At 31.7% G+C, this 144,179-nt stretch overlaps 6 protein-coding genes and 1 non-coding gene across 24 annotated transcripts in view; 2 read left to right on the top strand and 5 right to left on the bottom strand.

The window, feature by feature from the left end:
* Positions 1–13,670: 13,670 nt before the first annotated feature.
* On the bottom strand, positions 13,671–14,418 carry LOC100259386 (auxin-responsive protein SAUR32). The gene has a single exon (XM_002272578.5). It carries the CDS (start codon positions 14,213–14,215, stop codon positions 13,904–13,906), a length of 312 nt encoding a protein of 103 aa, XP_002272614.1. The 5' UTR covers positions 14,216–14,418; the 3' UTR covers positions 13,671–13,903.
* A 16,985-nt stretch (positions 14,419–31,403) lies between these two features.
* Positions 31,404–33,554, bottom strand: LOC104879950 (reticulon-like protein B2). The gene is made up of 3 exons (XM_010654715.1): positions 33,493–33,554; positions 32,346–32,507; positions 31,404–31,758 (listed from the first exon to the last, which is right to left on the bottom strand). The coding sequence occupies exons 1-3, from the start codon at positions 33,552–33,554 to the stop codon at positions 31,404–31,406; spliced, it is 579 nt and encodes a 192-aa protein (XP_010653017.1).
* Positions 33,555–46,156: 12,602 nt separating this feature from the next.
* Positions 46,157–55,069, top strand: LOC100242376 (filament-like plant protein). 13 transcript variants are annotated; one of them, XM_059738745.1, is made up of 7 exons: positions 46,183–46,642; positions 46,871–46,925; positions 47,117–47,217; positions 47,786–47,951; positions 50,993–51,173; positions 52,242–53,584; positions 54,493–55,069. In XM_059738745.1, exons 4-7 carry the CDS (start codon positions 47,841–47,843, stop codon positions 54,874–54,876), a joined length of 2,019 nt encoding a protein of 672 aa, XP_059594728.1. In that variant the 5' UTR covers positions 46,183–46,642; positions 46,871–46,925; positions 47,117–47,217; positions 47,786–47,840; the 3' UTR covers positions 54,877–55,069. The 13 variants fall into 13 exon arrangements, with proteins under 13 accessions (XP_059594726.1, XP_059594729.1, XP_010652949.1 ...); XM_010654644.3 differs by having other exon boundaries at positions 47,106–47,217; XM_059738746.1 differs by lacking the exon at positions 46,871–46,925 and having other exon boundaries at positions 46,181–46,487.
* A 13,465-nt stretch (positions 55,070–68,534) lies between these two features.
* TRNAM-CAU (transfer RNA methionine (anticodon CAU)) lies at positions 68,535–68,618 on the bottom strand. Its single transcript is given in 2 exon segments — positions 68,535–68,570; positions 68,581–68,618. It is a non-coding gene; the product is annotated as a tRNA-Met (tRNA).
* Positions 68,619–69,228: 610 nt separating this feature from the next.
* Positions 69,229–80,761, bottom strand: LOC100254266 (fatty acid amide hydrolase). Of its 5 annotated transcripts, none has more exons than XM_010654643.3 (20): positions 80,393–80,761; positions 79,099–79,208; positions 76,517–76,577; positions 76,082–76,269; positions 75,769–75,898; positions 75,000–75,077; positions 74,716–74,863; positions 74,205–74,317; positions 73,193–73,268; positions 73,017–73,088; positions 72,862–72,913; positions 72,565–72,639; positions 72,364–72,444; positions 71,775–71,878; positions 71,597–71,689; positions 70,520–70,588; positions 70,195–70,259; positions 70,026–70,087; positions 69,859–69,954; positions 69,229–69,766 (listed from the first exon to the last, which is right to left on the bottom strand). In XM_010654643.3, the coding sequence occupies exons 1-20, from the start codon at positions 80,490–80,492 to the stop codon at positions 69,704–69,706; spliced, it is 1,836 nt and encodes a 611-aa protein (XP_010652945.1). In that variant the 5' UTR covers positions 80,493–80,761; the 3' UTR covers positions 69,229–69,703. The 5 variants fall into 5 exon arrangements, with proteins under 5 accessions (XP_010652945.1, XP_002272907.1, XP_019076917.1 ...); XM_002272871.4 differs by having other exon boundaries at positions 72,565–72,636; positions 80,393–80,760; XM_019221372.2 differs by lacking the exon at positions 80,393–80,761 and adding an exon at positions 79,611–79,774.
* A 12,973-nt stretch (positions 80,762–93,734) lies between these two features.
* On the bottom strand, positions 93,735–117,639 carry LOC100264660 (alternative NAD(P)H-ubiquinone oxidoreductase C1, chloroplastic/mitochondrial). 2 transcript variants are annotated; one of them, XM_010654642.3, is made up of 11 exons: positions 117,444–117,639; positions 115,761–115,963; positions 115,105–115,200; positions 110,359–110,425; positions 110,035–110,218; positions 109,713–109,806; positions 109,376–109,588; positions 103,459–103,863; positions 103,227–103,303; positions 94,142–94,245; positions 93,735–94,035 (listed from the first exon to the last, which is right to left on the bottom strand). In XM_010654642.3, exons 1-11 carry the CDS (start codon positions 117,490–117,492, stop codon positions 93,896–93,898), a joined length of 1,632 nt encoding a protein of 543 aa, XP_010652944.1. In that variant the 5' UTR covers positions 117,493–117,639; the 3' UTR covers positions 93,735–93,895. The 2 variants fall into 2 exon arrangements, with proteins under 2 accessions (XP_010652944.1, XP_059594724.1); XM_059738741.1 differs by lacking the exon at positions 117,444–117,639 and adding an exon at positions 117,259–117,421.
* Positions 117,640–129,834: 12,195 nt separating this feature from the next.
* The window catches only part of LOC100249168 (cyclin-dependent kinase E-1), a 15,255-nt gene continuing 910 nt past the window's right edge, over positions 129,835–144,179 (top strand). Inside the window, exons 1-14 of the mRNA XM_002273135.4 lie at positions 129,835–130,162; positions 131,413–131,523; positions 133,862–133,965; positions 134,046–134,088; positions 134,184–134,282; positions 135,238–135,307; positions 136,382–136,476; positions 136,617–136,650; positions 136,753–136,837; positions 137,007–137,084; positions 138,002–138,049; positions 138,748–138,780; positions 139,407–139,518; positions 144,038–144,179. The exon at positions 144,038–144,179 is cut by the window's right edge and continues 77 nt beyond it. Coding sequence (XP_002273171.1) covers positions 129,917–130,162; positions 131,413–131,523; positions 133,862–133,965; positions 134,046–134,088; positions 134,184–134,282; positions 135,238–135,307; positions 136,382–136,476; positions 136,617–136,650; positions 136,753–136,837; positions 137,007–137,084; positions 138,002–138,049; positions 138,748–138,780; positions 139,407–139,518; positions 144,038–144,179 — 1,300 coding nt within the window. The 5' untranslated portion in view covers positions 129,835–129,916. The remainder of the gene's footprint in view (positions 130,163–131,412; positions 131,524–133,861; positions 133,966–134,045; positions 134,089–134,183; positions 134,283–135,237; positions 135,308–136,381; positions 136,477–136,616; positions 136,651–136,752; positions 136,838–137,006; positions 137,085–138,001; positions 138,050–138,747; positions 138,781–139,406; positions 139,519–144,037) is intronic.

Below are 144,179 nucleotides of genomic sequence, written 5' to 3'. Positions count from 1 at the left end.
GAATTTTGATTTTATGATATACAAATTAAGCTCAAAGCTCCAATCAATGGATTGGAATTAATCAGTACATATTATAAAAATATACTCTGTTACCAACTGATTGCAATTTTATGCTTATTGGGTTGTAATATAGACATGTAGGAAAGGCTTCTCAAATTTTATTTTTTTTAAGGATAAAATTTCATCTCTAAATAATTTTTTTAAGATTTATTTTGCAAGTTCCCTGATTTTGGTCATATGCTGGTTATTTTGTATAAGGACACAATTGTAATTTAGCTTAGAATTAATTGATACATAGTTAAGAAAATCATCTAATTTTTATTTTTATGAAAGAATCTCTTTTAAGTATTTATTTGTGAATTATATTGTGAAGACTAATATTTCGCCTAATTAATGTTAATTTGCATGTTGTAATAATTTGGATACCTTTTGAATATGCTTGTGATTTCCTATGACTATTGATTCATATTAAGGATAAATTATACATATTAATTAAACTTTTCTAGATTAAAGTTAGTCATTTGGCCTTTTATGTGTCTATTTATTGAAATATTTGAATTAATAAATTTTGAATTTGAAGACACGATTAGTGCACCTTATTATCTTGAGTTTATTCTTTGTCATCTTTCATTTCCTTGATTTGAGACATGTTATGCATATTTAGGTTTAGCCTTTGATTCTTTATTTTAGTTTATTATCATTATTTATGAATTAACCTCATCTCTATGCAAGCACTATTATATGCTATCAAGGTATACTTTCTTATCTCCTTCTCTCTATTAATTGACATGCTTAATTCTCTGTGATAGATCCATCTTGTTTGCCTTAACTTCTATGTTGTTGTATCTATACTCTGTGATTTTGGGTGCAATGCATATTGTGTATATTATGAGATTGTTGATTGTGAGTTAACTTTTTTGTATTATGGAAGTGTTTCTTCTTCACTCTCTTTAATTATTGATTATTAAATGTGTATGGTTTGTTTGGATATTCCTTGGTTATGCTTTAACTATTATTTTGATATATTTCTTGATTTATTGTATCGATCAATTTACAAATCAATTGTTATAATTATATTGACTTATTTAGTAGAGACCTATTTTAGGGCTTAAAGGGGTGCTACCTTATGAAGCTTTCCCAAAGAGTAATTTGTCCTCGCACTTGAATTTAGTTTTTAAAGACATGCTTTTCCAAAATAAGAAGTCATTTTTTAGGGTTTTATTTGTTATTTTGTTTTCCCTTTAAAAAATAAATAAAAATAAGTGGCAACTCCGATTTTTAAAAAATTAGGTTTTCATTAAAAAACAAGTTTTGTCATCAAGTGGAGATGCATATGAAAAATATGGGTTCACAATTCCCTTGGGTAAACAAAATTTTTCCACTTCCTACACAAATCCTACATCGGAAAGTGACAAGCTATGCAACAGAAAACACATATATAAATACCCTTGGAACATTGATGCAGTAAACAAAAGCTTATGGGTCAAAAGCAATACACCCAAATGAGGCTTGACTTGTTCTTCTTATAGGGTAGAAGCAATATGCCCAATTATAAGGTAGTCAAATTTTAAAATTTTTTTGAAAAAATGAGTTGGAGCAGTTCTTGGAGAACCACCCGATTCATGCAGTTCGACGGTTTGACTAGTCTGACTAGTTGGTTCGATAAAAAAAGGGTTCATCATCGTGAATTTGGTATTTGTTTTATTAATATTATCCAATTGTGTTATATTCTTTCCATCTTAAAGTCTATTCTCTCTACCAGTATGTTTTAAGGGTTTAACTACTTAGATGATGTTTGTTTGTTTTACCAAAGTTTAAATAGAATTTAATTTATCTTAACTCTAAATAAAACTTAATCATATTAAGTATTAGTTAGATGAGGATCATGTTTTAGTTGTTTTAAAAAATTATTTTTAGTATTCAATGAAACGTCAAATATTTTACATTTTTCTATTCAGTCAAAATATTTAAAAAATTAATTATAATAATAATAATAATAAGTAAAAGAAAAGTCAAAAACAAACAATTAAAGTTTGAAAATAAATTAAATTTTACATTAAGTTAAATTTTTAGTGTTATTGCTTTCTATTAAACCTGTAATTAGTGTATTTCTTTGTTGTTAATGTTAATTACAATAGTATTGTTGTTCTTATCGGAATGGGACTTCGGTCAAATAAGCAAATGTAGTGTGATGTTGAGCCTAGCTTGGTAGGGTTTTGGTTGCAACAAAATGTTTTTAATTATTTTTTTTCTTTTACTAAGAAGTATATCTTTTGTTTTGAAAAATTATTTTTGGTGGATAAATACTTGCCCTTTTAAAAGCAATAAAAATGAAAATGTTGTTCATTTTGAAAACAATTTTAAAATGAGTTTTTGGCCTGTATACTGCTTTTTATTTTGAAAATAAAAACATGTAAAAGGAAAATCAACATATTTAGGAGGTGTTTAATAAAACTTAATACTTATTACTTAATAATTTAAGTTGATTTTAAGTTAAATTATCCTTAAGTTATTGAATTAAAACTTATTACTTAATTTTTATTTTAAGTATGAAAGTGATTTAATAAAATTAACTTATAATTTATTCTAAATTATTAAATTGACATATTTATCATCGTAAATTAATGTTATAACAAAATAGGTCAAGTAATAATGGAGGTCGTAAAATTGTAAAGGAGATCATGTAAGTAATTAAGACAAATGAGAATATAAAAAAAATAAAATAAAGATATGGACTTAAAAAAAAAATTATTTTTATTTATTATTTAAATTTATTTTTTATTTTAAGTCATACCATGAAATTATTTTACCAAACATACACTTTTTTTATTATGAAATTGATTCTACTTTTGATATTTCTAGAAAGTTGTCATTTTCAGAAAATATTTCAAAAAATATCTTTATTTATATACTTTCAAAAATGGTTGGTCTAAATTTCTTTGGGTTTGGATGTTTCATGTTTGCCCTCCTTCAAAGCCCATGGGCCCTAATGGGCTTAAACCCAAAGCCCATGGGCCCTAATGGGCTTAAACTCAAAGCCCATACATCTGAAGGAAAAGAATACAAAATAAAATGGAATTTACGGCTTGAAACCGGTTGGTTGGCAGGAAAATACACAAGAAACTGAAATTGGAGACTTTGGACATGGCCGGTTGGTCAACTCTAAGAAAATTGGGGAAAAGAAAATACAGGAAAACTAAAATTCGAATGTTACGGCATGTTTGGTTGAATTTTTTTTAGAAAATAGAGTTTTAGGATAATTTTGTTTTTGTTTTTGTTTTCAAATTTGCATCACCCACCCGACAATTGTAATTGCTGACAACTGCTACCCACTAGGGCTCGTGTCAACATGAGTAACTAAAAAAAGAAAGGAAATCTACAGCTTGCACCTGTTTGGCTGCCAGGAAAAAAAGGAAGAAACGCAAGTGTAAAATCTCACAACTTGTGGGAGCTGGGGATTGTTCTGGAAAAAGATTCCAAAACTCCTCTCTTTTTTCCACAATTTTCCCAGGCAGCCCCACTGGGGCAATGATTCTATAAACTAGGATGAATCTTATTCTGAAAAAGACATGAACATGCGCATCTACCCTTTTTATTGGATGGTTTGTTTGGTTGTGGAGAAAAGTTGACTCTTTCAAGTGGATTCCTCCTGACTTTGGGAAATTTATTTATTTTTCCCTGGGTTCATTGCTGAGTGACCTAATGAATGATGGGCTTTCAGCTTTGAAGAGAGGGATGTATGAATAGGAATCTTTTGACATGAAAAATACGCTTTATTGGTCCAACTTGGACACCACAAGAGGACGATGTTATTCCATTTTGTTGGGTCAATTCCAATAATTTTTCCTTCTCCTTAAACCAATTTTTATTATTGAAACTGTCCCAAATCCTAGAATTTTCTTTATATATATATATAAACATTTATCAATTAGTTTATATTTGTATTTATTGCAAATTTTAATTTGAGTATATTTTTTTTTATTCCCTCATTTATACATGTTATATTAATGGTAGTTAGATAATAAAGCTTCATGACTATGTTTGATTGACGGAATATCATACATAGGATATGATATAGTATCATTTCGTTTATCCTATTTCATGTCATATCTTGTCAATCAAACGTGATTCATGTGATTCAAATAATAAAATATGAATCCTATGATTGTTATGTTGAAATGAATGAATATGATTTAATGAAGAATGGGTCAACCTAGTAACAAAAAATGGGATAAATAAATGGGATATTAAAAATGTTTTATGATGGAATGCAAATGATACTTGGGCTTAATTAGATATCATTTCAAGAATATTTTTTAAGATTTATCCACCAAAGCTTAACAAAAATTTTCTATAGTATTTGAAAAATTGAATTACCTAATTGAGGTGGAATTATTCCAAGAAATAATTTAGATAATATTTTCTAAAACTATTCTTAAAAATTAATTTTTTGATAAGAGTTTTAACAAAAGATTTATGTTATCTTAAAAAATAAAATTATATTAGGAAACTTACGTCTCAAAATAGTTTTCTCAATTTATTCTTCATACGAGGCATTTTGCTCTTATGTACAAATGTGATATTCTCGGCCTACTACTTGTGTTTTTTATTGTTTCTAATATTTTATTAAAAAAATAAATCAAATTTATTCTGAAAAATTATTCTATTCTAATTTTTTTTTAAAAAAAAATTGCTTCTCATAAAAAAAAATTAAACTAATTTTTTAAATTGGAAAATTGTCTTATGTTTTAAACAATAGAAAATTATTTTAAAAGCAATTGTCAAGTAGACTCAATTTCTTAACTATTTTGCTAGCTTAAGGTTTGATTAAACTTAACAAAATCAATGTTTGAACTTAATATTTAATTTCAAGTATGACAAGAAAGAAAAACCTTAGACCAATCAAGAACAAGCTACACAAGTCAATGACGTGTAGGTAAAGAGGAAATCAAGAGAAAGCTTTTATACGTAGATTCTCTGGTAAGGTTAGGTTAAGGTGCTATTCGATGAGGATATAAATATGTCTTAACATTAACCTTTAAAAGTTAAGTCTTTTTAAAAAAACTCATTTTTAGATTATTGATGATTTTTACTAAAAATGAGTTTACTTCATACAAGATTAAAAATCATGTTTAACATGCTTTCTTATCATTAAGAAGGTTTTTTCAATCATAAATTTTCAATTTAAATTAACCTTTTCTAATGTTCCTTAAACATATAATGGTTTTTAAAAAAAATTATATGGAGATTTAATTTATCTTAGTCGTAAAACTTTGTAGCTCAAAAACTTGAGAACTTTCAAAATTATGAAATCAAGGGTGACTTGTTGATTGCCGATCGATTAGTTGAGTAGGGGTATGAGAGGAGAGTTGATAGTGTGTATTGGATTTGTAACTACGATTGACATGTACTACTACTAGTTGACCTTCACCCTCCAAAAAGTGTAATAGCTAGTAGGTGATTGAGAACTTGATCAACCAATTAAGTTACTACTTGTGCTTAATGCCTAGTTTTAGCTAGGAATTCCTATCTAAGACTCTTGGATGTCATTTATGGATAAGTCGCTACTCAAAAATCATCTTATCGTCCAAACTTTCAGTCTTTAGTAAAAGTGTAATTATTTCAAAACTATAAAACCTTGCTCATTGCACCTTGAGACTAGCTACCTTTTCCATTGTAATTGTTTCAAATTTATTGTACTATGTGGGAATATTTTTTAAGTGTTTAAAAAACACTTGTAGAAAAGAACACTTGTATATTTGTAAAGCTCCATTACTACCTAGAAATCAAGTAAGGATCATTTGATTAAAGAATTCTTGGTATAATAAAGCATCTCAAGGCTTGGATTGTCGTGGAATGTTGTACCATGATAAAATCATTGTGTGTATTCCTTTTTCCTAACTCTTTATTATTTTCTTATTCTTGTTATTAGTTATTGATTTATATCCTTATTGTATATAATTTTGTAATTTGACAAAATTGTTAAAGTGACTATAACCTAATCCACCCCTCCTTATAAGTGATTATTATAGGTTTGCTAATTAGATTGATTTTACATAATTTTTTTTACTATAACATAGCGATTAAAAAAACTTTGAAGAAACAAAACATTTACATCTTTATTTTACTAGCATAGAACACATGCACTTGCACGTTGATGATGTTTTCATAATCTAATATTTTTTTTCATTATTATGCATGTATCTTCAAAAGTTTCATTATTAAATAATAAATTTATTATATAAAATCTGAAAATGACATATGCATTTATTTCTAATAGTCATCCAGGTTATTCAATTGAATTGTTTAAATTGAAATGTATTTTGATAACTCTAGATATCAAATTATTTAATATTTAAAAATTAATCTTAATTATGAATTTTTAATAATGGGTAATGATTTGCATTATATTCTTTAAATCATCATTCCTAATGGAATGATTTTTTTAATACAAATTTTAAAATCTTGTTTTATTTATTATTAATAATTAATTTTGTATTAGGAAATTAAATCAATATGTCATATAAGTGGAGTAGTGCTAAGTGATTTAATACTGATTTAGGCTTTGAGGTGCATGCATCTAAAATTCTAGGCATATCGAAAGCGATAAAAATATATTTATTTATAATAATCTAGTCTAGTAAATAAACAAAATATTTATAAGATATATGATATTTGCTTTTAAATATGTATTAAATAATCTTCTATTTATATTAACATTTATCTTATACTAATAATATTTATATTATTTATACCGGATCCCACAGTCTTCTATATAATTTTATTGGTTTTAATTTAATTTTTTTTTTTTTAAGTTTCTAGAAAATGAAAATGGAAAAATATCATCCAAACATATTTTGAGAGTTGATTTATGTTTTTCAAACCTTAATTGTTAATAATTAATAATGATTTATAACTCTTTAAAGATATGTTTATAATTAGTTAGGATTTCAAGTAAAAATGAAAAAGTGAGTGAATAGTGAAGAGAGATGAGCTCCAAAACTTATTAATAAATTTGATATTCTTTCTTCTTTTTCCTATTGCATTTGGGTGTTATGACTTTTCCAATTAAGTGATATCAAAGCTATGATGTGAAAATTGTTGGGACGTCATTTGTTTTTATTTTTGGGTCTGGCCAGCCATACTACCGAACTGTGCCAGACGGGGACATCACAACTGGAATGGGCCAGGACCAGAGTGGCTTCCCCAGGATTCGAACTCAAGACTAAGGTCTTTTCATAAAATTGTGATAGCTTTTTTTTTTAAAAAAAAAAAAAAATTCAAAGAAGAATGACACATCATTCCCATCACACCGGTACTATTAATATATTTTAGTGTTACTATTTTCATAAAGGAGTGGTACCTTTTTTTTTTTTACCAGAAAAATGTGGTATTCTCTTTTCCAAAAGTTATGTTGATGGATGTGCAAGAAAAATTTTAATTTTTAACAAAATTAAGAGAAAATAATATAAATGATTAAATACATTTTTTTAATGAAAAATATATTTTATTTTTATTTTATATAAATAAACAATTTTAAATTTTAACTAAGCAAAATGTTAAATGTTAAAACCACAACTAAGTTTTATCTTTTTTAATTAAAAATATTAAACATTTTAACCCAAAAAAAAAAGTTTAAACCACGGTCAAGTTAGATTTACAAGCAAAAAATTAAAACCATAATCATCAATTCTGATTTTTACATGAAAATTTAAAAATATTAAAAATGTAATAAAATTGATAAAATAAAAAATCTTGTGTAGGAATATAAAAAATCTTATGTCCTAAATCTCTAAATGTGTTCTTATGTATTTATTTTTATATTAAATTTGTTCTCATTAATAATTTATTATATATTATTATTTTATGTTTAAAATGTTCATAAATAATTAAAATAAATAAATATGAAAATATAAAATTGTGGAAAATTTTGAAATTTAAAAGTTTTATGAAGCCAACATATTAAAAAAAAAAAACTAAAAATGTGGAAGTATTATGAAGGAAAAAAAAAAGAAAAAAGAAAAATCATATGACAAGATTGGTTGCCATATGTCAATTTTTTTTAAAAAATATTAATCATAATGGATGATGAGTGATGTAAAAGTACAAAAAATAAAATAAAATTGGAGACAATTGGCTACTGGAATATGGATGATAAGAGTTAGAGGGCAGTTTTGGCATGTTAATGATTTTTTACTTTTCAAGTGCATGTTTTGAGGGTTATTTCCCCCAAAATATATGAACTTCAAATGTAAAAAGTCAAAATTTCAAAAACTTTATTTATTTTTAGATAGCACACACTATTACGTGATTCTCCCAAAATTATTTTGAAGATGATGTTCGGCATAAAGTATCATTTTGAGCCATTTGATAAATAATAATAATAATAATAATTTTAGTATTTGGCAAAATACTATTAAAGATATTTTGGTGCAATAAGGACCTCTCAAAGCATTAAAAGGCAAAAAAAAGAAAAAGAAAAAAAAGTATGATAGATAAATAATATAAAGAATTAAAATCAAAAGTAAGAAGTACTATTCATTTAAATTTGACTCCTAAAATAAAACAATGTTTTGAATGAGAAATCCCCTTTTGATTTATAGGAAAAGTTAGAAAAAAATTATATGCATGTCGAAATTACTAACAAATACACTATATTTCTAGAAGCAATTATATAAGTATAAGATGAATAAAAGAATGGATGTTAGCGATTATATAAATAAATTTACTAAATGCATAACCTATTTATTAAGTGTAGAGGTCAAGTTGACGAGGAAGATCAAATTATTATTTTACTGGCATCTTACCAAAATCATATGAATCATGATCTGTTGGTGACTACATTTTTAGTTGGAAAGACAACATTGATGATGGACAAGGTGTCAACTATTCTTTTAGAGACAGAAAATATTAAACAGTGAGATAGTTTGTTTCATATTAAATAAAGTCTTGTGATGAAGTTTGAATCAAATAGTAGTAGGAGTAAATTGTGAGGGAGATTTTATGATAGGAGAGATAATTGTCCCAATCACACTTCTAGAGGGATATTAAATGTTACACCTATCACAAAAAGATACATATTAGAAGGTAATGTGAAAAATTGGCAAAACACCTAAAAGTAAAGAAAAATCTTGAATCTCAAGAGATTTCAAATTCTACTAATATTATTGATGGAAATTTTGATAAAAAAAATGTGATGTTCTTTCTATTATAATTGAAAAAAAAATGACTTGGATTTAAGATTTTAGATGACTTTTTTTTTTTTTTCATATGTACCCATATACCTATAAGGATTGTGATGTTATTACTATTCTAATGGCAATAATTCAAGCTTTAAAGCCATTGAGATTGGCATTGTGAAAGTGAAGATGTTTGATGGTGTTGTGAGGACATTAAAAATGTTAAGTGTGTTCCTAAATTGAGGAGTTTTAATTTCTTTGGAGAATTTAGATATTTCGAGCTATAAGTTTTCTAGAAAGAACAATATTATGAATATTAATAAAAGTGCTTTGATAGTCATGAAGGGGAAAAAAGTGAAAACTTCATACAACTTAATTGGAAAGACACTTCAGCTAACTATAATGTTGGACTCATGCTGTGAAGAGTCTTATACTAATGCTAAAAAAGCTTTCAAAGTAGAAAAGCACAACAAGATATTGGTATTATGTAAAAAAAACACAAAGATGAGATGATTGAGAGTTTGCTTTTAGTAAAGGTTGCTTATTGGCACATAGATGAGGCTCATTGTAAAAAGAGTGAAGTTATGAAAAAGACAAAGATGATTTTTTTTGAGTAAAATTCTATGAGAATTTGAACTTGACACATGTTTATTATCATTGATTGTGCAATGGTGGCACCATACCCATAAAGGATGCAAAGGTGAGTATCAAGAGGACATGTCCTAGAAGTGGACTGCGAGAATTTGAGTCAAGATGGATATTATTGATCATTTTGATTCAAATGATTTAATTTTTAGTTTTAAGACAATATTTATGGAGCGTAGATTTAAGTAAATTTCTTTATGAGTTTGAATAATATTGGGAAACTATTGGCTTAGGGTTAGCTCATAGGACTCCATAAATATGCGATTGTATATAGGATTTTGAGTAAAAGTGAAAAAAAGCACAAAGTGAAGAGTGATAAACCAAAAGATACATTGAGTTTTGAGTGATAAGATGTTGAGAAAGATATAATGTGTATTTTTTAAGTTTATTAATAGATTTAATCCCTCCCTTGAATACAGTTGATTACGTCAAACCATGTAAATCTTTTATCTTCTTTATTTTACTTTATTTTTCTATTATATTTGAATATTGCAATTTTTCCAATAACTAAAATACAAAGAAAAAGAATCAGAAAAATTGTAAAGTACAAAGAAATATGTTTTGTTTGAGTCAAATCATAGTTGCATTTATAAAGGTGTTAAAAGCAAAAACATCCGTAAAAAGGGGAAACCTTTTGGATCAAAAGATTAACTTAGGGGTAGAGTACAAGATTAGGGGTATTTTCATTAAAAAAAAAAACACACACACAATAACAAACATGGTATGATCTCATATGTTCATATATGATTCTTATCCTAATGTCCACTTAACATAATTCTTCTTGGCCGAGTGCAATCCACCAAATCCAACCAAAAGAAAAAAAGAAAAAGGGAAAGAGTCAGCTAGTCTAATTGCAATCTCTCTTATTCTTCTTCAAAATCAAATGATTTTGCAATCCATTGTCCCTTCATAAATATATATACATAATGAAAATGGGTTTTTTTTTTAAAACATGATTTTCTTTTTAAAAATAAAAGCAATGAATAAGTTTCTTTTTTAATATTTTATTACATTTTTCAAGATACAAGAAATTCTAATTATTTTTTAACTGAATTTTTAAATACAACCCAAAAAGGGTATATAAATTTTGAACCAAAAGTGGGGTGAAAGAATGTTAGTACTTAGTAATACTAGAGATTGAAAAATGAAGGGCGAGGAGCATATAGACTATGTAGAAATAGTAGTTGAGTGTTGGGAAAGGGAGGGACTAAGCCACTCAATGGACACAAACAAAATGGCCACAGCACCCCACACTTGACAAACTTTATATAAATAGCTATCTACTTGTGTATTTATGCTGGCACACACTAGGTCTACTTTCATCATTCCACTACCTTCAACCCCTTTTTTTTCGCCCTTTTTGCCAGATAATATTCCAATATATCCATAGGGCTTTGATCATTGCTTCACCATACTAACTCAATTAATTAATAAATAGACAAATCCACAAATAAATAGGTGGAAGGTATCCACTTCTATAGACAAATCAACCAGCAAATAGATGGGGGCTTTCCACTTACATAGATGGAGGGAGAGAATTCAAGACCTGCTTAATAAGAGACATTTCTTAGGTCAACAATCTTTTCTAAAAAAAATAAAAATATAAAAAATTAAGGCCCATTTGATAATTGGTTTTTTCAAACAGTTTTATATTCTCTAAAAAAAATACATTTAATAATTACAAAATATAAAGCAATTTTTTTCTTAAAAATATAAAATAGTTTAACAAAGTATTTTTTTTCAATTGTTCTTTTATAACGTTTTAAAAAATAATTATATATATATATATATATGATTAAAAATAAAAACATTACATATAAAATTTATTTTTAGTTATTATATTTTAAGTTATCAAACTAACTTTTGTTGTACAAATGGTTAAATTTTTTTTATAAATTCATTTTCAAAAACTATTTTTAAAAAAATTATTCTTAAAAACTATTTTGAAAAACATGAATTTTGGGTCAAAATGACCCATTTGAATACAAAAATATAACTTTTAGGTTTCTTTTACAACTTATATCCAAGTAACATCTTTTCAGTCACGTGGTGTCATATCATCCTCCCACAAAAATGAAACCTCAATTGGTATTTGAGGCTTCAATTCAAAAATAAAATTTCAATTGACAATTAAGATTTCATTTTTTAATTGAAACCTTAATTAATAATTGAGACTTTAACTTAAATTTTTTAAAAAAAATTAATGATATTACTCCTACTTAGTAATAAAAGAACTACTTTAAATATAAGTTTGACAAAGTAGTTAAACTTAGTTTTTTTTCCATAATAGGGCTATTTTGACCAAAAACTTCGAAAACACTTCTCAAATATAGTCAAAATTGTCAAAATCTTTAGATTGAGCCTACAATTTTATTATACTTTAACTTAATAAAAATAGTTCTCTTTTTGTTAATTAAGACATTTCTGACATGACTAGGCAAAGTATCGTACTTTATACCTTCGTCATAATATTGGTATCCTAATCACTATTTCCATAGCTTGATTGCGTTATTCTCATTTGGGTGCGTTATTCTACTTTTGATAAAAAAAAATTCCACATATTGACCCTTCATACTTTTAATCATTGATCATATTTTTATACTATAATCATCTTCTCATTTAATACTTGTTGAAATAAAATTTAATAAAAATATTTGGTAGAATATTGAAAAGTGTTTTTCAATAGCAAGGAATGGCTGTTAGTTAATTTATATGCAATGAGAAGCAAAAAAGTTTTTAAAAAAAATTAAGAATAAAATGGAAATTTAATAAGGTTGAGTGTATAAATGGTTTTATTTTTAAAAGCACTTTTGTAATTTAGTAGTGGGTTCGTTAAAGAAGCAATTTAGGGGAAGACATTGACAATTTCTTCAAGAAACATTTATCATGATTTTTTTTATTAGAAAAGTAAGGCGACTTGAAGGGTTTTCTCTTTTTTAGATAAGATCAAATGAAAAAATACTCAAAATTTTGAAAAGTAATTCAATAAAAATAGATTAAAAAATATTAAAGAATGTAGTGTTTGTTTTTTGGTTAAATAGAAAAAGTTAAAATATTTGACTTTTTTTATTTAGCTAAAAATTACTTATTGATAGCGAACTAATATAACTAAATTGAACCTAATAATTAAAATAAAATTGTTATTAATAAATTTAGTTTAGTTATATTTATTGATTTTAATGAGTTACTTTTAGATTAATTAAAAGCAAAATATTTTGATTTTTTTCTATTTAATCCAAAAGCAAATACCACCTTATAGGGTGTTTATTTTTTTTAGCTTTTTATTTAAAACAATTTACATTTAAACTATATATTGTTTGTTTTTTTTATTTTTTTTCCAACTTATTATAAAATTTTGGTTAAATAGAAAAAAATCATATGTTGGTTTTTTAAATTTTTTAATACTTGATATAAATAAAATATTACAAAAACCAGTAATCTAATACTTAATATTATTAAACAATATTTAGTTTTAAATTTTATTTAAAATTAAATAAAAAAATAAACAAACAAACACCGCATTATATACGTCTTATATATTATAGCAAGATTTTGTGAGTTGTTAATTAAAAAAAAATATTACGAAGCATATTTGAAACTTTCTCAAAGGAAAAAATTTAAATAACTTGATAAGAAAAGCCTTAATGCACAAATCTAATCATTTTTTAATTAAAAATTCTACAATCAGATCTAAATCAGTGACACTTGAAATTGGTAAAGACCACTTTTTCAATTAATCCCAACTTTCTCAATCCTTTCAGAACAATACCAAAATCAAAGAACATATCATGTGTAACTGGGACTCAATCAAATACTCTAAAGAAAACATCACCGCAAACCCAAAAATTGGAGAAGTGTTTTCCTTAATTATTTATATATCTATATAAAAGAGACATTTAATTACACATAATTAACCATGCACTTTCATTCATCATCAATAAAAACATGATGAAATTGGGAAACTTCTTCCCTCACAAAACTCCTAACAAAAACCCGCCCAGAAAAAGTAGGAAAAAAGGAGAAAAAAAAAGGGGGGGAAACCCAAGTGGTGTAGTGTGTGTGTGTCCATGATGACCCCATCAACAAGAGTGGAAGGACAAGGCACCGGAGAGGTGGTGATGATGGTGGTGGTGGTTGTGGTGGGAGCCATTTTCCCTCTCAATCCGCCACCGGAGATGGAGGAAATCATCGACGGAACACGGGAGGCGCAGCGGCCCAGCCGTGTGGAAGCCGTATACCTCTTGAGCTTTCTCCAAGAGCCTCTTGAAGAGGGGATGGTATAAGTAGGATATGGGAATAACGAAGCGCTGGAAGCCTCCATCCTCCTCCTCTAACCCTACTTCAACCGCAAGCCAGCCCTTCTTCACCTTCATCTTCTTCTCCTCCTGCATATTCTTCAACAGAATAAGCCAACTTCCAATACAAAGACTTATTGTGAATAATTGTACCAAGTATAGACCATATAGAATGAGGCCTTCTATATATATACATGAAGGTTCTTCTGGAGAAGAGAATATAAAGTGTACGTGCGAGGGGTTGGCTTGTACTTAATACTTGGAATCATATTTATATAATTATTTATTAGAGAATTTGTAGTCCTCTCTTTTTTATTATATGGTCTTGGTTCTTCGTGTGCCCAGCTCCCTTTACTTTGGAGGAATACCATAGGTAGGGCATGGTGCAACATGAAAATTCCTTCTAAAATTACTTTGGCGGAATGCGCTTTCAAAATTCCTTCATTTATTTTTAAATTTTTTTTAAAGAAAAAAAAAATTGTTCCAAGTCGGCGCCTACCCTTCTTACAATGGCTATAGACCTTTCATGGGGTTTTACGAAAATGACACATCATAATATCTACCATACCAATCATTTTTTGCTAATGCTTAATTTCTTTAATACAAATAAAAATGACTTTATTAAAATTATTTAAATCATATTATTAATTAGTATGTTACCGTGCATAAACTTGTTTATTTTCATAATCACATTACAACAAATTGAATTGCTAATAAGGATATTCATTTTTTTTAAAAATGTCTTATATCATTAGATGAAATAAAAGAGGGGGTGGTATGATGATTTATCTCAATGGTCAAGGTGTTGAATTGTGAAACCTGAATTAATTTTGTTGCTTCACTTGGGATGCCGAAATCGAGCTTCATAGTCAACTCATAGGGTTAAAGGGGATAACACCCTTAGAAAAAAATATATACATATATGATGAATGACAAATTTGTCCCTATTATATATTTAACTATTTTATGTTTTAAGATTTTATTTTTTAGAGAGCATGGTTGCAATTAAAAGTAGTTTTTTAGAATTTCATCATTATACTTTTTCTCATTCATTTTTATCCGTAGATTCTTGATTTTGTCGAACTATGTTAAAAATTATCTTTTCTTTATTTTTTATTCGTATGTGTACATGATTTTATTAACAAAATTTCTACTTCTAACCACTAAGAATAAAGTCATGAGAATATATATTGAATATACTCATTAAAGAAATGGTCAAAATATATTTAAGACCATGGGCCATGGCCGCAGCGGCACATATACCAAATTATAAAAACTAAGCTATATATGTGTAAAGAAGGAGCTTATCATGACTGGTAGCTAGAAATATTAATTTGAACTACAAATGGAACAGTGAGAAAGGACAGGCCACAAAGGTGGTCTGGGGCCACAAAAACAAGTGGGGATGATAATGAAAATGACACTGTAATCTTCCTCTTTGTAATGGCATATTTCTTTTTATGTGGTCAAGCACTAAGTCTCTAGTCTCTCCTTTTTTTTTTTTATCATCTATACCCTTTACTCTTTTGTGTGTTTTAATTTGCTTTGGCTTTGCTTTATCCTAGTGTGACCCTTTTGTTTAGGTTAGAACTTAGAATAATTGTAGGTTTATGATTAGAGACAAATATCATGCATTTATAAAGGAAATAATTGAGAAGTGGGTGTCTTTGTCAACAATTGGAAGAGCGTGTATGGGAGGAGGTGGGCATGTGCATGGAGTCTCAACCCTTGGATTAAAGGGTCTTTTCGTACAAAAAGGGGGTACCACCGAGTGACTAGTCAATGGTGTTTTCTTACTCATCTTCTGTACGGATGCATTTATACTATGGAACTTGGAGTCACGACTCATGAGTAATCAGATAACTTAAGTGGCTATTAGATATTAATTAAGGTCACTTTGGGTTTTTATTTATTTTTTATTTTTTTATATTTTATAGGGGTATATAGCTATGAATTTATTTGATAAAAATGGGTGTAAAAATGTCATGTAAACTTCAAAGGATGAAAATTAATTTTTATATTGAAATAAATTATTTAATAATAAAAGATAACTTAAAAATATCACATTTTTACATTGTGTATTTTTTAAATATTAGTGTATCCTACTCAAAAATAGTTTGTCTTATTTATGAGTGTTTGAACGCACTTAACCACTGCTCAATTGTTTTAAGCATTTGAATGCTGCTTAAGCGTTTGGACAATCTTAGCACTTGAACGTTTTACCATTTGAGTGGTCTTGCCTTTTAAAAAAAAAATAAATTAATTTAAGCTTTTTAATTCAATCAAAGGAAACCAATCCATCTAACCTTTTAAATACCTAACTTGCCACAAATTAAATCTCTTTAAATTTACCTATGACCTTTTAATTGAAGGAACAACAATCTTAAAATTTCGATGAAGAGTAAATCACTATTTAAAAAAATTGCTAAACTAAAACAAAACTATCACCATGAATACTTGTTTTCTAACAAGTTATAAATGAATATATATATATATATATATATATTCCCCTTTATCAAATTATACCCATCTCGCATTAAAGCCCTCTTTGGGAAAAAAAAACCCATTGGGAGTACATTTCCATTCATTTCATTTAATTTAATGTAAAGAGCACAATCTACTACCTTTTTCGATGGGTTGATTCTGCAGAAAATTTGGGCATCTCCTTCCCAAGGAATTTAGAACTCCAATTTTTTTAGGCTAATAGGTCATCAAAAGGGGAAAGCGATGGGAAATGAAATCCACAAGACATTGAACTTTTGCAGAAAATTTTTAAAGTGTGGGAAAATGTAGAAGGCCTAGAAAATGATTTTACCCAAAAATTCAATGGCATGCTTTGGAAGTTTAGTTTTTTTGGAAAAAGTAGAAATGATTCTTGGGGAAATTATAAGTTAAAGCAGTATTTTTCAACATGTCATATCATTTTTCTTTTGGAATGTCAACATTGTTAGAAACCCTTTAGAATTTTCCCAAGAGAAAGGAAAAGAAAATTCTAGTGCATGCACCACATTAAAAAAAATATGGCTTTTGTATGTTCTATTTCTAGAAGGTCAGATTTTTTTTCCCCTCTATATGTTAAAATAATAAGATTTTAAATAATTCAAAGCCAAACTTTGTTTAGTTCTTGAAAATTTTTGAAGGAAAATGCAAATGAAAAATAGAAAAAAAGAAAAAGCAATGAAAAATAAAAAATGAATTAAAAATTGATAAATTATTTTTTTTTACTATTTTAAACTCATTTTACTTATTTTAATTCATCAATATATAAATTAAATAATTTTAAAATATATAAGTTTTTAATTAATTTTAATTATATTTGATTTTCTTTGATATTTTTTATAGTACAGTCAAACATGAAAAAAATCATTTTCCTTTATATTTTTTTTTCTTTTCTTGGTATTTTTTTTTTGGAACCAAACACAACCTCAAGGAAAAAAAAAATTATTCTCCTATTTAACTCACTCTAGTATATGAAAGAAAAATAAAATAAAATAATAATTATTTAAAACTTTATATATTTTAAATTTCTTTATTCTTTGTATAAAAGTGATAGAGATAAATAAATTTGAGAAATTACATAATAAAAATTGTTGAGAAATTACAAAATAAAAAAGTTTCTATAAATTAATATCATTTCCCTTTTTTTTCCCTTAATTATTCTTTTAGATGTGATGATTCCAAAAAATACTAAGAAAAGAAAATACCAAACAAAATAATTTTCATATTATAAAAATCATAAAAAACAATCAAATGTAATTAAAATAGTTAAAAACTCATACATTTCTAAATTATTTAATTTTATATAAAAGGGTTAAAATTAATCAAACAAAGTTAAAATAATATATATAAATAATTTATTAATTTAAAAAAAAAATTTCTATATTTTCTTCTCCCTCGTAGTTTTTTCTCACATTCTTTCAGAACCAAACAAATGTAACTTTAATTTGTAAAGACTTCTTGCATACTTCAAACCTTAATCACATAAGCCGATTAATTCCTACTCAAATATCCCAATTTGATCTCCCATTATTGAATAAAGATCATCCCTTAATTGAGTCTAGTTTTGACAATAATTCTAGTGGTCACTTCCCATCTCTCTCTTCTATTACTTAGATATGTTGATAGTAAATAATGAACCCTTTTCCATTAAAAAAACAGGACTCATAAAATCATTGGAGGGTCTACATTTCTTCAAAGTAAAATTTATTTTCAAATACTATGTGCAGTCTAATAAAATCATTTCGAGTTTACTTTAAAAAATGTCAATAAAATATTAAAAACTAGTTAATATTGCTTTTAAATATTCCAAAATTTTAGGAGTCTGAGTCTTTCTAAAATAAAATTTAGACTTTGGCAAGTAAAAGTGAATATGATAAACACATAGCTTAAAATGCTTGTTCTTTTAAGAAAAAAGGATTACACATATGTGATGTAGATCAACATCACAAAATTCTAAAATAATTCTAGAACAATCAAGATTTTGGGTGACCCATTTGTAAGTATATTTTAAAAACACATAATGATAGAAGTCACTATCAAAGAGCAAAGAGCAAAGAGCATGATATGGGAAATCTCAAAAAGGTAGATATGGGAGTAGGTCCACAGGAAGCATGTCCATAAGATTAGTATGGCCAAAACTAGAAATTCTTTTGGGTTTTGGCTACTTAAAAATGTCCTCACGTTCAGAGTCTTTTGTGGCCATTGGGCGGTGGTGGAGGGTACTTAAGAAATTGTACTTTTTTTCATTAAGACAAAATCGTCTTGATAAATTAAAAAAAAAAAAACAAATAATGACTTCTGTCATATTATATATATCTTTTTTTCATTAAGACAAAATCATCATGATAAATTAAAAAAACAAACAATGACTTATATCATATTTTATATATAACGGTTTTTAAAAATAATTTTAAAAAATTATATTTTAGTGTTTTGTAAAATAAAAGTATGTATGATAACCCAAAATACTTTCAAATTATTTTAAATATTTTTAAAAATAATTTTTATATCTTCAAGTATTTTTCCGCTCTATATGTTAGAATAATAATTAAGTCACCATAAATTAGGTACATTTTATCTTCGTATTCACCATAATTATTCAAGAAGTTATCAAACAAAATTTTTCAACACTCTCGTTTTAATATTATATTATTTTTCATTTCATTTGAAAAATTCAATATCTTATTATTAATCAATAAGATTGTATATTTATAAGACAAAAAAAGATAAAATTGATGATACAAAATAATATCATATTTTACAAATCTTATTATCTATACGTTAAACTTATGACCTACTTACTGTGATGTTTCTTACTCCTCATTTTATTTTATCTTTGCTTATATCTACTTAAATTTTATAACTTTTTTTTCTCACAAAATAAAATCTTTATACAAATATTTTGAATGACTTGCGTTATATGGTATACCAAATATTTTCTTAATTTTTTTTTAAAAAATTATGGTTTGAAATACTTTCCACAATTGTTAAAATTTTGATTTTTATATGCATGTAATACCTGATTTTGTATGGTCCCAGTGAAATTAGGGAAAAAGTTGAAGTGCTTCCCCTTCCATGCCACTCATGTGACTGTCAACATAGGCTTTTCCCTTGTCCATTTCCATCTATTTCCTTTTCCAATTACTCAAAACTCTCTTCAATCCCGCCAAAAATTTCTATAAATTAATATTCTTTCATTTTTTTCCCTTAATTATTCCTTTAATTACTATGGCTTCTCAAAATATAATTAAAAATAGTTAAAAACTTATACATTTCTTAATTATTTAACTTTTATATAAAATAATTAAAATCAATAAAATAAATTTAAAATAATATATCTGAATAATTTATTGGCTTAAATTTTTTTTTTCTCTTTATATTCTTTTTGGTCAATTTTTTTTCTCACATTCTCCAAGAACCAAACATAACCTCAATTTTGTAAACACTTATTACATACTTTAAACCCTAATTTGGCTCATAAGTCAATTAAATTCTATTCAAACATCTCCATTTGATCTCCCAATCATATCATAACTAATGATGTGTTATTGAATAAGGATCATCCTTTAATTGAGTCTATTCTTGACCATAATTTTAATGGTCACTTCTCTTTTCTCTCTTCTATTGAAACTTGTTCAATCAAGAAAAAGGGACTCATAAAATCATTGGAGGGTCTACACCTTTTCAAAATAAAATTTATTTTCAAATGCTATCATTTGGAGTTTAATTTAGAAAAAGTCCACAAAATATTAAAAAACTAATTAATATTACTTTTAAATATTCCAAAATTGTAGGTATCTTTCTCTTTCTAAACTAAAATTTAGACTTAGAGAGAAGTAAAAGCGAATATGACAAACACATAGCTTAAAATGCTTGTTCTTTTAAGAAAAAAAAATATGACAAATATGCAGTTGGAGATCAACATCACAACATTCTAGAAAAATCGAGATTTTGGATTCTTTTTCTTCTTACTTGAAATTGAGGTGACACATTTGTGATTTGTCCGTGCATTTTAAAAACACATAAATGGTAAAAAGTCAGTATCAAAGAGGAAAGAGGAAAGAGCATGATATGGGAAATCTAAAAAAGGTGGATACGGGAGTAGATCCGCAAGAAGCATGGCCATAAGGTTATAGGCCAAAACTACAAAATTCTTATGGGTTTTGGGTACATAAAAGTAGATGTCCTCACAGTCCTTTTTGCAGCCACTGGGCGGTGGTGGAGATGTGGAGCACTTTCCCATCGCTTCTCCTCTTCCCTAAACTCTAGACTCGTCGATCCCCAAAAATATCATCCACAAATGACAAACCCCCCCTTCCTCTTTGTCCACCTATTGGGTCGGTGCCTACCTCTCTCTTTCTCTCCTCATCCTCCCCACTCGCTGCTTCTTCTCCCTCCAACCTTTTAAAATATAAAACCTAACATTTATCTATTCATATTTGACCCATATACAAACAAATCCCTCCTACTTTTCCTTATGACTCCTAAAAGATAGATTTTGCTTTATTAAAATTTTTTAACATTGTCAAAATTATTTTTATATTTCAAAAAATATTGTTTTCAAACATATAATTCAACCATTTAATACTCCTTTGAATATATACTTTTGAAACCCTAAAATAATTTTTGTCACTTATCTCCTTAATTGTGTAAGTAGCCCATATATATATATATATATTGTCCATTTAGTATCTAACCACAACTTTCAATATTGCTCATGTAAAATATTTTCTTATGTCATGTTTGGTTTTTTTTTTATACTTTTCATAAAAAAATCGAATTTAAAAAAATATTTTCTTTAATTTTTTTTCCTTAATACTTTCAAAGAGCGAAACATAACCTTACTATTTTATATTATTTTTAAGTTTTTTTTTAACAAATAAGTCTAATTTCCTAAGAGAATAACGAGAAAGAAAATTTTCATTATATTTTTCACAACAAACCAAACAATAAAGTTTCAAATATTTTTATCTTTTTTGTTGTTCATAATTCCAATCAAGCCTAAAAGTGCCCAACTTTAAAAATGCTTTCTATAACAATTTTTATTTTATTTTATTTTTTTGGGTGGAAATCATTCAAGTCTCATCATCAAAATACACTCTAAAATTCATACCTCAAAAACTTGTTATCATCATCAAATCTATAAGAACATCAATTGGTAACCCTTTTTAGATATGAAATTCTTAAAGTAATTTGTTTGGCTAACAAAATCAATTTCATGATTACAATGATAAAATTATTAACTATAATTATAAGTAAAAGGTCCCACAAATAATTCTTGTTTATTTGTAACTTATTTTTTATTTTTACTATATTTTTTATAATCAAATTTTTTTAATGAAAATATATATATACCTTTACAAAGACTAAATAGAATTTTTTTTTTTTTGTTTTGAAATAAATTTTTATTCATAAAAAATAAATAAAATTAATTTTATAAAAATGGGTTTTTGAAACCATTGCTAAACATCCTAACTCTCCTCTTTTAATAATAATTAGGATAACTGATTAAAATGGATGAAATCTTTTCCATTTTGGAAAACTAACTTTTCATTTTTTTTTCAACTTAAAAAATACTCATTTTTAATAAAAATGTCATCATCTTTTTCTTGCAAAAGTAACAATTTCTTTTAAAATACATATGTAAATAATAAAAACGTTGAAGGGTATTTATGTTAAAAAAATAAGTTATTCTTCAAATTCAAAAATAGCAAAGGTTGATTTTATAAATTTAAAATATTTTCATCACTTTTAATCAATTAGAAAGTAATTCAAGAAAACATAATGAATGACATATGAAGGGTCTCTCATCCTTATCCATGTTGCGGGAGCACAATAATGAGATACGGCTCACGATGAGCCATTGTTGGGGAGTACTTGGTCGGTTCTGAATTCTCTCCATCCTTTGATGGTGTGTGGTTGGCCAAAAGTACATTATCCTTATCTATGGTTTTCAATGAAAAAAAAAGTGAGAGGGCAAAAACTTTTACATTCTGTCTAGGAGGGAAACCCCCCAACCTTCTAGAATTCTATGTATATATATTCGAAGGTCAAATCTAATTTTGTAGGTTGTTTGGATAAAACTTTGAATATGAGTCTAGTATATTTTGGTATGACTTATAACTTGTATGGAAGTGATGTATCATACTTCTTAAAAACATTTTTTATTTATAATGTTTTTTTTTATTTTAGTACCTATTTTTGAAAACAATTTTCTATTATCTAGAAACAAAAATAGAAAAACATGTTTGTCAACTAAAAATTGTATTTTCAAAAAACATTTTTTAGTTGTTTTTTATTATTTTCACTTATTTTCATATAGTTGTTTTAAAAAATAATTATATAAACATGTAAAATAATTAAAAATAAAAATTAGATATAAAATTATTTTTAAAATATATTTAAAACTATTAAAAACATATTTAAAAATATTTTAAATTTTCAAATAAACTTTTGTTCTATAAAATATCATAGAACAATTTTTAAAAACTGTTCTTAAAAACTGTTTTTTTAAACTATTTTAAAAAACAATTACTAAATAAACCCTCAGTATTTTGATATAAACCAAAATAAGTATTTGATATTTTTTGCAATGTATTATATAGCAAAAGAGTTTTTTCTTTTTCTTTTTTTTTTTCTTTTTTTTTTTTTTTTTTTTATAGAATCACCTACCAAGTGATGATGGAGGAATCCTAAAGTAATTTTCCAAATTTTTTAAAGTAATTTTCAAAAATTTATCAAACATCTAATTTCAATTAGAAAAAAAGAAAAAGAAAGATGTTTCCAAATTGAGAAGCATTTTTAGCTATTTTCAAAACAACTCCCAGAAATTTATTTGGGAATGATTCTAGTTAAACTAGTACTACAAACACTTATAAGGAGAATCACCTATTGTTTATTTGTCTTATATAACAAAACAAAAAAAAAACTGATTTTTCGAAGAATCACCTACTATTTGAATTTTTAGGAATTGATTATTTCAAATTATTTTCCATATTTTTAAAATTCGATTTTCAAAAGTCTATCCATACTTTTTTTTTATATATTAAAAAAACACTTTAATCGTTAAAAAGTGTTTATAGTTCCCTCATATTTTTGCTCGAATAATATGATGTTGGAAACAAATTTTTGTTTAATTAAAACTTGTAAGACTATCAAAATTATCTTTATTTTCAATAAATATATATATTTTTATGAAACATAGTTTTAAAATATAAATACAATTAAACAATAATCATTTCTATTTGCTATAAAATAAAGTAATTAGAAAAAAAAAATTGAACAAGTTATAATTTCTTCGATAGGTCTCTCATTTTATAGATCAGTTAGAAGATATTTACATTCATATAGAAGATTATCTATTAATCCTAGTAAAATAGAAAAAAAAATCTCATATTTAATAATATTACCCCTTGGATGATCATATGTCTTCCTAAAACCTTGCTAAGAAAAACCCAATAGGAAAAACTCGAGTGAATGAAAAAGAATACAACATTCTTTAAATTATTTGACTATTAGAATTGTCTTGCTAAAAATCTTGTCAATAAAACTTAGTGTGACACACTTTGACAAAGTAAAAAAGAACATAATGTATCTATATCAGTATTTTTCCCTTATGTAGATATGATTATACTTTTTTCAACACTTTAATTTGTAGATTTCCCAATCTCTGCATTCTAATGTTATTGCAGACATAAAAAATTTGGTGGATTAAATTACACATGATATGCAATTCAAAAGGTGACACGTGACGAAATTTGAAAGGGTGAAAAATTAAGTCTTATGTAAAATAAAATAAAATAATTAGAGTCGAAAGGAAATTAAAAAGAGATATTCTCTTGTTGGCAAATTTCCTAAACAAAAGAAACAAAACTTCTAATTGAGTAAAAAAGGAGTTAAAAAGAAATATTCTCATGTTGGAATAGTTTATTGTGTACCAATACCCTTTTCATCACATAAATCTTCAAATTGCCCTTATAGATATTCTTTACCCCGATATGTTCTTTATGTTTTAATCCTTTTGTCTTACTGATTCTCAACTAAATTAATATAGCGTCTGAAACAATCTAATGCATCTAACTCATGAGAATTACATAAACATGATCGTAACAAGTAAAGTCGTCTATAAATGTGATGAAGTACAAGGTCCATGCCTTACTCTAACATTTATAGGACCATAGATGTCATAATAGATCAATTGCAATGGTATTTTAACTCTAGTTCCTTTTCTAAATGGTTTTTTTGTAGTTTAATCAACTAGACAATATTTACAAGTTGACATATCAATTTAGTGAATTGACCAAGAAGATTTTCTATAGCTAATCTATTCTTTCTTCCTTGTCCAATATGCCCAAGGCTAGCATGTCATATGATCACATTATCATATGCATTTCTAGAAGTAGTCATTAACGAATAATAACTATCATTAGTATTAGACAACACATAGTTATCAATGTTAAGAATCATAAAACCATCCAAAAATAAATCCAGAACCAAATTATGTTGTTCTCAAATGCAACTCCACTACTAAATCATGAAAAATTAAATTAAAACCTAAATCAAGAATGACTAATAGAGAGACCAAGTTCCATCAAATATCCGGAGCATAAAAAACATCATGTAGAAATAGGGTAGTAGAGCTACGCAATTCCAATTTGCACGTTCCAATACCCTTAACCTCAACTCTAGAGTTATTTTCTACATAGATCCATCTTGTATTGAAACTAATTCGTCGAAACTTTATATATGCTTCTTGGTTTCTAACTATATGGTTAGTGGGGACTAAGTCTACTTTGACTTAATACACTCACAAATAAAGTGACCTTTGTTGCAATAGTTATAACATTTCAACTTGCTTTTATCCTTCTTAGCACGCTTAAACTTTTTGTATCTCTCAATCTTTTCTTTCTTTGAGACATCATCAAATCTCTTATTCTTCTTAAATAATTTTTTGTTACACTTAAAGATGGAAGTTTTGCGAGAACTGGATTCATCTACATATGTTTATTCATATGTTCCCACCTCTTTGGTAGAGATTTGATAACTACCTCAACTTGTTGCTCATTAGTGAAGACATGTTTGGATGTCTTAAGTTCTCTTTTTATCTCCCTAAGATGTATTTAATTATATGGTTCGATTGCATCTTGTAATTTCAAAAATCATTACAACTCAGCTTTGTAATTGAAAGTGCACCATACTTTTCCTTTAAAGCTTCACACATTTCACGAGTAGTCTTGTATACCCCATACTCAATCAAAAGATCATCTTGCATATAGTTTAACAATGTAATGCAAGCCAATTTTTTTCTTCCTGATCACATAAGCCTCCCGATCCCTTCTATGTTGAGTAAAGTTTCCTTATTTAGGTTCTTACATGACATGATTCAATGTTTCGAGAGCCTATTGCTCTTCAAGGATCTACTGAACTTAGCGATGCCAAATCTCATAGTTATCACCATTCAATTTCTCACCCTTGTTTAGTTCTATTATGATGTTCCTAGTTATAGTTGACATATTCAATTACTTAGAGATATTGCATAATCTTATTAATTGGTACTTTTATGGATATTGATACTTTTACTTGCTCTAATAATCTTCTAATATGTAATAATCTTAAAATGCAATAGAAATGAAAGTTCATTATGTTCCCAATTAGCTCCTATATACAATTTTAATTATTAAAAATTAAAAGAAATCTATGCAAGTATTTCTAATTTTTGGCAAGAAATTACTTAAATTTCTTTTTAACCTAAAACCTCCCACTCCATAAAAATAATATTATACAATTAGCATATATCAATAACATATTTACAAAAACTAAAGACATGCATGACATACTCATTTATCAAATGATAAATATTCATGTTATCTCTTGCATAGCAAATGTACACAATATAAAAAAGTAACACATAGAAGAAGAACTAATCATCTCCCTTGAAATTAAAAAATGAATAATATTTGAATTGTACACAATGTCTTTTTTTCAATAACCATAATCTTTTTCAAAAAAAGCATTTAACTTAGTGTCATGGGATCAAGCCCCTTCATGGGCAATCCCTCATCTTTCCTCTTTTATTTAATATTTTATATATCTATATATATATATATATATATATATATATTAGACACTAAGTCATAGTCTAAATTAAAAAAAAAAAAAAAAAAAAAAACTTCTAGTAGGAATGAAGGTAGTAAGACTAGAACTTGGGTCTCAAGCGGGCATGGGAAGGATTCTAACCAACAAGGCTAAATCACTCACATCTGAGTTCAATAAATAGACTGACACAAATTTAACTTCCATTGTATAATTATTATTCTTTTTATTTTTTTCAAAAACACATTTAAAAGAAAAAAAAACATTCCACTTTATTTGTCTTGGAAAATGAGGGTTTTCTAGAACTATAACCAAAAACCTCTTCTTTTTTTTTTCTTTTTTGTTGTCCACTTCATTTCGTCCCAAATAGAGGCATGTTCTTGTAGTAGTGGGTGCACTTCCACCTATTTTTTTCTCCACTTCTGTTTTTGTTTGAGAGCGTTGTTTTTTTTCTTTGGAACCATATCCATATCTAGAAAAAATATTTATCCCATTTTCTTATTTTATTAGTTCTTAAAAAAAAAAAAATTCAGGAACAATGTTTTTATTAACCACAACTAGAAAAAAATAAAAAATTCTTCTTATTTATTTTTTTGTACAAAAAAAAAAAAAACATTCTTGCTTCTTCTAAAACACACAAAAAAATAAACAAAAAGAATAAAAGCCAGAAAACAACCTAATAGGGTTTTGATACCAATGATGAAAAATAAAGCTTCTAAGTTATCTTTTAAAATGTCTAAGAATCCCAATTAGTTGTTTCAATAACCAATTTTCTCGTCTCAAGTCATGAATGAAACTAAAAATATGAGAACTATTCTTTTTTCATAGTATAAAAGCTTTGACCTTCAATTTTACGAAGAAAAACAAGAAAAACATCAAGAAATTACCTTTTTTTCTTTAGAAAGAAGAATATATGTTTCTTTTATATTCAAAGAGATAAGAAGAAAAAAAAAACATATTTATCTCTCTCTCATGTTTTTCAGGGAGAGACAATTCTCCAAGAAAAAAAAAACTTTGTTTTTTTTATTTAAAAGTGTCAATTTCTGAATAGTTTTAAATTCTCATAAAATGCTCTCCTTATCAGGCCAACCCACTTGGGCATCCAAACCCAACTCCAATGTTAATAAAACTAGAAATTAAGTAGTGAAAAACTTTGCTGCTAAATTATAAGTGTTGTACTAATAGAAATAAAAAATGTATTATCTTAAATTTAAGAACGGAATTTAGTTTAACCATTTGATTGTGGAAACAATTGATATCTAAAAATGATTATTTTTTTTTTATAATTTTAGCCTTATGCTTATGTCATTCTTCAAAAATTTAGGAAAAGACTAATATCAAACCTAAACCTTCACCCAATACTATGTTTAACTTAAAATCTTAATTATAAGAATAAAGTTAATTAAATAAACCTTTTATTCATATAAATTCTAATTTTAATTTATATAATAAAAATTTTATTTTGAAAAAAGTTCAATTTTGATTTAAAAAAGGATTTAATATCTTCTCATAGCTCCACCACTTTTACTACTATGTTTTTCACCTTAATTAATATTAGTTAATTATAAACACTTAATAAATTATATATAGATTGATAATCAAGCATAATTTAACTTCGACTTAAAAATATCTCATAATAATTGATTAAAACTATTTAAAAATATATTGGGTTCTTTGAAAATGAAAAAAAAAACTATTTAGAATATATTTGGTTATGGGAAAATGATAAAAATAAATAAATAAATAAATAAATAAATAAATAAAACATTAAAAATTTATTTTCTTCTATTTGGATGACACAAAAACCAAAAAACAAATAAACTATGATGGAAAATTCTAGAATATTTACTTCAATAGAAAAAAGAAAAGTTTAAAAAAGTGTTGTTTGTGGACCCTGCATTTTGGCTCGATGTGTTCCCACTAGATGACGAAACTCACTTTTTATTTATTTAATGAAAATACGAGTTTTTTTAGAAAATACTTGAAGTCGTCACTTATATTTGTTTTGTTTTTAAAGGGAAAAACAAAATAAGAAAGAAAAACACTAAGTGTGACTCCTAAAGGAAAAACAGGTCTGTGAAAAACCGAGTCTGGGTTTGGGGGTCAGGTTACTCATTGGAAAAGTATGGTAAAGACCATAGCACCCATTTAAGCCCCTAAAAATGGGTCTCTACTAAGTAAGGTGAAGCAAGCGTGACAATTGATAAAGAAATCAATGGATACCATTACAATGATCGAATAATAAAACAAATTGAGCATGAGAATGAATAAATAAATGAAGTAGAAATAGGAACGTACCTTAGCAGAAAGTAATAGTGCGCTATCATGAAAACAAAGTTAGCTTAAGTATAAAATTATCATATGCATATCAAATATCAAGATAAAAATCAAGTAATATTCATTAAGCATGTTAGTTGACAATCAGAAGAAAAAACTCATATGTAGGACCCCCACCAAAGCCCAATTTATCTTACATGAATAAGTCTCACAAATTCCATTATTTTGGAATTATGAAAATTGCATTCTTGCTTATTTAAAATCAAGAGAAATAGAAAAATTATTTTAAAATCAAATGAAAAATTTATGAAGGTGTTTGCCTGAAAGAAAAAGGCAACAAGTTTATTAAAAACGAGATTTTTGGTGACCCTGAATCTTAAGGAAAGATGAAAAGTGGTAGAATTAAATAAGTATTTAACAACTGGTAGTGGAATTAAAACTATTCGAGAGAAAACTGGATTTTTGGAATTTATTTGAAAATTGGAGTCTCGAAAATTATTTGAAAATTGGAGTCCTGGGAAGTAAATTTGAGAATTGGAATTTTGGAAACTAAATTTGAAACAAATTGGAATTTTGAAAATTATTTGAGAATTGGGGTTTTGAAAATAAAATTTAAGAATTGAAATTTTGGAAATTAAATTTGAAAGAAATTAGAATTTTGAAAATAAAATTTAAAAATTGGAATTATGGAAATTACATTTAAGAATTGGAATTTTGGAAATTAAATTTAAGAATTAGAGTTATAAAAATTAAATTATGAAAATTGGAAACTTGGAAATTATTTAAAAATGGAAGTTTTGAAAATTAGAATTTCGGACATTTTTTTGAAGAATTGGAGTTTTGGAAATTAAATTTGAGAATTGGAATTTTGGAAATTAAATTTAAGAATTGAAATTCTAAAGAATTATTTAAAGATGCAATTTTAAAAATAAATAAATAATAATAATAAACAAAATAATAATGATTAAATAAATAAATATGAAAAATAGAATTTTGAAAATTAGAAATTAAATTTGGAAATCGGAATTTCGAAGAATTATTTGAATGGAATTTTAAATAAATAAATAAATAAAATAATAATAATAAAATAATAATAATAATAATTAAATAAATAAATGTGAAAAATGGAATCTTGGAAATTGGAAATTAAATTTGAAAATTGGAATTTTAAGGAATTATTTGAAATTGGAATTTTAAAAATGAATGAATGAATAAATAAAATAATAATAATAATAATGAAAGTAATAATGATTAAATAAATAAATGTAAAAAATGGGATTTTGAAGATTGGAAATTAAATTTAGAAATCGGAATTTCGAATAATTATTTAGAGATTGAATTTTAAAAATAAGTAGATAAATAAACAAATGAAATAATAATGATTAAATAAATAAATGTGAAGATTGAAATTTTGGAAATTTGAAATTAAATTTGGAAATATGGAAATTGAAAATTATTTAAAGAGGAAATTTTAAAAATAAATAAATAGAATAATAATAATAACGAAAATAATAATGATTAAATAAATAAATGTGAAAATTAGAAACCGAAATTTTAAAGAATTATTTAAAGATAAAATTTTAAAAATAAATAAATAGAATAATAATAATAACAAAAATAATAATGATTAAATAAATGAATGTAATAATTGGAATTTTGGTAATTAGAAACCGAAATTTTAAATAATTATTTAAAGATGAAATTTTAAAAATAAATAAATAAATAAATAGAATAATAGTAATAATGAAAATAATAATGATTACATAAATAAATGTGAAAATTAGAATTTTAGAAATTGGGAATTAAATTTGGAAATTGGAATTTTTAAGAATTATTTAAAGATGAAAATTTAAAAATAAATAAATAAATAAAATAATAATAATAATAACAAAAATAATGATGATTAAATAAATAAATATGAAAATTGAAATTTTGGAAATTGAAAATTAAATTTGGAAATCGAATTTTTGAAGAATTATTTAAAGATAGAATTTAAAAAATAAATAAATAAATAAAATAATAATAATAACGAAAATAATAATGATTAAATAAATAAATGAGAAAATTGGAATTTTGGAAATTGAAAATTAAATTTGGAAATCGAACTTTTGAAGATAAAAGTTTTGGGAATTAAAATTTTGGAAAATAAAAAAAAATAGAGAATTAAAATGGAAACGTGGGCAGCACACGCATAAAAGAAAAGTGGACACAGTTTAAGCGGAGGAAAATAGCGAAAAAAAAATTTTGGGTTAGGTGGCTACATGAGAAAATGGGAAGAATGGAAATGGGTTGATGATGTTTGGGACCCTCATTCCAACTTTCACTTCTCCATGTATTCAACCTCTCCTTGCTCCCCTCTCTTCCTCTCAACTGCCACAAAAACGAAATGGCCCTCCTCTTAGCTTCTTCTTACCACTCAAAACCGCTCATCCATGGACAGAACCCACAGGCCAGCAATAATAATAAGGGATTTCTTTAAGTCTCTTCCAGATGCGATCTCCCGCAACATAGAAAAACTCCGATTAATCTCAATCGTCAATGCATTGACAGCCCGCGGGAATGGATCTCCTAGAATATGAACTTCCGGGATGTGAGGTGGAGACTTGTTGATGAAGGTGGGGGTGTGGGACCAAAAAAACAAGATTGCAAGAGAGAGTATGAAAATGTGGGAAACATGGCACGACGCGTTGAGCTTCAACCATGCGTTAACGCAGTAGAGACGAAAGTAATGGCGGCAATCCGACAGCACCCAGAAAATGTTGCCGCCGTTACTGGTGATCGGTGCAACTACTCGGATGGTCAGAGCAAGTTGAGCAGGACCGTGTGTCGCCGTCGGAGCAGTTTCCTTCAAGAACCAATCCTTTTTTTTTTTACTCTCTTTCCCGAATCACCTTTCCACATCTCTTCCTAAGCATTCAATGTGATCCATATGACTCTCAAACACCCAGAAATTTCCAACAGTATGAAAAAATGGCTCATGGTGCCCTTTTGAAAACACCCCTAAACAAGACGGCCAACCTCAAACGTGATACTCAACACCCCAAAATATACCAAGAACAGAGATTAAGGTAAAGAAAAACAGAGCGTGCACAAACGAAAATAACATATTTAAATCTAGCTCCATTCCATAAGTGCTGATGAGTTTTAAAAGCTAGTGGGAAGGTTTGAGTGATCTTAACACATGAACAATGGCATAACTACCATGCAACGCATTCAGGTGAAATAGAGATCAAGTAAACAGAAATGGGAAACAGGCTTAACACATTCAAACGTCAAAACAAAAAAATCCAAATATCAACAAGGAGCATGGTATGTCTGTTAAAAAAAATGGAGAGCCTAAGGTGTGAAATAGTTAAACCTGAATGATTCCCCTGGAGCAAAATATTGCTTGGCTTCCAGCAAGCTGCAATCTCCTCCTTCTGCTTCCGTTCCTCGTTTTCTCTGTAAAAGCTCTCTCCTCTTCAAGAATCTCAGCTCAACATCTCTTTTATCTTCCCTTCCAGCAAGTTTTCCCTCCAAGCTAACACAAAACTCACCTAAAAAAAAAAATGCTCTACAACCACACCCCCCCCCCCCCCCCCCCTCTTTCCTCCTGTCAATCCTCAGACCTGCTCTTTGCAACTCTCCCACGCAAGTCCCATCTAGCAGCCGAATAGCTCACCCATCAATTCCATGGCCGCCCAATGTAGCCCACTTTGAGTGTGGTCATAAAAAGAAAAGAAAAAAAACTCCTTACTCCAAGGGGGTCTACAAGTGTGTTAGTTAATAATTTAATTTTATTTCTTTTGAAATTTTTATGGATATCCAAATAAAAGAAATTTTATTCACCATTTTCTTTCCTTCTGATTGACTTTCTATTCAAACTTTCCAATAACTAAATTTAGTTTTTTTTAAAAAAAGTAATATATAATAAATAAAAAATCAATGAAAATAAATTATAAAACAAAAGATTGCAACAACAAATATATATATATATATATATATATATATATATATATATATATATATATAACATAAATAGGTCATAATAAAATAAAAATAATGTATGACCCAATTAATTGCTTCATGATTTTTTTTTTAATCAAAATCATTTAAAGAAATACAATTAATTGTTATAAATGATTTAAGTAGAGGTGGTTTAGAATTCTAATTTTATTATATTAAATAGCTAAACACAAACGATACTATTTTAAAAGAAATTCAATTCCAATGTAAATCAATTAGAAATAAAAATTGATTTAAATTTTTTCCAATAAATCAATTAAAAATAAAATATGTCAACAAGCATAAATAAAAAAAATTAAAAAAAATGGAAAAACTATGTATATTATGGAGGTTTTACATTGGTATGGTGAAGTGGTGTTGTTGGATGAATAAATTCCAATTGATCAGCCCAAAGTTGGGTTGGGCAGCCCAATCACACAATCAAATTGGTAAAATAGTTTCATAGGCCTCAATTCATACATAGAAGATACACTCTAGTAACAGTGCATAGATGAAGGAACCTCATATGACCTTCACCATAACCAACTATAACCATATAGCCACCCAACAGCGAAGAGGACATTGTTGCCAAAATAAACACAAACAAGCATTCAAATACCTAGATAATCAGCAATCACTAGGACAGTGCAGGATCCAAGGGCTGGCTGCTGTTGTGATTCCAGCCTTCTCAACAAACCATTTCCATATTCCTTACCACAATCTCTCTCTCTCTCTGCCTTCCAACAATTAATTCATCTATTTTTAATCCTTTAATTAAGAATCTTAGGCCCTCAACCTACACTACAGAATAAGCCTAAATCTATACAAAGTTAGTTCCCTAGCATAAATAAAATGAGGCTGTGTGGGTGAGTGTGTGGGCTTCACCCAATATCAATTCAATATACATGGATAGCCCACTATTTTCCAATCTTCTCTTCTTATATGCCAAATTGGTAGCTTACAATGGTAACACCTTGGTACATTGTGACACAAGTAACTTAGAAACTGTTGTTCAAATCCACATGTACATAGAATGGCTTATACATATATATAGTACTTTAATTATTTGCATTAAGTGATGATGTCTTTTTCTTTTCTTTTCTTTTCTTTTCTTTTCTCTTTTGTTTTTTATTACCTATAGAATCTTTTGAGGATGATCACTTTGTTAAGGGAGGAAATGTTTGTCTTTTATACATATATATCACCTTAGTTGCCCTAATCTCAAGTTAGTGTTTATGTAATTTAACTTCTCACATCATCTTTCATGTCACCAAGAAAATAAAAGGTGATAATCTTGTCTTGGAACAAGCAATGCTAAAGTTAGCAATAGATCTTTCTTGGAAATAGCAACACTAAAGTTAAATCATATGCAAGAATAGTACCCATAAGATATATAAAATTCATTTGTCAAATTCAATTATGGAGATTTTTATTTTCATTGCATAGTGATCCATTCAGCTTTGTTTGGCTCCAAATAAATAATAATTATAAATTTAAGGGAAAATAATGAGAAAAAAGTCAGAGAAAATAAAAAGTAGATTTAAAGTTGATAAATTAATTTTATATATTTTTTAATATTAATATTTCTTCTTTAATATAAAAACTAAATATTTTAAATTATACAAATTCATAGCTAATTTTAATTATATTTATTTTTTGTATTTTAACTATAAACTAAATGTGAGAAAATAGCATTCTTTCCTTTTCTTTATGCTTAGTTCTTAAAAAATGTAAAAAAAAAAAAAAAAATAGAGAAAAAAAAAGTTTTTTAAAAAATATTTATAATTAATAAATTATTTTTATTATACAGTTTTTTATACTTATTTCACTCATTTTCCTCTTCTATATAAAGATTAAATAATTTAAAATATATAAATTTATAATTAATTTAATTCTATTTGATTTTATTTCTCATATTCTTTATAGTAAAATCAAATATAAAAAAATAATTTTTCTTATCATTTTTTTTTCCTTTACCTAGTACTTTATAGAAGGGAGAATTGTGTTTTGGGCCCAGCTGGGCCCAAAAATTAATAAAAGATCCTCATAAGTTCCATATTTAAGCCCAACACCTAAAGAAAGTTTACAAATTGAAAAGAAGGATATGAAACATTCAATTTTCCGAAAATGCCCTTTATTGTCAAAAAGAAAAAGAAAACAACTAACTTTCCTACTCTCTTTCATTTTTTTTTTCCTTCTCTCTTTCATCATTCACTTTGCCTTTTTCTCTCACATATTAATTGGTGGGACATGTAAATTAATTCTTTTATAGAAAAGTGTTACTATTTTCATCAATTATTTTTCTCCCAAAAACCATGTCTAATAAATTAAATATTGGAAATCAATGGTTGAAAATGATTATTACTATATTTTTAAAGTAAATATTTTTTAAATACCTCATAATTTTTTTTAAACTTACAAAATATATAATAAATATTTTTTAAACACCTTAAAAAAATATTATTACTCTTTTTTATCCAATATATATATAAATATCTTTAAGGTTGTAGACAATTATTTGAATATTTTCTCTATTTTTTGGACAATACATTGATATTATCTTAATATATTATTTTGTAACATGATCATTTTTTAACTAATGGTGATAATTAATTTTTAATTGAATAATGTATTATAACTTAATAATTTGAAAAATATTCAAATGCCCTTTTAAATCTAAAATAGATGTGGACTTGATATGGTTTAAATTATTAAAGCATGATGTCATTAAGTTAAGCAAATGTATCATATTAAGAGATGTGTATGTAAATTATATCATAATTTTCTCTTTTTATTTTTTATTTTTTTTCCTCGTACATGATATCTTTTGTATAAAGTTTTGTAGATGAAAAATAACAAAATCTTTTGTTATGTAAAGAGGCATAACAACACATTAAAATTGAAAAGAGAATATAATGGAACATAAATTAAATGAAAATCACTTTAAATAAGGATATAATAGAAAACATATAAATGTAAGAAAAAACAAGTTTAGATGAAATTTAAAATAAAAATCAAAGAAAATAAATTAAAAGTAATAATATAAAAATCGTAGAATCTTCAAAACTATAATTACAACAAAAAAATTATTTTAAATTAACTTGATAATTTAAATTAATGATTTTTTATAAAAAAAAATTACAAATGTTACAAAGATAATTTTTTATCCTTTTTAATTCTATTTAAATATGATTTTTTTAATATCTTCTAACATTATGTTTATAAAGGTAAAATAATAAAAATATATATTTTATTCGGTTTACTTGTAATAAACACTTTAATTTTGGAATACTCTTTTATAATTAATGTAACACCCTTATATAATAGTGCAAATTTCATAAATAATTTATGGGTAACAAAGAAAATAAAGAAATGATTCAAAATTAACTAAAATTTTTCACAAATGGTAACCTTGTACACCCTTGTACACTTAGTATATTTCCCTTGTACATTTAGTACATTTCCCTTGTACAGTTAGTGTAACATCATTGTACAATGGTGCAATATATCTCTCTTAAGTTGTGTGTCCATGTAAGTATATTAATCTTATTTCTAATGGTTTGGCTAACAAAATGGTGGATGAATTAGGATTAAATTTTTTTTCCCCAAACATTATTACTATGAAAAGTATCGAAATTTCCATGTGAAAGTTAAATAAATTGCATGACATAGGTATGCAATCTATGGGTGACAAGGAAAATGAAAAAGTGATTCAAAATCGATTAAATTTTTTTATAGATGGTAGTCTTGTACACCCTTGTACACTTAGTACATTTTCCTTGTACACTTAGTACATTTCCCTTGTACAATTAGTGTAATACCATTGTACAATATATTTATCCTAAGTAATATGTCCATGTAGGTATGTTAACCATATTTCTAATGGTTTAACTAATAAAAGGATGGATGAATTAGGGATTAGTTTTTTTTTTTTCCCAAACAATATTATTGGGGAAAATATCGGAATTTCCATATGGGAGTTAAATAAAGTGCATGACATGAGTATGCAATTTGTGGGTGACAAGGAAAGTAAAGGAGTGGTTCAAAATAGATTGAAATCTTTTATAAATGGTAATCTTATACACTGCTTGTACACTTAGTACATTTCCCTTATACAGTTAGTAAATACTCTTATATAGTGACACAAATTTCATATTCCCGTAGTGCATATATGCCTATATTTGTATTAAACATGATTCTAGTAGTTTGATTAAAAAAATAATGAAAAACTTCAATCCAATTTTTTTATGAGCATATTACATTTTTGTGAAAAAAAATATACAATTAACCAATTCCTTTATTTAATTGTGAACATATTATATTTTAAAAATAAAAAAGAATAATTAATAAATGAAATTTAATTCTTTTTATTATCTTACTATTAAACAAGGTCTTCAAATTTCATTTTTAAAAATATTTTTCATTTTTTTAATTAAATGTATTTTCAAAAAGAGACAATATAGAAAATAAAAATAATTTTTAAAAATAAAAAAATAATAAAAACTAGAAAAAATATTTTAAAACCAATCTCAAACATAATCTATATAATTTTTAACTACTTGTTTTTATTTAAAATGAGTAAACATATCATTTAACCCTTTTGTATGAGAAAAAAATCAATCTCTACTATACTATGTATTGATATAATCCATTTCTATATACGAAAACATTTTAGTTGGATATTTAAAATAAAAACTCTTCATCTATCCTCTTTCTCTCTTTTTCTTTTTTCTCATTTCAATAAATTTTCAATTAATTCAAATCATTAAAAAAATTCTTTAATAAACAAATTTGGAACATTCATATAACTTATTACAAAAGTCTATGTTCAAAAAATTATTAAAATATGGAAAGAAAAAGATTAAAAAAAAAACTTTAAACTTTTTATTTTATAATAATAAAAAAAATAAACTTTAAAATACTTTTTAGTATAAAAGAAAAAAAATAGTAAATATATTTATTTTAAATAGTGTTTTAATCATTAAATTATTTACTTGTAAAATGTAAAAAATAATTTTTATTCATTTAAATTAATATTTTTTCCAAAAGTATGTTCCAAAATAATTTTTGAATCATTAATATAATTTTTATTTATTTATAATTTAAAAATAGAAAATAATGTTGATTTTTTAATTATTTTTAAAGGAGTTTAAAAAATAATTAAATAAATGAGAATTTTATGGATGGGGCATGTAAAGAGTGGTGGTATAAATGTAAAGAGTGGTGGTATAAAGACAAAATGATGGGTGTAAGTAAAAAGGGGTATTTTTGTCTATTCCAACCTTATATCCTTACAATCAATTATAGGTGTTTGGAGGATCTTTTATTAATTTTTGGGCCCAACTGGGCCCAAAACACAATTCTCCCTTTATAGAAAGCAATATAACTTAATATTTTTCAATAATCACATGTAGCCGAACAGTTCAAGAAAAGAAAGTGAAGAGGAAAAATATAAGAAAAGAAAATACTTTGATAAGATTTTTTTTCTTATTTGATTATTTATGCTCTGTTTGGTTCTTAAGAAAATTTGAGGGAAAGTTCAAGGAAAAGAAAATAGAGAAGAAAAAAATAGAAGGAAAAAATGTGAAAAAAATTAAAATTAATAAAGTGTTTTTACATGTTAATTCAAATTTATTTTACTTATTTTAATTCTTAAATATAAAGTTGAAATAAATTAAGTTACTATATATATTAAGTCAATAAATTGATTTATCAAACGTCCACTTAATATAATACTTTTCTTTTGTTATATATTTTATTTTGAATATATTTAAAAGAAATACAAATTAGTTTCTATAAAACATAAATATAGAAAGTATGAGAAAATTAAAGTATGTACCTTATAGAAAAAATTGGTATATACCTTGTACATTTGAAAATATTTTGTCGAGTTTTTTAAAATTTGAGGAAGTAAAAAATTTTCACTTCATCAAAATTTTAAAATATTGAAAAATATTTTTAAAAATATAAGTTTAATTTCTACTTTTTGTACCACATAAAAATTTAAATTTAAAAAAATAGAAAAAAAGAAACCTAATTTATTTGATTTTAAATTATATTTATTCTAACATAATTTTTATAAAAAAATGGACAAAATGGTGTGGGTATTCTCAGCCCATTCAATTTAAGTTTGGCATAAGATGGGATGAAAGTATATTTAGGCCTCTCATTTGGAATAGTTTCCCTTTTTTTTAACACGGAATTCGAAGCAAAATTTAAAGTCACAAATTTTAAAGGGTAATATTGGTATCGAAAATGTTGTATTCAACTTCAAATAATTTTTTGTATAAATCAAAATAGAACATTTTCAAGAAGCAATATTTCCTAACTTCTATATGAATCTTTTTATTTTTAAATCATAAGCTTTTTAAACAAAATTAGCTTAGATAGATATAACAACTTTTATTAAACTTAAAAAATAGTTTTTAACTTCTTAAAAATCAATTTAAACATGGCTTTAGGATAGTCTATTCATCCCAACCCATACCCCAACAAAATGTCAATCATGCATTATATATCCTAAATAAATAAAAATTGGAGATTGAAATGAATTTAAGGTTATGTTTGATTTTTGGAAAGTTTGAACGAAAATGTGAACGAAAAAAAAAAAAGAATGAATAAAAAAAAGAAGAAAAATAAAAAAATATTTAAAATCAATAAATTATTTTTATATATTACTTTAAAATTTTTTTTCATAGATTTAACTCTTCTATATATAGTTTAAATAATTTTAAAATATGAAATTTTTTAATAATTTTAATTACATTTATCTTTCTTTTACATTTTTCATAATAAGATCAAATATAAAAAAATCATTTTCTTTAATTTTTTTTTCTTTCTCTAATACTTTCCAAAAGCCAAACATAACCTAAATGTTTCTCATTTTTCATTTTTAGTAAGTAAAAATGAAGGTATAACATCACATGCGCAAGGTAGAATGTTTAAGTAAACACTTGATTTATTCAAAATGTGTTATAAAATATTCAAAACACTTGATTTATATATTAAAGCATTTTTAATTTTTTTAGAAGATAATTTCAAGCTTGTTTTGAAAGGCATGATTCAAGCAAAACATTATTATTTGACTCCGTAGACAAGAAGAAATGGTTGAATTCTACCATCCAAATTATCATGGACCCACCATGAAAAATACTTGCCAATACAATCTCCTAAGTGGGTCCAATGGATATGGAAAGGAACCTTCCAATGGGTATATCTGGCCCCTCACCAACAAAGCTTTTTCTAGAGCACTATATTAATTTCTCATAAGGTCTGAAAAGGAAATCATACCTTTTTATTCTAAATAAGATGTTAACTCTTTTTACTTCTAAATAAATAATAAAGGAGGTGAAACTAAAACATACAATTTGCATAAGAAAATTTCCCAAATGTTTGAGATAGACTTTGGATTAAGAGTTCCTCTTATTGAACTTAACTTCTTATACATAAGGTTAGTCTTCTAAGGGAGAAGTAATGCACCCTTGCTTGAATTGTATTGTGTTAGTCCATCCTATAACACAAGCAACACCCAAAAATAAATAAATAAATCCCATTAGAGATAAAAGTCTTTAAAGGTCATTTATTGAGATCTTTCATCTATTTCTCATCCATTCGAGACTTAAATGTGGGTACGAGATTTTCTCGACCCCATTATTCTTTTGGTGTGTTACTTGAAGTTAACAACAATCATTAAATCTTAAAAGTTAATGTCTTTTTATTTTAAAAAGAATTAAATATATTTTACACCTTCAATCTTTTACATGTTTTACACTTTTCCCCCTTATATTCAAAACTTAAACATTTTACTTCCTAAATTTCTTAAAAAGCAATATTTTACCCCTTTAAACTTATTAAAAAAATCAACCATTAACATATTAAATAAAAAGTAAGAGAAAATGTGAATAAAAACTTTTATTGTCCAAGTTCAAAATTATTATATTTCTCAGTTACATATAAAAAAATACAAATAAACATAAATATTTCTTTAAAATAAAAAATCAAAACTAGCTGTTGTGATATTTAGAAGGCGTTTAGAAAATTTTACTTCAAGGTTATTGATTTAAAGTTGATTATGTTTTACTTTAATCCCATATTCGAATCAAAGTGTAGAAAAGAACAATTTTTTATTTATTTTTTAATTTTATAGAGTTTTTGTAGTTGAGGGTGCTAAATGTTATTTTTTAATAATTTTGGGTGGTAAAATATTGAGTTTTGAATATGAACAAATAAAGCTTATAACACACTAAAGATAAAGAAGGCAAAATATATTTAACCTTTTAAAAAAAAATTAAATTTAGATAGAAATAAGTAAAACTCTATTCAGACAAATGGCAGCATCAATCATGGTGATGGCTTTTCAATAAGTAGGACCCAATTATTTTAGTTCAACTATAGAGGCCATTGACAAATTGGCACACTAGATTACAACATCCATTATTTGATATTCTTTTTGGTGTCCTCGGTTGGTGGGGACATGGGATGAGGTAGAGAAGATCTGATCTGTTGGTGCATGCATGTCAACATCATTGACATTGCGGGCCCAAATAATGTGATTTTGTGTGGTGGGTGGCTTGTCCTTATTAGATATACCAAATGATACAAGGTTTAGAAGCAATCTAAAACCCACAATTCTCTCGCCTTTGCTTCCCTAAGAAATGACAAACACCATTTGTTTTTCTTATAGTCCTACTCTTTTTTGGTTATTTATATTCTCGTAAAAAAAAAATAATATTCCCCAATTGTTTGATAATCACCACTAAGGCGGTTCAATTCTTTTTATTATTATATTCATTTATCTTCAAAAGTAAAAACTACTTTTATTAAAAAAAAAGGTTTGATTACATTTTAAATAAAAAATTAAATCAAATTTATATAAAATATTTTATTTGAGATTTAATTTTTAAAATTTTGTTACAAATTTGTGATGACAAAATTTTTCTATTAATATTAATTCATTTAAATAATTAAAATTATTAAACATTATATCAATAATTTATCTTATCAAATTAATTTTAATTTGTAAAACATTTCCTTCGATGGATAATGGTGACTATTGATCGATGTCTAATATTTTACCAATATTTCAATGAAATATCCTGATATTTCAATCCATATTATTTGGCGAAAGGCTCCAAAGCTTACTACATATTTTCATTTTTTCAATCTTTCAGCCTATGTGCAAGTTGAAAGAAAATTGTTTGCATGTTAGGGTAGGAATAAAATTGAAATGAAAACTTTTAGGAAAATTAATAATTTTAAAAAATTATTTTTTAAAATTTAATACATAGGAATTATTTTACAAAAATATTATTAATAAAATTACTATATATAAAAAATACCTAATTTTATCAAAATCACTCCCAAACCATTTTAATTCTAATTTGATTGCTTGGATAAAGTTGACAAATCACGTGCTCAACTACTTAACTTGGTCAAATCTTCCTTCTTTTGTAGCCCAACCGGATGGTGTTGAATAGAAAAAAGCTTGGCTTTTTCTTCTTAACTAAAAATAACTCATTGATATCGACCAACATAAATAAATTAAACATATTAACTAAACTAAAATAAATTTGTTATCAATATATTTAGTTTAATCATATTGATTTATATTAATAACTCACTTTTAATGGAATAGAAAAAATAAAAATATTTGACTTTTTCTATTGAACCAAAAAACAAACAAAAATAAAATACACCCATGTTGTTCTAAGATTTTCTTGAAAGTCTTCCTTTACTTTCAAAATTTATTTAAAATACTTATTTTATACATTATATCAATTAAATTATAAATAAAACCAATTTAAGTCTAAACTCAATTTCTATCACATTCATGTGAGGAACATATATATTGTTGAAGCAATGTAGAAATTTTTTTTATTTTTTATTCACTAACAATATATATTTTTTAAATTGGGTTCGGCTCATCTCCAATGCATTTGTATAATCTTTAATCTTTATATCAACCTCACATTAATTATTTCCCATCAATTAGATTGCAATATTGTCTTTATCCAATTCATTTTTTTTTTTAGATGCAAAACAACAATTTTACAATTTGTTTGGGTGTACAATTTGGACAAATTGACTCGAATTAACACGATGTTTGGGTAGATTTGAGTAATCATTTTCAATACTTGAGTTAAGTTTGGACTAAATTTTTTAAATTTAAACTCAATTTGAGTTAGGGACTAAAGTTAAAACAACCCTAATCGAACTCAAACCTAATTTAATGTTTTTATAATATTTTAATATGTTATCTTATAAAATAATATTCATTTTCCTTTTAGATTTTTAAGAAAAAAAATCAAATTATATTATATTGTATAAATTTTTTTATTTTTTTTAAGAAAAATATATAAATTTAATTTTATTTTTTGTTACTATCTTGAAATTTTATTTTACTTACTATTGAAATTTTGATATAAATATATAAATTTTATTTAAAAAAAATATATAGATGAATTTTGAATTATGAAACCCCACAAACCACAGCCTAATCCAACCAATATTAACTTAGAAAAATGATGTTAAGTTGTACTTGGTTGAGAATTTTAAGCTAAAGGTCTAGTTGGATTGGGTTAAGATTAATTATTTCTTAATTTGAATTTAGCTTACCAATCTGTCCAAGGTATAACTTTAAATTTATTGCAGTAAATTAATTCAAAAAGGTATTATTTATTAAATTTATTGAAGTTTTTTTTAAGGAAATGAGTAATTTCTTTTCTATTTGATGTTCATTTTGTTGAAATACAAAAAATAATTAGAAAATTCATTAAAATTACACATAAAAATGTTCATGTCAAGAGAAAAGTTGCAACTTCCTTCTCAATTTTCAATTTTATTTTAGAAATTAATTTGAAAAGGATTTTTTTTAAATATATTCACCAGGGCTTTTTTGAAAGAACAAGAAAAATTAACCATTTTTTTTGTATGAAATGTTTTTTTTAATTGAACATAAAAATAAGAATAGAAAATTATAGGTTAACATAATGATCAATATATGGCTTCTTTGCCCCATAATTACTTCTACCTTAAAAGTAAAATTCTTTATCCATCAATTGAATCTACATAAACATTTTATTAAGTGAATTTGAAGAAAAAAGAGATATTTTACAAAGGAAAGATATATTTCAAACAAAATTTAGCTTAAAAATGAAGAGATATTGAAAGTATTTTAAATCTATTTAAACTTGGGATGATAATAGGAGGATTTTTTTTCTGAGTATATTGTGACCCTACTATAACGGGTTTGGGAAAAATGTAAATGGGTTGGGGAATATATATATATATATTTCTAATACCCAAGGCTTCTAGCTTGATTTTATCCCGCCTTACTCCAATTATATATAATATTAAAAAATTCTGATATATATAAAATACTATTTTTCAAAAAAATAATTTATAAATATTAATAATATTTATTAATTTATAAATTTTATTTATTTTTAATACAATTTAAAATTTTATAAATAAAAAAATTCAAAAATAAAAATGTTAAATGGAGCACAAGAGTATGGGAATTTCCAACGCCTACCGCACTGCCCTATTTAAATTTACCTTTTTGGGAATGAGAATGTATATAAACAAATGGGATGAGACCCATCTCAAACCGCTATGTTGCCATCCTTGGACAAAAGGGCAAATAAGGTCTTAGTGTTGAATTTATATAAATATTAAGATTTTAAAATATCTACATTTAAAAATATTTTAATATATTCGTAAATTAATTTTATATTTTCTTTAACTATGATTAAATATTCATCCTTCATGGATTTTATATTTTCCCCATCAAAAATTTATTTTTACCAACAAAAAAGTACCTATTTAATATATTATTTTAACTAAAATAATATAATTTAGAAACTTTAAATATATTTTAAAGCACCTTTTCTAATAGAATCAAAGGTATAATATAATTTTTTTTTAAAGCATAGTGGTCTCTTTTATGGTTTGACAAAATTATTGGAACCATTTATGGAATTTGAAATGAAATGTTAAACTTTATCAATATTTGTAGTAAAAACCTTTCTTCAGTGCAATAAAACAATTTAAATAAATAATTAATAAAAAGATTAAACTCAATTGATATGATCTTTAATCTAATGACCATAAATTTGAAATTAATGTGGGCATGTTGGTTGTTTGGTAGCCAAGAAAAATGTGAGTAGTTGTTGAAGAGATATTTTCATTTTCCAAAACAAGTACAATAAATATGGTTGTTATTGCATCTTTTTCGATTGTGAAATGTCCTTAAACTTTTCAAAATGCAAAAATAAGAACAAATGCTTCTTATATAAAATTTAAAACTTTTAAATTTTGAGAAATACACTTAAAATAATTTTTAGATAATAATTTTTTTTAATACCTCAAAATTTCTAGATAGTTTTTAAAAACCAAAACTTGAGGTGAAATTGAATATATTTCCTATTTTTTATTCTTTTAAAATAAATTTTTTTATACAAAATATTAAGGGCTTGTTTGGTAACCATTTTCAAAAATAATTTTAAAAAATAGTTTTTGAGAATAGTTTTTGAAAACTGTTATATAATTTTTGTAAAACAAAAGTTTGTTTGGAAACTTAAAATATTTTTAACCTATTTTTAATATTTTAAAAATAATTTTTATATTTTGTTTTTATTTTTAATTATTTTATATATTTATATAATTATTTCTTAAAACAATTTTTAAAAAATAAGTGAAAACAATATAAACAATTTAAAATGTTTTTTGAAAATACTCTATTTTCTATTTTTAAGAATAGAAAACAAAAATAGTTTTTGATTGTTAAATGTGTTTTGTTTTTTATGTTTTTTTATTCTAAAAAATAAAAATAATTCCCAAACAAATTCTAAATTTCTTACACAAAAATGAAAAATTTTAGCTTATATTGTTGAAACTCTTATCAAATTTTAAAAATTTAAGGAATTGATTAAATTTTCAAAATTTGAAAAATTACCTTTAAGTAGATAAGGCATCTACTTTTGTCTAAAAATTTTATACACTAATTTTTTTTAAAAAATAGAAAATATATTTTTTATATTTTATATTAAAATTATTACTATTTTAAGATTTTAAAAATACAAAAAAAAAAAAATTAAAATGGACAGGTGAAAGGGTATTTTGGCAATGGAAATTTGGGAATTGAAAGGAGAGAGAGTGAAGATGGAAAAGGGCATATATCCAAGAATTCAATAATTTCAGAAGCAAACAAAATTGTAACTCTTATCTATTTTCTCTCTTTAGAGACAATTCCACACCGCAGCGAAAAGCTGATGCACACGTTGTCCGACACACAACCAGAGAAAGAGAAGAGGGTCTCTCTCTCTCATCTGCATTCTACAGTAGAGATTATAAATCAGCATTAATTAAATAATGTGCTGTGTAGTGAATTGCCACATCCATGGGCGGGAATAACGGCATCTCCATTTGAAAAAAATGGGTCTTTTGTGGGTTGGCTTCACGTTCACACTCTTCTCTCTCTTTTTCCTACTATTTTGAATGAATGAATAAAAAAAAGGTAAAGATATATATTTGAATATCTCTGCAATCCCCACATCTCTACTGACATTCCATAGATCTCTGCACTTCAGAGCTTGTTCTTCTTTTCTTTCTATTTTTTAATTTACTGGGATTGCTTAGGGTGTCAGGGCTTGCTTTTGGAGAAAGTCAAAGGTATATCATATTTCATATTTGATCTACATGTACCTTCTTTGTGATTATTATTAGTATTATTATTATTATTATTTTTCTGTTTGGCTTTGATAAGTTTGCTTTTTTTTTTTTAATGCAATTTCAAATGGATGTCAGCTGTTTCTCAGTTCATTTGAAATCGGTATTTGTTGTTTCTTAGATTTCTGAAGTTATTCTGAGATGGGTATTCACTGTTTCTTACTTTCCTAGGTAATTTGAAATGGGTATTCACTATTTCTCAGATTAATGACACAATTTGGAATGGGTATTTTCCATTTTCCATTTCCCAGTTTTCTGATATTATTTCAAAATGGGAATTCATTATTTCTTAGTTTCATGAGATAATATGCAGTACGTATTAACTATTTCTCAGTTTCCTGCTATTTTCTTGAAATGGGTATTCACTATTTCTTGATTTCCTGAGATAATTTGAAATGGATATTAGGTATTTCTCAGGTCGCTGATACTACTTTGAAATGGGTATCGACTGTTTCTCTTTTTCATGATGCAATTAGAAATGGACATCTACTCTCGGTTCTGCTATCATTTTGAAATGGGTATCCACTATTTCTTAGCTTCCAGTGATAAGTTTTAGCGAGTGTTGTCAATTTCTCAGTTTTCTGAAGTTATTTTGAAATGGGTATTCACCCTCTTCTAGTTTCCTAAGATAATCTTTGGTGGGTATTGGCCACTTGTCAATTCTGTATGGTACTCCCTCTCTCTATGCTTAAAGTTTGGAGGACTTGGTAGGTGCCTGTCAAATAAGTTATTCAAAATTTGTTTTTCAAGTAATTTACCAATAGATTTAGAGTTGGTTCAGAAGGATTTATATACTCCCTCTCCAATTTCATATTTCAGGTATTATTATTATTGTTATTTTGCTTTTCTGTTTGGGGATAGGGTTTTTAAAGCTTAAAACGATTGATAGAGACTGGATGGTTGGGGAGTGAATTCAAAGCAAAGCTGAGAATGACCAGAAGAACCCCTCTGGTTTCTTGTTGGACAGTTATAGGAGGATTGATCTTTCTGCTTCTGGGATTCTGTTTTCATTCTTTTGAATAAGTGTTTGGTTTTGTTCTGTGGTATTTGTTAGTGACCCATTGTGATGTTTCTGTGGAATTGTAGATGAAGTGTCTCTAAAGTGGTAGTGAGACAAAGCATTGTGTTGCTAGAGGAGGAGATGGACCGGCGGAGTTGGCTGTGGAGGAGAAAGTCTTCTGAGAAGAGCCCTGGAGAAACTGAAAGCTCCGGATCAATTTCTTCTCATTCTGAACGATTCTCTGATGATCAGGTAAGTGCTCTTCAATTTGTGTTGGCAAAAGTTGTTTTCTTTGCCTTTTGACTAAGGTCTTGGTTTGTATGACTAGAATACAATTATTTTCACTGCTTGAGTAGATTTCATACACCATCTTTTTCTTCCATTCTGAAGATATAGTGTTGAATGCCCATTTTAACTCCTCCTGGTTTCCTGTGGGGATTTCTTGTTTGGATATCAGTTGATCTCTGGTTATTCTGTTGGTTACTTGGTTCATCCTCCTACTTCTTTAAGCAATTTACTTAATTTGAAATGCAAAGGAAACTAATCTAGCTCTGAATGTCCTTGTTTTAAGGTAATCATGTCCCCATTATCAAAACACAATCCTCATTTGTTCCATCATTTTATTACATCAGGTTATTAAGGTTTCTGTGTGAGAAGGCATTCCAAAGGCCTGAATTATCTTAGCTGGCACCTAGAAAACATGATTTTGCATGTCTGATGTCTGATATAGGTAGTTTGTATCTTCCATTTAATGGCATGTGCATCTGATCCATCTAAAGTGTTTTAAAAGTAAAATGCTTTAAGGAATTAAAAAATAACTCTTGCCTCCGTGAAAAAGGCAAAGGATGCAGCAAAATAGGAATAGGCTTCAATCAGTGATATGAGGGAGATTTATTGATTTTGCAAATGGAAAATTGTGTTGGGCACTATCAACAAAAGATGGTGTCATATTTATTGCAGTGTCTTTGACAATCATCTCCATGTCCATTGAATTCATCACACTTCTTGAAGTTCTTGTTATATAATTCCTGTGCAGCTTCTACTTGCTTTTCTTTCTTTCTTTCTCTCCCTTTTTTTTATCTATCTTCCCAACATGGGAAACAAGGGGCAAAAAATTCAGGGTAAAACGGAGTGAAATATAGGAAACAGCAAGTTAGTTCATTTTTTTTTTCTCTTTTTTAAAAAACAAATAGAGCTGTTGGTTTAAGAGCTATAGCCTACTCCCCTGTGACTTCTCTCCACTGAATATTGATAGCTACTCCTTAATGTTTGATGGTCTGGAAAGTACCTGCAATGTGATTTCCTGTGCTTTTTGCAATCATTTTTGGAGTCAAAAGTCACAAAGTTGATTTTATTCGTTTTTTTTTTTTTATAAATTTTTTTATCTTTTTAATTATTTAGCCTAGGAGTTGTGTGTTCGATCACTAATTCTTCTATATTTGACTTTGCACTTACTGAATATTTGGTACTGTTAAACCAACTTCACCAAGTTATCTTGTGAGATTGGGAAGTTTTCTTTTATCTAAATTGATAACTTTGGTGGATTGGCCCATAAGCTCGATTGTGCACCACCAAAAGCTAAGTGTCTGCCTTTGGTGCGAGTTGTCACTGTTGTTGAACACTATCAAATTTATATTCCTCGTTGTTGGCAAAAACAATTTTCAAGGCAAAACTGATGAAATTTATCTTCAGCTGTTTACCTAGACCTGCTTAATGTGTTAAGCAGAATGCTTTCTAAGTGTATATGCACCCTTGATGGTTCTATGAAACTTATTTTGTTACATTAATATCCTTAGAGGTTTCCTCAACATGTTGCCTTTCTCCTACGGATTTCAGAATGATCAATTAGAAGCTGCTGTTAATGGTTTTATCACCTTTTTACCAGTTAATTTACTCCAAGATCACTTAAGTCACAGTGATCATGGTTGTAGATTGGACAATTCAGGAACTACTAATAATGCTCTCAGACGATTCTTGAAGAGAATTCTCAAAAGTGGATTTATTGAGAGTTTGTTTGGACTGATTGAACTTCATATTCCTTGATTGATGAACTTTCGTTGCTTGGTTAATTGAGCTGCAATCTTTTTGAATTTAACTTTAAACTCTCAATCAAATTCCCATTAAATTAATCAAGGTTTACGTGGGGAGGACTCAATTTTAAACTACACTACCTAAGGTCCCATGGTTTGTAAGTCATTTAACTTGCCTAAAATTGAGTGAAGACTTGCTTACATAGGGTGTCGCCCCTTTTGTTGGGCGCTTTTCAATAAAATCATTACTGCCTGTTTCAGAAATAAAAAAAAAAAAGGAGTGAAGACTTGGTATGCAATGTAGCTCCAATCTTTTCAAGGAGGTCATGGAAGTGCTAACAATTAGAGACCTACCAACTGATACCCCACCATCAGAATCGACCTCTAGTCTAAATTACACAAAGTAGAAGGAAACAAGAGATAATCTCTTTTAAACAGATACTATTCAAGAATCAAGTCATCTATAATGCCTATCAAAAAAAAAAAAAAAAACAATCAAGTCATCTATAATAAACCTAAAAATACAAAAATTGTATAAAACCTATTAAAATATATGAAATGCCAAAATATTAAAGATGCTAATTGTCAAACTTGATACCTACAACACCATTTATACTTGTAATCTTCCTCATTGGTAAATAAAAACATAATAATAAAACAGAACATTTATGATTCTTCCACTTTTCATGATTCTTCTTTTTTGCACCCATCTCTTTTGGCTCGAGGAATGATAATGTGGTATAGGTGCTCCCAAGACATGAGAGCTAAAAACTTTTCTTTGATTTAGTGGAGGTGCACTGAATTTAGTGCACCTTGGTAATCAACAGTCTACACTTGGCAATTGACAGACCAGAATAATTGAAACCCAAAATTCATACAGTTGGGGGACCTGCACTTTGGTGGACTTCTTGTCCCTGCTACTGGTTGGAAAGCATTGAGCAAATGGCACCAAACATATTCTGATCATTTGAATCTATGTTTAATTATTTCTTTTTCTTTAACATTCATATTTTTCTGGATTTGAATCCATTGCCTCTTCTTTCCAGTGTATATGACTGAAATGAGGTGTGAACAGTCTATTGCATTATATGCTGATTTCCTACCCTTTTATTGGATAATGGATGTTTCTATTATGGTTTTTTACTTTTCTTGTTCCGCAAGTAGGTTTAACCTTGGTTTTGTGCTTTAAAATGCAACCTTGGTTTTGTGCTTTAAAATGCCATGATAGGAGATAATCTAAAGCATCTTTCTTCATTGTCAAAGGTGTATCCAAATCAAAATTCTCCATCACCAGAAGTCACATCTAAATCTGCACCTGTTGATGAAGAAGTTAATGACAGTGTGAAGTCTCTAACAGAAAAGCTATCTGCTGCTCTTTTGAATATTAGTGCCAAGGAAGACTTGGTGAAGCAGCATGCCAAAGTTGCAGAAGAAGCTGTTTCAGGTATTAGATCTTCTTTTTTCACACTTGCAACTTCAGTTGGAAATTGGCTTGCAGAATAATATTTTTTTTTGGGTGATCAAGTTTATGGTATGAAAAAGGAACAATGGGTTCAACTATCCTCTTGAGAAAATACTAAAAGAATTTAAATAAGAGAGAACATTGATAAGGAACAAAGCTAGGGATGATACTAGGCTTTGCAAAGAGCAAGTTCTCTTCCTTTTGACTAGAGAAAAGGTGACTATGTTTATTACTTGATGTTGTGCTAATCAAGGTTCCATATAATTTGTCTCTCTTTCACTTTCTCTTTTTATTTAGAAGTCCATGCATAACATGCTTCTGGAAATTGATTTTCATTTTTTCAAAGCAACTTTTGTGAATCAAACATCTAAAGCTGGAGAGAATGATCGCTGCTCTAAACTTGTCTTGAATGGATGCTCTGCTTTTCTGCTGTTGTGAAATACAAATTTTTGGATAGGCATGTAATACAAAATTCATTTTCTTTGCTTTCAAACCCTCATTTTATTTTTTTATCTTTTTTTATTTTCTCTTTTCCTTTCTTAGGTTTCAGTCTGGTTTTCCTTTTCCTCCATCCTTCTTGCCCTTTGTGGCCTTTTGCTTTATCTCTTTGGTTTGGTGCATTTTTTCTTAGATGTTTCTCATTCTTTCCTTTTTGAAGTTCAGTATTAATGGTTTTGGTTCTTAGCTTTCTTTGCATTCTTCAATGCTCCAGCTTAATAGCAACTTTATTGTCTCTCATAAAAAGATGAAAATTTTCTTGGATATATTCTGGTAAATTTGTTCATACCAGTAACAGAATCACCTTTACATGGAAAGTTTGTCTTTGATGGAAGTATAATAATCTGAATGCCTTGCTTCTTCTTCTATGGGGCAATGTGTCAACAACTTAGAGCTTTTAATAGATCTGTAGGTGTTGGCGGGCTTACATCGTTGTACACATGCATCTTGCTGTTCCTTGTTCATTGGAGAAAAAAAAATGCTTTAAAAGAAAATTTGCTATGAGAAGTGGGTGATATTGGGTTGTTTATTGTTTGCCCTTTCAAATGCTAGGGTGGGAAAAGGCTGAAAATGAAGTATTCTCTTTAAAGCAACAACTTGAAGCTGCGGCTCAGAAGAACTCAGCACTTGAAGATCGAGTTGGCCATCTTGATGGAGCGCTCAAGGAGTGCTTAAGGCAGCTTAGGCAAGCAAGGGAAGAACAAGAGCAGAAGATCCATGAAGCTGTTGTCAAGAGAACCCATGAATGGGAATCCACAAAATCTGAGCTTGAGAGCCAGATTGTAGAGATCCAGGCCCAACTTCAAACTGCTAAAGCTGAAACTGTTGCCACTGTTGATCCTGGTCTTGAGCTAAAACTTGGGGCTGCAGAAAAAGAGAATGCAGCCCTCAAGCTTCAGCTCCTTTCTCGAGAGGAAGAGTTAGAAATTAGGACTATAGAGCAAGAACTGAGCACCCAAGCAGCTGAAACAGCCAGCAAACAAAATTTGGAGAGCATAAAGAAGGTGGCTAAACTTGAAGCTGAGTGCCGCAGGCTAAAAGCCATGGCCCGTAAAGCATCCTCTGCTAATGATCACAAATCTATCACTGCCTCCTCGGTTTGTGTTGAATCTTTGACAGATAGCCAGTCAGATAGTGGAGAAAGACTACTGGCATTAGAAATTGATACCCGTAAGATGACTGGCTTGGACACCAATGAATGTGAGCCTAGCCGGTCTGATTCATGGGCATCTGGGCTAATCCAAGAACTTGATCGGTTTAAGAATGAGAAGCCTCTTGTAAAAAACCTCATGGCCCCTTCAGTAGAATTGGATCTCATGGACGATTTCCTTGAAATGGAGAGACTTGCGGCACTTCCAGAGACAGAAAATAGAAGCCGCTGCCTTGAGTCAGGAGCTATATCTGATAAACACATTGGTGGTAGCGAAAGCCCATTAAAAGCTCAACTTGAAGCCATGATTGATAGGACAGCTGAACTGGAGGAGAAATTAGAAAAGATGGAAGCAGAGAAAATGGAATTAGATATGGCTTTATCTGAGTGCCAAAATCAGCTTGAAACATCACAGGGTCGGCTAAAGGAAGTAGAGGAGAAGTTAGTGGAGCTGCAAACTCAGTTAGCTTTGGCAAGTGAATCAAAGAGAAATGCAGAGGAAGAAATACAGACTACCAATGCTAAGAGAGAGGTGGCAGAGTCTCGCCTCATAGCTGTTGAAGCTGAGATCAAAACCATGCTTTCAAAAGTGCTGTCGTTAGAAGAAGAAGTTGAAAAGGAGCGGGCTTTGTCAGCAGAAGCTGCATCTAAGTGTCGGAAATTTGAGGATGAGCTTTCCAGGATGAAACGTGAAACTGAGCTTCGGAATTTGGCAAGTTCAAATGGTGAATTGAAGATAAAGCAGGTCAGTTTGGTATAACATTTTATAAACATAGTAATTTTTCCTTTTCTAGAAGCACAAATATAGAATGATTCTTGAAAATAGGGTCAAAATTATGAGTTCAATGCATTCAGTTCCTCTCAAAGTCCATAAAGAACTTCGGTCTAGGTTGTGTTTTGAATTGATTTCTAACTTATAATGGGTAGTAGCATGATTTGCAAGATCTATCTTATCTATTAGAAAGAGAAAAACAAAGCAAACTTTAGAAATATAGGGCTTGTAGCAATGATCGTAAATTCTACCAAATGCCATCTTAAGACCTCAAATATGATGGGGAGCTATGTGAATGTAGTCATGCACTGTCTCGTGCATGTAGCACCCCCTTTTAACTACACTGCATGAACCTGCTGGTAGAACTTCTGATCATTTTTAAACTAAAATTGCCCTTTCTAAAATGTTCTAGTGCCTGCTTGATTTACTTGGTCATGCAGTTAGACACATGTTATGATCTTTTTTAAGAAACAGGTGTTTTTTGTTTTGCAGTTTGGAAGCACTTCCATGGAAAAAACTTGAGCGCACTTTTTGTAAATGAAACCTATGAGCATGTTTGTTTTTGGATCATTTTCAATTGGTTTAGTGTCTTCATTTTTAAAATACTAAAAATAATGCGACGTGTTTCCAATAAACATATTAAAAATTAGTTTGGAAAATGTGTAAAACTTGTTTTGTCATTTTTCTTTCCTTTTTTCCCCCTAAGTGCTAAGGAGTTCTTGTTTTCACTACCAAATGGGCATTTTGCTTTATTTATTTTCATATGATTTGTGGTATCATCATCCAGAGAAAAAAATATTCTACCTATACAGATGCGTAGTTAACCTATATACAAATAAATCCTCTTTGAAATTGTTTTGATGTCTTCTCAAACATGGCAGGAGAAGGAGCTAGCAGTGGCTGCCAGTAAGCTTGCAGAGTGCCAGAAAACCATTGCATCCCTGGGCCGACAGTTGAAATCCCTTGCAACGCTGGAAGACCTCCTGCTCGACTCAGAGAAGCCACTGCAGCCCATGAGTGAAGGACTACACCATCCTAAAGATGGTGCGGAACAATGGACACTGCATCCTGGTAATTCGTACATTCCAAAGAAGGATTTGGAATCCTCAAAAACAGAACCTGATCATTCAGCTTCTATAAAGAAAAGCAAAGATGAGGCATCAACATTACCACTAAACCCAGTGGTGATGACCTCTGAAAAGAGTAGAAATGGGTTTGGGAAGTTTTTCCCTCGAAGTAAGAACGCGATTCGAGCTGAAAAGTAGTAGCGAGAAAAAGGAATAGATAAGGAAAAATGGAACTGAAAATAGGGGGAGGGACTTGCAGGTCTGTTTGTTCTCTGCTGGAGAACTGGGGATCAAGTGTTTGTGAACTGAAACATTGTATTTAGTTTTACATAAATATTCCTCTCTCTGGAAATGGTGAAAGAAGATATAGTCATATATTGATTTCAAAACACTTTCCCTCTTTTGGTTTTCTTTGTGTGGTTGAATTTCCATTTTTGCCTACAAAACCTCTCTATCTTGAGTTTAACCCATTTTCTCACTTACCTATTCTTGAAAGAAGAAAATAAACCAGCCACAAAGGAATGACCTCATTTTATTACTCTTTTTTAAAATTTAAAATGAAACCGTATTGAAAAATGTAGTTTCATGTTTAAACTGAAGCCACATTTGACAAATACAATTTCATCTTTGAATTGAAGTTGTGTTTACCAAATGTAGTTTTACTTTTGAATTGAAATTGAATTTGCCAATGTGGTTTCACAATTGAACTTTTTTTGCCTTAAAATATAAAATAAACACAAATTATTATTTTAAAGCATATGCTTTTAATTTTATGTAAAAAATATTATTATTTGTACACACACAATACATATGCCTTGAAGATACATTTTAAAATTAGTTAATAATATTAAATTGAAAAAGTCTACTACAAAACCCATTAAACATTTATATAGCTAGAAACAAGTAAATAATCTCATGTCTCTGAAAAGAGAAAACTTATGTATAACTGATACTCTTTTCCTTTTTGGTGGCCTCTCTTTAACTATTGCAATTACAAAATTTACATGTGACATATGATGAGCATCCATTTGTGATGGAGTTGAAATAGAGGTGGTGGAGGTAGCACTCTATGTTGACGTAGGTCATGCCTACCTCTTGGAATGCCTAGGGGTAAATCTAGTTGAGTAGATGTGATAGTTTCCACCGGTATAAGACAAATATAGATGGTTTTGGTTGTGGTAGAGTAAATGGTGTAGATGTCTGTGCTAGGGGTACGACTGATGTACTAAACTTGGGTCATAGTGGAGTAGTTAAGGAAGCATCAAGGTGCAATGAAAGAGGGTCAACATATGGGGTAACAGGTACTGAAAGTGGGTCTAAAGAGATCATAGGTACTAACAATGGGTCTAAAGAGGTAAGGGGTTATATTGATGTTGGGTCTAAAAAGGCTGGTGACTATACTAATCATAGGTTTAAAAAGGTAGAGGGTTGTAGTGTTGTTGGGTTTGAAGAGGTCGATAACTTTATTGATTGTGGGTCTAAATAGGTAAGGGGTTGTAATGATGCTAGGTTTGACAAGGAGATGAATTGATGATTAATATATCGACCTCTCCATCGATATGTCCATTGACCTCGAATAGGTGGCAATTAAGCAATTGTGTATTGTGTTGATTGCCTATCTTCTCCATGTTGTACATATGGGAGACGATAATCCTCCTAAATAACTCGCATAACATCAATGGATTTGTGAATAATATCCACAATATCAATGTAACAAGCATCACCATCAAAGTCTTCTAATGCTTGACCTCCTTAAGATATGATCATTGTCATGGTCTCTATTTGTTACATAAAATGTTATGTAATTATTTGTTGAAATAAATACTATATGCCATATGTGAATAATATTAAAATGATACAAACCAATAAGTAGGCAAATAAGGTAGTAGTCTAGTATCATATAACTCTAACATCATCTATAGGTAATAAAGCGATGTGTAATATGACAGTACCATGCCATGTATGAAGCATGGTAGTCCATATTAGGCACTATAGGCTCAATAGTGACATATATGTTCTCCCCTAGCATCTCATAATGCCACATAATGCTCATGATGTTGCCTCCTATCATGTTGGACTTGATCGCATTGATCTATAGAGTAAAAGTCAGTATCTATGGAGGATGTTAATAGACTACCTTGCATTAATCCATATGTTGCAACACATGCTTAGGACGATGCCAATCAACAATATTAAAAAATATAAGTGGCAACATCGTCCCTTAAATATCCTAATCAATTGAATAAATGTTTGAAATCAATGCTAATATATCATATGTGTAAGGTTACCATAATAATTGATACATTCAAATCTTAATAAGGATATAATAAAGTTTACATTTTTATATTAATATTAATAATCTTGTGAGAACAAAATTACTGTTTAGCTTAAACTTTATCAAATTGTTTTCTATCAAACTCATCTTTATATGCGACCAACACATAATGAGGAAAGTTTGTATGAGTAGGTGCATCTACCAAAAGTCCCTCATCTACAAGTATTGGTACATGCAGTAGTGATCTATTCAGACAATCCAAGTGTAATTGCCATGACTATAATTGGAAAATAAACAAAATTATGTTGAAATGAACATAATTTTGACAAAAATTCATAATTAATAAGACTTGTAGATATACCTACAACACCTATAGTGGTTCTAAAATGTGAGATGCTCTATCTAAGCTAGCTCAACATAACGCTCTATAAAGATGTCTTAAAGTTGTACTCCCTTAGCTATATTGTGCAGTCTTAGCAAAATCTCATAACATGAGTAGAATTGCTAGTTGGAGGTAGGTTTCCTTCTTATTTGCAAATAATAAACTACCCAATAGCAATAGAAGGTATGCTTTATCATGGTGTTGTAATGTGACCTTATCTACAATCTTTGGTAGTAAGGGGAAGAAATGGGTAAAAATGAAATAAATTGTAAGGGATGACCCATGAATATCCGTCTTTATTAGTTGAACACCCAATAACTCTTCACAAAGTGCATGCTAATTGATATTTATAGTACCAATGATAGGAGGACATTATACATGTAATCCAAATAAGATTGTCATGTTTTGTAATGTGATGGTCATCTCAACAATCGAGATATGGGATATGTGTCTTTAAGTGCCAGTGCAATAATCAAAGGCCAATCAAGGTGAATATAGCCTACTTGAAGTAAAGCATAAAATCCAGATTGTATGATGTATGACCGAACACGATCATCCAAAACCTAATCTCGAGGGAATTTGTGTCAACAAGTCAAAACATCATCCTTATTTGGATCAACATGAATGGTGGATGATTAATGTTGATGCAAAAGACTAAGCACATATGTATCTTCAAGATCAAGATGAATAGGTAACAACCAAGTGCCCATGTCTACATATGGAAAAGTACATGACCAATAGTATGCAAATATGGATGAATTGACAACAAACAATAATTTCTAGCAAACATGAATTTTATGGTTAAAAATTTAAAATTTTCAACATCTCCTTTAAAAACCAGAGATTTCAATTTTTTTTCTAAGTAATTTGATATATGCAAATATGGATGGATTAACAACAAACAACAATTTCTAATAAACATGGATTTTATGACTAAAAATTTTAAAATTTCGGTAGCATCTCCCTTAAAACCTAAATATTCCAATTTTTTTCAAGTAACTTGATATAAACAAATATGAATGGATTGACAACAAACAATAATTTCTAACAAAGATCTCCTTTAAAATTTCAAGATTTCAACATTTCCCTTAAAAACTAACTATTCCAATTTTTTTTCAAGTAACTTGATATGTGCAAATATGGATAAACTGACAACAAACACCAATAAGATGAAAAATACATATAATTTAAAACAAGTAAGGTCAATACTAGTAAAATAATAAAATAATAGTACAATAAATTGTTCATGAAGTACATCAACTCCTCCTATCAGTTGGTTCTTTATTAGGACAAGAAAATCAATTGTGACTTGATTGCTTGCAAAGTTCACATGTTTGTGGAGTTTTAGCTTCCCTTGAATCCATTTCGTTGTGCAAATGACTTGAATTTGGATGACTAGAAGTTACATTCTTTATTTACTCAAAAGGTACAATTACTAGTTCATCATATTGAGGCTACTCCAACTCATCAAATATGGGATAAAATAAGGGAGCTTATGTTAAGAGGTAAGCTTGCGTGGTATAATAACATTATAAAAATTGTTGAAAAACAACTGACTGCCAATGATAAGCAACAAGAATGTGTGAACATAGGAATTAAAAAAAAAGTATTTTGTTACTTGTGCAAGACCCCGTTTGAAGGTTAACATGATATGTGTAGGGTTAAAAACTTGATATTATTAGGATAGAGCCCTTAAAATCATAACATGATGTAATAAATTTGGAATTTGTTATTTATTTAATGATGTTCCAATTTCACTTTTATCTATCCTTATTCCATGTATTATACTTTATGAGCATTTTTGCTTACATATTTTGCATTGTATGTAACTTAGGTGTATTAGGAGTTGTATAGAAGATCTAAGTCATGAGTTCTTTGCAAATAGATGATTTGTTCACAACGGGTTCATAGGTCTAGGTAACCTATTAGAGGTTATAGTGCACCACCTCCTAATAGGGGGGAATGGTTGGTCTTGGTTATTAGGATGAGTTTTCCATGGTGAGTACATTAGTATGTATGGTTACACATTGGATAGGACCTACGACGAGTCATGACTTAAAACTATCAAGTATTCATGACCCCATCAAGCTACTTCATTGTGTTGTCTCTCAACCTTGAGAGAATATTGAGTTTGTGCTAAAGTTAGTAGTGGTTTTAACCTACGGGTGAGATCGTAAACTAATCATATATTCCCTATGGATTGAGTCACTATTGATGGAAACTGGTAGCTATAAGTATTCTCAATAGAGGCCTCATGATATCTCATGGGATTAAGACAATGTATCTTCTTATATAATACTAAGGTGTGTTCATAAAAACTATGGTCATAGTAGTTCCTTAAGTTGAACTTGACATAGGCTCTTTGAGAGCTAAGACATGTCAATTAAATACACAATAGGAGGATTTGTAACTCAAGAATAGTAGAGGTAATTTTGAAAGGTTGATAGTTTTTACCTTGTTAGACTATGTACGCCAGTTCATACAAAGATTGACCACAATGGAGAGCAAGTCACAGACCCGAGCATGTTGTGTCTCGTTGTTATTTACATAGAATGTTGAAGTTCAGTTGATTCTCTGTAGTGAGATGTTGAATCAACTTCACAATTAGATTATGATGGAGCCAATACTCCTATGGGTCCCATTAGTCCCCGTTCTAAGCTTATATACCTTGTTGGCATGAATTATGAGGGTTGGAATGACTTTAGGTTCACTTTTGTGTATTATGGTATTTTGGTAATTACATAAGATTGCACAAAGGTAAATGAACAGGGTCTTTGGATTGGACTAATTGATTAATTAGTAGGCCCAATTGGATTAATTAATCAATTAGAGCCCATTTTAGGCTAGACTAAATGATCCTAACCCATGTGGGCTCAAGTCACTTAAGCCCAGTTAAGAACCCTATAAATACTTCCTAAGGGTTAAGGTTTCCATTACTTTTGTCTTCCATTATCCAGAGATAAAGAGAGTCATAACCTTCACCCTCATTTTCTCCTCATCAAAAGTGTGTCAAGAACAAGGTTGAGTCATCGGGCGGAAGATCGTGGGTTTACGAGACTTCCAACAACTTCAAGATCATCTTCAACAGTTAGAATTTAAGGTTTGAGAATATCTAAACCTAAAGGTTAGCACTTAACCCTAAAAGATCAATTTTTTAAAAATTGGTATTGTTTCTATTGCTTAGATTTAAGATTCCAACAACTATCGACTTATGGATAATCAATATACAATGATAAAAACCTTTCAATCTAATATCATCACATGATTTTAAAAAATAATAATAACTTGTTATCAACACATGAATAATCAATATATAATCATAAAAAAAAAAATCTCAAATATCTGTGTCCTATGCATCCACACCAACTAAATAAAATCCCTATATCTAAAAACATGAGAAAAAGAATAAAAAGATTCAAAGATGAATAATAAAGATGCATAAAAATTAAGAGACTTACTTGGAACTCTTTCCCTTAAGAAAAAAATTGAAACTTTACCTCATTTCTTAGGCTAATCTTGCACTCGAATCTTGTCATGAATTTTTATCCTTGATAACGATTGATTTAGGAAAAGTTTCAATAGACAAATTGTGACCCTTTCTCTTAGCTTTCCATAGCTTTAAGAATCACTTCATTTTGATATCTGTAGTGAAAATTATGCTTAAAATACTGAATCCTATTCAACATAGGATGGGAAAACTTTCCTACTCTCTCTCAATCTCTATGGCAATCTATGAGTATTTTCCCTAAGAGTCCTATGGGTATCCATGGACTCTCCTTAATCTTCAATGAGAATATTTTCCATCTTAAATTTCAATGGTAGCCTCCCTATATTTCTAAAAAATGTTTACTTAGAAGAGTTCTCAAAATCATAAAAACCCCTTAAGCGTCTTCCAATCTCCTATGGCATAAGTCCTTCTATCTATGGCAGTGTATCTCAAGGAGAAAATTCTCTTATGTGGTGTCAAAATAATCTCTAATATGGTAGCTTTCAATTTCAAAGAATCCCTCTTCCACCAGTATGTGATCGTGTCCTCCCTTAAAGAGTCTTTCTCAAAAGAAAAATCTCCAAAAGAGTTTTACCTTCTTGAAACTCTCCAAAGTGATGTCAACCAATGAAAATTTTCTAAAAAAGAACCTTCATCTCTTCCTAAACTCTCTTTTCCATGCATAATATATATATATATATATATATATCCTTGAGAATCTCTCTCATCCTCATATGACAAAGTCTCCAATGCCCTAAATCCAAAGAATCCTAACTTTTTGAAAAACCAATCTCCATGCAATCTCAATGGTCTCTAATCTCTAAAGGCAATAATGTCTCAAAGAAAATCCACCCTATCTCAATCTCCAAAATCTCATTGCCTTTTCAAAAAAGACCCCATGCGCATGCCATGTAAAATGATATGAAATGTTGTCCTTGAATGCACTAAAAAGCTTCTTAAAATGCATCTAGATAAGCTATCCTAAAAATTCACCTAGATGAACTAACTTAAAGTATATTTAAATGTAATGAACTAAGAATGGATTTAGATGAACTATCATAAAGTGTACCTAAACTAAGATGTAATTAAGAAAATTCCTAAAATGAAACTAAGTGAATTAGGCTAAGTGAACTAGGCTAAGTGAGCTAAACTAAACTATATCTTATAAGTGAACTAAAATAAAGTGCATTTAAGTGAACTAAGCTAAAGTACATCTAAGTGAGCTAAACTAAAGTGCATCTAAGTGAACTAAGCTAAATTGCAACTAAGTGAGCTAACTAAGGTGCCACTAAGTGAGCAAAACTAAAGTGCATCTAAGTGAACTAAACTTAAGTGCATAAAGTGCATCAAAATGAGCTAAACTAATCAAAAGGAGCAAAACTAAAGTGCATCTAAGTGAACTAAACTTAAGTGCATAAAGTGCATCAAAATGAGCTAAACTAAAGTGCATCTAAGTGAACTAAACTAACATGCATCAAAGTGAGGCAAAAAAATGCAACTAAATGAGCTTATTTAAAATGCAACTAAGTGAGTTGAACTATAGTGCAACTAAGGTCACATTTGGGATCCATAAAAAAAATCCCTCGACAATGAATATCTAAAGGTGGCTAAAAAATAATACCAAACAAGTGACAATGGATCGCCATGGGATGACTATAAGGTAGTAAGAAATGAAGAAAGACACATAGAATGACATGTGCTACTAGGAAAAAATGGAGGGTCTACACCATGCCTAACATCAATACTAAGAACTAAACACATAATGGTGGGCTTTACCACTAGACTAAATGTGTCATGATAGTTGACTCCCAATCATTGATGAAGTCCTTTTGCAACCAAATAAGATTTATACTTGTTAATAGAACCATCAGAATGTTGCTTAGTCCAAAAAATAAACTTGCACCTAACAAGATTTTATGTGAGTATGAATGAACTGACCTCCATGTTCCATTTTGAACAAGGGTATTATACTTCTCAAACATGGTCTAATGCCATTTTAGATTCTTGAAGGCTTGGGTCGTAGTGGTTGGTTTTAGGTCTATGGTAGAGGAAACTTGAGTTGAAAGATATAGTTTGTATATGAGCTTGTGTATGCTATTTGTGGCGTGGGTAGTCATGTAGTGGGTGTTAGAGAGAAGGGATGGAGGGTTAAGGGTTTTAGAATGCGACTTGGAAGGGAAAACAGGTGAAAAGATGATGAAGACTTTGGGTGTGAGGGAAATAGAGGTGTTTGCATGGAATATGACGAAGACAATGGGGTGGGTAGTAAGGTCAGTGGGATTAGTTGGTAACATGGTGAGTAGAGTGGTCATGGAAAGTTGGTGAGGTTGGGTTGCAACCATGGGAATGTAAATGGCCATAGGGTAATGCGTAAGGTTATCTCATGTGAGTAGTGGATGTTAGGATAAAACCCTTAAAAAAAGCATGACATGATGTAATAAACTTTTGAATTTTATTATTTATTAATAAAGTTCTAGTTCACTTTTATTTATTTTAATCCCATGCTTTATACTTTGCAAGTATTTTAGGCTATATTTTTTGCATTGTACGTGACTTGGGTATATTAGGAGTTGTATGAAAGATCCAAATCATGGGTTCCTTGCAAAAAGATAACTTGTTCACAATTGGTCCATAGGCTTAGGCAATCCATTAGAGGTTGTAATGCACCACTTCCTAATTGAAGGGATGACTAGTCTTGACTATCTAGATAGGTTTCCCATGATGACTACACTAATGTGCATAGTTACAAGTTAAACATGACTTATGGTGAGTCATAACTTAAGGCTATCAAGTAGCCATGACTTCACTAAGCTGCTTCATTGTATTGTGTCTCAACCTTGAGAGAATAACGAGTTTGTACTAAAGTTAGCAATAACTTTGACCAATGAGTGAAATCGTAAGTTGATCACATATTCTCTATGGATTGTGTTATTGTTGATGGAAGCTAATAATAATAGGTATTCTTAATAGGAGCACTATTGAGATAATGTCCCCTTGTGTGATCCTAATAAGGTATGTTCATGTAAACTACAGTCATAATAGCTCCTTAGAGCTAAGATATGTTAGTTGAGCACATAATAGAAAATTTGTAACTCAAAGATAGTAGAGGTAGCCTTAAAAGGTTGATAGTTTTCACTTTGTTAGACTATAAACACCAATTCATGGAGAGACTAAAAGCAATGGATAGCAAATCATGAACCCGAGCATATAATATCTTGTTGTTATTTACATAGAATACAAGAATGTAGTTGATTCTCTATGGTAGAATGTTGAATCAACTTTAGAATTGGATTTTGAGAAAGCTAGTATCCCTATGAGTCTCAATGGTCTCCGCTCCAAGCACATATACCATGATGACGTGGGTTATGAAGGTCGAATTGACTCTAAGTACACTTTTGTGCTTAAGGGCGTTTTGGTAATTGCATAAGGTTGCACAGGGATAAGTGAACAAGGTCTTTAGATTAGTTAATGAATTAGTAGGCTTCATTGGATTAATCCCATTTTAGGTTAGATTAAGTGACCCAAGCCCTCAGTTGGATCAAGTCACTTAAGCACAATGAGGAATGTTATAAATACTCCATTAAGGATTAGGATCATAGTTTTTCCATAGAGTCATCTTCCACCTCCAGAGAGAGAGAAAGAAAGAGTTATAGCTTCTACCATCTCTTTTCTTCCACTAAAAGTATGCAAAAAACATAGTTCAAGTCATTAGGTAGAAGACTTCAAGTCTATGAGACTTCATGCAATAACAATCTTCATCTTCATTGCATGGAATAGATTCGAGAACATCTAAATCTCACATTTCATTTTTGTTAGCTCTTTATGAATCATGTTAAAGTTTAAAAATGTAATTTTTCCACTGTGCATAGGATTTAGAAAAACTTAGAATAGTTTTGCATGTTCCTAACCTGATCAAAGCTTGGGAAATAAAGTGATCTATGGTTTTCCTACAGTGGAAGGGACGATAATTTAGGCGGAACAGATGGTGGAGGTATGGTCATAGTAAAACGAGTAGGAAGTGGAATAGGCAAGACCCATGTGGACACAATAGTGGACTGAGGATAGGGTAGAGAACTTTGGAGAAAACAAAAGAGAAACACTAACATGACAAAATTTATGTGACTAGAAATAATGATTTTGGAAGAAGAAAGATCTAGACATAAATAGGCACTTTGAGTGAGAGAATAGCCTAAATAGGGATATATGACTACCTTAGGGCTCACCCATAGGTCAAAGTCTCCTGTTAACTTTGGCATAAGCTCAATATCTTCTCAAGGTTAAAAGTCCATGTGTATAATAGCTTGGTGAATCATGAAAATTAATATCTTTATGTCATGATTCACCATAGGTCCAATCTAGTGCACATCGCATGCACTAGTGCACTCATCATGAGAAAACTATCTCAACGACCAAGATAAGTCATCTCTCCAATTAGGAAGTAGTGGACTACAATCTCATATTGATTGCCCAAATCCATGACCAACTATAGACAACTCATAACCCTACAAGGACCTCATGACTTGGATATTTTGTGCAACTCTTACTGCTCCCAAGTCATGTACAATGCAACTTATGTGGGGCATATATGTTCAAGTAAGCAATTAATGCAAATAGGATAATAAAGGAAAACCAAGAAACATAAATAAATAAATTTATAAATGAATCTCAATATGTTATATCATGTCATGCTTTCTAAGGCTCAATCCCAACAAATAACATTGAGAATCAATTGATCTTAATGAATCCAAAGAGTGGTTGGGTTTGGTAGTGATTGTGGTTGGTGGGCAAGGCTTGGTGTCATCAATATTTCCAAGTAGATCATAGCCAATGAAGAGAAATTGGAATTTTAGTTTCCACGTGTTATAATTTATGAATGTGAATTTGAGGGGAAGTTGAGCAATAACCTTAATGTTGATAAGAGTAGGGTGAAGTGTGTTTGTATTTTGGATAATGATGACATTGGTTTCATCATTGGCTATAAATGTTGCGGAAAAGGTGATTGATGGGAATAATAGTGATTGACAAGAATGACTTTGAAATGAGAAGAATTGTGGTTGACAATTGCTCTAAGATGTCGAAGTCTCCTAATGCTCTAATACAATATAGTGAAAGAAGAAGATTGATAAAATATGACGTAGCCTTCTCATTTGTGATTGATGAATAATTTATATACAAATAACATTTGAAGGGATAAATCTCGAGTAACTAAAATTAAAAGAAAAAGTTTTATTTTCTACTCTAATTCAAACTAATAATAATTATCTTCTATTCTAAGTTAAACTAATAATAAATAAATACTAATATTTAAACTAAGGATAAACATTAACTTTCCCTAACACCTATATCACCATTTTTTTTTAACTCTCAATCTATATTTAACAAATAGATAATTGTATTTGGATTGTTTGATCCCCACTTCAAACCCAATTAAAATTGACAATTTTTTTTTTAAACTTAATTTGATCTAAATTATACCTTAAATTATCAAATCTTATATGAAGTCGGGTTAGGTTGATTCACTCAAGTTGTAGCCATAGGTTTAACACATCCCTTCTCTTTTTTTCCTCTTAAGTGAGGAGTAATTTTCAACTTTGGGTTGAAAATAACTTTTCAAATGCTAATTGTTGACCTAAAACAAAAAACTAAAGTTATCAGGGCTAATTGGAAGGCTTTCATTCATGGATTCTATCAAGGTTATATGGTTTTGATATGATGCATTTAGACCTATGTCAACTTTAAAATTGTGGTTATGTATTAAAATTTATGAAAATTCTATAATATGGTGAAATCTAAACCGTTGGATGATATTACAAATATATGAAATTAAGATACAAACAAATAAAGCCAGTTTACAAATGCATAAGAACAAGATATAAAAATATGAGATCAAGATGTAAAAAAAAAAATTGTATAAAACAATGAGGCATAAAGTGTATATGTGACCATCTAATTGATTTTGCTCTTTGGTATGTACTGAATCAATATTGTAGCGGAACCCAAAATTTAAAAGATTATAAGAATTTAATTTAATACATTCTTAGATTGATACAAAAGAATTATATATGACACAATTTGGCATATTCCATTAAATCGGACCTTACTTTTAAGCAAATTCATGAGAAAATAAAAAGGATAATAAGACTGATTTACTACATTTTAGGATTTATACAAAAAAAAAAAAAAATTATGAGAATTTTGAAAAAATATGATCGCATTATAATGGTTGTTACTATATGCTCAATAATGAATCATTGGTTTGATTAAACATCTAAATAAAATGAATAAATAATTATTTACCTATTAGGTCAATACATCTTCTCCCTCATATGAATAATACACCTTCTAATTGATCAAACCTAATTTTCATTGTTCAATTCCAAAGCAAAAATATCTTATTTGAACCATTTCACTACTTCTATCCTTCTAATTCTTGAGAAGAGTTCATGCATGACTCAAGATCATATCAAATATTTTAGTGCATAGAATTGATTGAATGCATTTTAAGATTCAGCATAGAAGAATTATGACTTCAATTTGAGGTATTTCATTTTTTTTGAATTTATTTTGAAATGTTGAAATAGAGAATGAAAATATAAAATTTTTTCAGGTTTCCATTTATTACTATATTAGGAAAGTTTTTTTATTTATCCATTTTTACATGGCATTTAAAATTTTAATTTATCTCAATTTTCATTTTATTTGCATTGTTATTTCTTTCTAGCAAACACAATCTATGATTTACAAGACTTTGATTTGATCCATCCTATGATTCACGAAAAAGACTTGGTCTTATAAAATGTTCCAACTAGAAAAAATATGGAAAATAATTCCTGTAAAAAAGAAAAAAAAAAAAAAAGTAAACTAGAGAAAATATAGAAAATAATTCCTGCGTTCCCAATTTTGTTATTCTTGGAACGTTCACATTTAGGATCTTACAAATGCAAATCTTTGAAAAAAAAAAAGAGAGGAAAAGTATATATATATATATATATAAATTTAAATTTAATAAATTATTTTTATATGTTGTTTTAAATTATTTTATTTTATTTATTTTAACTATTTAATATAAAAATTAAATAATTTAAAATATATAATTTTTTTTACTAATTTTGAAGGTTTTTTTTTTTCATGATATATCATACATGATAAAATTCTTTTTCCTAATTGTTGTGTTTGGTGTTTAACTAATTGTTTTTTTGGTTGTTGCATTTCAAACACCAAATGCAATTATTCAGAAAGAGGATTTTATCATGTTTGGTTTATTATAAATATATATATATATATATAATCAAAATTAATAAAAAAAATGTGTATTTTCAAATTATTTAATTCTTATTTAAAAGAGTTAAAATAAATCAAAGTGGTATATTTGAAATAGCATATATAAATACTTTCATTCTATTTTTCTTTTTACTGTATTTTTTTTTCAAGTTTTCAATGTTTTTTATGGAGTCAAATTGTAAAGTTTATAATATATATATATATGAAATTATGTTTGGTTTCTAGAAAATTTAAGTAAAAATAAAAAATAAAAAATAAACCCGGAGAGAAAGAAGTAAAAGAAAAGAATTAGTGAAGAAAATTTTTTATTTTTGTACTTTTCCGGAAAGAAACATAACTCTATGATATACAAAAAGAAGAGATTTTATCAAACTAATTTACAATTTTTTGGACAGTTGAAGAAGTAAGAAAAATAAATAGAGAAAAAGCAATGGGGTGAGAGAGGCTCGAACTCTCGACCTCAGGATTACTCGAAGCTATGAGACCTACGCGCTAGCCAACTGCGCCACCACCCCTTCGCGATACCTTGAGTAAAACAATTTTTATTTATATCAACTTAAATTATAATAGAATTTATTTTGTAGTTCTCATTTGTATGGAGTCTAATAGAAAACAAAAGAAGTTTGACTTTAATGATTTTTTTCTTATTTTTAAATTTTATTATGAAGTTGTTAATATTTTGATTTAATATTTAAAATTATTTTTATAATTTACTCTTTGTAAAATATAATTTCATTAGTATGGGTAAATGAGACAAAAAAATTATTTGATATTAAAAATAAAATAATTATTTTTACTTAATACTTAAAATTAGTTTTAATTTTAAGTTATAATATTAAGTTATTTTACTAAATATGTATAATTAATTTAATGACTTAAATTAAGTTATTAAGTCATTAAAAAAAATAAAAAATCTTTATATCGAAACTTAATATATGATGACAAAACAAGGAACTTCATCACTAAGAGTATGTTTGAAGAAGAGGCTTCGTTCTCAAGTTGTTGAGACAAAACAAAGGCTAGGGAGCAGTTCACTCTTTGGGGTCGCTGTCTCAAGACATCAAAATCTGAGAAGACAAGCAAATAGGACCATGAAAAATGAAAATTATAAGATTGCCCAGATCATGAGAAATAAGGACTGATTATTGAATACTTCTTGTGAGTAGCTGATATGAACAAATACTATTGACAACCCTAAGCTTAAACGTAATTTAGTTTGTCGAGAGGAAACTTGGTGGTGTTTGTTTTTTTACTTAATTCTAAATAGAACTTTAATGCTTAATAGTGTTAAATATTAGGTTGTTTGTTTTTGTAGTATTTTATTTCTATTAAATATTAAAAAGTAAAAAAAAACCAATGTGTTATTTTTTCTATTTAGAAAAAGCTATATATTTTGGCTTTTTCTATCTAGTAAAAAGTTTATAATAAGTCATGAAAAAGTAGAAAAACAAACAACCTAAATTCTAAAACTAAATTGTTTTAAGCAAAAAGCCAAAAAAACAAACACCACCACATAAGCAATGGAACAATCAGCAGCAACTTGTACGGGCATGTGTCACAATGTTGGGCTATTACTGAATTCTGGGCTTGTGTGGTCCTGTTAATTCTTCTTGAGCAGATCATAGTAGACCTCTGGCTTTTTGTAGTCTGATATGCACAAAGCCTGAAACCAGAGCAGCTAAACGATTAAACTTGTTCGGGTTTTTTCTTGCTGAACCAACAGGTTGTAAGGAGTATGACGATGATATGATCTACCTGCATTGCGTGTGCTATGTGGATCAATGTTGGTTCTGACCATTGCCTCCCTATGAACTGCAGGCCTATTGGCAAACCCAGTTTGTCGTATCCAATCTACCAACAACAGTTTTCCGGTTAATAGACAAAAAACCAAATGAAAATCACAATCATTAAGAGGGTCATACCGGGACAGTCACTGCAGGCAATCCCAGAAAGTTTCCTGCTATTTGATACCGAACAAATGCAGCTGAAACAATGACAAATTGGTCAAGTTCCAATAAAATTCTATGTTTATTTAACTAATATGAAGGATTGAGAATTGTGCAGTCTCAAAGCTCAAATTTGAGAATTTACCTCCATTTATGTAGTCAAGTTCACCGGTTTTCAGGGCATCATTCATAATTGAGTATGCAGTTGCTCTGAAAAGCATAGGAGAAACTAACCATAAGAATTACCTGAGAAGGTTTGAGAGAGCAAAATATGGAAAGATCTTTTTGGTCTTACTCTTTCTGCTAAAATATACAGTATGGCCTCCAAATTTAAAAAAAAGTTCAAGACGGCAGCCTAATGTTATACTGTATATGGCCTCCAAATTTCAAAAAAGTTCAAGACCGCAGCCTAATGTTATACTGAAGAAACTGGTTATGAAAAATATAAGAGACCATAAAAGAAGAAATACCCTGTTGTTGGTGTAACAATAACATCTGCCTTCTCAAATATCTTCTTATGGAACTGCATCTGGCGGTTCCTGCAGATAACAGAGAAATTGAAGAAATAGGTATGTTCTCAAAAGGATGAAACATTAAACAAATGGGGGTTGCACCAATAAGAAAGATACTCAGCTTCCTGTGATTGAAGAATGACTAGTAAATCTAAAGTCGTCTCCAATGTATACCACTTCCTAAAGGTCCAAAAAATATGGAGGCTCTAAAAATATGAAGATTTTAACAGAGGTATCGATTGAACATCGACGTGAAGAAATGGGTAGGAAGTAGTAGCCAATTACTGAAATTTTGGATAAAGGTTTGAGGAGTATTATATTGTCACTAGTCTGTATCCGAGCCAACATATGGAATGATACCATGCTTCTAAAACATGGGATATATAAAGGTCATTAGCTATAGAAACAGGTTAAAACAGGGGTAAGTCAAAGCACTTATATTAAATACTGGTTCTTTTTGTGTGGTACGCTTTGCAACCAAAAGGTGTAAGAAACAAAAGAATGGACATCATCATATAGAGTCAAAGTCAATGTAGTGAAACAAAAGAGTGGACATCATACAGAGTCAAAGTCAATGAAGTGAAAGTGATATCATCCAAAAAAATTAGGCCCTCAATGATCTAAAGGTGAAAAAGGTCCCATAGAACTCAACAGAACCACTCTCAGCCAAGTGCTAATGCCTTTAAAATGGTAAGTACACCATCTTATTGAAAATGGAATTTATAATCAAGGGTAAACATAAGTCATGTATAACTATTGAGATAGTAATGGGATTTTAGCCTTCTAGTTTTCCACCACTCTTTCCCTTTCTTTTGATCCCGTTCTTAACCAATTAACCTTCAATTTCTCTATATATTTCTTTTGTGTCCACTTCATTAAGTTTCTAGTGGAATTCATACAAAAGGAACTACAACGAAATATTATACCAATTGCAAAACATGACAATATGTAAGGAAATCCTTTTTCATACATGAGCTCTTAATGACTAATACTTCTCCATGTCACTTGAATAAACAACAACAAATTGCAAGGTACCTAATTCTTTGGGCATTTAAGTACTCCATGCTGTCAAAACTTCCATATACACGAAATGCCACCCTTGTATCCCACCCTAATTCCTCAATACTCCTGTTTCATTGATAGTTTGATGTCAGTAAAAATTTTCCAAAGTTTGTGTGAAAAATAGGACAATGTGGTTGTGGGAGAAACATACACATTTTGCAGAAGCGAACTAAGTGAAGTGGTACACTCAGCTCCAATTGTTAAGTAATGTGCCAAGCGCATTGTTTCTATCTCTGGTACTGTCACTTCCACAGTCTTATGAAGAGAAAAGGTCAAGGAAGATTAGAAAGCAATCCACATAGGTTTTGCCAAACCTTTATACTAAATGATAGTCAATCTTAAGATTTTTCTTTTTTTTTTTCCTTTTTTTTTTTGTATTTTGTATTGATATTGATATCATTTGTTTATGATCAGAGGTAAGATGCACAGCATGCCAAAATGGTATGAATGAAGCCTTGAGATCAGAGATCTAGCAGTTTAACATGGTATCATAGCTCTTGTTCTTAAAAGTTTGACTTTTGAGTTTGAACCTCTCCATTTGCTTATTCCTCTATTTGTTTGTTTGTAATAGTTTGCCTGCTGCTTCATATATGGGTTGGAGCCCCAAATTTGGGAGAGTGCTAGCTTGATATGCATTGCTGGTCCATTCACTAATAGGTCAAAAGCTTTCAGGTAACAGGTTGTTCACTCAACATTTGATGAATTTAGTTGTAGACTTATGGGCACTAGATTGATAATACCTCCCATCCATAATGCTCATGAAGCTTATCCAAAGCTTGGGAACAGCAGACTTTGATGTCATCACTGCAGTCGTTAAACCACTAGAAAAAAACAAAGGCAGAATAAGCAAAGGTTTGAGAAAGAAGACAATTATTTAGTGCACCTAAACCATTCATGATTGAGGTAAACATATAATCATGTTTGAGAAAAAGGTTACAAACCTCCCCATACTTTGCCAATTTGATGTTAGATATAGAGTTTGTTGATTTCAACAGTGGAAAACACACTTTCGGCTGCTAAGTTCTCCAAAAACAAGAGTATAGATTCATCAGTAGAGTGTGGTGTCAAATTTCCGATCATATCAGTTGAGGAAAGATGAAACAAATTAAAATTATTAAGAAGGATAAATAAAAACAAGATTTCTACACGAACTTCAGTTGAAAAATCACTTCATTTACATTTTTGGACAATAAATAATACTCAAAAAGTTAAGAGTGATGTGCAAAACAAGTGCTTACCAATAACATAGTGGGTTGATGAGAGGATGTTTCGCCACTGATAGCTGCATAACTGAAAATCAACTGGTATTAACTATACCATTGAACTCACAAATGGTACCTACGAAAATAGTATTATTTGAATCAGAATGAAGGACTAAGGATAGAACACTGACACAATAAATGCATCTTCAACTGTGCTTGCTAGTATGCCAACCATCCCAACTGTCCAGTTCAGAGGAAGAACACTGAAAACAGTAGTACATTAAACTTCAAAATTGTGAAGATACATTTAAATGTATGAAGTACAGAGATTACCAGAATGGATATTTGTGGATAAATGTGTACTCACCCTGAATGAGACACACGTCCAAAAGTTGGTTTGAATCCAACAACACCACAAAGGGCTGCAGGCATTCGCACAGATCCTAAACAAAAATTAAAAGTAAGACTTATTGTCTCATTTGTAACCAATTTAAAGGATATATAATAAAAGATTAAAAGATATCTACAATCAGTTGGCAAAACAGGATTTTGCTAGATGATATACTGCAGTGAGGTTTAAGCTTAGTTCAGTTGATTAAATTGAATTAGCTGTTATAAGAGTGAAATACATGAACCATAAGAAAACTGGTCAACCAGTACCTACCAGTTAAGGTGAAATGCTGAAGAAAATTCAGAATGCTTATTTCTCACTAGTTAGTTGCTTTCATTCTATCAAGTGTTCATCATATTAAAGCTGATATCTATTTTTTGTGATGGTATTAACTTCACTTCACTCATCTCTTTCATGATCACTGAGATTTATGTTCATTCTTATAGTTCAATTGGTACATCAACATCATTTGGATGGACTATTGTGTATAGTTTTATCAACCTATATTCTTTTAGTCTAAACTGAACATTATCATCAATTCAATGGATATACAGAAGGTGACATGGTCCTCATTTCTGAAATTCATTTACTTTGTGTTTTTTTCTTACAGAAAGTGGTCCCAGTTATCATTGGAGCACACTCATAACATTGCTTGCCAAAATGACTCAAACACACAAAATGATTTTAAATGTATTATCCATCATAGTTTCAGAGAGACTATCTTTATATGTCCAGTTGATGGAAAAGCAGATAATTGCAACTCATCTGTTCAGCTGATTTGGAGTTTTAAATTCTAGACAATATTAAAAATAATAATTGAAGACATTTAGTTTATGAGAATATTGTTAGCCACCAACTGTCCACAACAGAGTATACTGTTTCTGAGTGATATTTCAGAAATGTAAAACAACTCTGGCAGTGAAACTAAATTATGAAGCGTGGTGTTGGAAAAATAATGCTCAATACATTATTAATAGAAATTGTTTACCTCCTCCATCAACACCAAGAGCAGCAGGACACAATCCTGCAGACACGACAGCAGCAGAACCACTAGAAGAACCTCCTGTGACCTTGCTGGTATTGTATGGATTTCTTGTAGCCCTACAATAGTCATGAAGAGAGAATTATAGTACCTATCATCTTCTTTATACTGTTTCAATGTTTTTCGCTTGACACGAATGGTCAAAAATCAGAGACAAACAACCTAGGAACGAGAACTCTGTTGCCATATAAATCACCACCCAAAAACTGCAGTTGTTAGGGAATGAACTAACAAATTATCTCGAGTTAACAAGTGTTTCTTAATTGATGAGGCTCAGGACAGATTAAGCAAGAGAAAAGGGACTAGGTCGATTTTGATGCAGAAAGGTCACAGTAGTCTATGATAACAATAGATACATTTTTTACATGGAGTAGAACATTGTAAATGGATTTGTATAAGAGACACCAAATTTTGGGATAAGGCATTGTTTGGTTGAGTTATAAAACTGTGGTTTTACCCGTAATGAGGATTTATCCCACTTGTTCCAGCTCCAAGCTCATGCATATTGGTTTTTCCAACGAGTATAGCACCACATGATCTCAAGCGTTGAACACAGCATGCATCATTTTTACAATCTCTTACTTTGTGCAACCATGTTGTACCTCCTAGAAGAACCATTTTTTAGATTAGAGAACTGAGCATAAATAACAGATTAAATAATCAGTTGTAGTGGAGAAACCATAGGATCGATTTGGCTAAACATAAACATTGTCACTGAAAAGCCATGGGACATTGAATTACCTGTAGTTGGATAGGGAGTGCAATCTATTTCATCTTTAATAGCAATCGGAACTCCATCTAGAACAGAAATAGGTTCTCCTGGAGGCCAAAGTGACAATGAAAACAGCCTTAGAATGCTTAGAATTAAATTGTTAAAAAAATAAAAAATCATAGAACCCCAAGATCAAGAGACCTTGGATGAAACATATATGTATATAATAATAAAACATTCAAATTTTTCAACGTGAACCCCATTGTTTGCACTACTAGTGTAATGCAAAATCACTCAATGTTTTCTTTTCTGGCCCCATAATTCACCACTAGCATTCCTCAAATCCAAGAGAGGGATGATGGGACATGATAGAGCAGCTAGAATTGAGCAATTCATATTGTGGAGCTACAAGAACTCATAACTTCTAAAAGGTCACAAGATCTGCAATGGGGATCGGCATTCTAATTCATTAGAATAGCATCAACATGTCACAGTGAAAATAGGTGTTTCAAGCATCATTGTGTTCAATAGGAAAAAACAATGAGGCTTGGAAAACTTTACAGGCTTTTTAACCAACAAAAGAAAAAATGAATTTGACCAAGATAATCTCAAGTAATTGCAAGGACCATCTAGAAATATTTGCTTGGCCATTTAATATGCCAAAGAAATCCAGAGCCCATGCTTGCTGCTGCTGACAGTATTATTTTTATTCAAGAATAAGAGTAACTGATAATATATGATTCCTGCTGCCAGCAGTATCCAGTTTGGATATTTGTTCATTTTAGTGCAATCAAGTACCTCGTTCATAACGAAGAGTTGATTCAGTAGCTTGCTTTAGAATATCTTCTGTATCATAGTTAATGAAGAATGACATGTGCAATTGAGGATTGCAAGATTCCCGGACAGCATCTATGAATCGCTCTGCAACCTGCACAAATGCATCATCAATCCCATTGAAGTACATACTTAAGAAGCAGAATCAAACAATCAAAAATTAGAAAATGCTGGCTGGAGTTTCAAATAATCGAGTTACAACTAATATAGAATTTCTCTGAAGTTTCAGAATGAAATAAAAATACAAATAGGAAATAACAATATTCTAACGTTATACCAGGCGAGGAGTAACTTCTCCTGAGTTGTAGGCTCTTGAATAATCCAATATTGTCCAGCGATGGAAACTAAACTTCTGATGGTTTGATGTATCTTCAGAAAATGATGGCAGACAATCCATGGCCTGCTCAACTTGTTGGTGTGGAGGCAAATCAGATTCTATGTATTTAACTTCCTGTTCTTTAACATCTGCAATATAAACTGAAATCAGTACATTTTAAAAATGTAAGCATAAGACAAACATTGAAGTTTGTAAACCATCTGAGCAATTTACAGAGGGAGATAATTAATCGGTCATGAGTTCCAACAACAGCAGTGCTAACTGGGGCTTTACTTCCTTGTATGCATAGAAGTTCACACCGAATTTCTTCTTTCAAGGGATAAAACCACAAAGAACAGAGATAATCTATCAAGATAGTTATGTAAAAGAATTAACCTTCAACAGGTTGTGATGGAACAAAAACAGGTGGCTCCTCCAACTCAGCAAATGAAACAAGCTGCAAAAATTAAGGCATTTTCCATCAATTGAAAAATGAAAAATTTGATATGTTATGATGATGTTCACAGAGGGCCTAATTGTTGTTTGCCGAGAAAAGATGGCATGAAGACCTTCCTTAAGCTTAAAAAATATGAACATTATTTAGATATTTGCCAGCTGGTGGGAGTTCATACTGTGGAATGCACCCATGGGTGTGTCTTAACTCTTAAGATGCATGCAGAAAGAATCACAGTGTTGATGTCACAGAAATGCAAAAATCTAAATTTTGAATTTGGAAGTTCTCTTTCAATCTATATTTCCCTTCAACTTTCACCTTCCAGCCTGAATACACTAATAGAGACCTTTTGTGAAAAAGTACTATCATAAAAGGAGATATGCCTTGGTAAGGAGTTCAGAGTTGACTAAGAGCTCATATCAAATTACCTGAACTTTCCACTTATTTCACATGCCATTTTTGGAGGCCAAGAACCTGTCATGTCAGCAGGATATTATCTGGATATCATGTGCCAAGATCACAAGTTTAAATTTGTCAAACAGAAAGCTACAGAACATTTCTTGTGTTGGAAAACCAATTTTCCTAAAAACTTAAGCTTGTTGAATTTGGGCTTACAATATATATCATGCTCTCCAATACCCTCCATCACATGCAGCCTCTGCCCCCATCCTTTTTTTTCTTTTTTTTTCAGCTTACACATGGGCTTAGTATAGCCTCCTATTTTGGGCTCAAGAAATTGGGGATATTGTGAGGTTTGAACACATGACCTCCCATTAGACCTGCTTTGATACCATGTTAGACGACCAATTTTCTTAAAAACTTAAGCTTGTAGGATTTGGGAACCAATGTATATTATGCTTTCTAATATCTGGTTTATCGAAGGATGACAGTATTAATATCAGTCCCTTAATCCCAAGAAATGAAGTAATTTTGGACAAATTCCTTTGGCTACATTGAGTCAAGGTTGGATAGCACATGGCAAAAGTAAAGCCTATTGGCAAGGTTGCAAAGACAAAGACAAATGAGATCATAAGTCTGCTTCCAAAAATAAGTGGTTTGGAAAAGGTTCTGTTAAAAGGGTGCAAAATTCACTCATAATAATGTGCAATTGGTGATAGTGAAATGCATCACAGTCAGACTTAGCAGTTTACAGGGGATTTGAAGAAAGGAAAGATGGTCAGTAACCAAACTTGGTCCATACGTGGATAAGCAATTATGCAACTTGGATTCATGTGACAGTAGAGTGATCCCAAAGGAAAAGTCTGGTCTCCTTTCAGCCATGTCCTTCATGATCACCTTCAACAAGCAAAATACACCTTTTCCCCTTAATAGAGTAAGAGGTTTTCTCTAACCCATTTCTGGACCCTACTCTAACCAAACTTAAGATGATCCTGGAGACTGATCAACCAACAGAAAGAAATAGAAAAAAACCAAATATTCTTAGTGTAAAAAAGACTAGGAATTGGAAGACACTTGTTTACCCCTTGTTCTTATTCTTGGTAAACACAGCTTTAGTTTTTTTCTATCTCCAGTTCCTTCAGTCATTCATGTGAGACTCTTCCTTTGGTTGGAAAGTGCAATAAGCTTGTCATGATATGGTGGGAAGTTTGAATAAATTTGAATTAGCCCTTCAGGGTTATGAGGGAAGTGAAGGCCTGGTATCTCAAATCATCTTCCATAGACAGCAAAAGGAATCAATATTGCAACCTCTGCTGCACAATGTATAGAAGTTAAGTGTGGAGAGCAACATATATTAACTATGTAGGCCGGTTACTCAATACCAATTTGCTTCAAGTAACCTAAATCAGGTGCCAAACTTGGTAAAACACAGATCTTTTGATTGAACCAGAAACTGTCTCACAATTCGGAAACATATGATAAAATGCATGATCAGTGAGGGCATCTGAAATTTAGGTTTGGAAAAGAACCAAGTAGCCATTCAAGTGTCTTGGAGGAAGATAAAAAGTTGCTAATCAAGATACAGTGCAGTCAAGCTCAAGTGATCTATGTATCGCAATTCACTAGCACCCAAAAGAAAAGGACAGTAGGTTTTTACACAGTATTTTATCAGCAACAAAAACCAAACGGTTTCTCCAACAACCACACGAAATAACAACCATCCCCAACTCACCAAGTTAGCATGTTTTGGAAGACATGATCAAAGGTGTGAGGCAACAATAAAGTTCTTACCTACTTATACACCCATCTATAAACACTCAAAATGATCAGGACCGTGATTTTAAGTCAACAAAAACTGAGAAAACTTGACATTATTTCTAGTGAAGACTAAGGTCACCTCCTCATATAAGACGGAATGCATAAATACAGATGAAGTTCCAAGCTAAAGGGCAAGTAACTTGTATATGTGGAAGAAACATTTTCTCAAACACATTATAAAGGATAATCATTCTCCCAAAATAATAGGATGGATTTGAATGAAATACCCCTAAAATACCAATCATCCAATCAAACTGGAATACAACACACATGAAATACAAGTCACTGAGAAAAAAGAAACATATACCTTGTAAATTAAATTGTTCCTCTTCAACATGTACAACAACATTGCTCCGAGAAGCGGTGCCTCCAAAAGCCAGACAAAAATTTTAACCAGAAATCCAGCCATCCGAGGGGCTATGCAGCAAATGTGAATACATCATCAATAGAGGCAAACATAAAATGAAATTGAACTTCATGTTGATTCTAAAACACAAAAGAGAGCTGAAATTCTTACAATTATTGGTCTATAGTTCAATCAATATTTTTTTCCTTCTGCTTTGTTTGGTTATCAAGAAACTAGAAGAAAAGGAAAGAGAGGAAAACTAAATTCGTTCATGTCTATGTTGATACTAAAAGATAGAAGTGTGCCTAAAATTAAATCACCAAATTAAAATTCAGTTTAGTTTTCCTTTTGGCACGTTTGATCACCAAGAAACCAAGAAACCAGAGAAAAAGGAAGGAGATGAAAATTAAATATATTGAAATGTACAATAATACTAAAAGATAAAAGTATGATGAAATTCTTAATCACCGTACCACAATCAATCAATTTTCCCTGCGCCATGTTTGGTTACCAAGAAACCAGGGGAAAAGAAAACGAAGGAAAACCGAGGTTCATTTACTCTCCGATGATAAAAGACAAAAGTAGTCTGAGATTCTTAGAATCAACAAACTCCAATTCACTCAGTTATTCCGATGCCATGATTGGTTACCAAGAAACCAGAGGAAAAGGAAAAGAAAGAAGAAACCGAAAACTCAAATAAACAACAGAAATGGGAAGGGTTTAAATTTTCTTTTCCTAAATTTTTTAGGTAATCAAACAGAGAAATTTCATCAAAAATAACAAGAAGAAAAATAGAAAGGTGATAGGATTGAAACCTTCAACATTGGACAGAGCTAGAATTTATCATCACTTTTCAAAAATAAAACACTATATTTTCGAATTGGGATCCAAAAAAGGCCAACAACAATTAGAAAAACTCACTAAAATTTAAAAAAAAAAAAAAAAAAACTCCTTCATATTTCTCAACCTCAGTTTTTCTTCGAAGCCAAACAGGCAAATTCCTGCCGAAAAGAAAGATCAAAAAAGAAAAATAGAAAAAATATGATGGACTTCAAACCTTCAACATTAGCTAAGAGATAGATTTGACTAAAAAAACTTACTACATTCATTTTTTTTCTGGAAAAACAAACCAAAAATAAAGGGAAAAAATCAATTCAACAAAAAACAACAAACCTTAACACTTCAAACATGGGCAACGAACAGAGAAATTCGTCCAAAAGGAAAAACAGGAAAAGGTGATGGGATTGAGTCAAACCTTTAACATTGGCTCGGAGATAGAATTCACGACTATTTGGGCCAAGATCAACATCCTTAACAGGCTTGTAAACCTCGCCCTTGATCTTGAAAAGCCCCATATGAATCCACGGAAAGAAAGAGAGAAAATCAAATGAGGAGATGAGCCAACAAATTAAAATATATACAAAAAGGCGGGGGGTGGGCGGAGAACGCAAGAAAGATTATATTAATTGAGAAAATAACTTTTCAAGCCGTCCGTCAATGATAAATGAGTGGGGGAAAGTGGGAGAGAAAGTGGAGAGACAGCAAGTCGTTTTCATGGAGAAGAAGAAAGCTAAAGTTTCGAGAAAGCCGAAGATCCTGTTTCCCGGGTCTTTTTCTTTTTCTCGTTACGTTAATGGAAGCAGGAATTGGTCCCTGTATAACGGTCTCTGTACAACTATTTCTTTTCTTTTCTTTTTATTTATTTTCCTGTCATGGATAACATACAAAAAGAATCATGGTACAATAAAATAATAAATTTTATTACAAATAATTATTTTTTTAAATATTTTTTTCTAAGAGATAAATTTTTTTCTAAAGGTGACATTAAAAAATAATTATACAAGTAGAATGATTAAATATAAAGTATCAGATATAAAAGTTATTTTAAAAACATATTTTAAAAATATTAAAAATAAGTTTAAAAATTTTCAAGTTGCAAACCGATTTTTATTTTACAAATCATCATATAACTATTTTCAAAAATTATTTTTGAAAATTGTTTTCAAGGTATATTTAGTAATTGTTTTAAAAAACAGTCCTAAAAAATAGTTTTTGAAAACTATTTTATAAAACAAAAATTTATTTGAAAACCTAAACTATTTTTAACATGTTTTTAATATTTTAAATATGCTTTAAAAATAATTTTTATATCGTAGTGTTTCATTTTTAATTATTATATATATTTATATAATTATTTTTTAAAATAACCCTCAAAAAATAAGTAAAAGATGTTATCTGAAAATACTTTATTTTCTGTTTGTAATAACATAAAACAAAAACATATTTTAATTACCAAATATATTTTCTTGATTTTTTTTTACAAAATAGAAAACAATTTTCGAAAACAATTATCAAACAAATCCTTAGTTTTGTTTTTTATTATAATATTATGAACAATATATGTGTAAGCAAGGTATCACATTCCTTTTCTTTTAACATCACCCATTAAAATACAATTTATAACATATTATTAAAAATATTATCAAATTTTTATTTTTTCTTTTACTTTTGTCTATTTCCTAAGTGATTCTTTTTAAAAATATTTTTAATTAAAAATGTTATAGATTAATAATATTTTAATCATAATCACTTTTAAATAAATTTTTACATGAAAGTGAGAGAATGGACATGTATTTAAATAAAAATTAAATATTTAATAAAATTGTAAAAATCACTTTTAAAAATTTAATAATTATTCAATTATGTTTTTAATTTTTACTAGTATTAAATACTTTTGATATTTATAATTTTGTTTTTATTTCTAAAATCTAAAAATAAAATCATATCTGTTCACCACACAACAAGCAAAAAGAGTCCTTTGATAAATTTTCAATGAATTTTGAGGATTTTTTAAATTTTAATAAGTTGGATATTAAGATCTTGGTATGTGTCGTGTCAAGTGTTAATTGACTATTTTAAGTGGATAAATTGGCCATACCTCTCAACTTGGTAAGAGGATCCTCCACTTGTAGACCATTTCCTGATCCTGTCAAGTGTAGAGACACTAGCATTGCCTGTGGTTTAACCTTTGCTTGATTCCAATCCATCAATTTCACTTCTAGGCATATATAAACCCGGTCCTATATCGTTTGAGATTGGGTTTAATAATAATTTTAAGAAGTATTTTTAGTTTAAAAAATAAATGTTTAACAAAATTTAGAAAATACTTTTAAATTTTTTTTAAATCAATTAATAATGTTTTATAAAGAAATACTTAGAACGTGTTTGATAGTAATTTCTGTAAATATTTTTAATCTTTCTACTACTTAAAAGATAAAAAATTTTAAACGTTCAAAAGGTTAAAAACATTTATTAAAATTACTATCAAACCGACTCTTAGAGTGTATTTAACAATGATTCTTAAAAATGTTTCTAGTTTTTCTAATAATTGAAAGGTAAAAATTTCTAAGTATTAGAAAGATTAAAAGTATGTTTGGTAGTGATTTTAAAAAATGTTTTTAATCTATCTAACACTTAAATGATAAAAAATTTTAAGTGTTAAAAAATTTAAAAATGCTTTCTAAAATCACTATGAAACGAGCTCTAGGAGTGTGTTTGACAGTAATTATAGAAAGTGTTTCTACCATTTCTAATATTTGAACATTTTTATTTTTCAAGTATTAGAAAGGTTAGAAAAAATTTCTTAAAATTACAATTTTAAAATCACTGTCAAACACATTCTAAGAGTGTGTTTAGTTATAATTTTAAGAAATATTTTTAAACTTTTTAAAACTTGAAAATTTTTATTTTGTAAATATTAGAAAAGTTAAAGACACTTCCTAAAATCATAGTTACTCTCTTAAAAACACTTTAAAAGAAAACATTTTCACTAAAATTATTTTAAATAAAAACACTATCAAATACACTCTTAGAAAAATGTAAATATTTTAAATAAAAAATAATTGCTTATCTATAAATATATACATAATTAAATAAAAATATTTTAATTTAATTTAATTTATTTCCTATTTTTAGCACACACAAAATAAAAAATGTACTTCTTAAGAAAGTAAATTATAAAAATTTATAAATTATATTTAATTTTAATATAATTTAAATTTTCTAAAAATTTAAAAAAAATAAGAATATTAAAAAATTGAAAGGAATGAATGAGAATTTCTAATATCCACCTACACTTGCTCCCTTAATTAGGATAGGAATGAAAATAAGTTCAAATAATTGGACATATTTTATGAAAAATCACATCATATAATCAACTATTTTTCCGTTGAGAGAAATTCCACTTTCTTTTAGTTCATTATCTCAAATAATAATAATAATAATAATAATAATAATAATCATAAAATAATAAGAAAATAAAATCAGGGGAATTCCAGATGGGTCACTCCATCCCAATCCTGCATATTTATATCTTCCTATCTGTATTTTCTTTTAATTTTAAATTATATTAAAAATAAATATAATTTATAAATTTATAAATATTTATAATTTATAACAATGGAAAATCCATTATAAAAAAGAATTACTAAATTTATTTATTTATTTACTACCATTGGAATCCACCACATTGTGAGATATATTGCCAAGGTAACTATAGGCTTAAGAATTTGTAGATTTATTTGATTCAAAATTTAAATATGATTAATTAAAATTATATTTGATTTTCAAAAAAAATTGAAGGAAATAAATAGAAGGGAAAAGTAAAAAGAAAAGTTGAAAAAAATTAAAATTAATAATTATACCATTTTTAAAATTCATTTTACTCATTTTTTTTGTCTTTAGTATAAAGATTTAATATTTTGAAAATATATAAATTTAAAAAAAAAATCTCACATTTTCATTATCAACCAAATATAAAAAACCAAAACATTTTTCTTAAATTTTTTTTATTTCCTTAAAATAATTTTAAAGTAATATATAAAAATATTTTTTTTTCTTTTTTTATTATTTTAAATTTTCTTTTACATTTTTTCCTCAAATTTTTTCCAAAATCAAATATAACCTAAAAGTTTCAAACTTTTCCGCTATTTATAGATGAAATTAAAAAAAAAGTCGTAAAAAAAATAATTAGGATTTTGTTTTGTTGCATCATTAATTTTTTAATGAGAAATACTTTGAATGTGATAATAAAAAATATAAAATAAAAAATAAAATAAAATCTTAAAAAAAAAAAAAGGCAACCACCGACATGTTATGGAGTTAGAGCCATAAATTCCCAAACCCAGCTTTCATATGATTTGTTTGAGGTGCACCCTTTTGGTTGACAACTTAGGTATGTGTGGCCAAGACTACAACCCACATCAAATCAAGTCAAACTACACACGCTTCCTCACCCTGGCTTGATTGCTACTTAACAACACTATTGATTTGGACCCTCCTTGGAAATATCATGGCAAAAAAAATTAAAATTAATAAATATTTTTATATATTATTTCAATATTTATTTTATTTTAACTATTTTATATAAATATTAAATAATTTCAAAATACATAAAATTTTAATTAATTTTAATTAAAATTTAATTTTCTTTAATAGTTTTTTTGTTTAATACTTTTACGAGAATCAAACATAATCTATCCAAGGGACTTACAAAAAGGGTTGGAATTATAAAATATTTCATATTTTTCAAAATTATTATTAAATATAAAAAGGAATTTTTGAATAATTTTTTCATTTTTTTTTTCTAAAAAAATCTCCTTTTCAACTTAAACATTGCTTATTTTAAATTTCTTGTATTTCAAAAAATTATTTTATATATAACATAGTGACATACATTTTTTTTAAGTCGAGAATTCACTGCTCATGACTATTTGAAATTTGAAAACTTAAAAAGAAAAAATAATTGAAAGAAAATGATGAATTTAAAACTATTTTAAATTTAATAAATTTTCAAATTTATTTATCATTTATTTATCATTTTTTTCTCAAATATTAAAAATAAAGAATTTAAAAATATATAAATTTTTAGATATTTTTCATTATATCTATTTTTTTCATCATATATTTTAAAACAATATTATAAAAGATTTTGAATCATTTTTCTTGATATATTTTTCATCATATAGGTTTATAGGGTTTATATATATTTATTTTAGAAAATGCATGTAGCAATAGGGACCACAAAAGCTTATAAAACCTACTTTTTTTAGGCTATTTATATATTGACGTACGAAACCATAAAATAAGAACCATAGTCTATAGTAGATTGGCAGATGCTCATACGTCCCACATGTTGATATGAGCATGTGAAGTTGTGGGTCATCAAATTTGTGACTACTCGAACGTTAGGTGTTGTCAACTCTCGATCTCAAAATGGCCACTTGTGGAATTTTTTTTTTTTTAAAACTTAAAATAAATGACATTTTAAGAAAAAACAAAGTGTACAAAAATTATCTTCTTATATTTTAATTGTATTGATAAACCAACTTAATAACTTAAAGTGATTTAATAATTTAATTTAAGTCATTAAGTAAATTAGATATATTTAATAAAATAGCTTAAGGATATAATTTTAAGTTAAAAACAACTTTAAGTAATAAGTAATAACAATTAATTTATTCTTAGGTTCGTATCTTTATTTTATATTTTTACCCTCATTTATCCTAATTACCTTCATAATCTCTTTTACTATTTCATGACCTTCATTGTTACCCGATTTCCTTTACTCTAATTATATTTTGGAAGAATAAATATGTCAATTTTATAATTTAGAATAAATTTTAAGTTAATTTTATTAAATAACTTTAATACTTAATTAATTTCAGTCATTAAGTAAATTAAGTATATTTAATAAAATAACTTAATGATATAACTTTAAGTTAAAAACAACTTTAAGTAATAAGTAATAACAATTAATTTATTCTTAGGTTCGTATCTTCATTTTATATTTTTACCCTCATGTATCTTAATTACCTTCATAATCTCTTTTATTATTTCATGACCTTCATTGTTACTCGATTTTCTTTGATCTAATTATATTTTGGGAGAATAAATATGTCAATTTGATAATTTAGAATAAATTTTAAGTTGATTTTATTAAATAACTTTAATACTTAAAGTAAAGATTAAGTAATAAGTTTTAAGTCAATAACTTAAGTATATTTTAACTTAAAAACATAACTTAAGTAATTAAGTAATAAGTATTAAGTTTTACCCAATACTCTTTTAGTCAATAATTTCTTTATAAGTAATACTGATCCTAAATTATGTGCAAATGTCAGATTGACGTAACTCAACCTAAACTAATATTTTTATAATGTTTATCATCCTATATGATAATATTTATTTTATTTTTAGATTTTAAAGAAAAAAAATATCAAATTATAATTATATTGTATATTTGAAATTTTTTAAAAAAGATACATAAATTTTTTAATTTTTTTTATCGTTATCTTGAAATTTTGTATTATTTATTATTTGAATTTTGGTATAAATATATAAAAAATAGTTTTTTAAAAGCAGAATAAATTTTGAATCTTACAACTCAATCAATTCGAATTTAATTCACCTAACTTGAGTTCAATCTAAATTTAGAAAAATCCAAATTTAGAAAAATAATAATGAGTTGAGTTTGAGTTGATTATTTCGGTTGTTAGTCACATCCTATCCAACTAATACCCCAAATGGCACTTTCCACTACAACACAATAAATGTGATGTGATTAGGCCGCGACCACTACAACACCATTGTACTTTAAATCTCCTAAATTGAAGTGTGAAATGATGGCCACGGGCTTAAAGTGGGTATTGAATGTGAGACTTGTATCAATTGCAAAAAGCATTTTAGGAATTTAAATTTTTAATAAAGTAATGAAATATACAACTTTGATTTTTTATGGTCTAAAGTAATGAAATAAAAATAAAAGGGTTAAGGGTTTTTGCATTTGCAAAATAAATAAATGAATAATAATATATAAATTAAATTCTTTGAATGTTTAGGATGAAAGATAGAGTGAAGGAATGGGATGGGATTGAAGGAAAATAGCTTATACCCAACTAAATTATTGAATATGAAAAGTTATAACATGATAAATGTGCTCCATTTATGGCTATTCAAATTGAAGTTACTTGATTTGAATATACAAAAATATTTGTTATAAATAAGAAAGGTTATTAATTTTTTTTACAACTACTAAATATCATTTTATCACTCATAATATTTTTAATTAGTTTCTTTTTATAAAATAATATTAGTCCCGTAATTTTGAGAGAGTTTGAAGTATTTTCTAATGTTTGGAAGTGATTTGTTATATAAATTAGGTGTTTGACAAACTTTTGAACATTATTTTTAAAAACCTATAAAATCACTTAAAATTATTTTTTATTTATAACACATTATTGAAACCATTATTAAAATATTTTTTTACTTATATCTAAATGTTAAAAGTGTGTTTCATTATTATTCTAAGAAATTTTTTTAGTTTTTTTAATATTTAAAAATTTTTATCTTTAAAGTATTAAAAAGACTAAAAACACTTTTAAAAATCACTACCAAACATACTATAAATTATTCTGCATAAAAACATTTTTAATGGAAGGCAACTAATAAAATTATTGTAGAATAAAAACACTTTAACTAAAATTACTCTCAATTGGGTTTTAAAACTTATTTGATACAAATTCTAAGCTCCTAAAAATCTTTGTAGGAATTTTTTAATAATTTTTTATTTAAATTTGAAACCCTTTAATAAAACCATTTTTTTTTCTCGTAAAATAATTGAAAAAGGAAAATTTTGACCACAATCTTTTTTACAAGTATTTAAAGCTCATTAGAAGTTTAATGGTGTTTTTTTTTTAAAAAATAAATTACTTAAAAATAATTGCTCAATCATTCAAAATTTCTCATCCAACCTTTGCCCCCTACATTCATCTCGACAATGACATTTCAAGTATTATTTGAAGACCCCTGTCCCCATTGCCTTATTCAAGGAAAAAAAAATTCTTAAATAATGAATTGTAAGTTAGGCAATAAGAATGATTGATGTGACATTGACCATTTACTTGCTACATACCTACCCAAAAGAAAAACAGGACCCTTTTTCATTATATTCTTTGTATAAGTCTTCCGGTTTGGTAATTAATATTAATTCAATGATCAATGCTCTTAAGAAAGAAAAATGACAAAAACTATGGAAATCAACTACCCCAATGACAACCTTTACTTGTAGTTGGTATTTTGGTGTGGGTGGGGTTTAGGGATTAGGTTTAGTGGTTTAGATTTCATTCAATGGGAACAAAGAAGTAATATTTTGTCACAACCCAAAATTTGAAACCATGGCCTAACCTAAACAAAGTCTAACCCATGGTTCCAAACTCTAAAGTGTGAACAAGAATGAATAATAATAATAATAATTGTGGAAATTATACCTCAAGTCACCCCAACAATTCATATGGACAAGGGTTGTGCCAAGGTTTGATTAACTCTAAGTTTTAATGAAAACAAAACAAATATTTAGATTTAATGTTTAATTTTCAAATGTGATATGAAACAAAATTTCCTTGGATCAATTTAGGAGAAGCTATCTCAGGATCTATCTATTTATGATTATCGTCATATTTACAGGGAAACAAATAGGACAACAGATTGTTTAGTGAAAAAAATGTATTTGTAATCTAAATTCAATTATTTGGTGGTCAAATTTTTCTTACGATGTTAGAAAGTTTTGTTTTGAAGATTACTATGACACCTCTTTCAATTGTATTTGTAGGTATTTTATTTTGTAGTCTCCTTTCATCACAAAAAAAAAAAAAAAGAAAAGAAAAAGGAAGGACAAGCTATATAACTCAATGTTATGGAATCAAAGATTTTCATTTTCAAAATTATGGTTTCTTTCAAGATTTTGCATAGGTTCTCTTATAAGGCTAGGTAAATGTGCCAATCAATCAAAATAAATATATCTTAGTATTGACTTTTACAAACTAAGCATCTTTCAACAAAAATGAATAAACTCTTTAAAAGGGTTTTTAAAAGAACTCATGTATGCATTATTTATGATTTTTATAAAATGAGTCTGGTTCCTTAAAGGATAAAAACCTATGTTTTAATATGCATTTTCATCATTAAAAAGGATTTTCAATATTAAGTTTTCAAATTTAACCAACGTAAGCCATTAAAATTCACTATATACAAACATTTTCTATACTTCTTGTGTAGTTGGTTGGCGATTAACCAAAGCTATTGATCAATTGACTAGTAAGTAAAAGAAATAGGTTAGTAGTGACTATTAGTCATGTAACCAATTGATGGGAATCTCAACCATTAAGGTACCATTCAATCGATACAACAACTAGTTGATTTGTGATGTCTAATGATCTGTTGGGATCGAACCTTTAACAGTAAGATATGATATAACAAAATTAGACTTGGTTTTCATTTCTCTACCTATCATTTGCATTGATATTTATTTGACCATTTAAATTCATATTATTTGTATTGTACATTATTTAGGTGCATTAAGAGTTGCATATAAGATACACAATCGGTTCATGAATTTGGATAATCCAATAGAGACTGTAGTATACTACCTTCTAATTGGAGGGATGACTTTTTTTGGCCGTTGGAAGGAGGTAGTCATGATTCACCAAACTACTATATTGTATGAACTCTCAACCTTGAGAGAATATTGAACCTGTGTTGAAATTAATAGGAGACTTTGACTTATGAGTGAGACTTTAATGTGATCATATATCTCTATGGATGAGGTAATATATCCCTACAGATTGATGGAGCTTGGTGGCAACATGTATTCTCAATAGAGAGACCATTATATCTAATAGGATTGAGATAACATGTCTCATTGAGTTATCCTAAAGACATGTGATTATGAAATCTATTTTCATAGTAATTCTTTAAGTGAAATTTGACATACGCTCTTTATAAGTTAGAGTATATCAATTGATCATATAATAAGATGATTTGTGACTCAAAGATTGGAAAGGTGATCTTAAGAGAATAATAGTTTTTACCTCATTAGATCTCATGCACTAATTCATAGAGATTTGCATGTAATGAATAGTAGGTCACAAACTCGAGGTTTGTTTTGTTGTAATTTCATAGGATACTAAAGTGTAGTTGACTCTATTTAGTCGAGAATTGAGTCAACTTTAAAATTGGATTATGAGGGAGATACTATTTTCCTATGTGTCCTAATAGTCACTATTTGAACTTTTAGTTTATAATGATATGTTTTATTTGAGGATATGGGTTTGTAGTTCATAAGTGTGCACAAAGACATTTTCGTAAAAATGCAAGATTGCACTTGATCTTATGAATGATTTTTTTTTTTTGGATTGGTAAATTAGGTTGATTAATTAATTAAAGTCCACTAGGGCTCAAGTGAGCTAAACCTCCTCAGGTGTTTAGGGTTCAAGCTTTTGACACTTTATCCATCGACTTCCAAAGAGAGAGAGAGCAAACCATTGCCACCCTTAAGAGAGTAAGAGAAGCTCACCCTTCTCTCGTACTGGGATCCAATAAGGGAGAAATCAAGTGGAATATCTTTGAGTATACGAGTTTTATGAAATCTTCTTTTATATCTTTTTCATATTGGATTCAATATGGAAACATCCAAATCATAGGTATAGATTCATTATTTCTAGATCTATGTTTATTATTGGTTTTAAATATCATGTTTTCATTGTGCTTGGATTTAAAGAGCCCTAGGAATAATATGCATGCATCTTATGAGATTTAGGGCCAAGGAATAGAATAATCTAGGGTTCCGAACATGATCACCTATAAAGTGTAATTTAAGTGTTCAATCATTTGATCGACCAGTTGAGTAGTAACTTGTGCCTAACAATCAATTTCGGCTTGAAACTCCAATTTAACACTCTTGGACTTAAATCTGGAATAAGTTACTACTTACAAATTATGTTGTTGTCAAATCCTTGAGTTTTTAATATACTTTGAGTGCAACTATTTCAGAACTTGCAAACCTTGATCATTGCACTTGAGACTAGCTACATTTTCTTATTTCCAAGTTTAGTATACTCTATGAAAGAGTGTTTTTAAGTATTTGAAGAATACTTGTGGTGTTATTTTAAGTGTTGGAAGAATACTAGAGTAAAACCCTTATAAAATAATATTCTTGGGACCAAGAGAAATTATTGTCTTAGCGAGATTATTGATAAATAAATAATTTATTAATTTATCAAAAATGAATATTTATTTATTTATAAAGAGTATTATGTTTCTACTTTATATCACTTGTACATGTATGACTTATAGACTAAAAACAATGGATGTGGTAATATATATATATATATATATATATATATATATAGAAGCTTAAGAGATTCTAAAGAAAATAAAAGATGATTATTAATTCTAAAAGATAGGGAGAATCCTAAAAAGAAAAGATATGATATTAAAAATTAGTTATCTAAAAGACATTGTGATGATTTGGAGGAGTGAATTAAAAAACATAGAAATGATAGGAAGTTAATAGTATATTGTGAAGTTCTATCCGTCGTATTAATTTGTTGTCTATTATATATTTTATACTTTATCAATTATTAATTTATATTTCCTTGGGCCCTTAAATATTTCCTAAAATATTATTATCTTATACATTTAATAAGCTTATTAATTTAGTACAAGACCCAAATTGAGACCAAAATATTTTATTATTTAAGCATTGCTATTAATTTATTGAATATTTATTAATCGAGATTTTATTGTAATGAAATTGTAAAGATTCAATGGCACCTAGAAACCAAGTGTACATTAAAAGATTCCTTAGTTTAAAGGACTATAGGTATAGCAAATCATCTCAAGGCTTGGGTTGAAACTTGAGATTATGGACAAGGGTGGGTTGTGTCGAACCACATTAAAATCATTGTTTAATTTGTCTTTCTTTAACTTTTTATTATTTTCTTGCTCTTGTTATTGGTTATTGTTTTTGTAATTTGATAAAAAAAATTAAATGTAAAAATCGCCCAATTTACCCTTCTTTTAAGCGATTACTATAGGTTTGCTAATCAAATTGGTGATTACCAATGCCATGTGAAACTTTAGCCGAGTCCATTCAAAATTTTATACATCAACTCATGAAGAGTCAAATGATTTGGAACTTGATCCTATCACACCCTAAATTCTACAACTATTAAGTTGTAATAACTATCCACTTTTCTAGAGTTCTCATTTACTCCTACATGAAATTAGACCTGTTTCAACACTTGATAAAATCAGTTCATTAGTGTGGTTATAAGATTTGAAGTCATAACCGTTGAGGGATTAAAACCGTTACTTGGTGAAATTCCTATACTCAAAACAAAACAATCATCTTGTGCATGATTTTCAAAATTTATTTTGGATTAAAAAACATATAAATCTCTTATAAGCTTATCCTTTCATTGTTTCAATCTTCTATAAACATCCTTTTCCGTGTTTTCAATCTTCCACAAACACTCTTCTACAAGATGAGTTTTCTTTTGCAAAAATTTATCATGTTGATAATGTGTTAGAAAATAAAAGAAATTACGGAAAAAAGAAAATTATGTATGAACTTTGAACTGTGTTTTTCATTGATCCAAACCTCCTATTTATAGGAGTTGAAAAAACCAAAACTAAATATAGTATTTAATTTTTTACTGGGAATAATAAAAGTTTCCATTACGGGAAATAACAAAAGTCTCCGTGGATAAGGATGAGGTCATTCACAATTATCTATACAAACATATATACATACATATATACATATATATATATACATACATACATACATACATCACGACTACAATTAAACTTACATCCAACCAATCATTTAAATTGAACTAAACCAATCTTAAATAAACTTGGTTTTATTTAGTTTTTTCAATCTTTATAACCTGAGTTTGACTTTGTTTTACAGATAACCCAAGTAAATTGGACTAAGTTTTCTTCAAAAACCGATCAACCTAATCCTTTTTACAACCCTATTGCAAAGAAATTTTTTCTTACAATTCAAATCCAAAATCCCATCGAGTACATTCCTACAATTTGGAAGAAGAAAACTATGCTAATCGTTTCACTTGTATGCATTAATCTTAATGCTTAATTTGCCTAATGCAATTCACAAAATCAATTTTATATAACCACCCACAATGTCAAAGCCGTTGTCCACCCTGTTTAACTACCAATTTTCCTAAAAATTTAAATTTGTAGAATTTAAGTTCGACGATTTATATCATGCTCTTTACCAACACCTATTTTTCTATTTATCCCAAGAGCACATTTGATTCCATTGTTAAAGGCCTCAGTGGCGTACTGCTGCTGCTGATGAAGAGCTCCCTTGATCAAACATTATACAAGACTCAGAGCCCAAACCCTCAGCAAGCTCTCCTCTTTGAGGTTGGGTTGGGACCCATTGAGGAGGAGAGAGTAAGGAATTGTGGTGGAATGGAAGAATAGGTGGTTGGGGTAGCATCTGAATAAAAATAAAGTCATTTCAAACATGTATAGCATATACTAAAAGCCCGTTTGGTAGTGATTCTAGGAAGCGTTTTTCATATTTTTAATACTTGAAATTTTTTATCATTCAAGTGTTAGAAATATTAAAAACACTTTCTAGAATTACTTCCAAACGCACTCTAAAACAATACTCACGACTCCTCATCCAACTCCTCAAAAGTGAGAGTAGTCTCTGCAATGCAAACTTGGATGAAATGGATAAAACCTTTTATTAGTCTCTGTTATGCATAGAAAATTTTTCATCAGGTATCAACTCGTGAATACCACGCATCAGAAGGATTAAGTAATCAATCCCTCCCACCCCACTTGCCTTTCAGAGAGTAAGTGGAGCAAGTGTGGGTTCTAATTAAGAACCCGAAAGGACTTTGATCACACTGCTCTGCACTGCTGCAACTGAATCTATGGCAGACTTTGTGAGCCAACTGATCCCCACTTTGAGCCGGTGCTCATCTGTTGGCAATCTGATCAAATATGCCAGTTTCCTTGCTGCATGGACAAACATAAGACCCATCAAAATTAAACCACAACCAAAACCAAATAGAGACCAGACCAGGCCATCCACAAGTGTGAAAAGGGGCATGGATAACTTTACCTGCATGGCCAATAGGTCCCTCCAAGGTTAGCCCCTCAATGAAGCTCGGGGAAATAGCAGCATCATTTCTTCCTAGAGTCATCATCTCACCCAAATTCTGAAACCTGACAAAGAAAGTCACCAGCTCATCTACCAACATTGTTTTTTTTGGATGTTACTCTCATAAATGCATTTCATAAAACATTAGCAAATTTAATTTTGACCACATGGGGACAGGAGGTCTAGTAAAGAGCCATGGGGAAATTTAGTGACTGCCTTGACTGCTTTATGGTTTTCCACAAAGCCATGAAACATGTAATCAAAACACAACCATGCAGCATCCCCATAGCTCTTTCCCCCTTGAAGTGCCCCCATGCTATGCAGTCTCAGTAATATATTCTGTTGAGCACATAATACAATTATAATTCCACAGGATCAATTTTCAACGACCCCACATATATGTATGAATATATATTTATGTGCTTATAGTTAATTTACGATGAAAAAGAAACTATTTCAACTGTCATAAAAATAATAAATAATAGATGAGTGTGTTGATCATGATTACAATAAATTTGTTCATGAAGAAGCTGGAGTTATAACAATGGATGTTACTCTTCTCTTGGTGGATGGGCTACGGGCAAAATTCCAAACTTCAACAGATCCAACAGGAATACCAGGTCCAAAGCATGGGATCAATAATTAGGAATGATCAGGGGAAAAGTCCTAAAGGTAATAGCAAATGGAAAGGGATTCCAAAGACAAAATCCAATGCATTAAGGGAGGACAAATGCCCAGGGAAGTAAACAGTAAAGCAGAAGAGCAGGAACCTAATGCATTAGATAGGAAGAAATATTTGTATCTCCAGAATCTGTACGTAATCTAAACAGACAGCTCATCACCTAGAAAACTTAGGTCATACTCCTAATACAACCTTAGGTTTGGAAGAAGATTTCCTTGGTAATCTGAAGAAAATTGTGCAGAAGTTCCATGGCAGATCATTTATCCATCTCCTTTGGCTTTCAATTGTAGTTTATCAACAAAAAAGAAAAATATAGCAAATCTAACAGAACTGCTACACATAATTGCATCAAACTTTTTTCTTTCGTAAGTTTTTCAGTTTTGGGTGGGTTTAACTCCATTATCCAAGAAGATCGAATGTTTCGTTCCTCAGATGACACAGGAGAATGATTCTCCTCCCCACCATTAAGATGGCAACCATTATCTATATCTTTGTAGAGTTGATGCTCCCTGGTGGTTTGTTACCAAGAGATGGCTTACAGGTTATCTACGGTAACTGCAATTTGGATCCACTCTTGCTCTAGTGTCATAAGTGATATCTCTCACTGCTTGTGGTCTCTTTAGGCTTGTTTGGTTCCGGAAAAACTTAGGGAAAATGCAAGCGAAAGAAAATAGAAAGGAAAAGTATAAGATAAAAAAAATTGAAGAAAAATAAAAAATAAATTTAAAGTCAATAAATTATTTTTCTATGTTACTTCAAACTCATTTCACTTCTTTTAACTCTTCAATATAAAGATGAAAGAATTTGAAAATACAAAACTTCCTAATTAATTTTTAATTATATTTGATTTTCTTTAGTATTTTCCATAGTACAATCAAACATAAGAAAATGATTTTGCTTACTATTTTTTTACTTTCCCTAGAACTTTCCAAGAATCAAACATAACCTTAGTCACCAATCTCCACCACAACAGATGTTTCCACTATATATTAATGTATCAAGCCCCAAAACTAAATTCTGTTTCCCCGCCCCTATTATCATTATAAGCCTATCTATATCTCATTAGTTGTTCCTCGTAACCTGAATATTAGGAATTCTACTCCAAAAACATAATAGGAAAACCTTCAGAAGAAGTTTCCTTCTTCCTCCCCCTCCCACCGTTCTGAATTTTTTTTTTTTAGATAAGTGAGAGCAAATATATTACGAGGCAAAAAGTCACAAAGCATACAGGAAGTATACATAGTAGCCTAAACAAAGACAACACTCACCACCCCTTAGGGAACGGCAAGCCATTCCAAAAAACCTAAAAGCGAAGAGGACTCCTCTCCCATATACACCCTAGCCCAACTCCACAAGTTACAAACAAAATAATTTTTTAGCTTCTGAATAGCTAGAGAGCCCCCCCTGAAAGCTAATCTATTTCTCTCCTTCCATACCATCCAAAAAATACACAACGGAATGGAAGTCCAAATCATTTTCCTCTTTCTCCCCACAAAAGGGCCCCTCCAACTGACTAACATCTCTTTGACTTTCTCTGGGAACACCCAATTAGCCCCAAACAGGGCCAAGACAATCTCCCAGAGAGCCCTTACAACTATACAATGTAAAAGAATATGATTTACATTTTCCTCTTCACAACCACACAAAAAACACCGATTTGGAAGATGCCAGCCCCGTCTTTGAAGTCTGTCCAAAGTTAGGACCTTCTCCCAAGAAGCCTCCCAAGCAAAAAAAGCCACTTTGGATGGGACCTTGTCCACCCAAATGCTCTTTTTCGGGAAGGTAATGACATTAGGGCCTGTCAGCAGCTTGTAAGCATCTCTAATCCGAAAGCGGCCGTGTCCCCCTTCTTTCCATATCACCGAGTCCTCTTCATGAGAAATCCTCAAATCCCTCAACAAATGCAATAGCTCTCTTAGGGCGTCCAGCTCCTAATCATTAGAGTTTCTAGAGAGTCTTATGTTCCAACCTCCTTGACCAAGGCTAGAATCCCACATCTCCTTTACCGAGGCATTCATTTGGGCCGCCAAAGCAAACAACTGGGGAAAAGCTTGGGACAACGCCTCATTTCCGCACCAATGGTCAGTCCAGAAACTAACCTTAGTCCCCTTTCCCACTTTGAACTCTATATTATCCCAACACCAATACAACTCCTTCAAGATATCCCTCCAAACCCCCACCTCAAACGTTCCGCAAGCCTCCTTTGTTCTCCACCCAAAACCCACATGGCCATACTTCACCCCAATCACCTTCCTCCAAAGGATTTCTTTCTCAAAGGTGAACCGCCAAATCCATTTGCCCAACAAGGCCTTATTCAAGAGATCAATTTTCCAAATACCTAGACCCCCTCTCTCCTTTTGTGAACACACCACCTCCCAATTGATTAGATGGATTTTTCTTTCCAGGCTTCCCCCTCCCCAAAGAAAATCCCTTTGTAATTTTTCGAGCCTTTTTGCAACTAGCTTAGGCATGCGAAAAAGAGATAATTGGTAAATAGGCATGCTAGCCAATGTGCTTTTAATGAGGGTAATCCTCCCGCCCTTTGACAAATATTGTTTTTTCCAAAGGGCAAGCCTTCTTCTCATTCTTGCTTCAACCCCGTCCCACATAGCCGTGGTCTTGTGCTTGGCTCCCAGGGGCAGCCCTAGATAAACAGAAGGAAGGGCCCCCACTTTACACCCTAACTCCACCGCCAACTCATCAATGTCTTCCACCTCCCCAACCGGGATTACTTCACTTTTCGCAAGGTTTATTTTAAGACCAAAGGCTGCCTCAAACCACACCAAAATCCAGCTTAGGTAAGTAAGATGATCTTGCCTTGCTTCACAAAAAATAATCGTGTCATCAGCAAAAAGTAAGTGGGAAACATTCATCTCCATTCCCCCCCTCCCTCGAAGCCTACAGCCTGAAATGAAACCCCCATCAACAGCCCTTCTTAACAGCGCGCTTAGCACTTCCATTCCCAACACAAAGAGGTAGGGGGAAAGTGGGTCTCCTTGGCGTAACCCCCTAGAATTGGGGAAATAACCAGCTGGCACCCCATTGACCAGAATAGAGAATCTTGCAGTTGAAATACACCACCAAATCCATTTCATCCAACGGTCCCCAAAACCCATCTTGTCCATGACCTTCATGAGGAAATTCCAATTAATACTGTCATAGGCTTTTTCAATATCCAATTTACATATCAGCCCTTTCTCTTTGCGTTTAACCCAATAGTCAATCACCTCATTGGCTATGAGCGAGGCATCTAAAATCTGTCTTCCCTTCACAAAGGCATTTTAGTCTGGCGAAACCACCTTGTCTAAAACCTCCTTAAGTCTATTGGCTAACACTTTGGCCAAGAGCTTATACAGACCCCCAAGCAGACTAATTGGCTTGAAGTCCCCCAAATCCTCAGCCCCCCCTTTCTTAGGAATGAGGACTAGGAAAGTAGAGTTGAGACTCTTGGCAAACGACTTCTCTTCAAAAAACTCCTTGAACAAGTCCACAATCTCCTCTTTCGCGAACTCCCAACAAGATTGCCAAAAGGCCACTGTGAATCCATCCAGGCCTGGGGCCTTTTCTCCATTCATCCCCATCAGAGCCGCATGAATCTCTTCCTCAGTGAATGGCTGTTCCAAACCTTCAGCTTCAGCCTGGTTTAGCCTTTGGAGCTGCAGCCCTTCAATATCAGCTTTCCAGGATTGCTTCTCTGACAACAGTTGTTGAAAGGCATTCACAACCCCCTCTCTCACCTCTTGCTCCTCCTCCAGCCACCTCCCATTAATTTTAATCTTTTCCATGGAATTATTTCTTCTATGAGCATTAGTCATCCGGTGAAAGAAACCAGTGTTCTTATCACCTTCCCTAAGCCACAACTCCCTAGACAATTGTCTCCAATGCGTTTCTTCCAAGAGCACCCATTTTTTAAAGACATCCTTAGCTTCTGTTTTCAGCTCCGTCTCTCTTTCAGTTAGGCTCCTGTCACTCTCCACCCTATCCCAAAATTCTACTTGTTGCAGGGCTAAGTTTTTGTTGACTTCCAGCCTACCAAACACATCCCTGTTCCAAGTTTTTATTTTATCCTTCAGAATCTTCAACTTTGTAGCCAATTTGAACCTGACCCTCCCCCCCACCTCCTGCCACCATCCTCGAAGAAGCTCCTTAAACCCATCAACTTTGAGCCACATATTTTCGAACCTAAAGGGGGAAGGGCCCTTTCTGATCCCTCCACCTTTCAGTAAAATGGGAAAATGGTCAGAGGTGGGTCTGGGCAGCCTACACTGAATAACCCCACTGAAGTAGTCAAGCCAATCTTGGGTCACTAGAAACCGGTCCAGTCTAGCCCAAATTCGATTATTCCTTCCCCCACTCCAAGAAGCCACCCCCCCCCCCCTCCCCCCCCTTGCAAAGGAATATCCAGGAGCTCTAATTCATCCACCACCTGAGCAAATCTTCTCATGGCACCAGTCAACCTCCCCTGATTGCTCCTTTCCCAATGGGCTAGGGTAACATTGAAGTCACCCCCTAAGCACTAGGGATCATCCCAAATGCCCCTTATAGCCCCAAGCTCCCCCCAGAGTCTCCCTGTCTTCTTTGGAGAACGGCCCATACACACCTGTAAATATCCAGGCCTTCCCGTCTTCTACATTCCTAAGTCTGCATGAGATTGAGAATTGACCCATCTCCATCTCAAGGACTTCCAAGGTTCTTTTGTCCCAACAAATCAGAATCCCTCCTGCGGCTCCCTAAGCATCCAAAGCACCTCAATCAAGGAACCTCTCGGAACCCAAACTCCTCACCAGACCCTCTGTCATGGATTGAATTTTCGTTTCCTGAACACAAAACAGATAACTTTCTGGCTTTTGATCATGGCTTTAATCACTTTCCTCTTGGAGCTATCATTGACTCCGCGCACATTCCAACTCAAGAGCCTTATCTTCATTGGACTTCCATAATTTGGCACCCTCTACCTTGTACAGTGCACTTTTTCTTCTTCCCCCCCTCATAATTGACTGAACATTCAAGTCTTCTCAACTCTCTTTCAAATTTCGATTTCTCCAACATGACCTTGCTGTGAATTCTTTCCCTCCTCTTCCTAATTTTAACCAGAAACTCCAAGATATCTTTCTCTAGGCCTTCCGTCGAGAATCCCAGAAACTGACTGAACCTAGCCAAATCACTTTCCTCCCATCTCGCTTCCTCCCATCCTCTTTCTTCTTGAGGCATAGACCGGGCTAAGCACAAAGCCTTTCTATAATCCTCCATACTATCATTACTGATCTCTACCAAATCCCAACACTTCCCTTCACCCTGCTCTGTAGACCCAGTTCCGTTGCACAGACTATTAATATCCCCCTTGGTTGAGTCCACAAAAGCCCCAGAAAGGTCGAAAGACTCCCTCAAAGGAGTCCGACCAAAAGGAAAAAATGAGGGAGAAGGGGGGTCAATAGCCATCATTCCAAAGGAGGAAAGGGCGTTATCATACCTTGCGTCTTCCTCCAGTAGGGCACAGTCGGTCCTGGAGATCCCCCCCCCCCCCCTACCCACTAAGTCTCGTCCCCAGAGATCCCCCACAGTCCGTCCTTCACCCAGAAGGAAGAAATAGCCGCGTCTAGGCCCCTCATTGAGCTTCGCCCACACTCCGCAGCAGAAAGGCCCTTCTCCGCCTGGGCCCTAAGCAAAACAAATGAAGATGGGCTTTGGTTGTCCAGCCCATCCCCTTGAAGAAGCCTCCTAGACTTGGCCTGTTCAGTGGGCTTCCCAGTCCCAAGATCAACCGGCCCAAAAGAAATAAGCCCAGAGAAGTCAGAGACCTTAGACCACCGAGAGGGCTTTGCTTGGCCCAACAAAACCAGCCCACCCGAGACATGAGGCCCGCCTGGAGACCCGTTGTCGCTCCGAGAAAGGTCCGAGGTTTGGCCCGACCCGCTGGACTGACCCCGCGTCCCATCAGCAGTCAGCAGGATGTCCTTGAGCCTCAAACCCTCCATCGCCACCTTCACGCGCTCGCTCGCGCATGCACTTGCATCACCCCCTACCTCCTCTCCCGTTGCGACGACCTTCCCTCTCTTTCCAGTCGTCGACACTTTCATGACTGGCCTGACTTCCCACCATAAGGTTACCGAGTAGCATGACTCTTCAACCCAAACCTCCACTGCATTGGGAAGAGTCTCACCGTTCCGTTTCACCAAGAGTCGTGCCCACTGTAACTCCTCCATTTTTTCCGTTTGATAGTCAACCGCGAGAAATCCCCCACACGCCTCCCCAATCCTCCTCAAGATGTCCCGCTCCCACAGGGAAACAGGTAAACCTATCACCCGCACCCAAGCTTCGCTGCTTTTCTCCCCTTCTCTCAGGCATCCCGTCTCCGGCCTCCACTTCTCCAAACGAAGAAATAGCCCCCCGAACGAAATACTTCCAAGCTTAGAGACTTGCTCAGCCTCTGTCAAATACTCAAACTCCATTAAAACCTTGCCCCTCTCCATTTTTGCTAGCCCTAGATTTCCTTTTAGACTCCAGATTCTCGCTAGCTGGGTTCCCCACCCTTTGAGGTCGTCCCCCTTTGCTGCGTTAGGGTTCCATGTCCCGACAACACAGTGTTCAAGTTTGATTAGATTCCGACCCACTTCCTCCTTTGTGACCTCTATCCTTACTATTGTTCTCTCCTTTCCCCTTGCCATGTTAGTCACTTTCGCATATGTCTTCGCCATGTTTGGCTTCAACCGTGGCTCGTCTTCCTTCTGACTCTTTATCCCTCCGTCTGCACAACCCAAGCTCCGTAGTGTTTCCACCATTGATGCCCAACCACCCTTTGCTCCTCTTCCTTTGGGGATAAAAATGCTAAACCTCTTTCTCTCCAAGTCCGCAACCCCCAGACGGAGAAAGCACCCCCCTCTGTTATAGTCGCGCATCAAAGAATAATCCCTCCCATTCTCCTGCCACTCTCTTACCCACCTAACCATCCTCACGTCCTCAATACTCAAAATTAGGCAATCAAGGACTATCCCAAGGCTCACCGGTCCTAGCCTGACCCACGATGAGATCCCTCCTTTCCTTTCCACGATCGTGGCTTGCAATCTACCTCTCCTCTCCTCCACCTCAACCTCAAACGTTTTCGATTCCACGCCGAAGCGACCCTTCCTGACATTCTTTCCAGGCCTCGCGTGGCTCTCGCCCTCCGCAGTCTCTGTCACTCCCCCATCGCCGCCGCTATCCCTCTCCCCCTCGATCTTTCTCTCTCTAACCCTCTCTCTCTCCTCCATCATAATAAGGGTAGAATGTTGATCCTCCCACCATTCTGAATTTAATTATAAATCTGAGACATTCCGACAAGAAGCATAGCAAGGCTAAAAATACATCCACTCATTCAACAAGATTTGTTCAGATTGAACCATGATGAGTGGGATTGGTTTAAGCTTACACAGGAAAGACAGCTCAAATTGCTAGAAATTTCCACGTTATTCAACACCATTGAGGATAAAGGTAAGGGACAATCAAGGCCTGCATGTTTAAGGTTGTAAATGACCTCATAAATGGAAAATGAACTAAGGCACTGTTTGGCATCTGTTTTTTGAAACAATTCTCTGTTTCCCATAACAAAAAAACAAAAAAACATGTTGAAAACCAGAACACAGAAAACAGTTTGGTGTTTTTAGAGAACATTTTCTAGTTGTTTTCTGGGGGTTGTTTAAGAAATAATTATACAAATATGGAGAATGATTAAAAATAAAGCACTATAGACATAAGTTATTTTAAAACATATTTAAAAACATAGAAAACAAGTTAAAAACATTTTAAGTTCTCAAATAGACTTTTTTCTATAAAATATTAGAAAACAATTTTCAAAAACTATTCTCAAATATTGTTTTTTCAGGATTGTTTTTTACAACAATTTCCGAATAGAGCTTAACATTTCAGCTTTTGTAGTTAATATATAAATATATATAATAAAAAAAAGGATATCTGAGTGTTGCTCATGGTTAGTGGGATAACCTACAGAAGCCTAGTATAGTAGTTTTCAACTTTTAAAAGTAGAACTAGAGAATGAAGAGTAAACCGCCTAAAACAATTAGTTATTAGTTGATGTGCACACACATTACAGAGTATGGTAGAAGAAACAAGAAGCAAAAGGAGACAATGGATAAACAAGAAACAGGGAATGTATAAGAAACATCGAGTGAAGATTTGATTCAGAAAAAAGAAAACCTCAGGAACTTCAAATTCATTGGTGAACGCATCTCTAAATTGTTTTCAGTTATCAAAGGCAAATATCACAAATGCTTCCTACATTTATCTTGGAAATATTGCAGACTTTTTACGAGTAATGAAAAATTAAATTAGTTATATAATACTATTGAGGAAAGTGTTTGAGTTTCCAACCTAAATGGCAGTAAAGGACGGTCATTGATTGCTGCCCACAGATTCCAACCAGCAAAGTCTGCTTGCTGAAAAGCAACCTGAGAAGGATGTGGAAGTGTGTCATCACCATCAAAGAACAGTCAAGACAAGAAAATATATATTCTGAGACAATCAGAATAAGTTCCTTGATGAAATCCATAATGTGCATATAATCACATACTAGTGGCAGGAAAAAAAATTGTAAATGTAGTACCTGTGCAGTTGCTGGAAGAAGCTTTCCTTTGGAATCCCTCAAAGAAGAAGAATCACCAACTGCAAATATGCGTGGATGGCCCTTAACACGAAGAGTTTCATCTGTTTCAGCTTGTCCCCTGGCATTAAGGGGAAGCTCATGGGGCCATTCACAGGGTTCCAGTTGAGGAAGTTGAGGTTTAGAACCAACTGTCCATAATATTAAATCTGCTTCCAGAATTTGACTTTGTAAGCCCCTTTCCGCTGGTTGAAGTTCCAAAATAAGTTTTTCAGGCTCATGCTCAGCTGCAGCATCCAGAAGTGTGCCACTCTCTGTTTGCTTCTCTGAAACTTCAGAAATGCTAGCTTTTCTTATACAGCGGACAAAGAAACCCAGTAGAAGTTCAACATTTCGGGATGAGAGCACCTATTAATAGCAGCCAAAAAATACTGTAATTTTAAGATATTGGGATATAATGTCCAGAAAACAGGTAATTCACTATAGTAAAAGACAAAGGCATGGAACTTGTTAAGAACTCAAAATGTGCGAGGTGCAAACATAATTTATGAAGCTTATATCAAAATCCATTCCTTAAATAAAATAAGTAAAATGAAAGCATTGGAAAAATAAAAAATAAGATGAATATGGATTTGAAACAACATAATTGGCTCAATCATCATAAAGAAAAGGATATAACTGAGCTAAATACTGAACAAGCTAGAGAGCACAGAAATTTATCATATGATGTGAATAATTCATGTGGAACAGTGCAAAAGTGTAGAAAAGAGGAGCTAACAGCTGTTTGCAGGCTCTTTTAGTTCATTCTTGGACTGACTGCCAACCAATACATGGCAACCTGAAGGATACGAGGAATTTAACTTGTTGATTTGAAATTCCTGCCTTGAAACAGTGTGATTTTTTAGGATCTGAATATAGGTACGGTGATTAGATTTAGGAGTGAGCTCAAGACTATATATTTGCCTCCCAAATTTTTCAACCAAGATCTTCTCTTTAGATAGGACTCGTGGTTCTATAGATTTAATGAAGTGGCACATCACTTGGGATGCATACCTCAGTAGATGTAGATTTGCTTCAGTTATTCGACAATTTAATATATTTCCTCCTTTTGCTAAATCTCATTTTGACCTTTGTGAGCTGTCCAAGATGATAGAAATTCTCATAAGTTGAAAAACAAGTACTACCTAGGGTCTGTAACAAATCAACAAAATAACAATACTAATGATATCTTGTTCCACAAAGTCATCAAAATATTATTTCCATGAATTAAGTATAAAGCATAAGGGCCAAAAAGACAGTGTTCAAAGTTGGATAAAATTCCTATTGGTTTAGAGTCCGATTGAAAATTGTTACACTATTCACGGCAGAGTAAACAAATTTATACAGAAGAAATAACCTAAGAAAAGAAAAAACATAAACTTCCTAAATCAATGCTACAAATATTTGTCATTCTGATTACAAAGTTGACTAAATAAAAGAACTTCCTAAAATGGTCTTACACTAGTAGAATACAGCTAATTAATCCCTGGAATCAAGGGTGAAAGCAGTAGATGATTTCCAACAATCAAGAGTGAGATCAATGGCTGATATCCTTGAGATTAGTGGTTGATGTCCTTGAGATCAGTGGTTGATATCCTTGAGATCAGTGGCTGATGTCCTTGAGATCAGTGGTTGATGTCCTTGAGATCAGTGACTGATTTCCTTGAGATCAGTGATTGATTTCCTTGAGATCAGTGCCTGATTTCCAACACTCCCTCTCAAGCTGGTTCGAAAATATCCTTCATTTTCAACTTGTTGATCATTGAGTTGAACATTAGATTAAGAACTCCTTTAGTAAAGACATCTGCTACCTACAACCTGGAAGAAATGAACAGAGTACAAATCATTCCACTAGCAATTTCCTCTTTGATGAAGTGTCTGTTTATCTCAATATGTTTTGTTCCATCATGCTGCACTGGATTGCGTACAATGCTTATGGTTGATTCCCTTGTTATTACAATATAGCTTTATAAGACCCTTTGATTCTATCTGCAACTCCCTCAATAAGTTCTTTATCCATATCAACTCACATATTCCAAGTGCCATGGCCCTTTATTCAGTTCTGCACTTGTCCTAGCTTCCACAGATTGTTTTTAACTCCTCCAAGTTACTTTACCTCCAACAATAGTACAATAGTTGGAGGTAGTTAGAGGCGGATCTTCTGTCAGTCATGGATTCTATCATCCATATGACCATTTTGAGAAAAATGGCAATCCTTTTCCCAAAGTAGCTTTTAGGTACTACAATATCCTCTTCCATGTGAGGTTCTAAAGGGAAGTGCATGAACTGACTAACCACACTTATAAAGTAGGCAATATCAAGTCTGATGTGGGAAAGATAGATTAATCTTCCCACAGGTCTCTGGTACTTGTCTTTATCCACTGAAGCATCATCTATAAGTGCACTAAGCTTGTGGTTGTAATCAATAGGATTTTTTGTAAGCTTGCATCCAAGCATTCTAGTTTCCTTGAGAAGATCCAAGACATATTTCCTTTGGAATATGTAAATCCTTTCTTTTGACCTGGCCACTGTGATTCCTAAAAAATAACACAGAGTACCTAGATCCTTAATTTCAAATACTTTAGCCAACTTGACCTTCAGTTTCTGAATTTCCTCATTGTCATCACTTGTTATACTGATATCATCTACATAGACCATTACTATAGTTGACTTCCCTGTGGATGATCTTCTAAAGAAAAGAGTATGATCAGCCTAACTTTGATGAAAATTGAACTTCAAGAGTGATTGAGCAGATCTTTCAAACCATGCTCTAGGTGATTGTTTCAAGTAGTATAGGGATTTTTCAGCTTGCATTTCCTTCCATTTTTCTCTCCACAACTAGGTGGAAGGTCCATGCAGAATTCTTCTTCTAGATTTCCATGTAAGAAGGTGTTATTGACATCAAATTGTTGTAGTGGTAAATTGTAATTAGCTGCAAGAGAGTAGAATTCTGATGGAGTTTATCTTTGCCACATGGGTAGAGGTTTCTTGGTAGTTTATACCATAGGTCTCTATGTGTACTCTTTGGCCACAAGTTGCAACTTATATCTCTCCATAAAACCATCCACCTTGTATTTCATTGAAAAAATCCGTTTGCATCCCACAAGCAGTTTTTCTTTAAGTAAATCAACAATATCCCGAGTCTCATTCTTCTTTAGAACATTCGCCTCCTCATCTATAGCTTTCTTCCACTTAGGGTCAACAAGGGCTTCTTCAACATTCTTTGGAATTGCCTTTGAATTTATGAGAGAAAAATGCCTTATAAGTCCCCGCAATCCTATGAAAAGAAACAAAATTTGACAAATGGTGTTTGGTGCAACTCCTAATACCCTTATGAATTGTTATAGGAATATCAAGAACAGTATCAAAGAGAAGAGTAGAAATTGAAGCAAGATTGGAAGGATTACTATTGGATTCAGGGGGTATAGAAACCATACCTTCATATGAAGTTGATGATTGGTTTTGCTTTAAAGAATTAGGGCCTTCCACCAACCTAGATTGATCTTGAGGTCTTCTAGTATACACTTGTATCCCCACTGTCCTTCTATCATTGAGTGGTCTCCAAGGAATTCTCCAAGTTCTCCCCATTTTCTTGAATACTCCAAACTGGTGTTGGTAATGACTAACCAGTTCTGTGACTAATCTTCTACTCCTATTTGCTCCTCTTAAAGGTCAGTCTTTGTATAGTACGGTTGCTATTAAAAAAAACTCACATCCATTGTAACAAATTTCCTTTTGGTTGGTGATTCGTAACACTTTTACCCCATTGGGGTTGGAGAATATCCAAGAAAAATGAACTTAATGGCCTTTGGGTTAAGCTTAGATCTGTCTTTGTTAGGGACATGAACAAAGACACTGCTTCCAAAGACTTGCAATGGTAAGGAACTGAATACAGATAGGTGAGGATAATATTCTTTCAATATTCCAATGGGAGTTTGAAAATTGAGTACCTTTAAAGGCATCCTATTGATAAAGGTAGGTGGTTGTTAAGACTGCATCTCTCCATAAATGTTTTGAAACATTTCTAGCAAACATCAAGGCTTGGGCTACCTTAAGAAGATGTTTGTTTTTACGTTCTGCCACTCCATTTTGTTGGGGAGTGCTTGCAAAACTTGATAGATAAGTAACACCCTTTTCCAAGTCTTTCATTGAAGTATTCCCCACTTATCAGATCTAACAATATGTATCTTGGTGTTAAATTGTGTTTGGACAATTAAAAGAATTCCGAATTATGGTAATAGTTTCAGATCTATCCTTTAGTAAGTAGATCCATGTAGTCCTACTGAAGTCATCAATAAGACTAAGGAAGCATCTAGCACCAGAAACATAAGTCACCCTCGAGGGGCCCCAAACATTAATATGTAATAACTGAGAAAAGAATTTTATTACTTTTACCACCAATGGGATATGATACCCTCTGATTTTTAGCCAACTCACAAATTTCACACTTGAGTTTCAAAAAGACTATTACCTAAATCTAGATACAATTTCCTCAAGTGATGAAAACCTGGGTGCCTTACTCTTTCATGTAACAACCAATAGTCTTCTAAGGTTCCCTTTACTATCTGGGTAGTAAAGGTCATTCTTCTCCTTAGGATTGCCAATCATCTTCCCCGAGATCTGGTTATGAGTTTAGATAAAAGACCACAGCACAAATTGATAGTTTTGGAGTGTCTATGAACTGGCAGCAAATTGTAGGACATTGTAGAAAAAAAGTGATATCTGGTGATATATAAACATTTCCTTTGCCATGAATAGGAAGTAGTGATCATCAGCAACGATTACCATAACATGGTTCACAAGAAATATTACAGTTTGACTCTTTGGTTATATGATCAGTGGTTCTTGAATCAATGATCCATGAACTTGAAATTAAAATAGTGGTTGATGGTAAAGACTTACCAAGAATTCCAAATTGAGCAAATGCACAGGAAGTAGAATTGAAGGTCACCTCACTTTTTTCTTATTTTCTTGTATTTTTTAGGATTTCCTCCAGCCTTGGTAGTAGCATTGGTGGAAGGGCAGGTCTTGGCTTGGAAGCGCTTGCTGCCCTTTGAGACTTTGCTAGAGTTGTTTGCAGGATTTTAGATAGAAGATTGATCAGCCATATTTGCTTAATGCAAATATAGAGGAATCAAGATAAGAAAAATAAGACAATGACGTCCAAGAACAAGATTTTTGTGTAGTGTAGGAAGAATGAAAGAGCCAGCAATGAAGGTTGGTTTGAAAAAAACTGAACAAATTACAACAATGAAGGTTGTATATGACTAAGCAATGAAGGCTCTGATACCATATTAGTTTAGAATTAGATTGAAAATCATTACATCATCCACAGTAGAGTATACATATTTATACAGAAGAAATAATCTAAGAAAAAAAAAAACATAAACTTGCCAAATCAATGCTAAAAATATTTGTCAGTCTAATTACAAAGCTGACCAATTAAAAGAACTTCCTAAAATGGTCTTAGACTAGTCAAAGAGAGCTAATTAACCCCAAGAATCAAGGGTGAACGCAATAGATGACTTCCAATGATCAAAGGTGAGATCAATGGCTAATTTCCTTGAAATCAGTAGCTAATTTGCTTAAGATCAGAGGATGATTTCCTTGTGATCAGTGGATGATTTCCTTGAGATTAGTGGTTGATTTCCTTGAGATCCGTGATTGATTTCCAACAATTCCTACAAAAAATCAACTCCTATTCTATAGGAAATTAAGAAAAATATATTTCTATACCATTTAATTTTTAAAGATTTGCTTCAAAGGAAAAAAAAAATCAATCAAATTAATTAATTTATATCCATGAGTAAGCATATCAATGAATTGCAATATTAAGATACTGGATTTCATGATTTCATAATTCACAATCTAGATAGCTTACCTTTAAGGCAGCTTCCCTATTGCCAGGTGGGGCAGTTGGGCAGATTGTGGTCTCTACATTAATAGCTTGCACTATTCCTTTATCTTGCAGCCTCTCTGATACTGTGGCAGCTAACTCAACTCCAGAGTAACCACAGCCTACAACAGCTACTCGGATCGGAAAGTCTCTACCAAACCTCTTCCGCTCTAAAGTTCTTAACCTATTGTCAACCCTCTGCATCATAAAACTACCACGGTGTAAAGACAGTTTATATTAATGGTGACATAGAGGCAGAACCTCTCTGCCCCAATATATCATAGATGTATTTACCCTCCTCCTCCCTCAGTCAAACACTTACACATGCATCCTCCAGGGTGGAGAATGGCAATGCAAATTCTGCAGCTCCTGGGACAACATCCAGTTTGGCTTCAGCTCCCAAAGCAAGAACCAACCTGGCTGCCCAGGATGAAAAATATAAAATCAGCAGGGGGCATTTCAGGATTAAATTTCAATATCTAATCAATGTTTTCAAAATTGCAATTGGATTGCTTTCTAACATAATTGACCAATCAAGAAATCAAGACAAAGCAAAGCTCCAGTACTTTCCAAGGTCTTAGAGCACACTTACACACCTTGATAGGAACAATTTAGAGATGGACTAAGAATGATAGAAATTATACCAGTCATATTCAATAACCAGACCACTTTCAAGGTGGACGGTTCCTCCACAGCTAGATACTGTTGGCCCGTTCATTCCCAAATGGTCAGAGGGATGCAATACTTTGACCCTGTCTTGGAAAAACTGCACACCAGTGTTTGCCAGCAAATCTGAGAAACGCGGAGCTATTTCCCATGCATCTACTTCTGCAAAGGAAAATCATGTTAGTAGGAACAGGAAAATCATTTTATTATATTTTTTCATATTTTTCATAATAGTGACATAAATTATATTATCATAAACAGGAATGAATTAATGGACCTGTTCAACAAATTAAACAACATACCTCCCGTTAGAAGTTCATACAACATTGGCTTAAAAACAAAACGTTCAGACTGATCAACAAGAAGCACCTGGTCCCACATACAGTAAATCTCAAGAGTATTAATAAATGAACAAACAAGAGAACTGTAGCTATAAATAAAGAAAATTGAAGTCACAATACTGTGTATTCAGTTCAGTTCTTCCAATGTGGCTTACAAGGAATTTGAAATGACTCCAGTTTACTTCTTACAGGAAACAAGAATTAGAACTACAACAGAAAAAGAAGCACGAGAATGAGATATCCTTCAAAGAAATTGAAATTATGAAAATGCAGCTGCCATACATACTGACATAAACACACTCCCTAACTGAAAACCTCAAGGAGGTTGAATGTCCCTCACAAACACAACAAAGGAAGAGGCGCCCCTCTTGGTAAAGCTGTCAGCTTTCTGAGCTGAACTAGGCTGCCATGTAAATGCGGGAACCATGTCATCCAAATTAAGGATCTGATCTACCCAATAAGTGAACTTCCATGGGCTCCTATATTCTTGGACATCAAAGAAATCACCAAAGAAGTCCCCTCCCACTGTGAAATTCATTACACCGATCAGGAAGGCCTCTTTCAGATCCTAAAGTAAGGCAAATAACTCCACTTCAATATTGAACCCATCATCCACCTGCTTAGAGCTCATCAGCTCACTCTTATGATCTCTATGAATGCCTCAAATACCCATTTAATCTGTATTTCCCAATGGGCATCCAATGTTATGGAGATTAAAGCATCCCACTGGAGGCAGGTACTGACAACACCTGGCATCCATTCTTCACTACCTGATTAAGCAAACGCATTTCAGTCAATACTGATAGGAGGGCCAATCTTAAGGCACAGACACTTGAACAATAGTCAAAAAGCAAACTTATTCAACAGTTCCATTTTGAATTTGTCGTCCGAGATCTTGGAATTTCATTCCAACCAAATCACCTACAATGTGGCTAATATACCACTATTCTTAAAAGTCTTCACAGCCTTCCAACCAAAAGCTTAGAAGGGAATAACCAACATATGTTAAATATATATAGAATCCTCCGAAGCAATTCCTCCCACAGAGAAACATTTCTGCACAAGCTCGTAGTCTAAACCATGTGATTAATGTTAGCCCTCTTTTGTCCCTCTAACCATGTAAAAACTTTGATTTTTGGTTGAATTATAAATTTCCAGTAACATTGGCTGGGTACAAAGGTACTTGAGTTCTTATGGCCCCTGTCTTCCAAGCAGCAACATTTCTCATCAAAAGAGATGGAGACAAATAAAAATTTTCCAAGGAAAGAAGAGAATAAAGTTCAGTGTCCCAATCATTCAGATTTCTATGAAAGTCAAAGTTCCACAATGGAGCAGCATACTGAAAAAAGTTCGAACAATTGAAATGAGTTTGTTCCATAGTACACATACTGTCAATCTTAGGATGTGAAGAAATAACTTCTTACTTCTGGTTAAAGAGGGTTCCACATGCTTCCTTACCTTCAGGGGAGGACCTAAGCACGGAGATCTGCCCTTTCCTCTTTGTTTATCTAGGTTATCAAGGTTTTCAGAAGATAAATCAGCCAAGAACTAGGGGGATGATATCAGGTTTCAGGACAAGAGGAGGAGCAGAGAGTTGAGTGGCGGTGCCCATCTGCACATGGACGATGCCATTACTTTTATGAAGCAAAAGAGCAGTAGTCAAATTGCCCTTGAGGCTTGGCTCAAATAGTAAGGGGTTGCAATGAAGATGTGAGAGAATCCAGGTTTGAGTCCCACTAAGGACAAAGAAAGAAAAAAAGACTGTAATAATATCCAAGTATTTGGCTATGTCTGTAGCAGTATCAAGACTCGAAATTAATTTTCAGTATGGAAGATGTTGGATTTATAGGCAGCTATCTCAGTTGTAGAGTGGGTTTTCTTCCAGGTTCAAGGATATTTGCAAGGCTAAAGCTATTTGGGATTGACTGGTGGAAAGATTTGAGAGAATATTGGAGAGTTGGAAGAAAAAATATTTTATTGAAGAGGAATACCAACTCTTATTACTAGTACTTTGCCCAGCTTATCAACTTATTACTATTCTGTAATGAAAACGTTAGAGAAGCTTCAAAGGGAGTTTTTTTGGAGTTAGCAAGGTGGGATAGACTATGTTCTCCAGATGGGGTTTGAATGTTACAAACCTGGAGTGTTCAGCTAGGACTTCCGAACTGGTGCTTCAAATTTGAATGTTACATTTCAATTCATTGATATGGAATTCTTCAATACATTGATATGGAATTCATTGACCATCTGCTGATGAAGGGATATTCCCAACTGATGCTGCATGTACAAAGAAGTGGTGGGACGTTGATCATTTTTGCTTGACTGTAACATGGCATGGAAATTATGGTCTGTCTTATTTCATTAGCTCCAGGTGCATTGTCTATTGCCAAACCTGGGTTTTCTAGATATTGACATGGAAGTCTTTTGACAAGCAAGCTGAATGTTTGAAGTAAGACTTTTGGTGGGAGAGAAGTAAGAGTTTTAAAGGAATTGAATTGGCAAGTTCCATGGTTAAGGATGCCATTTTTACTTGTATTATTGGCCCTCAACTTCCTATCAGTTTTATAAGGAAGTGTCCATCAATTTTTCTTGATGAGTTCAATAATGTAGAATAATTTTCTTCATTTGTTTTGTTCATTCGTCATGGGCACTACTGCATGGGTACATCAGCTGTGCCCCTGTTTCACAGGCACTTTCAGTGATTGCCGTTAGCTATCCAAGAAAACCAACATAAGATTTAAAAAATTTTACCAATAGCTTCTCACATCAGATTATGAAAACAACAAGCAATGGTCAGGCTTCTTGCCATTAAGATCACACGCCAATCCCTTTCTTAAATGGCTTCTGGAGTTAACTGTCACCTTAGTGAACATCTTAGCAAAGATGATATCTTCTAATAGTCCCAACACCTTATAAGAACCTCATTATTATTGTATCTTTATGAAAACATCTTCAGTAAACCATGTACAAAAGAACATCTTCATACTTTTAGTTTCATGGAGGTTATCTTCTGATCCCTTCTTCTTGGCTTGTAAACTCCACACTTATGCCACCACCGAATTTTCTTGGCCATTAAATATTATGAAGGCATCAGTGGTTCTTCAATGTATTATTATTGTAAAAAAGGAACAAAGAAACAAGTTATAGAACTCTTTAAAGTAGCACTATTTTAAGAATTTTAGTGAAGCTAATTTTGATATACTTTTACTGCGGAACTTCATGATAACTTGGAGTCTAATAGGAAATATAGACATTAAAACCAAGTGAGTCCCTAGTCCAAAACCAAACAATCAGAATAGATTCATCGATATGAACTATTAGAGATGTCACAACTGAATCTGGTCGACCAATCCTGTTACAAATTTTTAGCCTTAGAACAGGTTAGCAAACTCAACAAGGAAGCTTAGGTTCTAAATGTAATCATACATCAATATTTTTTTATCAGAAACGAAGAAGATTATATTAATAAAAGAACAAATACAGAAGAGAAAAAGGAGACAAAAGAAAGAGAAAAAAACCAAGGGAAGGATGAGAGGTCCTTCCTACACAATAACCAAGGAAAACACCCAACAATAGTAATCTAAAGACAAGAGAAAACCCAACAATCTTCAAACTCTTTAAACGCAAACCCCAATCCAATTGATTTGTAGAATGCTTAGAGGAACTCCTCTAAAAGCTTCAGTACAAGAAGCCCATAGAGAAGAGTAAAACCAAATCAAATCCCAAACCACCTCTTCCGTTCTCCCTTTATCCTCAAAGATTCTATTATTCCTTTCTTGCCACACCATCCAAATCAAAGTAAGGCACGCAATTTGCCAAAGAATCTTGCCTCTTACTGAGTTCCCCAAGCCTCTAAAGGAAATAACCAACATATCCTCAATGCTCCTTGGAGGGACCCAAATCACACCTACTAGATTGAACAACCTGTGCCAAAGTCCAATGGTGACGGGACAATGAAGAAAAAGATGATCAATCGACTCTCCATTTCTTTTGCAAAGAATGCACCATTGAGGACAGAGGGCTTTGTAGGGTCTTCTCAATTGCAACTTGTCATTAGTGTTTACCTTCCCATGTGCTACTAACCAAGCGAGGGCCTTAACCTTTGAAGGGACTTTTGAGCTCCATAAAAACTTGGCCGGAAGGAACATTAAAGGATTTGAATCTTTTGACAAGGCATAGAAAAAAGATTTCACTGAAAACGAACCTGACGAAGACAAAGACCACGCTCTTGAGTCTGATGAGGAAGGGGAAAGAAGCACAGAATGAAGGGAGGACATTAATCTCTAAAGGAGATCAATTTCTGAATCCGTTAGATTGCGGCGAAAGTTAAAATTCCAAGACAATGGAAAGGAGTTGCCAAGGACATTTGAGACAGTAAGGTTACATCAATATGTCATCAGCCTTTTATCAATTTTGGAGTTCTTTATTAAAAATAAATATATAGGAGAAAAATTAAGATCATGCTGTTCAAGTTGTCTCTTACATGCTTAATTTCTTAAATTTTGAAGCTAGGTTTGGTGGAAATGAACAAGAACTAGGAAGAAAAATAGAAAACTAATAGACTAAGATGGTAGTCAGTTGTTCATTAGCTGGTAAAATACATGTACTCTTTGGAAAAGATAAGCACCACCCTAAAGGAAAATGAAACAGATTCCAAAAAGGAAAAGAAAAGAAAAAGAATCCAAATTATGACTTAACATGACCTACCTGAGGTTTCTTGTCCTCTGGCCATACAAGGGATTCTAGCCTTAAGGCCGTATATAAACCTCCAAAGCCGCCACCTAGTATGCACACTCTGGGCTTCTGAAAGCAAAAGCTTTCCATCATTACAATAAATGATCATAAGGCTTGAAAAGTTTAAATAGTTTATCAGCAGGACAAATATATAAAGTAGAGAACAAGTTGTGGCAGCATAAAATACATTACACTTCAGTCAAAGTAAAAATGCCTGTCCAATGCTGAGACGGATTCTCATTTAAGATAAGACACTAAAGTAACCTAATGATGTATTTATCATCTAAAATACATATGTATAAGAGAAACAGTGATTATTTTGCTCACCAGGTTGAACTGCGTGAAGAAAAAGATAAATAACATCAAGATTGCTGTTATCTCTTAATTTTTAAAAGACATACCCTACCTACATCTTTGACCGTGTGTTGATTTAGGCATCTTGTGTGGAAATTTGGGGGAAAAAGGACATGGTCTGATAGATTTTGATCAGTTATGGTGGTAAGAATCACATTCCATGCAACAATTGTGTGTATGTCATCCTAAGAGCATGCATTAATGTGGTTTCAAGGGCAATGATAGGCATCTGCCAGAGAAGACATCAATATATGAAACTAATTAAAGAGTCCAACCTTCTTATCTGGCCATGTATAGGGCCGTGATGCTGCTTCACCTTCCACTAGTTCTGCAACACCTCCATTCCACTGTGTTGCACCCGAAGCAACAAAACTGAATCCTTTGCTCTGGAAGTTCATAAGTATTGACATATTGATTGCAAGTTTTCTCGAAGAACCAGGAAATAGCATCCCCCATTGTTTTGATCTACCTGAAACCCCTACATAAGATTGGGAATTTTTCCCGTACACAGGATAACAGGAGAATCAGTTTCCATATAGTTGGTAGCTGAGAAAACATACGAAAAATAAAAAAAGGAATCCCAATCCAGGTCTTTGAAATTTTGTCATACAGGACCTCAAGAAGAGAAAAAGCTCCAATCACTTGAGCCTAAAACAACATTTAGCTTAATTGATGTGAGATTTCATTTTCTTGGAAACAAACAGCGCCAAACACATAATGAGAAGTGCAATGGAAAGAGCAGTTCTGATATAGGAAACAAGAAGAGAAAAACATAGGAAAACAAAGATCATCTACAATCGGTGCACCTCTGTTTGGTTGCTCAGAAAATACAAGAAAAGAAAAGAAATCTGAATCCTGAGTCTTAAACATGTCATCAACAGCACCTCAAAATGCACAACCAAAAAAAGAACCCTCAGCCTGGTGCAATAGTTTGGCTTCATTGAGAAGAGGTTTTATTCACAAAAAGCATATTGGGGAATGCAATTGGAAGGGAAGTTTCGACTGCTTCCCCGTTTTTCATGTTCACCAATAACATACTTCAACCCCGACCCAGAAGAACAAACAGAATAATATTGAATAAGCCATAAGTAGTACCACTGTTTTGGTTGCTGAGACTATAAGCAAAAGAAAACAAGAAATCCCAATTCTGGGTTTTTGACATTTGCTCAGAAGGACTTCAAAAAACAGAAATCCCTTAGCCTAACAAAACGAGGTGAGCTTTCATTTTCTTGCAAACTAAAGAACAAAACACAACCAAAAAAAAAAGTGCAATTGGAAGAGAAGATACGATTGCTTCTACAGTTTTCACATATGAATGTCCAATAAACGCTTTTAACTGACCACAGAAATGAAATAAAATAATATACAACTAGCATTAAGTAGTACAACACTGTTTGGTTCCCGAGGAAATATGGGAAAATAAAACAAATCCCAATTCTGGGTCTTAAAAATTTTACTAGTTAGACCTCATAGCTCATAAAACCCCCCTACTTAATCCTAATCTACAATTCCTCATTATTAGGGTGATTTTCATTTTCATGGAAAACTTTAACGCAACAAGAAAATCATAATGAAAAATACAATTAGAAATAGGAGTTTTGATTGCTTCCACAGTTTTCGCATTCAGCCACAGAATGTTTCAATCGACCATGAAAGAGCATGTATAATAATATAGATAGCCTTAGGAAGTACTGTTCTGTTTGGTTTCTGAGAAAATATAGACAGAGAAAAAGAAATCCCAATTCTGGGTATTAGAGACTTCATTGGTATTACCTCAAAATAAAAGAAAACCTCCGGTTGGCTTAATTCAGGTGGGTTTTCATTTCTCTTGCAAACCAAACAAACACAAAAAGAAAACACAAGGAAAGTTGCAAGTAGAAGAGTTCTGGCAGATTCTACAGTTTTCTCATGTAAATGGGGGATGAAAATGCTTCAACCCATTGGAGAAGACAACTTACTATTGAAGAGAGTGAGTGTTGGTGACGCAGAGAGAGCCATCTGTGCCATTTTGGAGAAGGAAAAGCCCCAGGGAGACAGACAGGCGAAAAGCGAGACAGCAATTTGGGCTTTGTGGCTCCTTTTGTTCCACGGCTTCGGTGGATGGCATGGATTTTTGCGGTGAAGGCGTGGCCCACGTGAGTTCCGCGTGTTTGATTTTGGCTCCGTTAAACATAATTGTAGCTTGTCATAGGTGATGAGCTTTTTTATGGATTCCAAAACTTTTGGTTTTTGCCCTTTTCCGTTTGGGCATGTTTTCTCAAAACTTATTTTTAAAAACTGTTTTTTATTTTGAGCACATGCACTCATTTTTTAAAAACATCATAATTTCTATTCTTAAAAGCAAAAAAGAAAAATAGTTTTTGTTGGTGTCAAACCAATTGGATTTAGGTTTGTCCAGCTTCACTAGAGTTAGACGGACTTCTTTCCTTGTTTGTGCTTCTTGAGGAGTCCGTCCAGCTTCAATGGAATTAGATGGACTTCTTCCCACACAGAAGGATGTCCGGAAGGATGGTCCGGGCATGCCCCTCTGAAGGCTTAAGTCAAATGAGGATAACTCATAACTATTTTTGTGGAAGAGAATAAGCATGTGTACCTTATTCGTGCTTTTTGAGGGGTTTATATAGAGTTGATAACACCATCATTATAGTGTTGGTTATGCACTCTAACCTTTCTTGTAATGATGATTGCATGGACTATCAACATCGTCACTACTGCGTGGACTGGGCAATCACATCAAGTAAGGGCTGCTGGTTTGTGCCATTTGTTGACTGTCGTGTCAAAATCTCGGACCGTGTAACTAACTTTCCATTTAACTTGCTAATGTTTGGGATTGTGTGTAACAATTAATTGACATTGACTTTTGGGTGTAAATGGCTTCTAGTCCGCTGCTCGGATGTCAAGCGTCTAAGTCGTCGCTCAGACATCAAGCGTCTAAGGCGTCGCTCAGACATCAAGCGTCTAGTCCGGTGCTCAGACATCAAACGTCTAGGTCGGCGCTCAAACATCAGACGTGGTTGACCACGCATGCTAGAAATCCTGAGAACTTGACTGGATTGATTTGCTCATTTGACAAGTCCAGCCAGCTTGGTCTATAAATTCCTTTTGGCATTGTGAGCCCGTCTGAAAGGTCAGCCGACTTTGTCTGTCCATTTCATCTAGCATTATGGAAGAAGGAAAACTTCTCACTTCTGGTGTCAGACGGAGCTTATCTTAGTCCAAACAGAGTGATCCTATATGGGTTATATGTTTGCCCTAGTCGCCCAAAGGGTCTTAAGTCTAGGAATGATTAACTGGAGCCAAAATATGTGTTCTAATGACACATATTCGATATGATTTGTACACCAAAGGACATTCAAATCACCCAAATTGACCTAAATCAATGCTAAGGCCCTAGCCATGAGTTTAATTTGTACTTTGGAGACTTATCTCAGGTTCAAGGGAAGGAAAGGATGCAAGTTGAATCACTTTAGATTTTGAATGATCAAAAAATTGTTAAATGAGGAAATAAGTGAATCAAGACTCATGGACCATGAGAAAAGACAAGACAAGGATATCATGAGTTTGGAAGATGAGAAATGACCATTATGGAGTAAGAAAGAAGGCAAGAAAACATAGGAAATGAGGCATGAAGCAAGATTCGGTTGTATGGAAATTTAGAACTAAAAAATTTGATGATAATATATACTCTGAATTTGAGGACAAATTTGGAGCATTTTTCAGAATCCATTTTATATATACTATATATCGTTTCGAAGCTCGGGAAGTCAGCAGTCTAACATTTCAAACAGTGTACAAATCAGAGATAAAATGAAGAATTTATGTCCATTTGAATACAACTGCACCAAGTTGAAGGGTCATTTCGAAAAGATTTTGAAATCCAACTTATGAATTTGAAATCCACTTTGAAATGACACCAATTTCGAATTCACCCACTACCACTTTGATGTTTCACCTCATCTACCTCGGGAATTGCATATAGGGCACTCCATCCACCCTAAGTGGACCCCATACGACTAGAAATCACCATTTTATTATTTTTTTAATCATTTTTAGGAATTTATTTTGTAATAAGTGGTCAATGGGAGTGTGTCACATGTTAGGTAATTGATAATATTATATAAACTCTCTTAATGATAGGTTTTAAGGATCTTGGATTTTTTTTCTAAAGAATTTGACATTGAAGGTGAAAGAAGACGAGAACTTTGGTTTGTTCTCTTTTTCTTCTTTATTAAATATATTGTTTTACGTTATTTTGATTCAAATTATGGATTTTTACCCTATTATGGATTGTGAATGTGACATCACCCCCATGAGAGGATAAGAGCCAACTTGGGGCTTGAAGCATGAAAACCTAAGGGCTAGGAAACCTATAGGGATAATGGGTAAATTATTATAATAATGAGATTAATTATTGGTTGGATGACAATTTATCAATTTTTTTTATCCTATCCTTGTAAGTTAGTTTAGGAAATGATACGATAGGTTATTACCCGATATTAGTGATTCTTGGTAATTATTGATCATTAGTTATCTTCGTCTTCCCTATCGTTATTTGCCCAAAAACAAAGCTATAAGGAGTAAGAAGGGTTAAAAAGCCAAATCTTAAACTAATAATCAATCTAATTCATTTGATGATATTATATAAACTCTCTTAATTATAGGTTTTAAGGATCTTGGATTTTTTTTTTCTAGAGAGTTTGACATTGAATGTGGAAGAAGATGAGAACTTTGGTTTGTTTTATTTTTCTTCTTTATTAAATATATTGTTTTAGGTTATTTTGATTCAAATTATGGATTTTTACCCTATTATGGATTGTGAATGTGACATCACCCCCATGAGAGGCTAAGAGCCAACTTGGGGCTTGAAGCATGAAAACCTAAGGGCTAGGAAACCTATAGGGACAATGGGTAAATTATTATAATAATGAGATTAATTATTGGTTGGATGACAATTTATCATTTTTTTTATCCTATCCTTGTGAGTAAGTTTAGGAAATGATACGGTAGGTTATTGTCCGATATTAGTGATTCTTGGTAATTATTGATCATTAGTTATCTTTGTCTTCCCTATCGTTATTTGCCCAAAAACAAAGTTATAAAGAGTAGGAAGGGTTAAAAAGCAAAATCTTAAACTAGTAATCAATCTAATTCATTTGATGGTTTTATGAATTTGTTTTAAAAAGGAAAAATTAGGTTTCAGATGCAATTTTGAGTTATAGAACTCAACTTGATCGCAAGTGGCCAAGAATCCTAAAACCCTAAGATCATATTACTTAAAAGACCTTTGTTTTCTCTAGTTTCTATACCCTATGTTGGATTGTGGAAAACCCCAAACTTGAATCAATTGAATTTAAAATCAATATTAATTTTGTTATTAATTTAATTTCTTTTACTTAGTTTCACATTATTCTCATATTGTTTTTCACTTTAGGATTTAAACGAAAGCAATTCATTTACTATAGTTGATTCGTGCCCAATTGGTGTCTCAGCTGATTCGTGTCCAGCTGGTGCTCCTTGATTGAGGGAGTAATCAACAAAATTTATAACCTATTACACCATATACTAGGGTAGCAAAGACAAAGCTACTATAGCATAGTGGCTCTAGGATCGTTCACTGGGATGGGTTTTCACTTTGCAAATGATATTAATTCAAAGCTGAATTGGTGCCTTTTCATTTCAAGGTTAGCTTTAAAAGAAAACATAAAGATGTTTGAATGAAAAAGGTTTAGATTTAAACTAACCAAAAATAGTAACTGATTTTACTTACAAAGAAAAGTGTTTCTTGGAGTTCAGATCACTAGGCTCAGGTTCCTCATACAAAATGGAGAGTTCCAGTCACTTGTTTCTTTTCCTCGCATTAGAGAATTAACATATAGTTCCTTCTCCAACCGGTGTTGTACAAATGCTCCCCATTAATGGGTTCAAACACTAAATCCCTCTCACTGATGCACCTTGCAATGGCTCATACCTCTCACCTAGCACTTGCCATTCAAGGTGATCTTTAACCTTGGATTACCCGTCAAAAGCTCGCAAGAGATAACTAATGGATGTCTCCTTGGAGTCCAAAAGCTTACCAAGTGTTGGCTATTCTAGAAAATCCTACATTCAAGTCACCTCCCAAAGGCTCGCAAGGGGTAAACTAGTGCATCTCCATGGACGGAGATCACTTGCCTTACCAAGTGTTGGCCCAGGTGATTTAAAGGCGTTTTAAGTTAACTAAAAAGATAAAAACCATTAACGGGTTACACTTTCTCTTCATTAAAAACTAAAACAACAAAACTTCCAAATTATACATGTGGAAACTTACCCGGCTTTCCTTACTCCAAGAGACAAAAAACTCAGCCTCTCATCCTCTGAGGAAAAATCTTCAGAGTTTGGTTGGCTAGAAAGAAAACTAACGAGAAAACAAGAATATATATGAAAAACAGAGCAAGTGCTCTGTTCGTTGATTCTATATATGATATATCTATATATTGATCGATCTTTTTTACAATGGATGCAAGGGAATATATATAGAGATGTTTTTCCAACCTTCCTAACTAAGAAATCTTATGGTTGGTGGATTACAAGGAGAAGAATGGAAATTTATACAAAAATATCTGAAGAAAAGATCTAAAAGAGTCGGTGCACAAATATCGGGAAGCACTAAGGACCATTTCGCAGGTGAAAACGAGGTCTGCGAGATTTCGTAGACGCACAAAAAGGGCTGCGAAATCACTTCGCAGCAAAAGGCTAATCTCGCAGTGCTGCGAAGTTGGCTTTCAGCTTGAAGTGCTCAGCTTCCTACGTGTCGCATATATCGGGAAACTTCAGGAGGAATTCCACAGCACTGTGCAAAAAGGCTGCGAAATCATCTCGCAACAAAAGGGTGATTTCGCAGCGTTGTGCAAAATTCTTTCTTCAGCTTGGAGTGATCTGCTTGCAATGGTTGTAACTCCTTCGTTTCAACTCCGAATCGTGCACCGTTTAAAGCATTGGATTCTTAACTTCCTAAGCTTTGAAATGGTATATAGAATGTAGAAAATGGACTTCGGAAAGTACTCCAAAAGTGCGAAAGAAGACTGCAGCTGTTGTCCTCTGTTTTCTTCACTCTGTTTTTCCTCTCTCCGTTGTTCTTGCCTTGCATACTTTGAATGACTTTGGCAAAGGGCTATGGAGCTCCAAAGCTTGGTTCTTCATGAATTTGAGCTTTCCATTGCTTTGCCATGGATTCCAAATAACTCTCCTCAATCTCATATTGCTTTGGTGATCAAAAAGCTATCAAAACACCAAAACTTAACACAAATTGATTAGAATTGATTGCAAGGGTCCTTAACATGTTAATTGGGTTAAAAGGCAATAACTACTACTCAAAAGTGTTTAAAAGAGTTAATTACAAGCTATCAAATAGCACTTTTTGAGTAGTAATCAATAATGTTGACAATTTCCATAAGTCAGTCCTTGAGGACGATACCCGGAATACTACAAAAGTCGTAGTGACTCTTTTTCTAGTTTTTATTTACTAGAGTTGCTATGTAAAAAGACTAATTATTTTGTTACAACAAAGAAGTTCGGTTAATGACACGTGGAGGGAAGCCCCCATAATGCCCTCTAATCCGTTTGTCTTTATTCGGTAGGGTAGTTATCGGGTTGAAGTAGGACGAATTATTCGTTTTCAAGTTTTTGGGCGCTAAGAGGTGCGTGCCACTTCAACATGGCTTCTGTACTATACTCCGGATACTGCTATTGCCCGTATTCTTTATGTGTAGGACTACACAACTTTTGAGACAGTAGAAGTAGTAGGTCGTCTCCCCATTTTTCTGCTTATTTTGCCTTAGTTTCTCGTTTTATAAAGATTTCTTATTGCCTCCCAGGTGGTAGCCGGAGTTCGAAACCTTATGCGGTAGCGCACTCACTTTTTCCACCGGTTGGAAGTAGTTGAGACCATGAGGGCATATGTTGCCCAAAATGTGGACGGGAATGAGGATCTCTTTGCCAACTTGGAAATGGCGAAGAGTGAGGTCATTGCTGCCCATGTATTGGCTGAAGAAGGTGTTGGTATGCTAAGGAAGGCTGAGAAAAAAGAATGAGGTATCTCAGGCTGAAGCTCATTAACTAGTTGAGGAAAATGCGAATATGGTGGTTGACAAAGAGAAGATTGAAGAAGATGTTGTCCGGTTGAGACAAGAACTGCAAGATCTCCAAGCAGAGTTTGATTTTACTCTGGTTGGTTGAAGCCTAGTATTCCATACTTGTAATAAGCAATTTTCACTAATAATATTGTTTTAGGTTGGTTATATTCCACGAGCGGAGCAGGGGTACTTCGTCTAGAGTCTGGAAATGGTATGCCCCTAAGTATCTTGCCTTAGTTACAATATATGACCCTTTTTAATTAGATTGCAACTTTCCGGCTCCTACTTCAACTGTATTCTCGAAGACTCTTCTGAGAACTAAAGATCTTGGTTAGAAAAATCGTGGTCGTGCCTTTTGTTGTAATGAGCAATTGCTCTCTGATGGTATGAAGTTATTCGAATAGTTACGTCTCCTCGCAATTCGTCTGCCCAATCTAGTTGTTTTATGAGTTCTTCATCATTGTTCATTTGGTATTGCACGACTATTTTGGCAGTAGACATGCCAATCTTAATTGAAATAATGGCCTTTATCCTATAAGTAAAGACAAAAGGAGTGGCCCCTGTTGGCCGTTTAGATGTTGTTCGGTAAGCCATAAGATTCTGAATAGCTCGTCCACCAATTTTTCTTTTACCCCTTCTAACAATTTCTTCACTACACTTAATAGGGTTTTGTTTGTTGTTTCCACTTGTCCGTTGTTTTGTGGATAGCGAGGTGATGAGTATAGGTTCTTGATGTTTAACTCTGAGTAGAATGTTCGGAAGACAATATTGTCAAATTGTGGCCCATTATCCATAACAATCGCTCATGGAACTTCGAATCGACATACGATGTTTTTCCAGACGAACTTGGAGACATCTTTATCTTTGATGCTGACATGGGCTTCTGCCCCCACCCACTTGCTGAAATAGTTAGTTGCAACAAGCAAAAACTTCTTTTGTGCTGTTGCAATAGGCAAGGGCCCCACTACGTCCATCCCCCACCGTGCAAACGACCAAGGATTTGTGACCAAGTTAAGCACTTCTAAAGGTACACGGGGAATGGAAGTGTGTTGTTAACACTAATCACAATTTTTAACATAGCTTTCAGCATCCTGCTTCATGGTGGGCTAGTAGTACTCTTGCGTATAAGCGCGATGTGCCAAAGTTCATCTGCCTGAGTGATTGCCACATGTCTGAGTGATTGCCACATACGCCTTCATGGAGTTCGATCAGAACATATTTGGCCTCTGGCTCGCTCAAACACTTTAGGTATGGACCTCCAAATGATCGTCTATATAGTTGGTCATTAATTAGAGTGAAGTGTGTTGCTTGTATGTGGAGTTTGTGCACTTGCTTCTCATCTTATGGTACCTCCCTTGTCTAAAGGTATTTCACAATGTTAAGCATCCAACTTGAGTTCGTTTGACTAGTGTTGCACACTGGCTCTAGTGTGATTGAGGGGGCAACTTTATTATAAACGGGTAGCATTACCGCCTCTTTTATGGGAATAGTGGTAACTATTCCGGCTAGTGCATTTGCCATCCCGTTCTCCTCATGTGGCACCCGTCTAACGACCCACTCATCCAACTTTTCCAAGTGACTTTCCACCATGGTGAGGTAGCAAGCCATGCGTTCATCATTTGCTTCATACTCTCATTGAATTTGTCCGACAATTAGCTAAGAGACACTTCCGATTTCCAACTTGGTTGCAATTAATACTAGGGCAAGATCTAGCTCGGCTAGGACAACTTCATATTCTGCTTTGTTATTGGAGGTAGAAAAGTTGAGACAAACAACTTGCTCCATCAGTTCCCCAGTTGGTGATTGTAAGATCATACCTACTCTAGATCCAAACACTTTGGACATTCCGTCTACATGAAGTGTCCACCATTGATTTTTAGGGCGATCAATCGGATGTGCTTGTTTTTTAGGGGGTTCAGTTATAAATTTGACCATAACTTGTCCCTTCAATGATAACTTTGGCTGATACTTGATTTCGAATCACTCAGGTCGATGACCCATTTCAACATTCGTCCGGATAGATCCTATTTGTGCAGGGTAACTCGGAGTAGTTGGTTTGTAAGTACAGTCACTTGATGAGCTTGGAGGTATGGGTGGAGCTTCTGAGTGGCATTTTTTTAAGGCTAGAGTCGTCTGCTCCATTCTAGAGTATTGAGTCTCAACGTCTACCATTGTTTTGCTCACATAGTAGATGAGCCTTTACTCTCTGTCTTGTATGTGTCGAAACAAGACGACACTAACAACATAGTCAGATACAATCAAGTATATATAAAGTTATTTTCCGGACTTGGGGTTGCTTAGAATGGGCGGTTCAGTGAAGTAACGCTTGACTACTTCAAATGTCTGCTTGCATTCATCTGTCCAACCGAACGTGTTTGCTCCATTGAGCATGAGGAAAAAGGGTCTTAGCTTGTCCGTGAAACGGGCTATGAAATGCCCCAAAACTGCTAAATGGCCTGTGAGACGTTGCAACTCCTTTTTGTTGCTTGGGACAGGTATTTCAAGGACAACTTTTATTTAAGCTGGATTAACTTCAATTCCTCTTTGGGTCACAACAAACCCTAGAAATTTTTCTGCATTGACGCCAAAAGTGCACTAAGCTGGATTGAGTTTCATGTTATATGCTCGCATTAGACGAAATGTTTCTTCCAGGTGTTGGACGTGCTTAACTCGGGTTTCTCTTTTTACAACAATGTCGTCAATGTAGACTTCCATGGTTCGGGGCTTGAAGATTTTCGTTAGTCTCTGATAAGTAGCACTAGCATTCTTAAGCCCAAACGACATAACTTAGTAGCAGTACAACCTATGTGGTGTAACAAAGTTTGTCTTCTCCTCATCCGAATGGAACATAGGGATTTGATGATATTCGGAGAAAGCGTCTAGGAAGGAAAACATCTTATGTCCGATGGTGGAATCGACTATCTGATCTATCCGAGGTAAAAGAAAGCTATCATTTGGGCAACCGTCATTCAGGTTGGTGTAATCAACACAAACTCGCCACTTCCTATCATTCTTTGGAACGACCACCACATTTACCAACTAGTCCGGATATTTGACTTCTTTGATAAATCTAACTGCCAACAGTTTGTCAATTTTTGTTTAGATGATTTCTTGCCTGTTTGGATGAAAACGTCGAACCTTTTGCCGAATGGGATGCGAGAAGGACGTGATGTTAAGTTTGTGGGAGAGCACAGATGGGTGAATTGTCGGCATATCTGAGTGAGTCCAGGCAAAGATGTCCTTGTTTCGCTGAAATACACTTCCTAATAGTTCCAGTTCATCCTGCGTAAGTAGGGAGCTAGTATAGGTGATTTGATTTGTGTCATGTGAGAGACACAATGGTTGGAGTGGATAAGCTACAGATGGATCTTTCTCCGTCAAACTCAGTAATTGCTATTGCTCCATTGTATTTGATGATTCCGGATGTGCCTCCTTGTCGACTGGATGTCCGGAGTCTAGCGCCACCTGATAGCATTGGCGCGTGGCTAGCTGATTGCCAAGGAGATTGACTTGTCCCTCCTCCGTGAGGTAGCTCACCATCTGATGGTACGTATAGGGAATGACTTTCATTTTGTGAAGCCATGCACGTCCCATAATGGCGTTGTATGGGGACAAATCATCGACCATTGAGAATTGTACGTTCAAGGTGATTGGGCTAGCTTGGACAGGAAATACAACGTCACCTAGAGAAGTCGTCGTAGCTCCATTGAATTCGGACAACAAACACCTTAGGTTCTCTAGGGTGGATGGTGAGTAGCCCATCTGCTTGTAGGCTGACATTTGCAAGAGGTCAGTTGAGCTACCTAGAACAACCAGAACCCCTTCTCACATCAAATCTGCTTATTCCTAGTGTTAGGACTAGGGCATCTTCATTTGGTTGCAATACTCGGTTAGCATTTACTGGAGGAAAGGTAACTGTGCCGTCAATGGGGCGCACACTCCCTTTCGAAAAGTTGCGCTGAACGAAGTTAACCCGTTCTCTTACAAAGGCTGTATAGAGCAACCTTCGCCTTTGCCATTTAGAATTGTGTTTATCGTATACGGGGCCGCCATGTATTTAGTTGATGATAGCTCTAGGAGTTGCCAGATATGCAGGGGCTTGGACGGTTAGCTCTTACGCCGTCTTTCTTTGCCCGCCAGTTGTGCGGACAGACTGTTTTAGGTGTTCGACTTTTGATTAGTTTTTTCACCAAGTGATGGAGACTCTTGCATTGCTCGATGGTATGGTCGTGATCTTTATGATAGGAACACCTTTTGTTCCGATCTCGTCTAGTTGGATCTGTCTTGATCGACTTTGGCCATCTGAAGTCTAACAAATTGCGGATCATCGGGAAGAGTCTCTCATATGAGATATTGAAGGGGGCAGTCTCGCCTGATTCTGCTGCTATTGGCCAACCCGCCTCTTGCTAGTTTGCCTTGATTGGTTCAAGGGCTTAGAACTTCCTGCCTCATCGTCCTTGGTTGGACAATTGGTGACCAAGACCTATTGAGTAGTTGCTCGGACATCGTCCTCGAGCATGGAGTATTTGTTTGCTCGCCTGAGTAGGTCATTCATTGTTGCAGGTAGCTTCTTTGCCAAAGACTCAAAAAATGACTTGCCCGGGCTAATGTTTCGCTTGAAAATCTGCAAGATGGCATCTATACTGCAGGATTCCACTTGGAGCACGACTTTCTCAAACTGCTTCATGAAGTCTTTGAGCGACACGTTCTCTTGCAACTTGATATTCTGTAGGGTGCTTATGTTCTGCTTATGGTGAGCGGAACATAAGTAGTGGCTCACAAAGACTTCTGATATATCTTGGAAAGTGTTTAGAAATCTCATATGGTTTGGATATTGTTTATATAGGTTCATTACACTTAAGGGGTGTTCAATGGATGTTTGAAAAAATCAAAATCCAAAAATACTAAAAAATACTAAAGAATTAGCAAGGGTATGTGAGGAACCCTCACATTCATTATACCCACCTAGTTTTCTATTTCTTTGAAGTTTAAATTTTTTTTTTTGAGATCTCATATAACTTGAATATTGTTTAAATAATCTCATTACAATTAGGGGGTGTTCAATGGATGCCCGAAAAAATCAAAATCCAAAAATACTAAAGAATTAAACAGGATACGAAAAATGTTAGAAATCCTTACATTCCTCGTACTATCCGCATTCTCCACTTTTTTTAAGTTTAATTTTTTTTTTAGACCTCATATGGTTTCGATATTGTTTAAATAAGTTCCTTACACTTAGATGGTGTTTATTGGATGCCCCCAAAAATCAAAATCCAAAAATACTAAAAAATTAGTAAGGGTTTGAAAAATGTGAGGAATCTTTATATTCATCATACTCTTCACTTTGTTCACCTTTTAAAATTTTTTTATGACTTCATATGACTTGAATATTGTTTAAATAAGTTTATTACATTTAGGGGGTATTCAATGGATGACCGAAAAATTCAAAATCAAAATTTACTAAAAAATTAGCGAGTTACTAGTTATATTTTTATTTATTGTATTTTCAATATTTCAACCAATCTTTTGTGTAAGTAAATTTAAATGCTAAAAAATAATTTATTCATATATTTCTCAACTAATAATTAGTACATAACTGTTTTAATTTTAAAATAATATATACTTATTTAAATTTATTTCTATTTTCCCCATTTTTATAAAAAAATCTAATATCATTTACTATTCAATTCATTGAAATTATTCAATATTTTTTTCACTTCATAAACCAATTATATTGCTTTTCACACTTTAAATATTCATCCAATTTTTTCAAATTAATTTGAAGTTAAAATAAAATAAATTTATTTTTCCTTTATTTATAAATTATAGAACCAAATTATTTTTTTTTTTATAGAATTTTTAGTTTATTTTAAATTTATTTATTTTTCTTTTATCTCTTGGGTTTATCACTTTATATTCAATAGCAAATTCTCTTTTCAAAATTTTCTGTATTTTCCTACTTCATAAAAAAATTTCAAAAAGGTAATTATTATATTAAATATTTAAACAGATTTTATAATTGGTTATTGTAATAGATGATAACAATGTGTTGTGCATTGGATTAATTCCCTGCAACCGGCTGGCAAGGTTGGTTAACCTGAAGAATTGGTTTTCTTTAATTTTTTTATTCATCTAGCCTGCCATGTGGCTCAATCCCATTGGCCTAAAAAAGGTGGGTATGTTACATTTTCGGTAATAGGTAATAGATTAGTAGTAGAGTTGGAAAGATGTATAATAAATGATTATAATTTATATTTATATAAATAAAAGATCCACCCAGGGCGGTTTGGCGTGCTTGTGTCCCATTCAGAGAGAAGAGGATGGGCGACGGAACCACCGCCACGAGCAACAGAGGAGGGGGCGGCAATGGCGGCAGCGGCAGCAACAAGCCAGCGTGGTTGCAGCAGTACGATCTGATAGGGAAAATAGGGGAGGGGACATACGGGCTGGTGTTCCTGGCTAGGACCAAGTCCCCTTCCAACAGGGGCAAGTCCATTGCCATCAAGAAATTCAAACAGTCTAAGGATGGCGATGGCGTCTCTCCCACCGCCATACGCGAAATCATGGTCTCTACTCCTCTTCTCCTTATTTTTATTTCTTTTCTTTCTCTGTTTGGTTTTGATAAACTTTTCTCAGTAATCTAACCAGTGATATGATCATGTTTAATTTTCGTCAGTTTCATCAAATGGAAGATTGTGTTTTGGGTGTTAGGATTTTGCATCCGTTTAGATTCAAAAAGTAAGGGCTGTTCTCGGCAACCAAAATTGTGGGAGAAACAGCTATTTTTTTTTTCCTTTGATTCATTTGGCTTTTGAAACCTAACGTCAACCAATTCTCATTCCAGAAAAGTCTAGTCAATTGTCATCAAGAAATTTGAGACAACGTTTTTTTCCGCAACCTACCAAGCGGTTTGTGCTTTGATTATTAGGGTTTTACGTTAGCACCCTCAACTCGATGAAGTCTCTAGAAAATCTATTGCCATAAACCAATTCAAGCACTGCAGGCCGTGAAATTGTGGTCAGCTTGTGCCTGGTTCTTGAGAAACTGCGCGCAAACCAAATGGAAGCAATTGTGCCTAATTCCTCATCTTGGTACTTCTAATTGTGCATTATTTTTGGGTTTGGCTTAGTTGGGGGAGGCATTTGTTGATTTTTTTGTTTTCTTTCCTTTCAGTTTATTTTTCCTGAGGAACTGCGGAAAGAATAAAAGAGAACTGATCAGGAGTTTTTTTCCCTAAGCCTTTCCCCCCTGCCAAATGAGTCATAGTATTGTTTGTTAAGTTTCCAATGATTTGGTTTCTAACTATTTGGCGTAGATGAACTGATTGGTCCCTTTGAAATCCAAATCTGCATGGCACATTGTCAAAGTTCTAATTTCTTTTATTTGCCCAGATTTTCTTCTCATCCAAAACGAGAACTCATGTTAATGGAAAAGGTTCATGGTTTTGAAATTTAAGAGGTACAAAGATGCCATATGTGAAATTACTGTTTTCTTCTTCTTCCTGTAGATGTTTTGATTTTGTTGTGCTGCTGATTGGTTGCTAACAAAATGTGGGAAAGATTAGAATTAGAATTTTGGGCCTTAGATTTTTTCATTATTTGAAACCTGGAAGATGGGGTTTCTACTCAACTGTGCCTTTATTGGGAACTGGAAAAATATAAAACTTAGGATTAAAAATTTTACTTCCTTTTCTTTTCTGAAATATTCTCACCTTTCAAAGGGAGTATTTTTGTCAATGTTGCTCATTGTCCACAAATTTTTTATGATGTTTTTGGTGCTTTGATTGTAATTTCAAGAAACTTATGCTTCCATGCAGCTGCTTCGTGAAATTTCCCATGAGAATGTTGTGAAGCTTGTGAATGTGCATATCAATCATGCAGACATGTCACTCTATCTGGCTTTCGACTATGCGGAGCATGACCTTTATGTGAGTATTGGTTTATATTCTTAGTTGTCTCTAGGATTTTTATTCGTTTATTTTCTCTTGCCTATTGCATGGATTAAAGTGTTAGACCAATTGATTAACAACTAATTGTAGATTTGAAAGTGTTTAAAATGGGTGTATGTACTTATGCTTATGGAGTTCCAATTAGTATGCAAATTATCATATCCTAATTTAACTCTTGCTTTGCTAAGTCTATGTTCTCTCGTTTGATTTCTTTATGGTCAATTTGATTATAAGGAGCTGAGGGAATGGAAAAGAGAAAGGACAGACAACACGAAGTTGACCCAGCTTTCAAAACAGAACCTGATGTGAAAAACTTAATTTGTAGTTTCCACTAGACTGACATCTTGACAGTTAACTGCTTAGACCTAATGCTTGGTTCACAACACAAGATATTTTTAGCTGTCTATCCTTCTATAATCAAAAGAACGTCAGTGATTCAGATGTTTTTAGGTTAGAGGTGATTTTTAAATTTCAGTCCATTCGCAACAAATAATGGAGCTCTAACTTTACTTTGCTGCTACTAGGTGCCAATATCTAAAGTAACCCACGAATTCTAAATTTTAAGGGCTTTGAATTTAGAGCCAAATTAGAATGGATTGATTCAAACAGCAATTCTATAAATCTCATGGGACATCAAATCATACTTAAGTGTTCAAATCAATGGATGCATGAATATGCTATGAGGTATTCTAAAAATGTTTTTAAATATATATTAATTAGTTATATGCATAGTGTTAGGGGCTGAGTTCCAGATTTTAGTTACTCATTAGCTTAAACTTCTAGTTAACAACTAGCTGCTGACCTTGATAAATGTATTAGGTTTTACCTCAAAATCTTGCTCCTAAAAATGATTCCTCAAAAATATTAGAAGAAAGAAGAAAAACAAGTGATAACCAAGACAATCAAAGAGAAAATTCCCATATGTGATCCTTTACATGGTTTCAGTGTCCAAGAAGCCTTTCTTTAGGTGCATTGAGGGAGTGGAACGAGAGAATCTTTGATGGGTTGGAGCTGTGACAGTTGGTTTTGGAAGACCAGCTCTTTGAGCCTTTGTCCTTATGGTCTAGGAAATCTGTTGGGAAAAATTGTATGTCATTTCTAGACTTCATTCTTAGGTTGTGGTTGGTATAAGGCCTGTCTGGCCTTTAGTTTTGGCCCTTGCTTTAGCTTCTTTTTTCTTTTAGTTTTTTCTTTGGGTAATCGTTGTATCCTTCCCATGTATCAAGGTTTTTGCCTTTTTTTGGTATTTTTTTATATGCAAGTGTTATATGTATATCTGCTTATACAGAAAACTCACCTGCAATTCCCTGTCTAAAAGTTGAAAACAATGCTGCTGGAAACTAGGAGGGGTGTAAAACGCAGCAGCTTTTTGATAGGACTGAAAAACAATACATGTGATTACATGGAACAAAATGAAATTGGTCATATATCCATGTCACTTCTCATATCATATTTTGGCACTAGTTCATGCAGAAAAAGCATGTTCAATCATCTAACACAGCTCCAAGGATATATGCTCATTACAGGAAAATGAATCATCAGCCCAGTTAGCTTATCTGCATGGAAACATAATAAACTCATGTTAAATGCTACACAAATAACCCCATTGGGATTTCTATCAAATATTTGGTTGGTTTGTACTTGTTTCCATGAAAAAGGAAAAAACAACTCCAACCAGTCTACCAAACCTAAAAAGTCACAATTTTCAAAGCAATGCAAAAATACAAAAATCCAGATATCCATTTGTGATTGACAAACCAATATGAATAAGAAAGAAGACTATAGTGAGTAATATAGAAGGAGAGAAACACCACATACCTGATAAAAGATTATTGATTCATGGTCATTGATTGGACTGATTGATTGGAGATCATTGGAGAAGGTTGCTTCTGATCAGTCATTGGTGGAAGTCTCTACTCCAACATGTTTGGTGGCTTAGCTTCTTAGATTAGAAGAGTGCTTATATACACATGGAAGCACCTACCAGTAAAAATGTGTGTTTATTTGAAAATTTTTATTGACTGCTGACACCATGTCTGAAACTAACACTTCCAACCATTGACTTGTCTCTGAAAAGGGCAGAAATAACAGATATTGGCTTCTTTCAATTTTCAACCTCTTTGGTAATCCATATTTTTCATGCACTCAAATGTTCACTTTTCCCTTTTTTTGGTTCTTGTTTTGTGATCAAGAACTGATTTTAGTCCCTGAGTCGTTCAGCAGAAGAACTACCATGCAGCTGTAAAGATAATCATATTGTCAATTTTCTGAACATAGGACCATATTTTGACATTTAATTTCTTTTTGAGCATGACAGGAAATCATTAGACACCATAGAGACAAGGTGACCAATCCTATCCATCCATACACTGTTAAGTCATTGCTTTGGCAGCTGCTTAATGGGCTCAACTATCTCCACAGGTAAGGCTTATTTGTGCAGTGTTGATTGATATGCCCAGTATCACCATTAATTATGAACTTATATGGAACTTTGGCTACAGTAATTGGATCATTCATCGAGATCTAAAGCCATCAAATATCTTGGTACAATTCTTATGCCATATCTCTCTATATGTGACAATTTCTTGATGATAGTGTTTGTTAAATGTAATGCTAGTTTTTGTTCATTTTTGTGCCAGGTTATGGGTGAGGGAGATGAACAGGGAGTGGTTAAAATTGCTGATTTTGGGCTTGCAAGAATATACCAAGCACCCCTGAAGCCACTATCTGATAATGGGGTGAGAGGCACAGTTGTGTCTTTAGTCACTGTTATTGTTTTGTATCAATCTGTATTCTGCTTTGCATAAGGTTCTTCATGTTGTTTTGCAAGCAAGTATTAAGTGAATTGGTGGTGCACTATAAAGATCATTGATTACATCCACTTGATGGTCAAAAGCAACGAACTCCAAAGCTTTTACATTCTTGTCTTGGAATTTAGGTATCAAATTATCTGATTTGAGCTTAAGCTTGTGAGGACTATTGTCAACCAATTCCCCTTTGTATCTCCCCCTAAACCTAGCCACTTCATCATCCACATGTCTGTCTCCTTTCCAACATAGAAGCTCTTTTACAAGTTTGATTGCTCTACTGAGGGGTAGCTCATGAGAATGGTGATAACACATGGTATAGAAGTTCATGTGGAAGACAACATGAAGGCTGGTTCACATGTTTTAATCTATGTGTGAAGGAGATCTTCCTATTTTCCTTTTCTTTAGTTTCTCTATGTTGTGGGAGGACCATGGCCATGGGATTCGTGGATTCTTAAGATTATAGATATGGAAAGGGATCCTTAAGTTCTTAGGATCAGGAAGCTAAGTTACCTTGTTAAGGCTGGATTCTTAAGTTAAATAAGGCTGCATCTTTAGTGGGCTCTTAGTTACTTTGTTACATTTGAGGTTCTATTATCTTATTATGTGTTTTTTTTTTTTTGAAGGATAGTTCATCCTTCTTTATACTCTTTTATCTCCTTAATGAAATGTTTCTTTCCTATGAAAAAGAGTGCACAATAAAAAAAGAAAAAAAGAAAAAAAAAGGAAAGGTGTTGCATGAAAAGATCCTTGCATTTATTCAGAGTGCTCTATTTTTCTTGTGATGTACTGGTTGCTTGATTTGTGATTTGGTTCTTGATTTTGTTTATGGAATATAGTAGTTTAATTTTGAGCAAGATATTTATATGCTAATCTTTTCTGGCAGGTGGTGGTGACCATTTGGTATCGTGCCCCTGAGTTACTACTTGGGGCAAAGCACTACACTAGCGCTGTTGGTATCCTTGACACAAAGTCCACATTGCATTTATTACAAGGCATAGATTTACCATGTGGTTCCTTGAGCATGCATGCTGTTAAAAATTAAGAGTTAAGGACAACATTTTGTTAAGGCATAGAATACACATATTTAATACTGTATATAAAATCCTGTAGATATTGGTAATTGGAAAAAATTTCAAGAATAGTGGTTATAAACTATGGAACCAGGTTGGTTCCTTGAAAAACTACTTGGTAGTTGAGGCTATACTTTGTAGTATAGTAATTGTATGATGAGGACTGCATATTCTACTGCCGCAATATCCAAGATTTCAGTTTTAGTGTTTTGCTACAGCAATGCTTCATCTTCTGCTCAGATGCACCACAGAAAGTGGGTCTAATGCAGTGCATATTTTTCATAACATAGCAGGATATGTTACTTCCATATGTTTTATCAGATTGATAAGGTAGTACTATAGGAATGGAAGAAAGATAGAGACCTAAAGTGGCATGAATAAAGTGAATTTGAAAATTTTGCCACTGGACTCTTGGGTAGAAACTTTCCATGACGGGGTGGTGTTGGTACACTAAATGTGACTTCTGCGGTTGTCTGGGCACTTGTTGCCATGAGTTAAGGGCACCGAAATTTGAGGGCACCAAAATTTGAGGGCTGAATTCACATGTTGGACTCCACACAATGATTTGTGCATGCATTGGTGAATGAACTTGAAAGTTTGGTTTTAACAGAGCTCATAGATTGGGGTTCTCTTGATGACCTTTCCATAAGGCTATGTGCATTGAGTGAAAGATGATAGGAATTATTTGCGGAAAAAGTTAAGAAGTTAAAGGGGTTTGTTATGGCCCACTTTTGTGTAGTTATTTATTTATATATTTATAATATCTTTAACATAAGAGGAATGGTAATAGTGAAAGGGGTTATTTAAATCATTCCACATGTAAGCAGGGTTATTTAAGTCATTTGATATTCGCATATGAAAAAGGGGATGGGACTCTAATTTACCTTGTCTTTGATAATGTTATTGATAAACTGTATTTGACTTAAGAAAACAATGCTTCCTTAAAATTGCAATTAGATATGTGGGCTGTTGGATGCATATTTGCTGAGCTTCTGACTTTGAAGCCATTATTTCAAGGGGCAGAAGTCAAAGCGACACCAAATCCTTTTCAAGTACAGTATTAGTTTTTTGTGCGATCTTTCACAGTTTTTGTCTCCTGGTGTGAATTTTCCTTTCTGGAGATGTGTGGTTCCGATTGTATTGCTGTATTAGTTTCTTGTCTGTTTAGTAATATAAATTCACACTCTTGCAGCTTGATCAACTTGATAAAATATTCAGGGTGTTAGGTGAGAAAGCTTTATTCATTTTATTTTTTTCCCTTTATTTGTAGGCATTTTTTGTCTTTTGAATTTGTTGCAGAACTATATTATAATTGATTACTACATCAGGTCATCCCACACAAGAAAAGTGGCCAACACTTGTGAATCTTCCTCATTGGCAATCAGATGTACAACATATTCAGGGGCATAAATAGTAAGTTTTATATTTTTCTTTTTTGTGTAAACTTATATTTATCTTCCATTCACTTTTTAGGAGTTGATTTGTGTTAAATATCAAATTTTGGATTGCCTCCATTGTGGGGTTTATTTCTTTTATATTTTAATAGATTCATGAGCTTTTTTTTGGCTTGTGCTGCTGACAGTGAGAATCCTGGGCTTTATAGTGTTGTTCATCTCCCTCTGAAGAGTGCTGCATATGATCTCCTCTCAAAAATGCTCGAGTATGTAGTTCCTTTTGAATTTATGGGAATTTCATGTATGCTGTATGCATATAATAATTACAATGAGGCAATTTTTCGAAGCAGTTCATGTATACTGTATGCATATAATGATTACAATGAGGCAACTTTTCAAAGCAACATTTATTAGATGACCCTTTTTTTACTTCTAGGTTTATCTTGACCATTATCTTTTGTTTCTTGAGATTTGAAAATTTTTCTGGCCTGCTACAATTTTATAATAAATTGCTGAATTTTTGTTGTCTTTCAGTTCTTTTAATTTGGTGCAAACTTCCTGAATTCCCAGAATTTTCCATTTTCTCCAGATTCATGACCATATTTTCTCAAACTGAAAAACAGTAATACATTATAAGGCTATTCTTTTCAGTTATTTTTCTGGGGCTTCAGACTACATATTTCAAGTTTGGTATAAAAACAGGCCTGAATTTCTTGAGTTGGAGATGGGTTCAGTTCAGTTTTTCCTAATCAGTCCTGTCCTACAAGTTGAACTAGTGGTGAATTTGAAAACTATGATTAAGAGTGATTGGGAGTTGGTGTTCTGGAGTTCACTCTGCTGAGGAAAAATTCATAATGAAATGCCCTAATTCCATATACATAAAATGAAACTCAAGAGTTTGTTGTCAGCTGTGTACTTTATGAGAAGGAACATACAGGGACAACATTCACCTAATGTGATATTGCAGTTACCAGTCATTTCATGAATGAAAGCATTTTTATTCATGGGCGGCCAAAGTTGGTAAACCAGTACAAGGGAATGGGTGATCTGTGGTTTGTTGGACTTTCTGATTGTAGTTATTTGAATACCACGTATCTCACCATAATGTTATCTTATATGATTTGCGCTTTTTTTAGAATTAAATCAAGTAAGCTCTTCTTAGTCAGGGGCATCTTATTTGCAGATATGATCCTCGAAAGCGAATAACGGCAGCACAAGCTCTAGACCACGAGTATGAATTCTCACCAGAATTTATTTTGCTCAATTGTTCTGAAATGGAGGTCCTTGTTTAATTATAAAATAGTATCCATATCAAACCATAGTATAGAATAAATTTATGATTTGAGTATGGATGTTCCTCACTTTTGATGCTGTCTAAAGTGCAATCTTTAAAGATTCCATTTTTTCCTCCTTTTTGCTTCTCATTCTTTTTAGATGACTTAGATATTATTCTTGTAGTTTTCATAGAGTAGAGGTGCTAGCCCAAGTGGGAATTGTAGGGGTGATAATGTAAGAGGGTGAGGGACTATACTTAGCCTTTTGCTTCATAATAGTATAGATGAAGACATTTACTAGGAGTAACAGAATAGTCCAGTTCTTGTGATGGTTAATCTAGATGGACATGTTGATTAAGAAGCAGAGGGACGAGATCACAGTGGGGATTGCAGAGGGACTAGATTTCAGTGGGGATAATGCAATAAGAAACAATTAAAACTGAGATGTTTAGCAATATGTTCATTTATCTGTTTAGAGTGCTTGGAATTATGTTGAGAAGCAGAAAACTATTGCAGTTGGAAACTTGGTGTTTTCCTTCTGATATTAATGACATACATTTTGTGGTTTTTTCAAGGGCAAATGTTAGATATTCATATACTGTTTTGATTTATCAAGTAGTGTCATCTAAGCAATCATAGTTGTGTTACTTTTCAGGTACTTTCGTAGTGAACCTTTACCAGGGAGGAAGTAAGTTCTCTGCTCCCCTCTTCTCTTCCGTTTTCCATGGTGCTGCACATAATCATTTATAGTTACCATTATTAAGTTTCAATGCCCTGCAATGTGGACATGAAACAACACATGAGGACTCTAATATGGCAAATCCTGAAAAAGTAGGGGCAAGGGCATATAGTGTGTATGTACGTGCATATGTAAGTAGAGGTAAGGACATATGGAGTGTGTCTGTGTGTAGAATTGTGAATATGACATTGTAATCTGATTAATTCATCTCAATTTGTACAATAGCAATTTCATTAGCTTAACTTTGAAGATAAATTAAAAAATATATTAATAAAAAAGATTATGCTTACACACTCATATATATTATGCCAAAACAATTATGTCCTGACTTGTTCAGAGCTTGTAACATGTACAATACCAAGAAAGACTATCAAAATTTTTGACACTTTGGGCTGCCATACGTATCTGGGTGTATTGGAATGTTGTTCAACATGGACATGAATCCTTTAGAAGCATCTGTGCTACATAGATCACAATTAAGAAGATATCTACTAGTAGATCTTGTGAAGCATATATTCCGCCCATATTTCCTTCACTTTGACCAGGTGAATGTAACATCAAACATCAATGCTCAGTGCACTGGTACCTAGCCAAGCAGGAGCGGAGAAAGTCATGAATTATCCTACTCGTCCAGTGGACACAACTACAGATTTTGAAGGAACAAATAGCCTTCAGACTTCTCAACCGGTATGTCTGAACAATTTTAAATTTTTTGAAAAGCTGAAAAATTTTAAACTTAAGCCATGAATATACCTGTGTTCTTGATTAAATTAAGTTGGTCTCTTTAATATTATCATTGTTGTTATTATTATTGTTACTATCATCATTTGGTTGTTACTGTTGTTAGGAAGGTTTATGAGATAGTTATCATGACTGTCTTATTGTATGAAATATTTTCTTGTAAAGATGTTTATTTTTTTCCTGCTGCTATTTAAATGTTGAACATAGAAAAAGGGGCATCACTAAACCTGAAAGGGCGAAGTGAATTTCATTTCTTGCTCATGCCCCTGGGTTGTCTATGAGAAACTCTATTTTGTGCATAGAACTTAACTGATGCTTATTCCCTCTTTTTGATGAGCTTACTCATTACACAATAAAGATCAGCCTTAGTAGTGATTTATTTGACAGTTGGATTTTTAAGAGATACTGGAAGGAGAATTCTTTCCAATGGACTGTGTGGTTTTGTTAAAGGGCAAAAATATCACGATATGTCGCTGATATTTCGTCGAAATATAGACTATTGGGCAGTCCCAACACGATACATGGGATGGAAATATCAACCATCCGATTTTTTGAATTTTTAACCCATTTTTCACTGATTCATCGGTGATATTCTGATATTTTTCCCGATATTTTGGGAATATCGCAAAAAAATCGGTGCCACCTCAACGCTCCCTTCAATGTTAGAACTCTAAGAATTTAACAATGTGTGCCAAGCAGCCTAGCCTATTCTTCACGCTTGACTGGTAGAGGAGCACTCCCTCTTTAAATATGACCATATTTTGTTCCCTGTTTCCAATGTGGGATTCATTTTCACAATGATATTTAAAAATCACAAATCCAAACTCACTGCTACTAGGATTTGAACCATGGTTCAAGCACTTGGAAATTTACTCTCTTACTAGTTTACTAACCACACTTTTGGTTAATAAAATGCATATGATATATATATATATATATATATATATATATATATATATATATATATATATATATTTCTTTTATATATCCAAACTAAATGTATAATATCCTTCAATATATATCTTTTTTTTTTTGTTAAAATAACTTCAATATATGTATTACTATTTTTTCTATCATTTTTTGAGTTTTCCAACATTTTTATGAATTATTTTTATCAATTTTCACCTACTGATATTTTGTGTCAAAATATCCACCGATATTTTCTGATATATCCGTAAAATTAAATTACTGAGGATTTGTCAAAATCGATATTTTCATCCTGGGTTTTGTTGGAGGATAAATTTTGTCATGTGATTTGCTTTTATTTCTTTTTTTCTTGAAAGCACATACTTCCTTGTTCTCTGAATTTTTTTTTTTTATTATTTTTATTTTTATACATCTTTGGTTAATAAAATTCCCTATTTCTTGGTCATTGATGCTTCTAAGAACCTTGGTATTCCAAGTGGGGAAGTGGATGGAGTGTATACTAAAATACTGGCCGAGTGGGACAAAATTAAAGTGATTCTGGCCTCCAAGGAAAAGTAAGCATTTTTTTTTCTCACCATCTTAGTGCTTGGACAATTTCTTGGCAACAGGTCCCAAAACCTAATGCTCTAGGATTATACCTTCCAAGTGGGGACCTAGGTATTTAAAGGGTCATTTACAGCCTCAGGGGCTGTCATAGCAAGGTTTCCTGATGGATATTTGAACTTAGACATGGTACTGAGGAGGAGATTGATCCTTTTACTGAAAAGACTACCAAAAACTCTTAGAATAAATCTAAGATTGGCTAACTCTAGTTCATAAGTTGAAGAGAAAAAGATATCGTCAGCAAACAAGAAATCAGCAAATTTCACACTGTCCCTCCCAACCTGTAAACCCTTCACCAAATCTTAGATTCTCAATTGTGCTGGTCACTCAACCTAGGACACCAACTGCCAAAGTAAAGAAAGGAATTATGGGACTTGCCTCAACCCCTAGAAGACTATTTTATCCCTTAGCTTCCCCTTCTGTCCAAAGGACACATTACCCGATACCCAAGACCTGATCCACAACTGACAGTTTGATCCATGATCCATTAGAAAACAGGTTGTGAAAATGGAAGTTTTTATTTATTTATCTTTTTCAGATTGACTAGTAACTTTCTAGTTCTCATCTAAACTAACCAAATAGAATAGATTCATACTATGATGTCAGGGATCAACTAGGAAAGAAAACCGATTTCAGAATGCTCCTCACTGAGACCAATTAATGGTCATTAAGGTTATGTTGATCAGTCAGCAGAAAAGTTTTTTATAAAATCTTTTCTTAATTTAAAATAATCTAATAATATTACTTCGTATCAGAGACACAGAAAGCTATGGAACCATTTATTTTTTTTTTGAGTCAAATTTAATAGAAAATCTAAATTTAGCAATCAAACTAAGTTGGGATTATGACTGGAATTTTCTGAAACTAGTGTTGACCATTTGTATAAAAAATCACAATAATTCTATGTGATATCTAATGATCAGGGAACAAGCCTTTGAAATCCCAGTTCAAGGGCAAGTCAAATGCTTCATGATAAACCGTGCAAAATTTCCATAAAAACTCAGAGCCAATATATAAAGAAAGCTGAGGAAAACAGTTGGTCTCTTTTTTAATATGGACTTTGGTTTCCAAAATTTGAGAAACTTGGTAGCTACTTTCCAAGAAATCTTATTTAACATTCGTATTTATATCGATTAAAACTTTTTGATACCACTGATGCCAGCTTCTACACAATTGACTGTCATTGGTATTTTCTGGGATGAATTGTCAACACTGGTTTGGGAATTTTGTCCTGGTCCAGAATCCTATTTTGATTATATGGAAATATATTTATAATTTTTGTAGTTATCCACTATTTTCCTACCGTCTTCCTTAGATTTTTCCAGGAAAGGATTTGTCTATTTTGGAGGTAGCCCCACGCCAACAAAAGTTTCCTGATTCTGGCTGTGGTTTGGTGAAGTCTTGAACGTCGATTTATGTTAATGTGTTGCTTTTCTACAAATTATTTTCTCCATTTTCACCTCATCAAAATTTTTAGGTTGCTTGGGCATCACATGGAACTGGATCTTTTTATATACATACAAACATATATGTGTGTGCGTGTGTGTGTGAGGGAACACAATGAGACTTGCTCATCACCAATAACACAAACTCTTTCTAGGTGAAAGAGTTGAATTTATCTTGAACTCATGAAAGAATAAAAGTGAGCTAGTCTGTCATTACCTGTGGGACAGTAGCTGCAGTTTATCATCCAGCTAGAGATAGAATCCTGATGGGAACTGTAGGTCTTGGATGCAATATGCATTGATTCCATGATTAGAAAAAGAAAAGAAAAGAGGAAAACTGGAATATTTTTAGTCCAAATTCTAAAGGAATGTAAACAGATTACAAGATAGAAACTAACATATGAAAAAATAATTTTAAATGCTGTGTAGATGTAATCCAATCTCCTACTATACCATGGCTATGTTGGTTGGTGGGATAGGATATGTATATCCAAGGATATCATATCCCATTGAATGATATCCTTGGATATGTATATCCTATGGACATAATATTTTAAGGTAGTATATTCAATGAGATATGTTATGTTATATTATGTTTATATTTAATTTGTGAAATGAATAAAAAAAATAGTATGAGAATATATTTTATTTTTAATGTTTAAAATGACAACTATATTGCATTCCAATATTTTCTATTTAAAAAAAATGAAAATTTTCTTATATTTAACAATATTCATGGTTAAAATTTATAAACTTTATAAATAATTTTTTTTTATATTAATGTTATTCAATATATATAAATAATTCATGTCATTTATTAATATTATTATATATATATATATATATATATATATATATATATATATTTAGTTTTTCTTTTTTAACTATAAATTTAATTTATAATAAAAAAATTTATTTTGCAAAATGAGTATATGTAAAAAAAATAAAAATAAAAAAATGATTAAAAAAATAAATTTATGATACATGAGATATGCATACCCAATATCTTAGCATAAAATTAATGTATTCCATATAGAAGGGATAAAAAAAGAGGGTGGATGATATATCCTACCATTCATCCTATCCCATGTTTGGTTGAACATAGGATAGGATAAGTGATGAGATAACTTATCTTATCCCATCATCAATCAAACATGAGATATGATATAATATCATCTCTTTTATTCTACCCATGCTATATTCGACCATACCATAAAGCTCCACATCATTAACTCTCTTGATCTTAAACTTCACTTTTCATATATTTTGTGGCAAACAAGAGAAAAGGTTGGTTAAGCTCCACAGTAACTCTCTTGATCTTGAACATCACTTCTGTGAATATGCAAGTCTTGACTATGGAGTATGAACAAAACGGGGTTTGGGACTTAAAATTTTGCTATATCAAATGTGAACATGCACATATGTGTGTGTTACTTGTGCTATGATTCTATAAGCTGTACACAAACTCATGTTTTGATTCTCTAGCACAGGTATCATCGGGAAATGCAGTTTCTGGGAGCATGGCAGCTGGTCATGTGGTGCCCAATCGGTCTGTTCCTCGGCCAATGCCTGTGGTTGGGATGCAAAGAATACAAGCTCAAGGCATGTCAGCCTATAATCTCACATCCCAGG

This window comes from Vitis vinifera, chromosome 7, assembly GCF_030704535.1.
Source record: "Vitis vinifera cultivar Pinot Noir 40024 chromosome 7, ASM3070453v1".
Lineage (NCBI taxonomy): Eukaryota > Viridiplantae > Streptophyta > Magnoliopsida > Vitales > Vitaceae > Vitis > Vitis vinifera.
The sequence above is the reverse complement of the archived record's forward strand: the minus strand, read 5'-3'. Positions and strand labels throughout refer to the sequence as shown.

Bases quoted from the DNA above. Each gene is read 5' to 3' on its own strand.
- LOC100259386 (XM_002272578.5), bottom strand. From the start codon at position 14,215: ATGCAGGAGGAGAAGAAGATGAAGGTGAAGAAGGGCTGGCTTGCGGTT.
- LOC104879950 (XM_010654715.1), bottom strand. From the start codon at position 33,554: ATGTCCTCTTCGCTGTTGGGTGGCTATATGGTTATAGTTGGTTATGGT. The intron at 32,508-33,492 runs GTTCCTTCATCT...GTTTTGTGTTAG, and splicing joins TATGGTGAAGGTCATATGAG to CTTGGAGGGAAAACTTGCTG. The intron at 31,759-32,345 runs GTTTAACTATTT...ACCGATCACCAG, and splicing joins GCTCCAGGGGAATCATTCAG to TAACGGCGGCAACATTTTCT.
- LOC100242376 (XM_059738743.1), top strand. From the start codon at position 47,841: ATGGACCGGCGGAGTTGGCTGTGGAGGAGAAAGTCTTCTGAGAAGAGC. The intron at 47,952-50,992 runs GTAAGTGCTCTT...TCATTGTCAAAG, and splicing joins AACGATTCTCTGATGATCAG to GTGTATCCAAATCAAAATTC. The intron at 51,174-52,241 runs GTATTAGATCTT...TTCAAATGCTAG, and splicing joins TGCAGAAGAAGCTGTTTCAG to GGTGGGAAAAGGCTGAAAAT.
- LOC100254266 (XM_010654643.3), bottom strand. From the start codon at position 80,492: ATGGGGCTTTTCAAGATCAAGGGCGAGGTTTACAAGCCTGTTAAGGAT. The intron at 79,209-80,392 runs GTTTGACTCAAT...TTTGCTGCATAG, and splicing joins TCTCCGAGCCAATGTTAAAG to CCCCTCGGATGGCTGGATTT. The intron at 70,589-71,596 runs GTACCTTGCAAT...TGTTATCTGCAG, and splicing joins TTAAATGCCCAAAGAATTAG to GAACCGCCAGATGCAGTTCC.
- LOC100264660 (XM_010654642.3), bottom strand. From the start codon at position 117,492: ATGGCACAGATGGCTCTCTCTGCGTCACCAACACTCACTCTCTTCAAT. The intron at 103,864-109,375 runs GTAAGCTATCTA...TGCTATTAATAG, and splicing joins ATAGGGAAGCTGCCTTAAAG to GTGCTCTCATCCCGAAATGT. The intron at 103,304-103,458 runs GTACTACATTTA...CATCCTTCTCAG, and splicing joins TTCTTCCAGCAACTGCACAG to GTTGCTTTTCAGCAAGCAGA.